This window comes from Nannobrachium achirus (genome assembly GCF_963921795.1).
Source record: "Nannobrachium achirus genome assembly, chromosome: 2".
Taxonomy (NCBI): domain Eukaryota; kingdom Metazoa; phylum Chordata; class Actinopteri; order Myctophiformes; family Myctophidae; genus Nannobrachium; species Nannobrachium achirus.
In genome coordinates, this window is record NC_137811.1 from 49447813 (window position 1) to 49556358 (window position 108546).

The window sequence follows — 108546 nt, forward strand, 5'->3', positions numbered from 1 at the left end:
AATAGTCTCTCGATTAGAGACTTCTGCAGTGAAAAGGACCAACCGTTTCTTTGACGATGGCTAGTAGCCAGATTGAGTGACAAGTAACAAACAAGATTTCTACCACTTTTTGGTCACATGTTCAGATACTGGATTCTGATTGGCTTAAAACAGTGGTAAATCAGTCAACAACCTTGAGTTGGCTCATGGACCCCACCCACTGTTGTGTTGCAGTTGTGTTACATTTATGGTAGAAGTGGTGGGTTGTTGGCTGATTTACCACTGTTTCAGGGTTGGGGCCTGGGCCAGGATCATTCTCATCTTATGCTCCCAGAGCATAGGGTTATGTTAGGATGGCCCACAGGGTTAAGATTCCCAACAATTGGCCCAGAGGGATTGCTCCCGCCTGGACTTTTTCAGATCTATGCTAGCCTGGCAAAACATCCTGGTAGCGAATTCACATTTCCATGTATATTCTGCAGACCAGAATACACATGGAAATATGAACTGTGTGACCGGGTTGGTTTACCAGGCTAAAACACATCTGCAATTAAACAAAAGTAATTTGGATCTCAACAAAAAAGTTGCAAGCTCATGCATTTTCTTCTTTAAACTTTTAGTGGTTCAATATGTCAGTCTTGACAGACCAGTGAATAAATCAGAAATACTAAATACTTAAAACACTTTTATTTCAAATCTTTACAGATGTATCACAACTACAAGTTATCCAGAGACTAAAAATGTGGGATAACAAACTCAATCAACTGTAACAAGTACATTACCAAGTTAGATAATGCAAAATGTGAATAAGCATAATGTAGAGGTACAAAAGTTACATGAAACGATGTGATAAGTGGCCAGAATCACGTGAAACTTATATAGTGCCAGATAAACTTCAGGCAAACTTAACAGACGAACCTTTATCTTTATGGATTATCATGAAAACCTAATGAACAAGTGCAAGAAGAACAGGTTGGAGAGCTTACATGGTTGTTTTGACCATAAAACAGTACCTTTCTGCAGGATGTACAATGATTAAATTGTAAAGGGGCCCCATCATCTAAAATCTGGGATATTTTGAAGGTGGGGGTTGGTACGCAAGTTAGGCAAATGTCTGGAACAAGCAGAAAGTGGAACTTTTAATTTACAAAATAACAGATGAAACAAAACCTATGCATGGATGCAAAGCTTACAAAAATGGATGTCTGGAGGGAAAAGAAACCTTAAGAAAAATAATCTTTTCGGTTGAGTTATAAATATTCTTGATAGACATTCTTCTTCATCTTTAAGAAACCAAATGAATACTGCATGATACAATTTGTCGTAGTTGTTGTACAGCAAAAATCCTCTTTTCTTTTTTTTTATACAGTTTCTGAAACCCTCCCTCCATCATTCCCACCCCTAACTCCAAAAGTAAAATTGGGTTGACAAGAAAACATAAAATAGACCAAAAAGTTCAGTAATAAAAAAGTATTTCTGTATCAAGCCAAATGTTTGTCTGTTCTTCGGGCATCTAAACAAGGTGGAATCTTGGTCCGGCTGTGGCCATGATGTCACTGTAGGGCTCAGTCTGGGCCACCTCGATACATTGCTGCTTCTTGAGGACCAGGAAACTGTAGAACTTGGCAGCTGCCTGCTTCTTGTTGTTGTTCCGGCACAAGTCCAGCAGGCTGACTGAGTCTGCTCCGGTTTTAGCCATGACACGCTGTTGAGACAAGCACAGGGAGCAAAATTATAATCGTGCTGCCTTGCTCAAAGAGAGCAGGTTGGGTGTCAGTTGTAGCAATATGCTCTCAGTAATGGCAACTGAAGGCAGGAATTTTGTATTACTAGAAAGAAATTGGGACTTAAATCATAAAAGTATGAAAATTAATATAAAATTAATCCCTAGTTGATGAGATCCCTTTCAAGCAGAATGTGCAAAATTAAAATTAAACACGTGCGTGTGTACCTGAAGACCATGGAGCATCTGTTGGGTTCTCTTGTTCCACCTCTTCTCCTCCTGGTCCTGGTCTCCTGTCGCCTCCTCATCCTGAGAACAACAAAGAACCCGCTCTTCAGCACAAGAAAAGATGGCAGATACAAATTTGAGAGAATGACTATAATGTTAACATCAGCCCGCCCAGGCATATTCTTTTTTTCTCCAAATTTTAAGTCATGTTTCCTCACATCCTCCTCGTCACTTTCGCCATCCTTCTTTCCGTCTTTGTCTTTCTCTGTCAGCAGGTCGAATTCGGGCATGAGTTGGGTGAGGTTGAGGGTAGTCTCCTCTGGAGGCATGTCCACCTGAGGAGGCATGTCTATCCTCTCTGAGAGAACAGAGCTGTCAACTGGCTGCTGTGGCTCCAAGCCGGGAGTCGTCTGAAACAGAGGCAGGGGGAATTTCAGTTAGGTTGCTCCTTTACCGACACTTTTGATTGACTGATTGAATACTTTATTAGTCTGAAAATGTAAACGGCACGTGGTACAGTAAGACCAGAGTCCTATACAGAGAGTTACGTCACTTACGTCGACTCCCATAGTAAGCGTGGAAAGCCTATTTACTCTATGGTAGGAAGCTAACTTAGCCTAGCTTACTGGAGCCTGTTCTCATTCTTAGACTAAATTACGTCTTTTTCACTATTTTAATAATGTTTTCTACCTTAGCGAGGCCCGTGAATGCGTTACAATGGTGAAAAAGACGTGATTTGGTCTACTTCCAGCGATTTTAAATGCCTCGGCTAGAATGGGGGCGGACGGGGCAGAGGCTCGCTAGGAATCAGAACGGCTCCATGCGAAGCCACTTCCGGTCTGCGGCGAGTTCAAAGCGTGACGTAACTCTCTTATATACACTCTGAGTAAGACATGAAGGCCTACCTTGCTTATTGTATTGATGTATTACCCTGCTTATTGTAAAGTGCTCTGGATTAAGAGCGTCAGCTAAATGCCTAAACTGTAAACTGTAAGGCTAAAAGGATCTGGGGACTTGTTTCCATTGTGGTCCTGTGTATTTAATTAATAAATATGGCATAGATAATTAACACAATATGTCATCAACAAATACAAACACTATGTACAAAGGAAGGAGATGGGACATTAAGTGATTCATAATACATTAGTGTATAAGCAGTGGACTGCCATTGTAGTTTTACTTTCAAATCCCCACCATCCACAAGAATGACATTAAATAAAAATTCTACCATTTCGCTACACCGAAATTCAATTCAATACATCAGCTGAAGATTAAGTCTGCTGGATGGTTTTCTGTATTTCACCAACTCAGAACGGAGAATAAGATCATACAAGCTACCTTCGTAGATTCCTAGCATAATATGAAAAGGAGTGTAGTGTACTCACAGGCAGGGCAGCCTCTTTATCGAGGGCCTTGCGTTTAGTGCCACGGGGGGTTGCGGGAGGGGGCATGGCGGTCTCGTCCAGGGTTGTCCTACTACCCTCCATTGCAGAGGCCTGAAGCATACTGGGCTCCTCCATGATAGTCTGGTCTGAGTGGACAAAGAAAAAGAAAGGACATTGATAAGAAATTCTGTGATAATATTTTGTTAATGACTGGAAGAAGAGTGAATGAAACACAATTGTGGCTGACTTGGGTGCCTTCTACACTAAGAGGATTCACAGAGTCGTTTTCAAAATGTTTACCATACAGACGGAATCGTCTCAAGAATGCGTGCATTGCGTCACACGCGGGTTAATGTAGAGGTTGTGCTGCAACGTCATAGTTTCAGGAATTATGCGTATTTGGCTGTACATACGGAGACGCGTTGTATTCACTCTGGGAGCTGGTTTCAAAGATGTGCGTATTCAGCCACCCAAGACGCCAGCTCCGAGATGCAGAAAGGTCTAAACGATTAAGAACTTATGCGGATTCACCTAAATTCGTCTTCGTATAGACAGTGTCTTAAGCAGTCACTTCTGGCCCAGGTCAACCTACAGTATTTAGACTCTGAGCACCTGTTGTCCACTGGGTTAACACACAAAGATACATGTCATCCCCATCAACATTCAGGGAGACAGTCTGTCATGAAAAGCTGGATATATGCCTTTTATCTTCCGTTATTCGTTTCCATTTACCATTTTACTACACCAAGGCATGGCAAGCAGTGTGTTGCTGTACTTAAACTGTACTCTTGACCCTAAACTGTACTCTTGACCCAAAACCTTTGTCCCCTGTCATCCGTCCTACAATTGAGCCCGTTTCAAGAATCAAAACTCTAAATATGAAATAACAGGTGGATTAACAAGGAGCCACATTGAGGAACAAGTATAGTCAAGAGTCCAAATTAAGAATGACAATGAATGACAAAATTAAAACAAACATCTTCAAACTGAGATATGCAAAGCATTCTCAGCGGGAGCCATCGTGTACACACCTCTCACTAATGTGATGCCTCAGTCCATTCTCTAGGGAACCTCTGTATTTAATCTATTCTAGCCTTTCCCTTGACACAGCTTTCCTGTGCTGTTTGGGTATAGTTTTCCTCTAATGGACCAACCGTTTTTCTCTTCCTTTCTTGCAAGCATGCACACCAAGGAGATAACTTTCTATTTTCCTTTCCTTTTTCTCGATGTCACTCTCACACACGCTCTTACCGATAACATCTCTGTGCTGACCCATGACGTCGTCGCGGGGCACGTCGGGGTTCTCCAGCTCTTTGAGGAACTCATCCAGACTGTCAGCTTCACCTCCCTTCCTCCTCTTCCTCATCTCGTCTGGCACCAGAGGTGTCAGGCAGCGGGTGAACATCTGACAGATGTAAGAAATTAGAATTGTTAGAAATTAATAATCAAACCTCAAAACATGTGCAAATTCAGCAATGAATTCCCCTTGGGGGAAGAGCGGCCTGCTGAATTATGCATCAATATTGCTTTTTGACAGCTGGGCGTGGGCATGACAAGAAAGACTGAACAAGCTATTGTGTAGTTTTCAATGTTTCAACTTCTTTTAAAAAGAAATGTCATTTTAAACACCCCAGACTAAACCGAATTGCAGTTAAAAAAAATATGAATTGTAATTCCCCCTTCTCCAGCGCTAAACCAGTTCAAGCCCTGCATGCATCAACAGATCTCCGATGTCATTTCCTCTATCACTCATTCGCAATGGATTTTCAGGTGACAACTGACTGACTGCCAGCTTGCAAGCTCATGAAATCGCACAGAGTTATATGGTGCTCTAATGCATCTCTCCCTCTAACACACAAACACACACACACACACACACACACACACACACACACACACACACACACACACACACACACACACACACACACACACACACACACACACACACACACACACACACACACACACACACACTTCTCACTTTGAGCAGCCTAGGGTTCCAGAGTGGCTGTGCAGGGAGAGAGAAAAGTTTCTCGACTCCTCCTGTCTCCTTCCACATCATCAGCTTCTTTGTTGGGGGAGCCAAGTCTAGGGTGGTGACGATGTCAGAGTAGTCAGACAGCTGGGCTCTGATGGTCTTACTGTCCAGCTCCTTCACACTGTCCACAATCAGCTTCCTCTTGCGCTTCGCCTTGGTCTCTTTCACTGGAGGAGTTATTTATACACATGAGCATTGATACATTCACTTGTGCCATTTGTTATTTTCCCTCTGCGATAGAGGGAAGGTTTGACTAATAAAACACTTTTACTTTTACAGAAATCAGGGCAACCCAAAAATACTGGCAATTACTAATGGGAAAAGAACTTAATAGCAGTATTCTGTCCATAAAATCCACCGACAACCACCTCTTCAAAACATCAGACACAGCTCTTACCAGTGATATCTATAGGTTCCAGGGCGAAGGCCTCCTCCTCATTATGAACCAGGGTGGTCTGTTCTGTTTGGTCAGCCGACTCAGCCATAGCAGGCAGGGGCTCAGCTGGACCCGAGCCTGGGCTATCTGGACCAGCTGTAAACACGTGCAACAAGAGAGGTTACATTAGTGGGAATTTTACAGGGCCTCCCCAAGCTCTTGGTAGTCAAGAATTTATACGATAGCCTTAGCTAGATGTGTCAGCCATATTGACAGAAAATTGTAATGCTTTAATGTTCTGGTATGCACCAACACCTGAGTTTCAAAGTTGTTTGTAGTGAATATAACCATGACTGAGAATGCAAAAACATAATGCAAGTATTTGAAGTATTTTGCACCAGTGTTTCCATTGTTTATTTTCGACAGGATTGATTAATTATATACCCGGCAGTAGATGTGTTAACATTTCAAATTGACATGGTTACATTTAAATATGGCATGACAAAGCCAGAAATCATCATATTTGATTCTACATAATCACAGGACGCATGTAAAAAAGAAAAAGAGGCTGGATATCGATTGCCCTTTACAGTAGCCAACGAGACAGGGTCACAGGTTATGTGAGACAGCCTGTCAACTGGTGTCAACGTGTTCATTATTGAGCAACTTCATGATCTATCAGATCAAATGAAAAGGATGTTTACAAGCAATCTGCAAGAGACCCTCAACAGATTTGCCATTTCTCCTCCACCACCTGCGTCAGCTCTCCTGTCGGCAGAGCAGCCAGCTGCGTGACAAAGTCAGCGGCTCCCACAACACTGGCGATAGACTTATGTATGTTTTTCAGATGTCCTTTCTGTCCATTAAAAATATTTGCCATGTCCAGTGTCACACAGCAGTTTGTTTCTCTCCATTAAAAAATAAAAACATTGTGAGCGACTAGCCCACACCCAGCAAGGGCTGTCTGTCCGCTCTTTAGAGCACTTTGCCTAGACAGAACAGCAGTAAAATGACAAGTGAGATTTTTATAATCTTAATAAATAACCATTAGTCAGGCCAGGAACACAATTTAGTGTAGTACAGTACATGTACAGTATGTAGCAACATATTTGTTTTTGTAATTTTTGGAATAATATTTGATGTTTTTCAGAAAACTTAGGTCAGGCCTAAATGGGTTAATGATCTGCTTCACAAAAACAATGTTGTATAACTAAGATAATTGTTGAAAAATATGTATTTTATATAAACAGATGGTTTTCCAAGTTTTGTTACTGTTGTACGTCAACATCCTGTTGTGTTCGCAATGCTGAGAAAGACAGACCAAGTTGAAACGCATTCGTTGCACGTGCCCCAGTTGAGGCTAATGAATCAACGAACGGTCAGGACATTGCTAGCCGTTTTCTCGTTTCATGATCATATATAAACAATGATATAATATAATTATAATAAGCTTAAGGGTTGTGCTATACTGGTGTGTGCTGATATTATACACAGAATATCCAAATGAATGTCCAAATGAAAAATGCTTTACGTACGGGACTGGAGGTTGTCAAAGTCGTCTTCATCATCATCTCCATGGTCAGGAGGCATCATGACACTCTCTGTGATGGCTGGAGGGTCATCAAAGATACCACCTCCGTCCTCATTACTCAGCAGCTTGTCCACTGAGAGAGAGTAGTGGGAGGAAATATTCATACAAGCACCTTTCAACTTCACCATTTAAGTCATCCCATAATTAAGCGAATATTCGGCACAACGCATTGTGCCATTTGGGGATCCCAGTCAACAAAATTATAAGCCTATACGGTTTATTATAAGTGGTTGGATGAAAGGCTAAGTTTTATCCATCATTCCACCCCCAACCCAGATCTATCAGCATTATACTAGACATGCTACTCCCACACTTCATTTCAATCAAGCTTATAAATTCTGTGTTTGGTAATGATGTCAATATCAGACCTGAGGAGAGTCAGTGAATCAAAGCATATCTACCACGTACATTAGTGAGGAACCTGACGAAATGTTTAGCATTCTACTTATACCGCACAACCACTCACCTAGCATTCCACCGTCACTGTTGCCCATGGTATTGTCTCCAAAATCGTCATACTCCATGTGATTGGACTTGTCAGGAAGATGGGCAGGGCCGGGCTCAGCCTCCAGCAACAGGTTAGAGGCTGTGGCACCGTGCATGAGGTCATCCTCAAACGCAGTGGCATCACGCATCATTTCACGGTCATCCATGCCAAAGTCAGCTGGAAGATACAACAGGTTGCAATTATAAAAGATGGACGTTTCTTCAACTGAGATATTGAAACTGGAAAGCATTCTCAGAGGGAGCCACTGTGTTCACACCTCTTACTAATGGTGATGCCTCAGTCCCTTCTCTAGGGAACCTTAGTATTTAATCTCATCTCTCTCCCATGACACATCTTTTCTGTGCCGTTTGGGTTTCCCTCTATGGACCTATTTGTTTTTTGCTTTCTTTCCTTTTTCTCAATGTCACAGCAGTGCTGCAACAGACCGCCTCATGATGATACACTGTTGCGGGTATGTGGGTCTGTATGGGAAATGGTGGCTTCTGGCCAATACTTCAACAGCAATTAGTTGTGATATCAAAATATTATAGTTGTAAACTGCTCTTTTTGAGGACGGTGATTGTGCCGTAGGTTCTTCGTTTGACATTCCTCGTGTAAAAGCTACACACGTGCAAATACTATGACTCTGCAAATGAAGGTACTGTTCATCCTGTCTCATGCCGGTGGTCAGCATTGCCTTTATAGGTGTCCTACCAAAGTCATTGTCCTGCATGAGACTGAGGTTGCCTACATCCTCCCGCATGGTGATCTCCTCCACTCTGCTCTGGTTCAGAGTGAACTGCTGGGCCACATCTATGTCACTGCAGGGAACACAGACATGGAGTTTTAGTATTTTAGATAAGAGTTATCCTATGTGAACTAGCAGTGGAATTGTACCAGCTCGTTAGCTTTGGAAATCATGCAACTTCAGCCAGAGAACCCTGTTTATCTCTAATGGTGCTTCAGCACAACTTGTCACAAAATCATGCAGAGAATCATGCTTCATTTAAGAGAACCAGAAATGGGAGACTAAACCGAAACAGATAAACGTATTTAATTGATTTGTAAGTCAATTCAACATGCTTTAATACACTGAGCATTAAGAGTTCAAATGAAACATTGTAAAACGGACATTTTAATACAATAAAATGAAGCAAAACTGTAGGAGACTAAACTACAGAGCATCTAGTAACTTACTCCAGGTCAGGAAGAGGTTGGTCAAAGTCGTGGAACTCCTCAGGTAAGGTGATGGCATTGTAAGCTGCTTCCCTGTTCTCCTCGGGAAGATCCACCACACCTGGAAACGAAGCATTGTTTTGATACTACACTCTTATTCTAAACCAGGCAACATCTTATGACGCCATGTACATTTCTGGTAAAGAAAGAACGGCAAAAGTTCACATTCCTTACACAAAGGCATAAAACTATGCATATAAAAACAATATGGTAATAAAATACATTTTGCAAACCAATATTACCATCTTTTATTACCATCTAGTGAGGACAATATGCAACGATTATTTGCATGATTATTCATTAGCATGCTATGGCTGAATGCATACAGACTCAGCTTGGTTCTACTCTGTGAAATGGTTAATTCCGCTACCTGGTCTGAAGGCCATTTTTATCTTGATGAAGGCCTCGTTACAGTCAGCCAGGAGGTACTTGGCCTTCCTGTGGTAAATCCTCACCACTCCCAGCAGCAAGTGGCCCGAGGTTCGCAGTGCCATCTTCACCTGAAGAATGTAGAAAACAGACAAATTAAATTACTACTTACATGGGGTGCCCGCTGGCCTACCGGTCCAGGCGCATACCACATAGGCTCAGTGTAGCATGTTGCTGGTTCGAGTCCAGATCCCAACTACCTTTGCTGCGTCTCACTCCCCATCTCTCCCCCCATTTCCTGTCAGTCTACTGTCCCACCAATGAAAAGGTATTAAAGCACCAAAAAATATCTTTAAAAAAGATATATAATAATAATTACTGCTTACAGTATTGCTGGGTGACTTGGACAAAATCAAATATTCTTTTTACCAAATACATCAATATCGATATTGTGATATTAAAGTATTGGCAAAGACATATCATATTATGATATCCAAAATCCCAAAATCTAGCCTCAGACTCATATGACAATATCGATATTATGTTGATTTATCGCCGAGCCCTAGCTTACAGGCCAGGTCATGTACAAGATATACATTGAGGTGTGATAGTAAAGATGCGAGAGTTACGTCGGTGACATAAGGAAAAGTCATGATGAGCCAGGCAATGCCCCAAACTGTTTCCACACAGCACACGCCTCAGGTCTGCAGAGGAGCTCCAGCTTGGAGGAGCCACAGTAGTTACCTTGGGACAGATGATGCTCTCCACACTGCTCTCCAGGTTACACTCGAATACATGGGCCTTGGTCAGCTTCTTGTCCCAGTGGGCCGCCAGCCAGATTTTGGCTAGCGGCCCACGTTTGCTCAGGACAAAGTGGGCGTAGAACATTGCCCCGGCTCCTCTGTCTCACTCACAATAGGGGAAGCCCACCTAGAAGATAGAACGTATAAGGTTATCAGTAAAACGAGGCGACCCTTCAGAAACCAATTATGATTAATATGGAAAGACTATGGCCCATGAGCACCGTTCAAAGGCAAAGACCACAGTGTATTAGCTTTAAAGAATTCTTGTCAAATGGGGTTAAACATCCCTCCTACCTGAAGAAGAATTAGATTTTGAAGCAAAAGTAACATACAATATTTGGTCAAAGACTAAGGAGTTCAATGTGAAGAGTTTGGTTTGTTTTTTTAGGTAGAGATCAACTGAAGTCTAACTGAAAATGTCATCGTTTTGGGGATATTGTGTGTTAGAGGACAAAGTAGAATAAATGCAGTATGAGCAGCTTGCTAGATGTGTAATCTCATGTTTATATATGTATATAATGGTGATTTTAAGTGATTAAGTGAAGAAAAAAAAAGAGTATGTTTCTATTAAATATGCAATGCATTGTGTGCCGACATGCATTGTTCCGCAACGCATGTCTGTAACGTACACATACGAACACGCAACTGAATGGACGTTTTTCAAAACAAGCGCCACTTCAAGCTCTGGAAGTAAACATTCGAAACCTGAATCACACAAAACTCACAGTAAGCTGCCGTACAACACAGACACAAGTTGTCGTTTTTCAAATACAACACATGCCGCTTTTACTGCTGCATTAAACATAGAAAAAGCGTCCAGCAGTAAGGTTAGTTAGTGGGTTAAAGCCAGAGAATAGTCGGCGCCATCATCATCAGATGGGACGGAGCCGTTGCTACAAGTGTGAACTCAACTCCTAAATAATAAAAAATGCGGAAGACGAATGATATTTATTAGCACATAATATCCTGGACACGTTTTAAAGAGTTTTCCCAAGCGATTTCAAAGAGCACGTGTGGGCCACGCTAAGTTTTAAAAAACAAACATATCATTAAATAGAAAACAATAAATAAAACAACGCCGAACAGGAACAAGGCGCGCGTCAGAACCTGTGCTACTACTTTTACTGTACCGTTAGCACGGCGGCTAACGGCCGCTAGCAGTCCGAAGGCCTCGAAGAGTAAAAAGAAACCAAATAATAACAAATCCCAAACTTGCATGCTCCGTTTTTGCCTCGTGAAGAAGCAAAAAAAATGCGCGCAAAATAACATCGCTGCAAAAATAATAAAACTCACCGATTTGACCCCCCTTTTACAGTGAAAATGGGAATGGTTTACGTTATTTCTCCCAGAGAATTCTCCCCTGTTGTACTCATTAAAACAGCCAAGATGGCGCCAGTCGTCTTCCTCCCGCTCACTGGAGTCCTTTTAAACCAGCAGGATGTTTACAGTCAAAAACCCAACGGGGAGGAGGAGCCTAATGCTGGCGTTGCGCTCCGCCCGGTAGAGGGCGGTGTCGCGCCTCCGAAAATAGCCGATCCACAAGCTCATGCCGCGTTGTCTACGCGACGCGGCGTGAGCTTGTAGATCTGCTATTTTTCGGACCGGTGTAGGATTACGGGGCGGAGATAGGGGGCGACATCGCACAGATCTTCGTCATTAATAAATCATTGCGTCTTATGTAAGGCAAGCCTGGCTATCTGTGTCTGTGTGTGACTGTGTGTGCGTGCGTGCGTGCGTGTGATTTTCAAAGCGTGCGTGCTCAGCAGACAGCAGGCCTTCCCAAAATGATAGCAACATCAACAATAACAATGATAAAACAATAATAATGTAATAATAATGTATGTATTGTATTTGTCTGTCATTGAATTTATTTGTCTGTCATGTAGTAGGCTATTAATAATTTAAACAATCATTCTTGTGGTCTTTTACTTGACCTCATATCAGTGAACTGTAGTGTCCTGTACCTTTTCCTATGCAAACTTCTAATAAAGTATTCAATCAATATTAATAAAAAAAACAATACATTATTCCGTATAATATAATAATAATGGTTTATGTTTATATCCGTCCGGTGTTTATTTTAGTTTATTTTGTTTACAATTTTCTTTAATCTTACTCTAACCGGTACCAATACTGTCTTTCATGCACACTGCTGTTGGCACTATTACACTATTACTACTATACTACTATTACATTAATTTGTCAGTCTCTCTTGTCTCACTCTTGTCTTCGTGTCTCCCTATTCAAACCATACCCGTGTCATCCAGGCTACCAAACTGAATGGGCTAATAAAAATATCCTCTAAGACTTAGAGGATATTTTAAAGTCATTCAGTGTGAGGACTATGGATGCAAATATTATAGTACAGTATATTAATTCAGATGCTTGCTGAACATGGGAAAATAATTATGGAACATGAATCTGAAGAGGAGGGAAATCTGCAGGAAGTCGTACACGTATGCACCAAGAACCGACCTCCAACAGCAAATTAGAAACAGAGATGAGGAGGAACATGATAAACACTGAATCATCTGGAAGCAAATTGCAAATTGGCACGCACTAAATATATTTGTCTCACAGGCAACAACATCTGTTGCAGTAGAACTGTAGCCAGTGAAATAATGGTCTATCAGGGGATTCACTCTGTGGAGCCAGTGAAAATTGTATATCCACAGTGTGTGTGTGTGTGTGTGTGTGTGTGTGTGTGTGTGTGTGTGTGTGTGTGTGTGTGTGTGTGTGTGTGTGTGTGTGTGTGTTTGTGTGTGTGTGTGTGTGTGTGTGTGTGTGTGTGTGTGTGTGTGTGTGTGTGTGTGTGTGTGTGTGTGTGTGTGTGTGTGTGTGTGTGTGTGTGTGTGTGTGTGTGTGCCTGCCATTTGGGGACATATGCTGGACATTAAATGAGTTGATTGGACATGGGCATGGCATGTCAAATCGGGGACAGGATTGGTGTGACTATTAGATTTTACATTCATCTGTTAGGGTTAGGCCAGTTTCTGGTTAGATTGGTTAAGGTTAGAGTAACAAAAAAAAGTTTATTACAGGTTGCAGGACACACATTTCAACAGTATACAACCTTAAATGTCTATCGTCGTAACATGTATTCACATATAGGCTACACATGCAAGCATGCAAATATGTGTTATTTGCATAGTATACTACTGTATGCAGCATGATGTATTGATAGATTTTCCCTTCTGCAGCAAACAGTGCTTCTGATGTATGCGCATGGCACATTTTGATACAGTTCTGCACAGTTGGTTTAGCATCATTTCTGCAGTTTCAGGCAGGGGTGTCACACCAAATTCAGGGCCCATGGGTACAAGGATTTACTCTCATTTTGTGCTTTAACTATTGAAAAATAGCAGATATACAAGCTCACATTTTTCAAGTGAAGGACCCCCTAAATGATATGTATTTGGCCACGGACCGTTGGACCCCCATCTCAAAATATTTAGTTCCAGGGACCCCCCCAGAAGCAAAATTTGAGTTACAAATGTTCACACATAAAAAAAATTAAGATTTGCACACATTTTCTCCACTTTTCAAAACTAGCAGATCTACAAGCTTGGAGCGCGGTGCCGCGCTGTGAGCTTGTATATCTACTATTTTTCAATAGCTAAAGTATAAAATAATTAAGGCCCCTCCACCTTGGGCCCTAGTACTCATCCCCCCCCCCCCCCCTTATGATGCCTCTGCACATGGCATATTTTGATACAGTTCTGCACAGTTAGTTTAGCGTCAGTTCTGCAGTTTCAGGCATCCATCTGTTTGAAAGATAATTTGGTCCAGACTGCTGCTATATAACAGGAAGACGTTTACTGTATGCCCTCAGAGAATTCTCCCCAATACAAACTGATTCCATGCAGAATGTTACATTTTCGGTTTAGATAGGCTATTTGTTAAAGTACATAAGCTAGAGCCAGATTTATACTTAGTTCCACATCATGTCTCGTACCGGAAATTTGCAGATCTACAAGCTCAAAACACGTTGTGCTGTGACACGCTGTGAGCTTGTAGAGCTACACTTTTCGATGTGAGGCACACACAACTAAATATAAATGAGGTTTCTGTCTCCGAAAATTAGCATATGATCATCTCTGTGCCAAATTGTAGACCTATGTATATTCATATTTCGCAACAGATGGGTGAAATTAATCAATTGCACTGAGTATTCTAGTCTTTAGGGTTTAGCAAAAGCCACACTCAGAAACATATGCACACACAGACAGACACACACAGAAGAGGAGATTTCTATCTATGCAAATAAAGTGAGATGAATTAGCTTCCCCCTAATCCTGTGAAATTAATTTGTTCTCTGGCTAATATCACTAGGCTATAATGTTTTTAATCTTAATGTATTCAATTATGACACCACAGGGTTTATCTCTCACTCTCTTGTAAAATACAAGCTTTCCTGAGTTTCTCTCCAAAAACATCAATGGTGTCCTTATTAAAGGCACAATCAGCAAAATCTATTGCAATTGCTATTTCACAAAGGCACAAGCCCACTGAGTATGTGCCTCAGTGGATGAGTCATCAGTATTAGCTAAATTAGTATGCATAAAACCCCACAAATGTTAAGTGGCTACTGTCTTTAATCACTGACATGTTATGATAATTCATTTATGAATTCATTCTGATCTTGCCATCCCATCATTCAGTTCACACAAACAAGACTTACTTGAAAATTCTTGCAAACATAACAAACACAGCAGGGTGGAGATCAAAAGCCATGTACTGCACACATCTAGGTTGTATAATACAAATCAGAACATGAATCATTTTAAGAAATCAGTAGGAGTCTGAATGCCAAGTCCTGGAAAACCCCATTTCTCTTTACCGGTCTTCCGTCTGGCTGGGTCTTTCATCATGGCTCGGTTAGCATGCTATGATATGATCATGTGTGATGCGAAGGTGATAAGGAGAGGAGGACATTGAACAAATGTGGCCCACAGCCAGAGTGCTTAATCCAACACAACAGCACAGAAGAGTATTGGCACCCTGCTTGTAGAGCCCTGCAGAAGACGCTCACATTCATCCTCAAAGAAGAAATCATGCAAATAAGATTATGAAAACACCTCTTTTATTTTCTTATTTATTTTAACACAAATTACTGACTTTTCTTTTCTTACTTGAATCTGGACTTCAAGGGAACATTTATTTTTCAAATGATTAACTCAAATCACTGTGGGTAAACCCATGCATCATGCTTTGTGCACATTTGCAGTTTGTTCCAAGTTGTTGTTTTTAGTCTTGACTCACTACAGTATATGCAGTTACCTTATCTGCTTATCTTAGTTAAATGTTGTCCGCAGCGTTAATCTGTCCATTTGATACTCAAGAGTGTAAACTATTAATGAAATGGACATGTTGTACACTAGGGCATTCACAAATAGTGATTTTTAGTATTCGAATTATTCGACCTCAAAGTATTCGAATAGACAAATATTCAACAGGAAATATGTATATATATATATATATATATATATATATATATATATATATATATATTATTTTCGAGCAAAAACGAGCAAATTTTGGTCTAGTAGTGACAGTTGCATTAGCTGGCTCTTCCTCCATCATGACATCAAGTTTGCTGGCTGGCCGCTGTTTTTCCCACTGGTAATTATTTCCGGGAGGCATGACATCATGACACGCATGACATCAGTTTAAATTTGCATGGCCCGGGCACCTAGGCTACCATGAAGCCTGACAGCGCGTTGCGGGTTCGAATCCCAATCCTGTGTGTAACTCCCCATCTCTCTCTCCCCGTGTCCTGTCAAATAACGTACTATCAATAAAGGCAGTAAGTATGTAAGTAATAAAGGCATAAAAGGCCCCAAAAAAGCATTTGCATGATGCATTCCCAGATTGTAACCTAATAACAATCAAATTAATATAATATTAAATGTGTTCACTATTTTGAATGCTTCCCAATACATAGCCTACTTGCCAAAAACAAGATTGGCACATAACTTTTGATTTTCAATAAAATAAAATGCTTCATGTTCAAAGGACATAAACCATCGTTTACTTCAAGAGAGCGACAGCATATTTGTTCCCCTTTGAGTTTGACCTTTGCATGGGGGGGGGGGGGTAGCAGTTTCTACAGTAGTACTGTACTCATGCTGAGTTGACAGCTCTCAGCTTCCATGGGATCATCCTTGATGGATGCTGTTATTTATGAAGCGTGTCTAAAGCGATCACTCTGAGTCTGACACAGATTTATGTCAACACAGCAGCTATTTGACAGGGACACAGTTGACACACATAGTGGATGCTAAAGGTATCTATTTAGTTTGGCTCTCCCACTGTAGTGTGTAGTACTCCACCCTTATGCCGAAGCTATACTTAGTTGCACACTGGTGTCGTGCTCAGTAAATAGCAGATCGACAAGCTCAAAGCGTGTTGTGAGCCTGTATGTATATAAGCTCACAATGTGTCACAGGCTCACAGCAACACCATCGTATAGCTAGTATAAAGCAGGCTAAGAGAAATTAAGGTGATGCTTTGTTGAAATCTATGGAAATTAGTATACTGCTATACCTTTTGCTACATATATTTGAAATTATTTGCAGTGCAATCATATGTAATCATATGTAAGGACAGTTATTACAAGAATGTTGCTTACATGGATTCTGATTCAAAACGTACTAATTTGTTGCACAAAAAATACAGGGTGCCATGTTCCCCCCCAACATAATCAACAGGTATTATGATTATACATCTTTTTTCCATAAAGTGTACAGAAAGTGTTAAAATTATGTTTTTATACAAAATGTTCTAACCCATAAGAACAAAAACACAAAAAGACTTCATTTATAACAAATCTTTTATTTCTCTTTTTATAAAATCTTGTTTTTTAAATGGGGATTTTTCCTCTTACTTTCCATAAAAATTAGGTCTGCACTTACACAGGAAAGTGAAGGAAACAGGCAGAAATGAAGTAAACGGTATGATAAATACCAAGTTTGTAATTGTATTATTTGTATTTCTATGCTGTAAAGATAAGTGAAGTTTTGGAACCTCTGAGGCGACCTTTGGGCTGGTCCTGACAAAGTACAGTAATACAAGCCAGTGTACAGTATGTATGTATGTACGTATGTACTGTAAATATGTAACTATATGTATGTCTCAGCCAAACAAGATCCCCCAAAAGCTTTCCTATAACAAGAGAGGTTTGGAATGTCAGTAACAGATCTGTGGTGTTTTAAGTCTTAGCATTCCAGTGTATAACAAAGTGTACTAGAGGACACTGATAAAGACAACAAAAACAATCTTCTATCAAATTAATACAGGGATTTGTTTCATGCTCAAGGCTGATGGAAAAATAAACTAACTCAGACGTGTCTTTCTTTTAAAGGCACATTAAAACTGTATATCACCCAAAAAACAACAACAGAGGGGGGAAGGAGATAAAAAAAAAAAAACATTAAAAAGTCTTCTTATATATTGCACCAGACACAGTATACTTTCTGACGTGATTCCGTTATTGTGACCAAACTCAGTTTGTATAGATAGCCCTATGCTTAGTAATACTGGGATTGTTTATCTGTTGCCAACACATACTGTACTACAGTGAAACTACCACGCCGCTTCCTTCTCCATTCCTTTGTCATGCATATGATCACGTACAGTACATTCACACACATACATCGTCTGTCTCATACACACACACCGACATTTTCTTACTAAAATAAACAGAATAAATATGGGAATGCATAGCATTCATCATATTGGGATGAAAAACAAAGCAAATAGAAAGCAAACCATAAATGAACTATTGGCACAACTTGAGGGAAAGGGAACGGGATCGATGCTCAGAGAGGAGAAAACAAAATCAACCTTTCTTTTATCCTATGTAAATACACACATCAGAACTACTGTACCAAAGGAAGTGACAGGGAAGCCGTGGTAAGCTTTTATACAAATCTTGCTGGTTTTATAGGGATATTCCATTGGCAGTTAGTTGAAACTTGATGTTGGATAATTTATGGGTGCACACTGCAGTTCAATCTATCATTCTAACATTTTCTGAAAACCTGATATGATATGACATATTAAGACCAGAGGGAAAAAAAGAGCTTGAATGTTGAGGAAAACCAATTAATTCAAAGTTAAAACTCTGAAGTCTGAAACACAAGATTCTGTAATGGAATACCGAAATCTGTTGCACTATATGATCTCAGGCATGCTAAAACCATGTTACAATCATTATGAAAAATGTTGCCTTTTGAACATGACTTGTACATCTGTGCCAAATAATTACTGAATGAGATATAGTACAGTACATTGTAAAACCCTACATGTCTGCTTAAAATCAAAGAGTCTACTTTCCCATAATAATTAAATATATCATATTTTCCACACTGCTGGACATTTTAGTTCATTCCTGTTCAGTTAGGCTCTCAGTTTAGATATTCGAGATTCTGATAAGTAAGGTTCTACTATACTACATACAGATTAAATTAAAATTTTAAAAACGTAAGGTGCACTCAGTAGAGTGCAAATCTCTGCCAGGAGCCATGCCCTAATAATTGTGATGTAGGCAGTTAAATTTCTACCTACAGCCATGAAAGAGTAATGTGGCATGTGATTACAAGTTGTAAAAAGACAACCATCTTTCTTTCCTCTGTCTCATACAAATCCATTGTCTAGCTTTCTACATCTTTCTTTTTGTCTGGGGCAAAGTGGGCATGTGATAACAATGTTTTGGGTTATGCACAAGTATGACACGGTACGGGGCAATGGGGGATGGGTTATAACAAAGGATTCTGATGACATTATCAAGGTGCAACCAGATCAGACAGGTTATATGGAGACACATATTGGGACACTGAACACACTGAGAAGAACGTTGGCATGTTGTTATCACTGGGACAAAGTTATGGTATACCCTAAAACATTGCAATATGATTGCACAATCCTCCCAGCCAAAGTGTCAGTAAGATTCTGCACATAATTCTGACTAGAAAAGGCATTCAAATGTCTCTGTGATGCACAACGTCTGATAATTCATTGTGTCAATTCAATATCAAAGGAAAGGTTCAAATTAAATGTCAAATTTGTACTTCCCAATACTCGCTTCGCAAGTCTTTCGTAAGAGGTAGTGAGATCCATAATGTCATTGACATTACGGCTACCCAAGAAAAGTAATGGCATGTAGGATGAGATGCCAGGATAGTCAGGAAAATAACAGTGTAATTCTGTGTGCCCATCCCCATGACATGTAGAAAGAGATATTGGTCTTTCAGGCCATACACATTCATAACAAATTTAATGTTAAATTAAATATATTATGGATGTCCAATGACCATGTCCTGATCAGATCACACAAAACATTTTCAAAACCAGCATGCTTGTTTGGCTCTATGTCTGCGGTTTCAAGGCAGCACTGTATTAGGCTAGAGTCAAAGCATACATGCTGAAACTACTTGACTTTAGATTGGAGTATGTTTTTGTTCATTAGCATGGCCCAACATGCAAGTCTGAAATTGGCTAGTTCCGGTCCATTATCCCATAGCTTTAAGAAATATTAGAGAATTGAAGTTCCTGGCCTGCTGTTAGTGTGCACAAGAAATATGACACTGATTGGCCTAATAGTATGCAAGATTAGCTGCAGACCTAAACACAGACAGACAGGCACAGGGCTGAACACATGATCTCCTGGAGGAGACTGGAGATAAAGTGAAGGATAGTTGGACATAGGGATGTTATACAGTACGTGCTTATTAGAAATCCTTCTCAGTGTGGTCATGCTAAGAGGATAAAACATGTTACACTGGTTATGACAACAATGTCTCCCTGCATTTTCTTCTAGTATATTATTTTCCATGTATGGGAAATTTAGACGCCTTCATGCCCACAGCTAGTGGCTAGTACCTCTCAACTTGGGCTACGAGAAGATGCAGCACCTTACGACATGGTGGCAGCCAATGGACAGGTGCTGCCATCTTGTGAGATTCACCACTATTACTAACATTACTATTACTTGCAAAGTTCTTGTTATGGTTAATGTCTAGAGTTAGAATAGGGTCTATAGTATGAGAAGAAGAAAACCTGATAACCGTGACCCACATCCTTAACATCCTCCCCAACTTTCTGAACCATAGTTGTTATGGAACAACAATGGTTGGCTCCTCAACAAGCAAGCTCCATCTCCCTCAGTCAAGGCAAATCATGATGGTATCCTACTTCATGTGACCTCACGTTCAAATACAGCTCAAACTGGTCACCTATATCTTAACAAAACCCCAAAATAAATAAATACATTTACTGACACGATGATGCACATTAGTTGCTAGAAAGAAGCTTCTGAATGAGTTTTGACTAAACTTGTGGAAGGGACTCATCATAGCAGTGGATCAGAGCGAAGCTTGTTACAGTGGATTCTGGTGGGAAAGGAATACACTTTTTTAATCAGAATGGCAGTTAATTGATGTTTGTTTGTTTGAGACTAAATAAAGATCAGGAGGGGGGTGCTCTCATTGATCTGAAGAATTGCCAAATAAATCACTCATTATAAAGAAAAAATGTCAAATCATGATCAAACAAAAAGAAGTCTGTGGGAAGCAGCAAGATGAGTCACATTCAAGACTCACAGATCCAAACATTATCTAAACTTGAGGCACTGTGAATTTCCTTTCAGATCATCATTGATCGTAGCTCAGTTCTGTGGCTGACGGGCTGACATCCCTCTCATCACCTTCCCCGCCATTGGTTTATATTAAGACAATACAGAGAGAATAGTGCTGGGCATTCATTCACTGTATAAAAAATAGCTAAACACATCCAAAATAGTGTTATCCTCATCATTATGATTATCATTAATATTCTGGCAGCAAATTCTCTCATGAATCTGTGCATAGTGTACAGTACAGAAAAGAACCGTCATTTCTGGTCTGCCGCAGCCTCCACACCTCCAACAACGACTACTTCAGTGATAACAGAGCCCCCCAGTTTATAGTCTTCTGGTCTCTGTCTGTGACTGGCACGCATTGTGCATTACAGTATACAAACTATGTCTTTGCAGCAGCCTAACACACGGTGGTTTGCTGAGGTCACGTTTGACCCTGACCAGCGCATGTCAGTGGAGGGAGGCAAAGGGAGATTGGAGAGTAGTAAAGGTGATGTCCTCTAAATGTCTTCTCACCTTGCACCTCGTTAGTCCCATGTATTTATTAATCGGAGAAGGTGGGGTCTGTGTATCTGTCTGCACGCCCCCTCGCTCTATGTCTGCTGTGTCCAGAGAGCGGGGGGCTCAGCGGGCTATAGCCTCTCGATGTCCCTGTACTTCTTCCGTAGTATGGACACTTGGTCCTTGAAGAGGACCGGGTCGAGCCGCATCTGGGAGTGGACCAGGGGCATGCTGCCAAACCAGCTGGCAAACTTGTTCATGCAGGTCTGACGCTGAGCGAAATGGTCTGGGTCAGCCCATCGAGACGCTCGGGACGTCTAGGGACAGGAGACATGAAAACGAAAGCAGAATGAGTTGAGGGGGGCGGAGAGAAAGTTACAGAATGAGAGGGGGGGTGGGGGGAGCAGTGTGAATTGGGAGAGGAAATTGAATGAGGAAGGAGTGATGAAAGAAGAGAGGAAAGGAGAGGAGAGATGAGCTGAGATGGAGAGAGGACAGGGGAGATGGATAGAGGACAGGGGGAATAAACAGTGCAAGGAAGCGAGAGACAAACATGATGAATAATGCACTACAAAATTATTCTGACCTTTGAGAATCCATTGTGATAATTCATGTGTTATTTATTGAAAGGCACGCAGCAGGAAAACAACTTTCAATTTTAATTCACCAATCACTGATGATTTCTGATTGCTCTGTGACATGCACTACAAGTGAGGGGTTGCTCTCATGTCTTGAAGTCACAAGCCATTACAACAAGCAAGTGTCACATGACCTTACCCTGAGGCATGCTTGTGGGAAATTAACAACACAATGTAGACGGTGACATTAATATGTGTAAGATATTTCTTTCAATACATATTAGTCAGTCATCAGAAACTGAAGTGGGCATGTTCTCTGGCATTCATAAAACATTTTTTTGTGTCTTCTCTTTTTACATTTGAGCTTGATATAACATCCCACGGTTCTTCTACTGGAATCTTGTCAGCAACACAAAGATTTCACACACATTCTTGAGGAGTATGGCTAACCGTTAAAGCCAATACGACACCCTTAGAGAACATGCACAAAGTGAACCAGTTCAATGTCAACCATCTCACCTGCCCCATCATGGTCTCCTTGTATTGTTTCTTCTGTGTGACCTTAATGGGTGGTAGCTTGGTTACGGCTGACACCAGGAAGTTCATCAGGATGTCTTCACAGTTGGACATCTGATCAACCATGCTCTTCAGACTGGCAGGAAGGTAGGTGGTGTACAAGTAGTGGTAATATCTATGGGTGGGAGAAGCAGAAGTGGAATGAATATATGAAGCCCGATAGGATAAAGACATGGGAGACTAGTGTTAAGACATTGGTTTTAAAGGAGAATATCTCCGTTTTTATGCGAGCACTTCTGGAAACTCAGATTACACAGAAGAGAACACGATAGAATAGAATACATTAGAACAGGGTTGACAGAACAGGACAGACCAGAATGAAACGGAAGAGAATATAATAGAACAGGATAGAATAGAACAGAATGAAAAAGAACAGGATCAAACATAATAGAATAGAGCACTGATTCTCAAATCGTTTCATTCTTAAGACCACCAATTTGATCCCTAATCTACCATTTCGGTTTACTCTGAGAGTGTACAAATGGAACCAAATGGGCCCACACTAAAAGAGTTACAGACCCATAAGTGTCCATTTGGTGTTCCGCGGACCCGACGTTGAGAAACAGTGGAATAGACCATTGCGTATCAGAAGATGACAGAACAACAAAACAGAATGGAGGAGAATTGATGATTGAGAAGAGTACCTGTGGTAGATAGCGGCTCCAGTTAGTACCATGGAGTAGTCGTTGGTCCATTTGGAGGTGTAGCCCCATCGCTGCTTGGTGCTGTCCCAGAAGTGGCTGCGGGCTGGATAACCAACAATCCTGTCTGGGAAACTCTGCCACACTGTGAAGGCAAAGTCCACCTGGCCCCGGGAATAGGAAGAGAGACATGCAGAGAGACAGAGATAGATGGAGACAGTCAATTGTTGACCATTACAAATTATTATATTAGCTTTGGGAAATTATGACAGACAAGTGTAAAAAATACACTTAGTGAATCATTTGTAGCTTTCTGACCTCCGTGGTGGAGAGCACTGTGTCTTCATCCAGACTGAGCACAGCATCAGTGGGGATAGTGTCATATGGCAGGAACCGACTGCTCATTACCTGCAGAAATATGGAGCACAGTAGCGCACACACACACACACACACACACACACACACACACACACACACACACACACACACACACACACACACACACACACACACACACACACACACACACACACACACACACACACACACACACACACACACACACACACACACACACACACACACAGACACACACACACGAAACAGGCTTTCAGGGCAATTTCCAATTTTAGCAAGCGGCACACTTATCTAAATTTCCCTTCTATTCAACTAACATTGGGTGGGTTTCCTTTCCCTACAGTCATTAATGTGTTTATTTCTACATGTTAATTAAGTGCTGCAACTCTCTGGGTCATTACGGAGCCCAGCGTTTGTTGACTTCAGCGATTACCATGCCTCATCAATTCACCCATCCCTGATGTTTGCATTCATTAAATGCAAGTTTATTTGTTTAATTGTTTTATAGTGACTTTGTGCTATGCACCCATTACCAATATTGTGCTCATTCAAGCGGTCTGATTCTGGGTGGGTTATGAGCTTGTGCCACACTTTAAATGAGATGTTCTCCCTACGCCTATAAGTAAGTTGTATCATTATCAGGCACAATCATGCGTATTAAAACGGGGAGGCTTGTGGAGTTTTATTCACATCCTAATGCTCCTCACAGCACCCAGTCAGAGTTAAAGTGACAATGACACTAACACTGTAAACAATGTCCACATCGTTTATCAGGAGTGGAGTTTAAAAGCGGTAGTGTCCTAGTTTGATGTCATTACTTCTCTATAAACCATCCCTAAGAATCCAGAACGTCAACATCAATCCACTCTTGGCAGCTTAACAAGGAAATTCAGAAGGTCAAATGGCTTCAAATATTAAAAGATCGTTATGCACTTGGTCCAATGGTGCTTATTGCTTTGTTGTTATTTAGAGGGATACGCTATGCGTGAAGGACAGATGCAGAACGGCTCTGATGTCAGGAGAAAGCAATGGGAAACAGGACAAAAAGCTGTTGTTTTTACCTTATTTTCCCCCTCTATGACAATGACAGGGACTGAAGTGGCAGGCCAGCGGTGCTTTGCAGGGAGAGGCTTGTCACAGTTCCACAGCACTATCACCTGCACACAGGGAATATTCAATATCTCTTATTTTGCCGGGCGATACCGCCATGCAACAAAGTAGGTGCCGTCAATAATTTCTGAATTTGATGTGTGTCATAGTAAAAGCTATGTATTTATATTCAGCCGTGCCCCTGACAAATTCAAGTAAATTAAAATAGCAAGCAAAACCATGGTTCGGGTTAAATATGGCGTGTGTGTCTTTTCTGAAAACATTTGAGCGTGACTACACCACAAACTCATGTGGAGATCCACCGTAACAATGACGTCACACACAGCAGGAACCGGCTTCCACACCCTCATCACCAAAGAGAGTATCAGCAGAGTTTGTGTGTGTTTTATCACCTGAGCACAGTACTGGGATTTGGCCACGGACACGAGCAGCTTGATAATTGGCTGGGACTGAGAGACCAGTGGCGTAACCACATGAATGACCGCTGTGAACTTGGGGTATGGCTTGATACCTGGAAGACAGTCAGGAATCAACAACAGAATTAATCAGATATGTTTTTGTGTCCCATGAAAAAGAAAGAAATAGGTCCTGTTTTAGTCACAAGATACACTTTGATACACATTATACTGGACTTGGTGTTATGCCAATTAGACACAACACTAATAGCATGCACTCTGTAGGGATACAATTAAGCCAGCATTATTCTAGTCAGAATTCTTCTCGCTTTCTGTCTTTGTTTCATAAACAGGACACAACAATACATTTTTTAATCCATAACATTAGCATCACCCACCTCAAACACAGAAAACATTTACTTAATCAGAAAATATTATTACGATATACAGTACGCATTTATGATTACGTCAAAGTCACGTCTGAGTCAAATATCTCAGTAGTACCAGCTCTCCCGACACTTTACCAAATCCGCAGCTGCAATCTCGTTTGCTTCACTGCAGAAACAGAAGACCAATTCTAATCACGCCTCCAGCACCCCTCTGGCTGTTTGTGTATTTCTGTGTGTGTGTGTGTGTGTGTGTGTGTGTGTGTGTGTGTGTGTGTGTGTGTGTGTGTGTGTGTGTATGTGTGTGTAGTTGTGCTCATTTCAAGCTGTGCCTACTTTGTGTACACCTGCTCTGTTTTAATTGGGGATTGTTAAGGAATGGGTGCCAGTCCTAATGTCAACAACAAGCCACATAGCTAGCCAATTACCCAGGCACATGTACGACATGGCAACATGGCAGAAGTAATTGGTGTGCCTCTCTGTGGCAAATTATGAATAAATAAACATTAATTTAAATAATTAATTCCAATGTCAAACTGCTTCACATGTTCGATTGACTAGCATTCACAAGTGGACATAAGCCAGCTGTGCTAATGTTGGTGAATGAAAACCTCACTGTCAAGCTGTCTAATATTACCATGTGTCGTTAATGAGGTATGCAGGAGTATTAATTTCAGTGGTTAATTTGCATGTGTGTGTGTGTGTGTGTGTGTGTGTGTGTGTGTGTGTGTGTGTGTGTGTGTGTGTGTGTGTGTGTGTGTGTGTGTGCGTGCGCGTGTGTGCGTGTGCGTGTGTGTGTTTGTGTGTCATAGTGAGAAACAAGTTATGGGAAGTTTAAGAACCAATGCTCTACTGTATGTACACAGTATCTTCATGCATGAGACACTGACCCAGCTTGGCATAGTAGAAGGGGAAATATCCTAGATATGTGGAGTATTGAGGCAGGGTGAAGAGGCCTCCGGGTAGACTGTTCCACATGAGGTTACTTCTGGAGGTGTGCTGCAGTACCCGGTCCTGGATAATCTGTACCAACAGAGCGAGAGAGAGATTTTCCGTCATGTATACAAATGAAGAGTTGTATGACGAATAGCAACAATAGCAGATGCGTCGTGTTGTGAGCTTGTAGATCGTCTATTTTCACTATTAAAAAAGAAAAAAGAAAAACAGAAAAGCTATTTGAAATCTCAAAATAAATTAGGATAAAAGCTATTAAGAAGCTGGAACAGGACAGCTCACTGCTCCACAATTACAGCAAAGAGAAATACGAATTTGCTGTCCAAGAAAAACCTTTGAACTGAGATCCTCTTTGTCCGTTGACTTCGAATTGGACAAAGAGGGAGTTTGTGTGTCTGACAAGAAAGACACCTGCTTTCTAGCTTGCCTTGCTGCTGTGATGCGTGTATGGTGTCTTGTATCCAGACTCAGGAGGCAACAATAGCCAAGTCCATGCACTATGCAGGGCAAATACTTTAACCTTTATGAAAATGCACTGTGACTCTTGACTAAACACTGTTTATACCATAATTCAAAGCAATTTGCATTCACTCTGAAGGCAGAAATTGGAGCAGAAATAACTAACTGTAAGCAAGCAAGCGTGAAAAATGGAACCCGGCAAAGAAAAATATAAGACGTATGTAGAGGCCTTCTGCAACTGGTTTTGTTTAGCATGGACAGACATTGAGGACCTACTGTAGGCATGAACCTTTGCACGCACTCTCCCAGTTAAACTCTTTGCTGGCAGGTGGGGAAAAAAGGTTCACAGTGTACTAAGACTTCAGGATATTAAAATTATTTTTAAGTTTGGTAGAACCTTGAGTTCGATAGCTAGCTACCTGGGCAAGATAGAAAACTGATTCTGCCATGAAAATATATATATTTTAAATATCGTTGTTTTCGGGTGGAAACCTTGTATGTCCAAAACCGTTCCTTTTTTATTTTTAAAAACTAAAAAAAATAGCCGATGTTGTGTGCTTGTAGATCTGCTATTTTCCACTACATTTGTGCAACACTCTTGTATGATTAAGTAGGGCTTTAATTTTGAAAAAACACACATTTTAAACTTAGAGATACTGTACAAGGTTTCTGCCCAACATTGATGATATATTTATGCAGATCTTGGACTTCATGTGGCCAGCCTGTTCTGTCAAACATCTTTAACGACAGTGTCTATGACATATCAGTGACGTATGAAAAAATGGGGCAAGGTTCCAGCCTGATCAAGCACCTTTGACTTCCATTATGTAACTACCAAAATATAAAACATTAAGTAACAAATAAATATCATGAAATCAATCTGTAGAGTTACTTCTGTGGCCTACTGACAGAGTGCACAAGACATGTGGTGCTGATTGGTCCAGTGGTTTGCAAGATTATCTCCCGATTATCTCCAGACACAAAGACAAACAGACATTTATAGACGGCGGGGCTCCTGCAGAGACAGGGCAATAAAAACTAGACCTAGAACATAATTGAAAGTGAAATGGCTGTATTTATGTTACATTACCCATGACGGGAGCTCTCTGGTGAAACAAAAATCACCAATATCGGTGTAACATGCAAGCACTATCACCACAGGCTACAAAAATAATTGTACAGTAGGTGTATATATACTGGAACTTATAAATATATTGTCAGCATCTGCTATGTTTGTGTTTATCTGCTAAAAGTGTGATTCACTCTCACCAAACAATGAATGAATGGAATTACCGTACTGCTTCAAGTTCCTACCACAGAGTAAAAAAGCAACTGATAAAGATGATGTATAATATTTGGACTTCTAGCATGCCCAAGCAATTAATTGTACAAGCCAAAGTTCAAAATTACTCTAAAAGAGGCAGAAGTGACTTGAGTTTTCCTATACTTTGAAGTCCAGATTATGTGGAGGAACTTCCAGCTGGTAGCCAAATAAGGAGCAAAGCTGAATACAAAACACTGATCTCTAACATGTCATCTTTCTTATTGAACAAGGTCAAGATATTATGAGAGTAAACAGATTGAACATCAGCTCCTTGGAGGTGAAACATTACCCTGGTGACAGTGAAATCCCAGCCCTGCCTTCCGGCAGCCTGACTTCCTCTCCCCTGGGATCAGCCTGTGTAACATTATCTAGGGACAACATTGTGCTGTGCACTGTAGTCAGTAAACACTAAATGTAATCATGATTAATTATGTCTCAACTTAAAATAGCACTACTTTTACTACTGGCTGCTTACATTACTTAACACGTTGTCCATTCTAATGGCTGTCTCGTCTTCTCTTCTGAACTGTACTGTACATGAGTGAAATTACATTCAAATGTTAAACGTCGGTGCCCATTCATCTTCATCAGGATGTTGCCCAATTTATGCTCCGTCGTACGCCAAAAATAGCTGATCTACAAGCTCACAATGTATGGCATCCGTGAAACGTATAGATGTGAGCTTATAGATCGTCTATTTCCAGCACATGACACTGCATTACAGAGTACTTCAAAGAATTACCGACCTAACCTTATACATCCTCTCTCTTTCTCCCCGTCTCCTTCTTTCCTTCCATACCTCCCTATCTTCTTTCTAGCTTCCCATCTCTCATCTGTGCCTGTGTGTAACTCTAGCCCAAGTGGTGTATGCGAGGCCAGCAATCACCAAGCAGAGTACCGTTAAATGGACTCTGACAGGGGCAAACCACTGACATGATTGATATCCAAGGCACTGGGGGGATTAATGACCAACTCAGAAAACATTACAACACAGTTCAACACTTTATTTCCCCCCTCTCAGTTTTCAAATTTGCCCACATTGTGGTTATCACAACCAACAACAGGTGTAGACTAGAGTATGCACTTGCTTTCATAGTGTGTGTGTGTGTGTGTGTGTGTGTGTGTGTGTGTGTGTGTGTGTGTGTGCGTGCGTGCGTGCGTGCGTGCGTGCGTGCGTGCGTGCGTGCGTTGCATACCTCCAGCGTAGTGAGCACTATACTCTCCACAGAGTTGAAGTAGGCCTCCCAGAGGAACTGGGTCTGCTGTCTCAGAGACAGGATCTTGTCTTGGTGGATGGAGCGCACCGTGGAGGGGATCTGGGACAGATGACATTATCAGGAAGGTTGACAGGGAAAACAACAGACACGTGGAATTAAGTCAAATTCCTCTTCAAGCCACGCAGGGTGCTGGTGTTTTATTGACAGTGTCAATCTATCTGTCAACTGGCTAAGGTTAAGACCTGCATCATTAGTGTTTGGCTCTCTTGCCTTCAGCTTTGGGAGACCGTTGTTCATTCATGGCGCTACTATTTCCATTCATTTGTCTGTCTGTGAATACAACTGTTGGTTGTGTTTCTGTGATCCAAATATAAACTACTGTGAGTTTTTTTTTTACCTGCAGTAGCAGTCTTTCATCTCCCATCACTGCTGCGGTATTCCAGTCAATGATCTCTGAGAAAGGCAGCTCCCAACCATTACTCAGCATCACTGGTACACATGCTGCCTGTATGAGGAAGACACAGACCAGCACACATCAGACAAGCACAAGGATGAACACAAACACAGTGATAACCCAAACACATACACAACAAAAAACTGTTGGTTAACAAAGAGATGAAATGTCTCAGAACATCTTCTGTCTGAAATGACAGCCAGTGACATTTAACAATTCTATTCATAGACAACAAGAAGAAATCATTAGACACATTTAATAAGTGGTTTTGGAACGCTGGATGAGAGCGCTGTCTGCTTCCTAGTGATTCTCCAGTGAAATGGGTCTTCAAGCACTTCATTTTGACACAGATTGGGAAGCCATCACTCATTTGACATTTAATTTGTGTTCCTCCATAAAGGTTGAAAAATGAAAAAACAGACAAAGAAAAGTATGACAGCACATGGAGTATGCTGTGCGGTCCCTTCTCCATGGATGATTTCCAGAGCTCGGAAATCAGGCCATTCAAGGGGTCTGTCCAGCCCACGTATTCAGCCTCTCCCAAATGTACCACACACATAAAACTAAACAACCAATCACAAGTGCTTTCTGCTGGAGGGTTAGACCTCCTACTGGAGTGAGCCCACGGAAGCTAATATGCATCTAGATTCCAAGCATTCATCATTGATATCAACTTCATGCAGAACTTCTCCTGTGCTATCAGGGGCCCCATGAACTTACAAGTTACTCGGATTTACCTTTCAGATGTTTGTGGCATCACTGTCACTGTCACTTTATTCAAGGTGTTCAGGAGATATCTTTATCTTAGCATAATGGACGGAGAGAAAGCTTGCAGGAGGTGTGTGTTGGTTCTAAGTGTGGTTAGTGTAGTAGGCCAATTGTAGTCTGTACAGACAGTAGGCATGGGTCAGAATAATCGATTATTAATAGCAGTAGAATAGTCTATTTAAATGTTGGTCAGTCTTGCACGTATCTAACAGACTGGTTAATGTCAATAGGCCCATTTCAGTCTGTTTAATCACTGCCAATGCCAACACTATCCCCGAACTTACCTACAGCACCTCAGTGCCATAAAGACATGCTCCCACCTGCACACTCACACTCCATCAATGGTGCAATTCTGTTCTAATACCATAGTGACATCAGGTAATGCACCAACCTTCTGAAACTCAGCCCTGCCTTCACAACCTCACAGAGCAATCAACACTACAAGAAGGTCATAGTGCTGCTCTGTCAATTCCTCAAATTCCCACACATGTACTGACTCACACACTGCACTGTAAGAAGACACACACTTGTGTACTGTATGCTCTCTCTCTCACACACACACACACACACACAACTGCCAACATACCATATCATAAAAAACTGCATACATCCATAAAAGTACATGTACTGATGTAATACCTTGCTTATTGTAAGTAAATCTGGATTAAGAGCATCTGCTAAATGCTTAAATTGTAAATGCATGCAATAAGGCCTAGGGTTGTTACTAGATGCTAAGTGACAGTTCCTTATGCTGTTTAAATGAGTCACAGAGTGGGCGTCAAGCTAGATGACAGGGTCGTAATAAACACAAAACACCCATATCCTGGGGTGTTTGGCCAAGGCAACTCCCCAGTGTATAAACAGTTGATCTCTCTACACCACATATCAGATGGCACGCAATGGCATGCAAATGTGTCTTCAGGCCAGAGACTGACATTTGAAAACATTTTATGAAGCACACACTGGAACATTTTGTTCAGTTTAACTGATTTATTGTTACTATATTTTGTATTTGAATTTTTTAACAAATAACCGTCTGATTAATGGCAGGCTGGGTAGAAAACCCAAGAATTTCTTTAGCCAAATCATTTGCCTAAAACATTTTAAGGGGATGTACTGTAAGAGCAAACACTTCACAAAGCCAATCTAAACGTACATTCATCAGGCTTCTCATTCATTCAATATCTATGGTGTTGATCTAGGATTACTGGTCAAATCCCATGATCAAATATTTAACCAGCTATTATATAGTGTGAATCCTCTCAGTTCTTGCATTATGCAATTTCATCCCAATATCGAGCACTGCCATAAATTTGATTCATTGCCTTAGCTGCTTTTTGATTTCCTGTTTGCATACGCAGATGGCCATTTGGGTACAATGAAATTCTAAGAATAAATATGAGAGGCATTTCCCGACTCTTTCATGCGGTAGCCTCAGAGGGCTTGGGCAATGGGCAGTATCCATGTATTATGGTACACAGGGTATTTAGAATTTCCCAAGGTATGATTTTCAATACAGTCAAAAATAGATAAGGAATCATGAAACTATTGCCACCTATTTATCTTCAGATGACTTCTTCCAACTACAAAAGCAGTTATTAGCCACATGATTTTATTCAACTGCTAGTCTACCAACACCAGCCACCCCACACATCATCTCTGTTCAGGCCACTGATGTGTCGGTATCCACAGCAGCAACAAGTGTCATTGGGTCCTCTCCTCCAGCAAGTTACGCCAGTAGGAGCGAGATCATTTAGCGACCTACAACCGGGTTGCGACGTGGTCGGTAGTTTTCAGCGACCGGGTCGCTAAATCGAGCGACCGGGTCGCTAAATCACCGACCGCGCCGCTAAATCGACCGACCCGGTCGCTAAATCTACCGACCTGCCTGCAGTTTTAGGTCGGTAGATTTAGCGACCCGGTCGGAAGATTTTGCGCCCCAGTCGGTCGATTTAGCGACCCGGTCGCTCGCTTTAGCGACGCGGTCGGTGATTTAGCGACGCGGTCGGTGATTTAGCGACGCGGTCGGTGATTTAGCGACCCGGTATGGAGGTTGCGTGGCAGGTTAGCCTAACTGAGGTAACGGTCGGGAGGTTGCGTGGCAGGTTAGCCTAACTGAGGTAAGGTTACTGAGGTTAGGTTTAGGGTTAGGGTTAGGAGGTCGGTGGAAGCGACCACCGGTCGGTGGATTTACCTACCCGGTCGCTGGATTAGCGTCCCAGTCGGTGGAATTAGCGTCCCGGTCGATGGAATTAGCGTCCCAGTCGGTCGATTTAGCGACCCGGTCGCTCGCTTTAGTGCTGCGGTCGGTGATTTAGCGACCCGGTCGCTCCATTTAGCGACCCGGTCGCTCGCTTTAGTGCCGCGGTCGGTGATTTAGCGACCCGGTCGCTCCATTTAGCGACCCGGTCGCTCGATTTTGCGACCCGGTCGCTGAAAACTACCGACCACGTCGCGACCCGGTTGTAGGTCGCTAAATGATCTCGTCCTCTCTCAGTTACGCTGAATGTAAAGAAGAATGGCCCTTATTTTCCATTCATTCTTCTACGGCCCCCCCAAGTACAGTATTTAAACCTACTAAACCAGTAAAACATGTCTAAGTAGAGTAAGTAGGCTAATTGCATATTAGAAAACCTGTTTGTCAAAATAATAAACTTTGACATTTACAGTGTGTGGATTCCATTTCCTTTTAAATGCATATTGCTAGACCAGTGGTTCTCAACCTGTGGGTCGGGACCCCCAGAGGGGTCCCCAAATTATTTGGGGGGGTCCCCAGATGATTAACTTAAAGGACCTACACCATGAATTTTCACTTTTTCTATTTTAAAACCATTTTTTGGGGTCCCACTGGCACCTTCTATCCTCACAAAGTCCTATTTCTGTACATTGTGTCTTTCTCTGGTTTTGGGAAGACAGAGATGAAAAGCTTTCCACGGGTTCTCAGAACAGTGCTGTTCTGAGAGTTGACGCATGTGACGTCACACGCGTTTCCCGTTTTTTTTTCAGAGTAAAAAAAAAATTTTTTTCAAAAAACTTTTTTTTTCAAAAAGGTTTTTTTTTCCAAAAATGTTTTTTTTTCCAAAAATTTTTTTCAATTTTTTTTTCAAAAACTGTCAGTCAAAAAAAAAATCTTTTCAAAAATCTTTTTTTTCAAAACTTTTTTTCAATTTTTTTTTTCAAAACTTTTTTCAAAAACTTTTTTTTTCAAAAAACTTTTTTTCAAAAACTTTTTTTTCAAAACACTTTTTTTCAAAACTTTTTTTTTCAAAAACGTTTTTTTTTTTTCAAAAAACTTTTTTTTCAAAAAACTTTTTTTTTTTTCAAAAAACTTTTTTTTTTTCTGGAAAAACCCCACTAGATGCGCCCCTGAGCAAACAGAGGCCGTTTTGGTATTGCAGCTGGAGAGCCTCATTATAGTAGAGCTAGAACAAACAAAAAGAATGGTCAGAGTGTTTGTTGAGGGTTAAAACCTGTCTAAGACTCAATTTTGAGCATATATTTATACAAAAAATATAGTTTTAAAAGCATGGTGTAGGCCCTTTAATGTGCTGCACTGTATTCTCACTCCACAGTAAACAAACCAATATAACGTTTAAATGTATAGAGGAGTATCTGCACATTTCTAAAGTGACAATGTAAGGACTTTTTAACACCTTTTAACACCAAATTAAACATTGGCCAAATTGTCAAATATTAGAGGCAGAAATTGTGAAAATAGCAGATTGTGAAAATAGCAGATATAGATTTAGATCGGCTATTTTCACAATAGTACTGTGTCATACAAAATGGAATGCCTCAACTCTTAGTGCTCGTCAGGGTGGGGGGTCCCCAGTTAAAATATGATTACTTGGTGGGTCGCGGCCTGAAAAGGTTGAGAACCACTGGGCTAGACGATGTATTACTTGCTGTTTATGCTACAATGACTTCTGTCCCCAGCAGCTTGTGAAATGTCAGGAAGGAATCAGGAAGGTATGAAAAAGATGGATACAGTAACTTACTGCCCAAGACCACGTCTTTGCAGTTTCTTCCTCTGAATTAAACGTGTGTGTGGGTGTGGGTGTGGGTGGGTGTGTGTGTGTGTGTGTGTGTGTGTGTGTGTGTGTGTGTGTGTCATGTGTTATGATCATGACAGTGAGAACTTGAACATGTGAATGGATTTCATCAAGCATCCCAGCACTGGGCCACCGGGCAGTGGGGCTAAATAATGTATTGTATTTCTTATTTTCCTTCTGATTCGTCTTTGTGAGATGTGCAGTACACTCAGCATAGTCAAGCTAATATGTGCAATTCTCAATATCTATGGTGTTGATCTGGGATTACTGCAGCCAAAGGCTGAAATGTCAAGTTAAGACACATTATTATCATGACACAACACACATCACATAATCCAATATCTGCATAGAATGAATGATACAATTTGACATGAAGAGAGCAGGATGACTAAAGACAAGCAGAAAGGCACATGAAGAACCACATCAGACAAAATGAGTTTTGGACAAAGATATGAATACAGAACAGGATTTCGTAGGGCTAAAAAGGGTCTAGTAAATCAATTGCATGGCAATACTGAAACAACAGATGACCTCTCTTAAAGGACCATACACTAATACTAGGGATGGGCATAACTGACCAAAATTAGCATTCGAATATTTGATAGATAGGCACTGAAGAATAATCCTTCATAAAGTCGGTTGGTTCAGTGGCTGGCAATAAATCTAAATGTACTCCCATGGCTATGGAATTTCTTGTCATGAGTGCCGTCCATGCGTCTGTGGTTAGAGCCTTGGCACAGTTGATTAAGCTTTTGCTGAGATCTTGCACAGTCTCCTCATAGAACCTTTCAATTTGAGTGGCAACGGTTTATGAGATGGGGCGATGTATCCATCTTTGTGATTAGAAACGTGGTTCCATATGCAAGCTTGTCAACACAACGAGGTGACCCCAAAGTGAACTAGTAATGGACCGTTGGATGCTTTATGTTCAAATGCCAATTAGGTGTCACATCTTACAGGTTTTTTGTAATGGTGTGTATCGCCCTCTCATGTGAAAGTGTGTCTGTGACACATTCCAGCGCTAACTGTTCGATCTCACCGTATGTTAAAATTGCGATGCACTTTATCAAGTATTATATGTTGTATATTATTTAGAGAGAGGAAGAGAGAGAGATTCAATTTAGCTGGCGATGTGAACAATAAAGGGAGAATGTGAACAAATCTTACCAAAAAGGTCTGAAGGATAATTTTGTCCATATCATATAGCCCTAAAGGGTTATGATTGCATGTATGGGTTTAACTTAATTCATACCCACCAGAGAAGGAGAATTGCATAAGTGGAGAAGAGAAAATGATTAATGGAAAAGAAGAGATGAAGGGTGAAAGTGGCAAACTACGGATGTCAGAGGGGGGCATTGAAAACACAAAGTCATGGACAGCTATTTAATACTGGCTGTGCAACACCACTGCAAGCTACTGAGAACCCTCACTACATCATCATCACCATCCCTCAGCACTGATCATTCGTTGAAGATTTGGTCGCAATTTAGGAAACATTATGGCTTAGCTCCCATGTCTATTAATGCCCCAATTTCAGCCAACCATTTGTTCCCGGCTTCTTTAATGGACCAATCTTTCAATCAGTGGACTAATAAGGGAATTTTGAATGTCAAAAAGCTATTTAAAGATGGTGTTTTCATGTCGTTTGAGCAAGTTAGCAGAGAGTTTGGTCTGTCAAGACAGAACTTCTTTCACTATTTACAGATTAGACATTTTGTAAGAAGTCAATTCATACAGTTCCCAACAATGCCATTAACACCCATGGAGCCAAACTTGTACAGTAACGAGATACGGCCACTGGCGGTCGCTGTGCCAAAAATCAGTTGTCTCGTTGAGGAACGAGACAAAGGGTTAAAGGGCCAGTTCACCTCTGGGACAACCAGATCTTATTTTATTGTTGTTTGGGACACGATCAACACAATCCTGAGTTATTTTTTGTGTTCAATCTGTGTTTTGAGATATTTTAGTATTTCAGCATGAATGATGATGCATTTTGCATCATATGAGTCATCATGCTGCATCATATGATGCAAAATGCATCATCATTCATGCTGAAATACTAAAATATCTCAAAACACAGATTGAACACACAAAAATAACTCAGGATTGTGTTGATCGTGTCCCAAACAACAATAAAATAAGATCTGGTTGTCCCAGAGGTGAACTGGCCCTTTAACTGTGCAGCATGCAGCTGTGCACATGTTGTGTTCCCTGTGAAAGATCCTGGTCCATACGTCATAACGTGGCTCGCACAGAAACAAAATGGAGCATCTAGGCTGCATACACTTCCATTCTATGCTGAAACATAAAAAGGGCTTTATCTCTGAATAAGGTGCAAAGAACGCCAGGGAAGCAGAGATCTGATTGTTTTCACGGCGACACTTTACCGCGATGGTCGGCCCCGGTTTGGATTTTAGTTTCGCGAGCGTTTGTAAACAAATGGATTATCTTCCTCAATCGTCAGTGGACACTCACATGCACACGCACAAAGCTTCCGAGGCTCTTCAAAATAAAGCGTAAGTGAACGGCGGCACTAGCAACAGCTAGAAATGTTAGAAACCTTGGCTTCCATTGTGTTAAAGACCTCTCTTGATTCAATCCTAGATCTCAAACCTCGGGTGAAGGGCAATGTTTCAATACTTTATACAATGATCTCTGATATGGAGGGTACCTCGTTATCAATAAAAGAACAATGGGAAAACGACCTAGACACAGTAATTACAGAAGACCAAGATTTTCTTAAACAAATCCATTCTTCATCTATATATGCGAGGCACGGCCTCATTCAGTTTAAGAGTCATCAATTACATATGTCAAAGCCAAAGGTTAGGCTGTCCAGGATATTTCCCGTAGTTGATTCTACTTGTTGACAGATGTAAGCAAGCCCCTGCCAGTCTTTTCCATAATCTTCTGGTCTTGCCCAAGCCTGTCAACATTTTGGTCTTCCATATTTGAGGTATTCTCATATACTGTATCTCCAGTCAGACGATCGAGCCTTGCCCTATGCTTGGTCTTTTCGGTGTGCCCTCTGAGAATCTTGGCTTGCGTGGGATACACTTGGACAGCATAGCTTACTCCGCCTTGCTGGCACAGCGTTTAATACTCTTGAACTGGAAAAATAGTTGTCCACCTTCCTTTAGTCGGTGGATCTGCGAGGTCATGTTCTTAAACTAGAAAATATAGATATACACTGAGGGGTTCTACTGATAAGTATATCAGAGTGTGGCAGCCCTTTCTTTCATATGTTGATCTGACAATGCCTCTTAATGTTAACATTTTAGATATTGGTATTGCATAGTAAAGGTACTCATATGTTGCTGGATGTCTTATGCAGTGCTAAACCTGACTTGTATTTTTGTGTTATGTTTTTGTTGTCGATTCTGCTTTTACTTTTATATTATGTAATCTTGTCTTTAATTTTTTGACTTGTATTGCCTGTTTAAGATTTGCCTTAATTTCCTGAAATGGAAAAAAGCTGATCTCTAATAATAGCGTGATGGCCATTATTTAGGCCTGTGTGCCTGTGTGCCTGTGTGCCTGTGTGCGTGTGTGTGTGTGTGTGCGTGCGTGTGTGTGCGTGTGTGTGTGTGTGCATGTATACCACTGACCTGCAGGGCCTCCAGGAAGCGGAAGGAACCCAGCCGCCGTCCTCGGGGCACCAGGCAGAACGTGGAGTTGTACAGCATCTCTCTGTAGTCATACCTACAGGAACATGGCAAAAGACACATCATCCAATGATTATGCAGAATATACTGTACTACTCTAGAATAAAGTGTGGGTCTTCAATGTGCTTTCAATTCTTCCAATTACTTTAACCCTTGACATGTATAGCTGAAGAATTGTGTTTAAAGGTCAGTCCATACCACTTGAACACAAAACCGTTTTTCCTTTTTTTTTATTATTATTTATTTATTATTATTATTTTGCTCAATGTTTTATTAATAATTTCAAAAATAGACAGTAAAGACAAAGTAAAGCAGCTCTTAAGATTGGTGTCAAAAGGAAAAAACAACAAAATAAGTAGTAAAGTAAAATACAAAGTACATATTATTACATAATACACCATCTGCAAAAAAGGGGTTTTAAGGCCAGTCCACACTCCACACCAATGAAACTCCTTGCCATTTGGGATAATGGTTGCAAGGATTACATGTTGCAGGGAGGGAGTTGCATTGCGAATCATTGGTGTGGACAGGCCTTTAACGTGAAATACCTCCTTAAAGTGGTTTATGCACAATTGATGGATTTGCGAGTTAGACACACGGTAGCAAGTTGGCAGAGCTGGCATTAAAAGACTAAAAAGGTGGAATTAATGGAAAAGGGACAACCCACCACAAGTACACTGGATTTTATTGCATTTTATATTGCCATTTAATTGTCAAACAGTGCTCCCTATTCAGTCTACATGTTATTCTAAATAAAGGGGAAGAGGGAGGTAATATTAGTTTTGGTTGTCAGATATGGCTCATTAGTTAAACTTGCACATTGTCAGCGGGATATTGCCAACACACCCACGTCAGAAACACCACATCTGAGGCCTTAATGTCATCATGTTTATGGGACAACAGACTTAAAGGAGCTATAGTCAACTTTTTCATTGTAGGTGTACATCCTAGTCTACAGACTAGGATGTAAACAAAGTACGGGCCCTGTAAATGTAAACAAAGGGCCAAAATGATTATTTTATCATTATTTTACGCTTTTTGTGGTCATTTTTTAATTGAAACACATATATGAAGCTTATTTTTTTATAAAATATTTTCGAAACATTATTTTTATTTTAGCATCGGTTTTTCAAGAAAAAGTTGACTATAGCTCCTTTAAGAGAGAAATGTTATGGTTCACACTCGGGATGTGCATGACTGACCAAAATCAAATTCGATTATTCTACTGCTATTGAGAACGAATATTCAATGAATATATAAAAATAATGTATTTTTTAATAATCGATTTTTACCCTCAATTCAAAAACTATTACCGGTATTCAAATAATCGACTAGTCTGACCCATCCCTAGTTCACACCTTAACTACTTCCATCTGTACATCCATCTGAGGTTTTACCTCGCAAAGAATATCTCCACACCACCACCTTACAATCACATTTTCAGTCAAAAAAGAACGGGGAAATATAGAAACATTAGGATAGGGATATATTGATATTCCATCCACAATAGCTGAATGGTCAGGGAGCCCACCTGGGGAACCAGAGCCCCTGGTCGTTCCAGGTTCAATTCCAAGCCAGACCAGCAATGTCGATGTGTGTCCCTGAGCAAGACTCTCTTAACCCCTAATTGCTCATACGCTCCATGTGGGCAGCGAATCAGCTGTGTTAGGCTGAAAATACTGAATTTCCCTCGCGGAGGAGTAGGTAACTATTATTATTAATTATTAACAAACATACTGCAAAGACTGCACACGGCTCTTCAGTTTGTTACATTATTCACAGCATCCTCTTGCATTAGCTGCTTGAGCTGCATCATACGCCTCGGAAAGTTCAATCTCGCAAACACAAGCAGCCGATGAATCCATCTACGTATAATAACACGTCAGCAAAAATCCATCCCCGACAATCAATGAAAGCATGGAGGGTCTGTGCTTACTAATGCTAATGTAAAAATGCCTTGTCTTATGGTTAGACAGTCACAATCCATTATTGAGTAGGCTATATCTGAGGTGTACATGGCCTGTCATTATAGTTTTAACAGAAATATATATGAAATCCAATTTTTGAACATGCAACAAATGCCAGACAAAAGGATTTACACGATGACCTCGGTTCATACCTGGAAAGCACAGGCAGCTCCCTGTCCCCTGGTGAGCCCCCCACCTGTCTCTAAACCCTCTGCCCCCTCACCTGCACGTCTCAACATCTCTCCTTTCTTCCTCACGCCCTCCCTCCCTTCATCTCTCCACCACCATGCTTCAATCTAAGCCTCAGTCAGCACTCGCATGGATTAAGGAGCTGCTTGGAATTCCTTCAGCACTGATACTGTGTGTGTGTGTGTGTGTGTGTGTGTGTGTGTGTGTGTGTGTGTGTGTGTGTGTGTGTGTGTGTGTGTGTGTGTGTGTGCGTGTGCGTGTGTGTGTGTGAGAGATATATAGAGGGAGAGAAATAGATTATTGTGATAGTGTGTAAGACAGAGTTTATAGCATCTAGGAACTGCAAGTTCATTTGTGAGTGCATGATTTATTGCAATTGTGTCTACAAATCTGTTTGTGGAAAGGTGTGTGTGTGTGTGTGTGTGTGTGTAGGTGCATCCAGGCAAGAATGCTAATTTGACAGTAAAGGTGAGCGTAACTGTGTTTGTGTACATTATGTGAGCCTTATGTTCAAGGCTGCACTACATCAGCTCAAGGCCGTACTACCTCAGCAACCACCTCTGAACAACTCTATATACAGTCCTCAAACTGAATTGTGCCATGTATAAATCTTTTTAATGATACACAATATTTCCATTTTATTCTCCTAAAGAAATGACCCATAGTTGGCATGACAGTGAAATTAGTGAGTCATAACCAGGGGCCGCAAAAGAGAATGGCGGCTGATCTTAACTTGAGTATCTACAGACATGCTGGAGTACATTCAAAATCACATGCCTCAAAGGTCAAACTTAAGTAGGCCTATCCACCATAATTACTCAACATTAAAGAACAAACAAGGAAGACAAGCAAGCATGAATATGCTGAAGCCCACGGTGCAGTGGTGTGGGCATTCAGCCGCTTTCGGCAGGCACGGTAAGCTGTTGCAGTTCGATTTGCACGTGGCAACCCATCTGTGCATCACGTGTCCCTTATAAAAATGTGGCATACCATGTCCACGGCTTGCTGGCCGTGGGAAAAACAAAATGGTAGAAAATTGCACACTGACTACAGGGAACCGTTGGCCTAATGGCTACCACTTAGGCTCTTATGCAGCCCGACAGCAAATCACGGGTTCGATTCCCGATCCCAGCAACCTTTGCTGCGTGTCACTCCCCATCTCTCTGCCTGTTTCCTGCCACTCTCTACACTGCACTCTTGTTTCCGTTGGTCCATAGCTGTACAGCAGCAGTGCCAAAAGCAAGCAGTAAATAGCTATTTCTGACTTCTTTATTAGAACATGTGTATTCATGTTGATAATCTCTATTTAAAAATGTTTTGCAGATAACTTGTATAGGAAATAAATGAGCTTAGCAGCACTCATACCAGCCAGGTAAAATACATTTCATGTAGCAGCACACGCTAAAAGCATTAGTAGAACAGAATAATGAAGCGAGACCTAAACCAAATCCTTTGATTCAGAAAGTAAAGCAATGTTAAGCAGCATCTGCAATCTGTTAATGTTGCATACGTAACCATAGAGCTGATGAAATATGTTGCTGTTCGGTTTGGCTGTATTTCCTTTAATGAGTGCTTAGGTTCCTGCCAGATGTCACAGCTTCATCTCCATAGGCTACATCTGCGGACAAGTGGTTTCATCTGTACATTCAACAAAGCACCACAGGTTGCAAAGATATATGGATATCGCATTAAGTTCTAAGGACTTTTTGTCACAAATTGTACTATAAATTAAGTATAACTCACACAATATCCTCAAAGATGATGGATACTTTCGTGATTTTACTGCACGTAAAGATGTAATGGTGAAATATGAGCTGAAAAAACTCATGTACTTTAAACAGGTGCTATCTGGAGAGTCTAGGGCATCTCCGTAATTGATGGGCTCACTTTGTCTTGCCACTACAGTAGTTTAAGGGGGATTAATGGGAAAGAAAAGTCACATAAAAGCTTAAAATTGGCTTGATGGCACTCATAGTATTGCATGAATTTCAAATCAGCTTGCTGCCATTTTATTAAAACATATTACAGGTTTTGCTCGTACCTCATCAATGCATTAGAGTCTAGACTATAATGAGCTGATTCATCTGAATGGCTCCATCTCGGAAGCACTAGGCTATGATTAGGCATCACAAGCGAATAATCCAGCTGGAGGCATGTCATAACTGTGACAATTTTCGCAGCCCCGTAAAAACAGTATAGGTCCATATGTGGACTGTCTGGGTGTGAATGTCCCATCCATCACAGGTCCTGTCAGTGGGAAGTCAGAGAGGACCAGATGTTCCTCTGCCTGCATACCTCCGCAGGTTGCTACTCTTCCAGTTGGCTGTGTGTGTGGGGAGAGCGGACACTGTATGTCAGTGACTCGTTTTTGCTGCCAATGTCAACCAATTCCTGCCTTGGTCAGCAGGTTGACAGTGTACAGTTTCCAAATCAGAACAATTAGACAGGCACTACAGAACATAGCCTAAATCCTCCGACAGAATGATCTAATAAAGCAAAGTTGGGGGCATTAAATGGAAACGCTATGTAAGCAACTACTCCAGATGTCTAGCTATGGGTTGGCAGTCATATATTCATACGTGGAGATCGCTCAGCACACAACAGCTGTCATCCCGGAGCTTGGTTATTGATTGGACGTTTTCCACTCGAGTTCATAGGCAGAGAGCTGTAATGAGTCATTCCCTATTATAAACCTGACTGTGGGAGGGAAACACTGTTTCAAATGTCTATAGATTCAGCCGCCTATTTTATTAAGTTCCTGGAAAACACAAGCTGTACTTATCAGACTAGCAATTATCAACAAGCCATACATTATAGATAATAATAATAATCATAAGGAATAAAAGCTCTGCCATGTAAAAAGGCCTAAGTGGATAGGTAACAGGTTGAGGTAACATGTAAATGTAGCACTCCTACCAATCCTGCTCAGTGAGTCAAGACAAACCGTTGTGTATCTATAGGCATGTTTTCATTGCAATTCCGGAATTTTTCCTGCAAAATAAATAATTATAATTAGCATAACTTGCCGGGAGTTTCGTTTTTTGGGTGTTTTCACATGCCCTCATCGGCATCAAAAATGCTGGTATCGCTCGTTTTCACTAAAACCATTGTAACGGCATGAAAGACCAGTTGCCAGACTTTGCGAGAAAAATAAGCAACCAGGTGTACGAAAATGAGCCCCAAAAAGTGATATTATCTAGGCCACACGAGCTTTAAAACTATATGCATCGCCGCATCAGCTACTTGAACATTGCCGATCTACAACCTCACAACAAATAAAACGCAACCAGCAACTATCAACCTACAAAGTAACTTTTACGAAAATCAAGCCCAGAGTCGCTTATAATTAGCAGACATGGCAACCGCCACACTGCCTGACGACAGCTTGCTGCTCGTCACTTCTTTTTTTTGTCAGTCTCTTTCTCTCTCTCACCCTGAACCTACAAATGGATTTTACAAGAATTATTCTTCATGCAACAACACAAGGTTCAGAAAGGATCGCTGATGCAATGTGTTGTAGCTGTGTTTTTTTCACGCGGCACGTAAAAAGACTAAAGAGTTGGTAAAGACTCCAGCTTTCATCACAACATTACGAGCGCATCGCGTCCGTCTCCCGTTCTCCAGACCGGACTTGTATCGAAACCCACACAGCTTAATTAAAAATAGGCTATAGAATACAATACAAATAAGTTTGAACCATGAATTGATCTAGCAAGCGTGCATTTCTCAGCACCGCGGCCGTATAGGCTGGAAATTGTAGAAAGAAATAGACTTCTGTCTTCTGTGTTTGGCAGGCTTACATAACATTCGAATGCAATATGGATTATGAAGCTTTCAATCCCAATTACAATTCTTTAACTGTTAATATTGGCTCCTTGCATGCACCTGCTTATCCGAAAAAAGTAAAAATCACGGTATGCCGTTTTCACTGTGGGGAAATTTCTATTCTCCCAGTACTTTCATCAAAAATTACTAGGTATTTTGCCGTCAAATTTCGGACCCCAAAACTAACGGAAGACAAAATAAGTGGCCGTTTTCACATGGCGTGAATTTCAAAATTGCCGTCATTTTGGAAAAAACTTCCAGAAGTTTGACTCAGTGAAAACGGGGCTTATGTGAAAGAGTAATATGCAAGCATATGAAAGAAAGGTGGAAAAGTTCTATTGTAGTCCAGTGAACTTTGAGCAGATTCACTTGAAAGCCAGTCAATAAACTGATTTCAAACCCAAAGTCTAGTTGTGTACTGTACCATAGGGAAAACTCCCCCGCCCTCAATGATGAGGTACAGAGGGAAAGAGAATGCTTGTGGTGGACAAAAGCTACTCCACTGGGGCTTTAATCTTGACCAGCCCTTCAATCAGAAACCATATTTTTGACATCTCTTGACTTCCTGACCATCATTACATTTACCTATGATATGCGCATGTAGGCCTAAATGATTGTATTCATAAAAATACACATACATCTACCGGTGTATATATCACACACACACACACACACACACACACACACACACACACACACACACACACACACACACACACACACACACACACACACACACACACACACACACACACACACACACACACACACACACACACACACACACCCCCATCAGTGTCTAGTCCCTGTCATTGCCGACTCCCACAGTTTGGTCTAGGGAGGGAGTAGGCAACAACATGCTCCTCTGATAGACATGAATTAGCTAGCCGCTTCTTTTAACCTGACAGTGAGGAGTTTCATTGGGAGGCCATAACGTGTATGAGGGAGGAATACTTTCCCTCCTAACCATAGCAGAACCTGTAGGAATCGCTATTATAGTGCAGCGGCAGAGACCGCCCTGCCCCGCCGCCATCCCACCCACGGCAAGGACACAGCCAAATGGATCATCCAGCCAAGCCGGATGCACTTTACTTAGTTTGACAATTTGCCAAGAATTGGAAAAAGAATTTAGCCTTGAAATATGGTGGGAAGCAAAATTGGGGAGAGTATGATGGTAATGACCTGTTATCAGGCAAAGTAGTATTCTGGTAAATAGTCTATGCGCCTTTATCCAAAGGGTGACACACACACACACACACACACACACACACACACACACACACACACACACACACACACACACACACACACACACACACACACACACACACACACACACACACACACACACACACACACACACACACACACACACACACAGTAGGCAACCATACTAGGCACCAACTTGCTCATCAGTTAGGGGTTTAAGGACGGAGTAGTTCAGCCCCAAAATGACATTAACATTAATAACATTTTTCTTAAGATAATAATTTGATTACAATAAATTTACCCCATTGCATGCATTTGGGTCCCCATCTGGGATCCAGAATGTGACAAATACATGCAAACAAGACCTGCTTTAATTACTTCAGTCTATATTATTAGCTTATGACAAGCATAAAATAAAAATAAAAACAGGATTCCAATTAAGAAATAGCAAAAATAGCAGATCTACAACTTTTGTGTGACATAGATTTTGACAAAGTTGGGCATTAATTACAAAAAAAAGTTAGAATACAGAGATAAGAGGTTTCTGCCCGACATTATATGCAATGTGGCCCTCTGGAGTGAGTGTGGAAATATAGTGGCCCTCATTCTCATCATCAAAGTTTCCCACCCCTGGATTAATTAGTCTCTTCAGTTATATGAGCACTGGAAGAAGTATGAACTAGAAGAGTATCTGAATACTGTACTGCAGTGTTACTCAAACTCCAGCCCGCAATTTTGACTGGCCCACCAGCTTAATGTCCTCGAAGTCACACATCCAACAAGCTTTAAACTGAACAGATTGGACCTTGCGTTCCCGAGATAATGGCCAAAACATATTGAAAGCGGCCATTGAAATCGCCGATTTTTGTTTTTACCAGTGGCTATGTCTGACTAATTAGAATACCCAAAACGTCATTGTAGGAAATCAAATGAAAGAGAGATGTACTGTAGCTCTACTTAACAACTGCATCATTAGCCATTTGGTAGCTAAACAGTCTGGGTAATCTATTTTAAGTAGATTGTTTGATTTTCCTTAGACATAACTATCTATTTTCTATGTTTATTTTCTGTAGAATGCCATTTGTGTTGAATGTGGGCCAAGTCATAAATAACATTGTGAAGCAATTGAAAGAGAGATATGCTCAGCCATCTTTAAGGTTATCCCTTTTGATAGCAGGCAGACATTTATCAACCCAGACAAATAGCAGACAAATGTACATTAGTTTGTTTTAGTGTTGGTGTGGAATATGCTAATTGCACAGAAGTATTAAAAAGAGGGCAAAATGTAGCAAATTACTTTGATTACAAATTGTGTCATTGACAGAATATAAATGGAATTCCAAGCCATAAAATAATGCACATTGCACTTGTCTTATGTGAAAATAAAGCAAATACAAGATTATACAAGAAGTTATCAAATAATGCCATTTTATCAACTGGCCCGCGGCCCCTTGACATTTTTGTAATGTGGCCCACTGGTTCAGAAGTTTGAGTATCCCTGCTGTACTGAACCCAGGGCATCTTCTCAGCACTACAACTCAGATCAATAATGAAACACAGAGAGTTGCTGGTCTGACACAAGAGACGTTCTCAGGCCTTTTATAGCAAAACACAACAACAAAAGGCAAAGACAATGGAAGAAGGACACAGAAAGCCAAAGAAACCGTGAACAAGCCACTTAGATTTTTTTTGCTTTGTCTCTGCCTTAACATTTCTGTTTTCTCTGGCAACAGCTCCGTTTTGATTTATCGCCTATGCAACACTATAAGTCCTGAAGAATAATGCTCCTTCTGACTCTGTTCAGATGCACTTCCTTGTGAATGAGGGAATAAGTGCGCGGGTGAATTAATAATTGAAGGGATGATTTGTTTTAGTCTCCTTGAAATCATGATGGTGGGAATGGGACAGCACGGAAAGAATTATCACTAATACTGTCATGAAAATGTGATCACATGAGTGTAAATGTAGGACAACTATACTAAATCGTTCAGTTTCTACTGCAGCCCAAACTAGAGACTAACGGGGGTTCTACTGTGAATGCAAACAGATGACAACCAAGCAGTGATGTGATGGACTTGTTTCTCCAAATTATCGATTTATATTATATTACATTCATGTTTTTGGCATGGGACACTGATGTACGATTAAGTATAAATAAGGTATACGTCATTAACCAAGTGATTTACATATTTTAAATATATGTGGCCATAATTCTAATGGAACTAGATGTACTAGGTGTGCTGTGCTCGTATATCAAATCAGATGAATAACTCTGTCATCACCAGGAAAGAAAAAGAAAGCACTACAAAGCACTTCATCTGTGAAGACAATCTGGACTGAGGTAAGGACAGTATCCAGCTCCACATCTGGGTACCAGTGGTTGTATGTATGAAATAGGAAACCCAGCAACTAAAGCATCTCTGATTCTCTGTACATAAGTGTACACATTGTTTAAAAATGCCAAATTAAAATGTATGCTACACCCACTTAACATGCTACAGTATGCAGAAGCACAAGGTCGAAACTTGAGCTGTGACCTTGTCCGGTGACCAATTTCCAAACATAAATAATATAACTCATCTGCCAAGATGAGTCCAAATCAGATTAGAATTGTCTTATTGTCAGCATTATTGCTGTGACAGGCAAAAACAAACAAACAGACAGACAGACAGACAGACAGACAGACAGACAGACAGACAGACAGACAGACAGACAGACAGACAGACAGACAGACAGACAGACAGACACCAGCAATTATAATACACTGACTCTACTGGGCCGCACAGAGGTGTACTGTATATATTTCTTCTACTTCCCAAATACACAGCCGGAAATGATCACATCTAACTTTGTAGCCAAACCATTCTCTCTTTCTTTACGCTATCTGAGAGCTTCAGAATATATGGGTAGTATTTGGGAGTGGAAATCAAATCAAGGAAGCTGTGGTACCATGTCCAACTGACTCCTCTCCTGTACTATACCGACTTCATCTGTAACCATCTCATTCTCTGTTTCCTCTTTGCTGTCAGGGTTGAGCAGAGTTGAGTTGATGTACTGTTGGTGGTTGCCAGGACCATGAGTTCAAGCCAAAGGAATGTCAGCCTCAAAGGCACTGAGTGAAAGTGAGTGTCATCAGAAGCGAGAGAGAAGAGAGCGAGAAATAGCAGTTGACAACCGTGCACAGTGCACACACACACACAGACACACACCAAAAAGACTGATCATCCCAACAAGCCACACATACTAGATAAGGCAAGCACACACAAACACAGCTTCACCTCAGCTCTCATCAGTAGTACCAGACATAGAAAGGCGTTCTAAAACCCCGCTGCTTCCTCATCAGCCCCATCAGCCCCCCTCCCCCCCAGAGAAGGCCGCGCACCAGGAGGGAAACACCTATTTTCATAACACACACAGGCAGACAAGCCCTGCAGAGTTACAACATCATACACAACACTACAGGCTACAGCATCCATTGAAAACCAGCATTTGTCTGGGGCATGCACCCACCATGTTTACACTTGGTATGTGAGCAGTGAGCACTCATTACATATTTGTTTTGAACATGATAAGACTTTCAAATCTCAGGCATGTTCTTCTCACTGCTGGTAAAGTGGAGTTAATGAGTGCATGGGAATTACACACACATTATTACAAGGCAGGCTAGCCTCTGATGTAGGGGGAGTCCACTAGGCTGGTGTAAGATAGAACTCTAAGGAATGTGGAAACATTAGACGGTAGCCGCGGTTTTATTGAGCTTGTAGAAATTTGGTACACTGAGTATGTTTGTGAAATTTCCCCTGCAGGGAGTTGGTTGACCTTGGCTCTTGTGTGTGTGCTGTGTGCGCGCGTGGGTGTGTGCTGTGGGTGTGTGCTTACTCACATGATATGCATGACTGAAAGAGGCGGGATTAAAATTACACCAAGTTATGTGAGCCAGCAAAGCAAGGCCGTCAATCAATTACTGAGAATTTCTAGCAGACACCGACGGCAAAAAAAAGGAATGGTTACAGTGACAGAAATGAATGACATCAACTAGCCTACACTTAAAAGGCTTAAAACAGGGCAGCGATGCGATCACAGGGCAGGAAAAAATCCCTGATTAATGGCTGGCCCTCATCACCTTAAAATGTCACCAAACTTTTAAAGGGGAAATCTCTATATCGACATCCCATTAGTCCGACTAAAGCTGGCCATACACTAGCCGATAATCGGGCCCGACTGAATCGGGTAGAATTAAACACTACAGGATCATTTTTTCAGATTATTTTACCAGATAATCTAAACGGACTCAGACTAGCCGTTTTGAACAGTCGGGCGCTCCGCACGCTACAGGATTCTATCCCGATTGAGTCGGGCTCGCACACAGCAATAATAAATAATATAATGAATACAAGATGCCACGGGGGATGTTCTGAGAGCTGTGCTTTGCAACACGCACGCACACGCACATACAAACACATGACGTCGTTATCCACTGACTCAACACACAACACCGCCTCACGCAACGAAAAAAAAAAGCTTCAATATGGAAGTTGTGTCCTATTTTGACGATATGAGTTCACTTGACACGTTTCATGTACATCCAACTCTGACATCCCCTCTCTCTCCTGCGCTAAAGCACCGCTCCGTCCTTCTCATGGCTGATGGTGCCTGATTTATGATTAGTCGTATGACTGTGTAGCGCACCCAGAACAAGATCTCCAAGACCAAACTGTGTCTGTCCCGTGCCACGTTGTAAGCTTGTAGATCAGGATGGGCGTGTACTTCTTTGACTCCTAGAGATGGGATTTATGGTCCTTTGAAGTGAACCGGATCTCTGGGATCCGTTCCTTTCAAAGAGCCGTTCAAAAGACTGGCTCATTAGTTACTTTGTAGATTTTGATTATAATTACAAATAACTTCAACCCTATATACATTTATTTCTGCCATATATAGGTAGGCCTACATACCTGCCATTTGTTGCATTGTGAGCTTGTAGATCGGCTATTTTCAAAAGATTTTTCTACATTTTATTCATTGGAAAATCTGTGAAACAGGACATTCTGCCTACTTTCTACTATTGGTACTCTGTAGGCTACATTAATTAAATGTTGAATGATACCAATACGTTTGTACTTTTACTCAAGTATATTAGCATTCCAAAAACCTCTACTTGTGGCAGAGTATTTCCACATTGATTGCAGTAGGCTATTTTCCCACCACTGTTCATTAGAAAGGAACGGCTCCCTACTGCGAACCGGATCCCATCGTTCATTTCAAAGAGCCGTTCAAAATACTCGATTCGTTCGCGAACGTCCCACCTACTTGCAAGGGATGTGTGCTGGTCGCGGTCTTTCTTCTGTTTGTTTGACTAGCCCTTACCCGTTCAAAGATATGAGCTCCAAAATGATGTGCAGTGTGTGGGTTATGGGATGTGCACTGTGCATACAGTATATGAGGGATGGAAAGTAACTTTAACTGGTGCTTGCATGATAATATGTAGGAGCATCAATGTAAGAAATACCCGTTTCGTTTAATGGCCCCCCCCCAGCCCGCCCGCCCACCCGCCCGCCTGCGCACACACCCGCCTGCCTGCCTGCCTGCCTGCCTGCCTGCCTGCCTGCCTGCCTGCCTGCCTGCCTGCCTGCCTGCACACACACACACACACACACACACACACACACACACACACACACACACACACACACACACACACACACACACACACACACACACACACACACACACACAGAGCTGGTTAAACATTTTGCCTCAAGCTAGATGCAGAATAGATGTGCCTCATGCTAGATGCAGAATAGATAGTAGTTACAGCATAAAAATGCTAATATACAGCATACGATTTGTGAAAGTGACAAACGGGCTTCACAGTTATGTCAGGTGTGTTCATATGCTTAAGGTGATGCGATTTCAGATCAATTGCTCCAGCCACCGAGGAGAAACGCTGTTTCAGACAGACAGACAGACAGACAGACACTCACTCACTCACTCACTCACTCAGACAGACATTCGCAAAATTATAGTATAGATATGCGCTGCCGTTGAGTTTTAATTTAAATCCCAATCATTCATGATACAACCTGATGGACGGACGGACGCTATGAAAAGTGTGTCTGTGTGCGGGCGCGCGCGCGTGCGTGCGTGCGTGCGTGCGTGCGTGTGTGTGAGAGAGGCAGAGGCCGGGAGAGGTGGAGAGAAAAAAAAAAGAGATGGATCTGTCACTCAGTCAGATGTATGCTCAGAGACTTGCGTCTATCAGCGGCTGCTGTACCTATTTTCTCTCAGTCCCCTGCTGCCCTTCCAGTCTTCCAGACAAGTACTGATCCAGGAAAATATCAAACATGTTTGAAAAGAGTCGGGCTACCCCCGATCGTCCTCCGAGCCACTCGGCTGGGCACCGAGTGGATCTGTGAGACCTCACGCTAGACGACGTTCATGCCCGATTGTCGGGCCCGTTTCAGTCGGTGGCAGCCCCAGTCGGTGGCAGTCGGGGGGGTAATTAAATAGCCCGATTATCGGCTAGTGTGTGGCCAGCTTAAGGGTTAGGGTTAGGTTTTAGGGTTAGTTTTAGGCATAGTTTTACAGAGGTTAGGGTAAGGGTTAGGGTTAAGTTTAGGCATAGTAGCATTCAGGTTAACATTCACCAGGTTAGCATTCACCAGTGTCGCAGGTTAGCATTTCACCAGGTTAGCATTCACCAGCGTCGGACTAATGCGAAGTCGGACTATCAACCGTCGGACTAACGCTACGCACCCACTTTTAAATACTTAATAGTAGTACAGGCGCAGCCGGTATCAAGTTATTATGATATACACAGGGTATTTAGTAATTCTGAAATACTGTCAAAAATACCTTATCTTTAGAAGACGTCTTCCAACTACAAATTTACAAATGTATTAGCCACATGATAACGCCCAGTCTGCTGCCACCCACCACCCATCTGTCTGCCTGTACGGGCAGCAGAGATTCACTGGGACAAAAACAGTGTGTATGTATGAAGAATGAACAGAAATACAGTTGCTCTGATTTGTATATAAACTGCTCATTTGCCTCGACTCACAAGCAGTGTTATAGGGAAACTTTCAGAATCACTGTTGACACCCCATCCAAACAGATTAACTGTTGCCATCCAATCAGAATTGCGCTTAGCAAGCCAGATCTGCAAAACAGAATGACCTCCACCTGCAGGCTTTACATACATTTACAGATGCTGGTGGGTCTGCCAGAATAAAACAGAGACTGTAGCCTATTTGTGAAGTCCATTACAGTGAAAAGGTATAGTCACTGGCCGACTACAGAGGGGAAAATCTTATTTCAGCAGTCATTCCAGGTTGTCCTTTAAATCTGTGGCCAAAGTCCTTCCTAATGGAAACAGAAATTGCCCCGTTAAGCCGCTTGCTGGCAAAACATTTCCTGTGGTGGAACATCCAGCACCAGTCACAAAGGAATTACTTTGAAATAACTCCCGATTTCAGAGGTCACCTGAAAAAGAGGCTAAATAGGGACACTTTAGAGAATGTTGGAACTGAATTTCCCAGAAGTACAGTAAGCCACAGTGACTTGTGGCTAAAGCTCATAAGGCCTCTACACACAAAACAAGAAGTTGTCCTGACTACTACTAAATGTAAGAGTTTCAGAGAAGCATTGTGAAACAAGAACAAACGGGTAGAGCATTTTCACGCTACTCCTCGGAAACCTGAATGTTCATGCCATGGTTCAGGCATCTCTCTCTCTCCCACACACACTTAATTTCTGCCTAGTCTCGACATTAAACACGTTCATCACTCTCTCTCTCATCTCTCACATAAACACACACAACCAGAGAGCTATACCCCATCCATGTCCCCCGCCCAATGTTGTCTTAAGCTAATGTCGATCGTTGATGATTCATGTGTATTGGAGAAAGTGGAGATGGTTGTCTCAACGAGAGCATTTATTTGCAGGGAGTCAGGGTCTTAAAAAGGGTTACAAGGGGGCTACTACGATTGCTTTGATAAAACAAAATAAAAGCACTCATTAACTGCACTAACTTCTCCACTTCTCTTCCATTCAATCTCATCAGGACAATCAAAAAACGGTTTTCATCTCTGGAAACCTGGCTCATTTCATAAAAGCAACACATTTGCCTGGAGTTAGATTCAAGTACGTTCATTGTATGCGTGAACATACCTTCACAAGAATTGAGGCTTCTTTTTTTAAATGTATTTATCAAACATACCGTATATGTGATAATGCATTCATCAAATTGAAGCAAACCTGCATCAGTTTGGGCTGATTGAGAAGTCAACTTCAAGTGCTCACCCATATCCCAAATCAGAGCAACATATCATCTCTCAGATCAGGGTTTGAGCTGAGGCATCCTTTGAAGTGCTCTCTGTACACCATAAACCAGCTCGAGGGAGTCAGAGATAATGAAACGAGTGTTGTTAACGGAACAGCCATTAGCACTGGAATGTAATGGCTGACTTGTAAGTCTGGGAACATTAAAATGTCAGATCAGCTGGGGCAGGTCAACCTGTTTGACTCCAGGAACAAAGGAGGGGCTCATCTTCTCGATCCACAGCAGAGCATAAGTGGCTCGGTCTCTGCTTTATCTCGTATTTCAGAGAAGAAAAGTGGGCCTAGGCGATATTGCCAATGCCACAAAATCACTTTACACAGCCTGGGGCATTGGTTTTGCTGTCCCTTCAGAAAAGCTGTATAAGCCAGGATTTCTTTCGACGATGTAGTTGAAACCAAAATTGGCTGCAGACCTACATCTGTTGAGACTGAGTATAACAAGAGTAGCAATCCAGTTTTATGAGCCTGTGTCCCAGGACAAAAATCACATTTGGGCTCTGGGCTGAAAACCGTTAAGCCTCCAATGGTCTACTCTAGGTTACTGAACAAAATCTAGGCTAGCGTAACACATTGCCAGGGTCTACAAATGATAGACAGGAATAAAGTGCATTTGAAAATGTGAGTCAGTCAGTGAGTGTATCCCATTAGGAACCCTGAGGGAAGTGGAGTAGATTAATCAGAGAGGTCCCTGCTCTGGAAGGAATGCTGTGAAACTGCCAGTAGCCAACTTCCTGTTAGAGATAGAGCCTGACTGCTGCTGTTGCAGTGGCTGCTCCACTGGAGAGATAAGTCCCTGTCAGGAATGTCTCTGTTCCCGGGCCAGGTGGGGAAGGATGAAGGGCGAGGCGGAGGGAGGATATAGGAGAAGCAGAGGGGGATGACATGGGAGATAGAGATGGAGAGGAGAGGTATGGAAGAAGAGTGTTGAAGAATTGGAAATGGGAGAATGGCTGAGACAAGTGAAAGGGACTCTAGGACAGATAGAGGGAAGGACAGAAGGAGAAGGAAATGGAGATGGGGTAAGAGATATGACTGGAACCTCTGCCAGATGATAAGACAGAAAATAGCTTATCAGTGCTTATATGCATGTATGTAGAAGTGTAAATGAAGTGCGAAGCCCAGAGTTTGCGAGTGAGAAGGAGAGCTGCCAGGATGAGTGCGACGCCACAAACACATGAATAGTCATTTTCCAGACATCATCTTGTTTTCAATTCGCTGGTAGCCTCCTCCCTTTAATGTCAAAGTAACCGTGACAATAGCCTTGACAGGGGAAGAAGGCATTGTTTAGCCTCTTCTGTTAAGAATTTGCGATCCTATCAGCCAGATTTGCTCACAGTCACAGCACCATCAGATAAGCCCGGCAGGCTGCATCTGATCTGATCCAATCTCTCTCATGACAGGAGAGGGATTTAGATGATGCCTACTAATGCTCCAAGCTGTTGGAATTAACAAGCGTTGCATTTGTGTGTGTAGGAATGGTGACAGCATGTGATGGCCAACTTTATTTCAGGCCAGGGGATGTTGCAATAGTGCATTTTTGCATGTTTGGGACAAGGATTGTGTGTATATTTTCACTGATGTTTAGTTGTTTTTTTTTCTTCTTGTTTTACTATGGCTAAATGGCTACCAGTAGTCTAAAATTATGGTTATCCTACAAAACTTGAGAGCCCAACCGATAACAGATTATTGGTCTGATGCCAATCTCTATTTTGGAGAGTCCGCGACCACCAATTAATTATGTTTTGACTTATAGGCATAATATCTTGAAGCCAATTTGAAAAACCTAGATTTGATTAAAGTTTCTATTTAACTAATAAGCTGAAGCCAACCTGAACATTTTCAAATATTTCTGGAATACATAATGACATGCCCAAAAGAAGGACGGCAGTTTTAGTGTTGTTAAAAACTCCTGACATCAACATTACATGAACCTGAGTGAACATTTTTAAATGTAGAAAACACGCCTAATGGGATGTATCCATGAACAGATTCATAGAAAAATGATATGTCCTTGTGCACTGGAAGACTCTGCGAAATATCCCCATTTAATGAAGTGAGCCGACAGAGATAGAATGCATTGGTGACAGGAAAACAAATGTTGCTGTGGTGTCAGTGCAAGTGGCTGAAAATGTGAAGTAATGAGAAGGGTTGCTTTATTCCGCCACAGACACAGAGAAACTAAATTAGGGTTTCGCTGGGCCCAGCTGCCAAAAAAACGAAGTGTAAACACAGCCTTTTAGCCCTCAAGTGGGAAAAGATGATTACCTCACAATTACCAGACCGCAGTGGAGAGGGAAGCTCAATTCTTTCAGTGGGAACTGAGGGAGAAAGATTACAGGGTGGCAATGATTATGGCGATGATGGGGAGGGGAAAATTGGAGTTTAGCCTCGGTGATACACAACATTACAGCAAGATTGAGGCACAGTTGGCTCAGATGTTTTGGCAATGCCACTCAAACTGAAGTTGGCAGAGGGAATCCCGTATACACAGAGAATGCTGCCGAGTCGTATAGTCGACAGGTGGACAAAAAACAGATTTTCCTCATAGCAGTAAGTCAGATATCAACCTGAGAAGCACTCGATAGGTTTGCATGACAGTCGTTGTCAAAAGAATTAAAAGAAAAACTTGTTATTCGGGCCGTAGCAGCATTTTTAAGCAAGATGACAGTTAAATCCACAGTAGACTGAGGCTCTGTGCATGACTGTAGTTCCCTTTCCCAGAAGGTGGCATTCCTGTTTCCTGTTGCGGGTCAGTTTCTCATAGCTTCACTTAATTGGCTCAGGAACAGATTTGACCTGGAAACACATGTGATGGTGTGTTTCCAATTCAAACCTATTTCAGAGCCAATCCAAAGAAACATTGGGAAAATTGAGTGGAACAGGAAACAGGTATGTATGCCACATTATGAGAACTAGGACTAGTTATGCAGAGACACGAAACAATACCGATCCCGCAGCTCACAACACTTGTTAAACTACACGTCATATTGATTACAGAAATATCAGATGGATGTTAAAATATACCTGCAGTCTTCCAAATACTGACAAAAATATTATGCAGGAACAATGAGCCAAACCTGCACTACTCTGAATGAGAAGGAAGGTTTAAAGACAACTAACCAATAACCATTTTAGCACTGGTAGATAATTACTTAATTAGCCATTTAATGATCTGGTGGCAAATGCGGTAATAGTCCTGACAGCTGAGCATAATCCTTTGGGGTTAACAGAAGGAAAGGAAGGCCGGATGTTAGACAGTGTATGTGTCTGATTACCCATGTGCAGTAATGTCTCATCGTAATATCCCCAAATGGAACCGCCAAATAGACAACCAGACCCGCAGCGGATGACATCATGAAACGATTAAACGATGATGTCAAACGTGTCACTCCAGGTTAGCGGCGTCATTAGGAGACCATTTGCTAGTACACCCCCTATGGTTCTAAGTGAAATCACTTTTGGCTGTACATTGTTTAGAGGCCCCTCAATATGTAGTTGTGTTCAGGTCACAGGTGTTTTTTTATCATTCTTCATAAAATAGACTCCTCAGAGCGGAATATGAAAAACAGGTATAGTACACGTTTATCCCTAGACTCAAGAGATAATGTGTAGCGATTTGTGTGAGATTTTGACTAAATCTGGAGGAATGTTTTGAAGAAAATGTTAAATGGGAGACAATCTAGAACTTATCGTGGCCTATAGGGAATTCCACGATCCAATTCAGGGGAAAATGTTTGTATTACCTGGCTACAGTTAAAGAGTTCTAGGCCTCCCGGCCTGGCAGAGATAATTAATGCTATTTAGAATCTATGTGTTTTATTTGTGTTAGTTTGTTGTTAACAGACCAATTGACTGCAACAAACCTGTCACCAACTCACCATTTAAGAATTCTGTGGCAGGGTAGCCTGGTGACTCAGCCAGTTAGTATACTGTGACGGTGACCATTACACTCCTTGTGAGTCGCATGGACCCAAGTTTGAATCCAACTCTTTTCAGGTTTCTTGTGTCTCTCGCCCAAGTTTCCTGTATCTCAACATACTCATAGCATAAAATTAAAAAAAAGGGGAAAAGAAATCTGCAGCCAGTAACGACTGCCACAGAGGGAAGGTAATTAGTTTGAACAGCGGGAAGGATCAAAAGGAACGCTTCCTGCTTTGCCCTCTGGTTATGACCTCACAAGGGGAAGTCAGACATTTCACCAGGGTGGGAGAAGGCAGCAAGTGCAACTAGCACATATTTGCCTGGCCAAATATCAGACTGATTGCATTAGATTTCCTGCTGGGCTAACAGTTGGCATACTGGCCTATCGCACCACATAAAATTACTGTAACCTCTTTACACAAAATGTGTCCTCTTCTGCTTAGAATCATTGTATACCCTTCCTTTAAATATCAAATCAAGAGTTGGTACTCATTAACTGGCAGTGAGGAGAACAAAGGATCCATTTCAGGCTTGTCACAGAACACTTAACTGGTCTTTAAATTTTTTTTCAACAGTTTACACCTCATCATCTTCTTTTTATTGTCTTTGCAACTTAAGAAACATATTTGACAAATTGACATGACATGTTTTAAATAATAGTCCAACTTATGCTTTGCTGTATAATGGTGTTGTGTGGTGAAAATAGCCAATCTACAGGCTCAAGTCACATCATGTCACAACATAATATGCCCAAAATAGGGACACCTGGTTGAAAGTGGTTATTTTGTTAAAATAGGTGTTAAATAGCTCTATACTGATCGTAGTCATTGCTAGAGTGTTTGTTCAGTTTGTTCTCCCTGTCTCTCTCTCCAGTTCTATACCAATTTTATCCAACAAGTAAAACGCCCTAATTGTGGGCTCGCCTGGAAGGCGAGCACACGTATGTTATCTTCATTATTTATATACTATACTATACTATACTAGTCAGTATCTCCTCAAAACTTTGGCGCGATTCATCTCCTACACGCTTACACCTTTCAACACCATTCAAATTCTTATGTGTTCAGCTTACTGAGGACACGTGTGCTTGTATTTTTCGTTTTGAAATGTTTTGTAGAATAATAATAAAAAAATAAAAATGTTTAACTTTAAGCACCCAATGCATTTCCAATGGGTTTAGTGAGTGGGGACAGAGTGAGACAGAGGAAAGGGACCCATGTTTATATTAAGGCGCTGTGGCTGCAATATTCACACTTCAGATATGCTATTTATATCATTGCGTTCACACAGGTCTGCTCTCTGATTTGATCCAAATATCTAAGCTGTGTGATGTATATATTCTGAGTTAAAACTACAAATATCTCTAAATGTCCCTCTCCACTCTACTGATTGAAACAGCTGTGATTAAAGGCCTGTCTGTCATTGGCTGTTCTGTGGTGCTGCAAAGTAACCAAGTACATTTACTCAAGTATATACAAGTACTTGTACCTACAGTACAATTTTGAGGTACTTTTACTCTACTTTCCATTTTTGTTACATATACTCTACTATAAATACAGCATTTAACAGCTTCAGTTACTTGTTACTTTGTAGATTTTATTATTAATAAAAAAACATAGATGGACCACTTAATACTGCTATGAAGTTGATCTACAATGTGCACGCGCACGCACACGCACACGCACACGCACACACACACACACACACACACACACACACACACACACACACACACACACACAACTGTTACTGTGTTACTGTGGAGACGTTTGCTTGTATTTGTCTTTGAGACATGTTTTGTAGTGTTTTAGAAATTTTAGTTAAAAAGAATAAGGTTTTAGGATCCCGGGCAATGGGATTTACAGTATATATCCTAGAACCCGCAGGGACACTCAGCCGTATTAGTGGTTGTTGTTGGTTGTCAGGGAGATATCACAACCAATGCATTTTCAAATCAGATCCACAAACACAATAAAAGTCATGCTCCACTCCTCAGTCTGGAGTGGCCACATAGAAGAACGCCTTGGTTATAGACATAGTGGAGGACAGATGTGATCTGGGATTGTTAACCTACAGTATATGCACTCAATATACACCTCTAGAACACATAGAATATGTACAGTACAGTAAGGTTCAGTAGAGTACAGTAAAAGTACAGTAAGGTTCAGTAGAGTACAGTAGAGTACAGTAAAGTACAGTAAGGTACAGAAAGGTACAGTACAGTAAGGTATAGTAGAGTACAGTAAAGTACAAAACAATAGAGTAAGGTACAGTAGAGTACAGTAAAGTACAGTAAGGTACAGTAGAGTACAGTAAAGTACAGTAGAGTACAGTAAAGTACAGTATAGCAAGGTACAGTAGAGTACAGTACAGTACGGTACAGTAGAGTACAGTATAGTATAGTACAGTAAGGTACAGTACAGTAAGGTACAGTAGAGTACAGTAAAGTACAGTAAGGTACAGTACAGTAGAGTACAGTAAAGTACAGTAGAGTACAGTAAAGTACAGTATAGTAAGGTACAGTAGAGTACAGTACAGTAAGATACAGTACGGTACAGTAGAGTACAGTATAGTATAGTACAGTAAGGTACAGTACAGTACAGTAAGGTACAGTAGAGTACAGTAAAGTACAGTACAGTACAGTACAGTACAGTAAGGTGCAGTACAGTATAGTAAGGTACAGTACAATACTGTAAGGTACTGTACCTTACAGTACCTTAAAGTATCCTATTTGTTGGGTTGGAAGCGAGCCCACACTGTTTCGAAGGAACAGTATTTCTAGTTGGCGATTAGCGACCGTCAGGTCGACAGAGAGTGGAGAGAGGGCATAGAGAATAAACAAGTGAAATTGGAAGTGATGACACAAAGAAATTTACAAACAAAATTGGAACAGGAATACTGTACAGAGTTGCCATCTTAGAACACAGAGGGTTCCCTGTTCGATCCCGGGCTCCCCCAGAGTTAGTGTCGAAGAGTCCTTGAGCAAGACTCTGAACCCCTAATTGCTCCCGGTGAGCAGGTTGGTGCCTTGCATGGTTTCCTCCGCCATCGGTGTATGAATGTGTGTGTGAATGGGTGAATGTAATGCACATCTCTGTAAAGTGCCTTGGATAAAGGCGCTATATAAATGCACCATTTACCATTTAACACTATAAATCTGAAGCAGATAAATGGGTCTCTCCTGATTGGCTGAAATTGGCAAAAGAGCTGGAGAGACAGAACAGAACAGTGTGTGTGTGTGTGTGTGTGTGTGTGTGTGTGTGTGTGTGTGTGTGTGTGTGTGTGTGTGTGTGTGTGTGTGTGTGTGTGATCTGATGATCATATGTCACTACTCACTACCCAGCTAATGCCACAGCGTGGTGGGTGACTGCTAATGTTACAGCACAATCAGGTTTGACCACTACAATACTGCAGTGCAAAATCCACCCAAAAACTCCAGGACACACTACATACGTACAGTCGTACACTGGAGAAGTATACCAGTAAGACTCCCTAATCGGGAGATAAGCGACCATAAGGTCAGCAGTGTACAAAAATGTGTTTGACAATATCGGCCTGATGGTGGCGCTAAATGGGACAGATCCATGTTGATGACATGAGTCTAGAGTAGACATACTGTGTACCGCTTTGCTTTAGGGCAAAATCTGAAGGAACAGTGTCCAAAAATGTGTTTGAAAAAAATCTGCCTGATGGTGGCGCTAAATGGGACAGATCCATTTGATGACAGGACTGTAGACATACTGTGTACCGCTTTGCGTGATTTTAGGGCAAAATCTAACCCGTGTCCAAAAATTTGTTAAAAGAAATCGGCCTGATGGTGGCGCTAAATGGGACAGATCCATGTTGATGGCATGGCTGTAGCTGGAGAAGTATATAAACACTCATGTTCACTGGAGAAGAAGATGCAGTCAAATACAAAATGATTTGGCCAAGCTCTTCCTGCATAACATGGATTGAATTGTTATGAAATACAGAACCATTGTACAGTCAGTTCCCATTATCAAATTCTGGATTAACAGACACTGCTCTCCAAGTCTGATTAATGTTGGACTTGGATCCGTTTGTTACAACAATGACAATTAAGCCCCATGATTCAAAAGGTCAGGCACTATGGGACTCTAAAGGTCTTTGCACACTGCAGCGTTTTTCTTTGCGAAATGCGTTTTTCAGGGCAAGGAGAGAGAGATAGAGAGAGCAAGGGACCAAGGGACCGAGTGGTGCGCGAAACGGGCGGCAGTGTGCAAACGTGCACTGACATAACGTGAGGTTGATTTTTTATTTGCGCGCTCCGAAATTCACTCCGATATTCGGCCCGAAAAACGCAGCAGTGTGCAACCAGCTTAAGACTTGTAGCTGTCTGCATGTCACGCATGCTCATGTGTGTGTGGTGAGTCTCTCACATGTGTGTGGTGAGTCTCTCACAAGCAGCTACGGCTAACACAGAGTCACTTTCATGCCGTTACATTCAACTCCCTTAAGACCATAACCGTCTTACACATCATGCTAATGCATTAGACATTCACAGACTGGCAGCAGAGGAAATCATGCAAGGCACCAACCTGCTCATCAGGAGCAGTTAGGGACACTTCTGCAAGGAGGAGCTGGGGAATGAACCAGGAACCTTCCGGCTCCCAAGCGGCAGTTCTACCTCCTGAGCTACTGCCGCAGTAAACCGTCCTCAAGGTCATGCTCTCTAATGTCTTAAAATATCATGTGGCTTGCATTACATTTATATGTCATGAGTTTATTAGGCAGGTTGTTTCTGCCGGGGTTGTATATAGCAGATATCACATTATGTGCATGTGTGACTTTAAATGATGGTGGAAAATGTCCTCATAGAACGGACCACAGTGCGTCTGGCATGAGGGCACTTCCATCCCTTGCCTTTTCTGCTCTCCGCATTCCAAGTGGAGTATATCACCTGCATGGCTGCCAAGGACTACAGATACATCATCCTGTCAGGACAAGCGCAGAGACACAGTGGAAGCTGGGCAACCAAATGGCAATATCCTTTGTACTGAAAAGAGTGCAGTGAAAAATAGAGAAGGAAGCAAGATCTAATCTAATCTACAACCACATGCTCACAGTCACACTATCAAATATAAACAATTCACAATTCTAATATAATTATTATTGCTAGAGGGGAAAGGGCACCGGTCAGGAAGGATGCAAGTTGGGAATGCATTCCCACCCCACCAGTTTGCAATTACAATACCCAAAGAAACTGAGGTTTGTTTTTACCTCCACAGACCCACGGTCAGACAGATACAAATATTCGTGAGGTATTCATATTCCCATTCTGCACTTCAGACTTCACAACCCCGGGTCATCGCCAACACACGTGCCAAGTTTGATGTCAATCGGTCATACGGCGCCCGAGTTATGCCCAGGCAGACACACAGACAGACAGACAGACAGACAGACAGACAGACAGACAGAGAGGGTATTTATGCACAACTGCACATACTAATATGTACCTAAAAGTCATCCTCTGCCTACCCATCCTAACTAATTAGGAGCAGTGGGTGCTATTTTTAACAGTGCCCAGGGAGCAGTAAAGTTGTTCAAAGGTGTCTTGCACAGGGACACAAAGTCTGGAATAGCCGAGGATCGAACTTCCAATTCTCAGGCAGCCTCTCCTCCTCCTGAGCCACGGCCACCCAACGACTTTTTTGTAATGACAAGACAAGACAAAAACTGTATTTTGCCTATTTCTCCCTGCAGCAGCAGTAAGCATGTTACAATCTATGTCCAAGCTATTTACACAAGAGGCCAAGTCAGCCAATAAAGCCAACAAGTCTTTCTCTTGTGGGGAGATGTCTCCTACAGAGGTAGACGCTGCTGGTAACTGATGAGCGACAGTATCTGAACATTGATGGTATTACCGTCTGCTTCCCTCTATAAATCCTGGCAGTGAAAAATGACATGGCAATCAATTGAGAGGTGGGGGGTGGCACTGGCAACCAGAGATCTTCTGGGAAACAATGATTTGCTTTTCTGCAGGTTTCAGGATGTTCTCACACACACACACACACACACACACACACACACACACACACACACACACACACACACACACACACACACACACACACACACACACACACACACACACACACACACACACACACACACACACACACACACACACACACACACACACACACACACACACACACACACACACACATCATTTAGTTAATATCTTCTATATTCTACCACCATCCTCACAGCTTGAGTGAGTCAGCCTAAACATGAGTCATGTCTTTTAATTCAACCTTTTTTGCATTTCTAGAGACAGTGAACAGGATATGCGGGAGAGTGAGGGGGGGGGGTGACTGGATTCAAACTGGGGCCAGCTGCGGCAAGAACTTTAGCCTAATTTACTAATGTAATTTCTTATTTACTAGATGATATACATGATAGGGTAACAGAAAAGGTGGAAGAGAGAGCTAGGAAAGGTATTGCCCACAAATGCTATAAGCCATACTCAAGTAGTAGACTATAATTATGAGTAAAAAAGGTGTGTAGTACATGTTAGAAGGTGTGTGCTTTCGACGGCCAAGTGGGTTACCCCAAACTGCGTCATTCTTCTTCACTTAGCAGTCCGAGTACAACTTGTTCCCGTCAGCTGACAAACCACTCAATAAAAAAACCACTACTCCCAAACAGTGGGGCTATTAAATGGACATGAATGTCTGAGACAGGGAGCTTTGGCACAAACTGAAAGGCCTCCGTTATCCAGAATGACGATGCAGGTCACTTGATATCCTAGCTGCTCTTCCACATTTTCTCCATAACTATTATTTGCCATGAGCCCTCTTAATGTGAGCAGTCTGTAATCCCCACGACATATGCACTGTGTGCAACATCCATTTACTTTATCCATTCTAAGCCCACCACAAGCATTACAACATCTGTGTTGCTATAGGCACACTGTATATAGAGTAAAATACTCTCAGACTCACCACTCAGAAGTCATCGTGCATGTGTGCGGTTTTGACAATAAAACCAATGAAAGAAAAGTGGCTGATAATTTGTGGACCTAAAGATGACAGATTGAGGGATTTGACATCATCATTACAAAATATGGACAACAGCTGAGATAGAAATGAAACTCATCCCCTACAACATTGTTCAGAAAATCTCAGCTCACATCTCACTGCTGTCGTGGCTTAATGTGCCAGCAGCATTTCCCCAAGTGGGATTTCATGTATTTACAGCCATACGGACAAGACTCAGGAAATGAACAGCATACAGGTCTAATCTTAATGATGGAGCTAACTAAAGTCAATGAAATGCATATGGTAGGAAACATGCCTAACATGGTGCTATTGATGTACTGTATGCCTGATCCTGGGACATTGAGTAAATGGCACATTATTGAGTTCAAAGTGGTGCCAGGCGAAATAATGTGTATGATAAGTTCCGCTAAGCTTTTTAAGGCACTTTGAAGGCTCACGCAATGACACACACACACCCATCAAAATAAGGTTACTCCCTCAATCTGTAAATGTTTGATCCAAACGTTTTCATGGTTACTAAGCTACGGAGCCCCAAAAATGACATTTTGTAAAACATTTTTAGGGGTACCTTTATTTTTAAGTGTTGGTCAAACAAAGTTGGTGAATTTATATTTTTATTACTTTTATTCCTTTCCCATGAGTTCCTATCTTGTGGGAAATCATAACTGAAACTGAATAAATAAATAAACCAACACATGTCCCGTTTAGGGGCTCCGTTATAATAAAAAAACATCACTGTATAAGTGTATATGTTACAGTATGTTCAAGAAACCAGTAAAAGTTGTCAAGGAGCACTCGTTTTGACGTTCACCACACACTAATCACCACCAGATGGCGACGTCAGCCACTGCTCTGCCATTCACCAGAGTGTATATAAGAGAGTTACGTCACGCTTTGAACTCGCCGCAGACCGGAAGTGTTTACTCTTTATTTACTAGCCTAGCCTAGCCTAGCCTAGCCTAGCCATTAGCTCCATTGTAGTCACTTGGACAGGGCGTTTAACGTGCGCTTGCCCAGGCCTTACGGCCTGGGCATAAATATAACGATTGCATTCACCACGGCTTCGTAACTCGCGCGGCGCTCCGCCGGCCGCGCGGCCCTGGCCCGCTCTTCGCGGCCACTCGCGCCTGCGGCGCTCGGGGGCGAAGAGCAGGACCAAGGTCCGCTGGCCTTCGCGCCGCTTGGGGCTTCGTGGACCCAGGGGGGCCTCGTAACTCGTTTGGGCTTCGTGGATACAGGGGGGCTTCGGTAGCCGCTCGCAGTGTCGTGGACAATAGAGCGGCGCACCGCCTGGAGTACGTTGTTGTGGCGACCGCTTGCTCCGCCCCGTGCCGCACCACGAGTGCTCCGCGTCTCGAATGTGCTGTTTCTCTAATATACTATGACATATACATGTGACTCACTCAGGTAAAGCAGTAAGCACTGTCTTGGAAATATGAGGCAACAATCACACAACTTCACAGAACAGCTATGCTGAACAAAACTAATCAATAATCAATGTCAAGTTAGGGTTAGGGTTATTTATTACTAAAATAAGACCTTAAAACCTGGCGAAAACAGTAACGTGCATTAGCGCAAGATGACGATAAAGGAAATCATTAAATGGAAAACATTAATAACTTCTGAAAAGCCTACTAGGCCCTAAAACCTGGCAAAAACATTTGCATGCATTAGCGCAAGATTAGATGAGGATAAAGGAAATCATTAATGGAAAACATTAAATTAACTTCTGAAAAGGCTTCTAAGCCTACTACTAGCCTACTAGTAAAACTAGTGGAACTGCGATCTTGCCACACAGGAATAATTGTGGTTGTAAACAATAACACAGACTATATAAATCCTTAGTCTAGTAGTGGGAAGAAGAGGTTATCATCATGGCCCCAAATAACTTTTAAATATCTTGCAATTGGCGACGAGTCTCTTGCGAAAACGGCAAGAGTGCCGCGTCACTCCCCATCTCTCTCCCCATTTCCTGTCTGTTTACTGTTCAATCAATAAAGGCAGGCATAATAAAAAGAATGGCTCCAACTTGAAAGATTATTGCAACCGTCAGGTTGCAGTTACTATCAAAACCTACACTGGCTGTCTGTCTGTCTGTCAGTCAGTCAGTCACGTCACGTCACGTCACGTCACACTTTTCCCCCACTCATATCTCCGCCACCGTTGCCCCTATCCATGCCAAACTTTGCACACTCCCAACTTCCACCCCTCATGTCTCACATGGCCCTCTTCTAGCGCCACCATGAGGTGGATTCTTGCAAAACACATTTTTGGACACTGCTCCTACAGATTTTGCCCTAAAATCACACAAAGCGGTACACAGTATCTCTACAGTCATGTCATCAACATGCATCTGTCCCATTTCCCATATTCCCTCCTGATTGCCTACCATTGCCTTCTAAAGTTTGTGTATGCGACCTGACTGTCGCTTATCTCCCGATTTAGGGAGTCTTACTGGTTGCATATAGGCCTAAACTCGTCACTAGGCTTTCCTTGGTTTTGTTCCAAGCAATCTGATCCAGTCTGAAGCCTGTGTACTCTATCCGGTAATTTGCGCGCACACACACACACACACACACACACACTCACACTCCCCGTTTCCGTGTCCGCTCTAGGCTCAGACCGGATCAGCAACCTGCAAAGCAAATTGATCCCAGTCTAATCACATAACAGCTGCCACTGCCAGTAAAATAAAATAGTTGAAGACAAAGACAAACTAAACTAAACTTGTGCATATCTGTCAAAAGGATAAAACCCAAAATACTACTAGCATAGAGAGGGAGCTTTTTTACATTGCGGTCCTTGTGCAAATGTTCGTGTAAACTGAGGGCCATTTGTTGGGGGGGGGGGCAGAGACATACAGAAAAATAAAATCAAATAAATACATTCATACATCTTCAACGTACTAGACAACTAAAATAGGCACACAAAAAAAAATGTACTTATATGGAACCTGTTACAATTCAGCTAATCGATGGTTCGGTTCAGCTGTCTACTTATGCGAAGACAGACATACATACAGTTCAGTAAATACATACAGATATACAGACAAACTGTCTTCTAGAGCTATGAGCTATGGCCAATTATATAGCCTATCCCCCAGGATACACGTAGCAGGGCACGCGCCAACAGATCCGCTCCGCTCACGGAGCGACTGGCGCAACCATATGCTGCATCTATAATCAATTGAACCGGCTACACAAAGCACGAGAACAACATGAAGGTTGCACAGTTAAGCTCTGTAGAGTTCTGTGTGACAAACCAAAAATTACGCGTGTCTTATATTGTTGTGCATGTGTGCAGCCCTTATACTGTACATTGAGCTGTGCTATGAAAGTAAATACATTTTTCGAGAGTTTTGAAACGCGAAGGCCCAAAGTCTTCTTCTCCTCAGAGTACAATCTCTTGCCAGAGGGAGGCAAGGGGGAGGTACACACACCAGAGCAGGAATAAGGGGATTACATGTAAATATACCAGTAAGACTCCCTAATCGGGAGATAAGCGACCGTAGGTCACTTATCTCCACAAATAGGGCAAAAATGTGTTTTTCCAAAATCTTCCTGATCCATGTTGATGACATGAGTGTAGACATACTGTGTAGTGATTTTCGTGATTTTAGGGCAAAATCTGTAGGAGCAGTGTCCAAAAATGTTTTTAAAAATCGGCCTGGAGGTGGCGCTATATGGGAGAGATTCATGTTGATGGGATGAGTGTAGACATACTGTGTACCGATTTGCGTGATTTTAGGGCAAAAATTTTAGGAGCAGTGTCCAAAAATGTGTTTTGCAAGAATGGGCCTCATGGTGGCGCTAGAAGAGGGCCATGTGAGAAATGAGGGGTGGGGTCTCCGCGCCGCCAAGGCGGACGAATAGGTACCAGCCCCGGCTGTCCCGGTCGCTCCTAGCCGGAGTTACGGCATTTTATGTGAGCTGCAGTGTAGGGGGTCCTCCACTGGGGGCGCCACCACTTTTGCATCCGTTCTGGAGCACCAGGAGTCGGTGTTCCCCGGGAATTCCCCGTGAGCAGCCCCGTTGGGGTGGTCATTTGGTCAGTTTAGCACATTTGGTCATTTTTTACATCTGGGGGTCCCTGGAGCTCCGGGGGTCCTTGGAGGTTGTAGTTTGGCAGGTAAGGAGTGTGTGTGCAAAATTTGGCATGGATCGGGGCAACGGTTGCGGAGATATGAGCAGGGCAAGAGTGTGACGTGTGACTGACTGACTGACTGACTCACTCACGGACACGTGTGACTGACGGACTGACTCACTCACGGACAGCCTGTGGAGGTTTTGGTAGTAAATGCGACCTACGGTCGCAAAAATGGGTAAACTATTGATATGAACATTTGTATTGTAAAACAAACAATAAATAATATGCAATCAATGATGACGATCTACACACAGATGCAATGGACATGAGTCCATATCGTTGGCCTCAGTTGTGAATACAAAATGACATCATGTATTGATGATGCCATGGTCCATTCCACTAAGCTATATTTCAATGAGCTAAGTGATTTATTTGCCTAATGTGTATATACTGCATACTTTTTCTGTGTGTACACTCACCGTCCACATGTAGGTTGTAGGACAAGTTCACAACATGTGGATGACATGTTTAAGTGGTTAATCACACAAACCAAGACGATTATTTAAAAGAAAATCAATTCTAATATCCTAAGAGTGATCGTAAGCAACATTAATAAACATTACAGTATTATTCTTTAGCTAAATGACACCAGGCATCCTTACAAGAAATGCAGCTTTTCTTGTAAGGACTGTATGAAAGCTCAGTGGTCTACCAAAATCCCCGATGGCCACCATTTTCTCAATCTCTATGTATCACATATTCAGCAGCCCGCTGCCATGGGCTTTAGCCAATACGGAGGATTATAACCCTGTATATCTATAAATACACCTAGCAGACCAACGTCAGTGCCCAGGCGGCCACTACACTCACATCTCCGTACTGGATGGCTGGTGCATGTGTCTCTTCTCTTTCTCCCACTTCTTAGCATTTTCTTTTTTCAGTCACGTTCTTGTCTAGGTTCTCTCTCTGCTTTTCTTTCTATTCTTCTTTGTCTCTAGGCTTACATCATTCTTTAGATCTCACTCTCCCTTTCTCACTTTACTTGCCAAGGCCTCTTAATTGGAAGCAAGCTGTGAGAGCTTTCAATCCGAGGTAGAATCCTCCTGCGTCCTTTCTGCTCTTGGTTTCTTTACCGACTCGAACGCAGTAGCTAACTTGATAGATATGAACAACAATGTATGGTGAAAGATGTACCAGGTGACAGTAAACAGTGGTTATGACAGAAGACATAAGCTAAAAAGCAGACAGCTAAGAGAGCACGTTAATCGTTGACATACGAAAAGTTCTATTTTCTGTTCCATCAAGCTTAGATCTTAAGACTTTTTCAAATGATGTGCTAGAAGTAAGCAGCCAAGAGCCACATCACTGCAGCATAGTTGCCAACACTTTCTTGCCAAAACCCCAAGCGTTGATGTTTTGCATTATAGGAAGACAGTAATTTATCCTGATCCATCTTTCCCACTCATTCCACACATTCCTAACTGTTCCCTGCTGCTGGTAATGTAGATGTGTAATTCCACCTCATCAGGTTTAGCTTATTTCAGTATTTAAGGAATGCACAAAACTCTGTGGAATAAAAAAGCATCTAATCAACTAATGGTAGTACTGGTTTCACTGGGTAACACACAAAAAAATTATGTAAATAGAATAATGAGGGGAAATAGGCTAGATAATGACAAGTCAGTTCTAGATAATGACAAGTCAGTCTGACTGATTTATACATGCAGTTCATAATAACCTGGGCTGTTTCTGTCTTAACTATTAGGCCGCTACCTACCTGCCAAGAAAAGATCATCCCATTGAAAAAGGGTAAATAAAAATATTTAAAAGTTGAGAAATACAGATACCACACGATACAATAAAAGAACAAGCTAGAATTCCTCAGCCAAAGTACAATACAATTTATTGTGTGTCACATTTTCCTAACAGCGCCCACACATGATGCTAGCTTTAACAACCCACATACAGGCCTCAGCCTGGAGAATAAAATCTGAACTATTACACACTGGAATTACATGATCATTAGATGGTAATTATGTTGAGCGGCTGTATTCAGTCAGTCACAACTTCCTTGTTGTCAGTGGGAGAGGATAAGGGGGATTTGTTGTACAATGGGTGAGAGCCATGCAGAGAAACTATTACTTCCACCCAGTTAGACCACAGACTGCACTGTCTCTGTCTGACCTACAGGCTAGTTAACAAGAGCATGCAACACAGTCACAATCATACAGATCAGCATGGATAGGAAGGCTGACCTCAAAACAGAGGACCAGTGCTCAGTGCTGTATGTATAGCAGCAGTCATTGGTGCTGGAACATGGCAGGCCAGAGGTCCTTTAGACACGCAACTTTCAAGGATTGCACCAAATATTATATAAATCTGTTTACCAAGGATTGCACCAAATATTATATAAATCTGTTTTTCCAATCACCATTACAGTTACAGTCATGTGCAATGCCAAGACATCGTCCACACAAATAATTTTGATTTCTATATCACAACTTTGTCTTATTGTCTCTACCAAAGGCTGGAGACTACTATGTGGTCGCTCGGCAGCTAATCTCTGGCCCTGTTGGACCAATCAGCATGAAACACTTTGCATGTACACTCCCAGTAGGCCATTTTTAAAATCGGCCTCATGGTGCCACTATAACAGGCCGCTTCACATGCATCAGGAAAAAGAAAATCCCTGCCCTGGATTTCTTTGATCATGACACAAATTTCCACACAGGCCACGCCCATTTCCACCTAACATGATATCTTTGCAGTCATGTGATCAACATGCATCAGTCAGATAATTTTTCATATGCCAAATCGTTGTTGGCTATGAATGAATTCTAAAATGTAAAAAGAAAAAAAAACCTTCATTACACTTAATTTTTCAATTGCAAAGCACCACCTTGATTAGTACTTTATCATTAGAAATTATGGAAGAAGAACCACATTGGATAAGAGAAGTTATGTAGTTCATTAAGTTAGAGAGAATTAGATATTCCCTTCGGGGATCCATTGAAAAATATTACATAGCCTGGCAACCTTTCATGTCATTCATAGAGAGCATGAAGGCAGAAACTGTAACTGCAACATAGTGCAATTATATATATATTATATTATATATTATACTAGACCTTACCCGTTCAAAGATATGTGCTCCAAAATATGTGTGGGTTGTGGGGAAAGTTACTGTAACTGGTGCGTGCGTGAGAATATGTGGGAGCATCATAATGTAAGGAGCAGCCCATGGAGGAGTGTATATTTATGATGGATACAAATAATTTAACAGCAAAATTAGGTGAATAGAAGTATGGGGATGTATGCACATATTTTTCCATACCCGTTGGAAGATGACCCGGTGCATGCATGACCCTTGCATGCAGAGAGAGAGAGAGAGAGAGAGAGAGAGAGAGAGAGAGAGAGAGGGAGGTGTGTCTCTTCACTGCAACATTCCTAACTGTGAAAGAGGTGTGTGTGGGGCTATGGGATCCCATGGCCTGGAGGAACGGACCGTAACCCTGACAACAGGCTGAGCTGAACAGAAGTGGTGAAGAAACGCTAATGAATAGCTTGAATTTGGGAAAAATGAAAATCGGGCTCCGTCACCGTGTGTATAATGCTAATGGTCAATGCCATGTGAAAGTTTGGATCAGTCGCTGAAGCGAGTGAATAGATAATGCATTGTGTGACTGACCTCTGACACGAGAGAGAGAGAGAGAGAGAGAGAGAGAGAGAGAGAGAGAGAGAGAGGGAGGTGTGTCTCTTCACTGCAACATTCCTAACTGTGAAAGAGGTGTGTGTGGGGTTATGGGATCCCATGGCCTGGAGGAACGGACCGTAACCCTGACAACAGGCTGAGCTGAACAGAAGTGGTGAAGAAACGCTAATGAATAGCTTGAATTTGGGAAAAATGAAAATCGGGCTCCGTCACCGTGTGTATAATGCTAATGGTCAATGCCATGTGAAAGTTTGGATCAGTCGCTGAAGCGAGTGAATAGATAATGCATTGTGTGACTGACCTCTGACTGACTGACCTACCGACTCCTTAATTATATGATAGATATATTTTAGTTTTCTTTTTCTTTTTTTACTTCAGTTTTGTTTTCTTTTCCTTGTCTTTGTCATGTGTTTTTCTTTTCTTGTTACAGGTCTGTGGGGTGGGTGGGTGGGGATTTGTATTTGTATGTTCATGTTTGTTTGCATTAAGAAAAAAGGAAAATAATAATAAAAAAGACCTTGATCAAAAAGAAATTATGGAAGAAATAACTCCAAGCCCAAAGGATCTTACTTATTCCAATCCCCCCAAAATCTGTTGTGCCCTGGCTAGGGGAGAACTGGCCCAACATTGACTTACGTTTGGCTTGAAATGAGGAGCTACCATGCAAAACTGCTGCTGCCTCAGCAACAAAAGGGAATCCCTGGTGTAGGCAAAAATGTCATCATGCCATGGAGCCAACTGCCAGCGGGCACTCCACCAGGCAATCACCCCACCACCACCCACACTTAGACTTACTTACTTTACTCGCACTTACACACATGTAAAAACACTCAAAAGTCGCAAGATGTTACAATAAAAAAGCATATTAATTACTTATGGTCGTCGGTCGCGATACATTCTTTATAGAAGTAAGGCCAAATGTAATGGAAATCCCTAAAAAAAGCAATTCCAGCGTTGTCAGTGTTTGAAGACTATTAGTACTTGAGGGAAGTTACAGGGGCGCTACTGGTATCGCTCACCACCGGTGCTCATGGGAATAGGGGGGAATAATATTCAGGACTCTGGAGAGAGGAAAAATTGTGTCAAAAACGCATAAGAAATTACCTTTATAACATTTGGACAAGATGTGCCTCTAGCCTAAAAGTAATAGGCCTTTTACTTATACAGTAAATCCACCGTGAGTGCCTGAACCTGGATTATTATTTAAAGAGGTGGTGCCATAGTTTTGTACTTTTTCTGTTTTGTATGCGTCTATGGAGTTAAAATTACTCTAATAGACCCCCCACATGTGGTTATAATATGCAAATATGTGTGTATTTCTGGTGTCTTCCTGAATGCTGCAAGCCTCCGAGTCAAAAGGAAATACGCCACTTTAATGACATCATAAAATCATCGCCTCCCCTTTTTCCTATTCAGCAACAGCTTTGGGTGAGGCTAATTTCAGCTGGGTCACCACCCACCTGAAAACCAGGTATGTACTTAATGAACAGGTGGGTGTGGCCACATAAAAACATACATTTTAACACTTTCTGTACACTTATTTGAAATAGGGATGTTAATCGACGCATTATTGGCGAATCGACGCACCCTGTCTTTAATGGCTTTTTGACATAATTTCCCCCCTCTCCTAACTACATTATCAGAGCTTTACAGTGTATTTTACGCAGTTCTTCCTCCTAGTATCATCTGGTTTGCTGCACACTCACAGCACACCTCCAGACACACTATTCATCTGGAAAGTGGAACCATGACCCAACAACAAATATTGATTTCCTTGGCAACTGACTCCCTCGAAAACTGGCCGACCCACACCTCGAATCTCTTCAGGTTTCATTCCCATGGCAACTGCTGCACAGCTGGGTATCAGTCCTTGAATACACAACATTCTTCAGACCTAAGTGGGTTTACCTTCTAAAAAGTATTCCATTTCTTTCAGTGGAATTGATATATGAATCTTGTCAAGCAAACTGTAACCATTTGGATATTATCCACAAACTTTTGAAAACATCTGAGCTGAGGCATAAATGCTCAATGTAAAGGGCAATTCATTACTTTAAATCAGCCCTATTCATAGGTTGCATTTGTAGTCCTAAACCGGACATATTGAGGACCAACACAGGTGTTCAATGTGTCTGATTGGCAACTGGCACCTGTGTTGGTCCTCAAAATGGCTGGTGTAGGACTACAAATGCAACCCATGAATATAACTGCTTTGCTTGTAGCTCAAAACTCATGCATGAAGTAGATATGCCTAGCTTATTTGTAACTATGTGAATAGCCTACTCCACAAAAGGATTTGTGGATGTTAGCCAATTTATGACACTAGAAGCGTCTAGTCGGCGACCTGGCCAACTCGGAACAATGTAAATAGGGAATGAATGCCCCGCCCTTTAATGCAAACCCCATTATACCTGTTTTTTACCTGGTCATAGGACCCGTTTTGACCATCTGTCTGCCTGTGTCCATTTATGCCCATATATGGAGATATTTGTATCTGTCTGTCTGTCTGTCGGCGTCCATTTTATGTCCATATATGGAGATCACTGCAGTTATAGTTCTGGGTCCATTTTATGCCCATGCATATATGGAGATATCTGTCTATCTGCGTCCATTTTATGCCCATATATGGAGTATCTGTCTGTGCCTCCAACTGTGTTGCAGACACAGTGCCGGTTCCCCCTTTAATGCAAACCTCATTATACCTGTTGTCATAGGACCCGTTTTGAACATCTGTTTGCCTGTGTCCATTTATGCCCATATATGGAGATATCTGTATCTGTCTGTCTGTCTGTCTGTCTGTCGGCGTCCATTTTATGTCCATATATGGAGATCACTGCAGTTATAGTTCTGGGTCCATTTTATGCCCATATATGGAGATATCTGTCTATCTGCGTCCATTTTATGCCCATATATGGAGTATCTGTCTGTGCCTCCAACTGTGTTGCAGACACAGTGCCGGTTCCCCCTTTAATGCAAACCTCATTATACCTGTTGTCATAGGACCCGTTTTGAACATCTGTTTGCCTGTGTCCATTTATGCCCATATATGGAGATATCTGTATCTGTCTGTCTGTCTGTCTGTCGGCGTCCATTTTATGTCCATATATGGAGATCACTGCAGTTATAGTTCTGGGTCCATTTTATGCCCATATATGGAGATATCTGTCTATCTGCGTCCATTTTATGCCCATATATGGAGTATCTGTCTGTGCCTCCAATCTGTCTGTCTGTCTGTCTGTCTGTCTGTCTGTCGGCGTCCATTTTATGTCCATATATGGAGATCACTGCAGTTATAGTTCTGGGTCCATTTTATGCCCATATATGGAGATATCTGTCTATCTGCGTCCATTTTATGCCCATATATGGAGTATCTGTCTGTGCCTCCAACTGTGTTGCAGACACAGTGCCGGTTCCCCCTTTAATGCAAACCTCATTATACCTGTTGTCATAGGACCCGTTTTGAACATCTGTTTGCCTGTGTCCATTTATGCCCATATATGGAGATATCTGTATCTGTCTGTCTGTCTGTCTGTCGGCGTCCATTTTATGTCCATATATGGAGATCACTGCAGTTATAGTTCTGGGTCCATTTTATGCCCATATATGGAGATATCTGTCTATCTGCGTCCATTTTATGCCCATATATGGAGTATCTGTCTGTGCCTCCAACTGTGTTGCAGACACAGTGCCGGTTCCCCCTTTAATGCAAACCTCATTATACCTGTTGTCATAGGACCCGTTTTGAACATCTGTTTGCCTGTGTCCATTTATGCCCATATATGGAGATATCTGTATCTGTCTGTCTGCGTCCATTTTATGCCCATATATGGAGATCTTTGACCATCTGTTTGCCTCTGTCCATTTATGTCCATATATGGAGATATCTGGCTATCTGCGTCCATTTTATGCCCATATATGGATATATGGAGATCACTGCAGTTATAGTTCTGGGTCCATTTTATGCCCATATATGGAGATATCTGTCTATGGAGAACGCGCGTGCCCGTGGGACGAACGGTTCTCGAGATACGCGGATTACCTACATACATACACACTCATTTTATGCCCATATATGGAGTATCTGTCTGTGCCTCCAACTGTGTTGCAGACACAGTGCCGGTTCCCCCTTTAATGCAAACCTCATTATACCTGTTGTCATAGGACCCGTTTTGAACATCTGTTTGCCTGTGTCCATTTATGCCCATATATGGAGATATCTGTATCTGTCTGTCTGCGTCCATTTTATGCCCATATATGGAGATCTTTGACCATCTGTTTGCCTCTGTCCATTTATGTCCATATATGGAGATATCTGGCTATCTGCGTCCATTTTATGCCCATATATGGATATATGGAGATCACTGCAGTTATAGTTCTGGGTCCATTTTATGCCCATATATGGAGATATCTGTCTATGGAGAACGCGCGTGCCCGTGGGACGAACGGTTCTCGAGATACGCGGATTACCTACATACATACACACTCACAGATATTTTTTGTTGACTCATGTGGCGTACGTGATGTCAGAGCCTTTTATGAAGTGATGTCACAATGAGTCAGAGCTTTCGCCGATTTCCTCAGAAACAGCCTGATGTCAACAATCAACCCCGCATAAGGAGATTCCGAACGTTTCGCGCCGGTTCGGGAAAACCGTGCGTCGGGTCGGGTCGAGACCCGGCACTGCACTCCGTGCCGCGGCGGGGAACGCGCGTGCCGAATCTGAAGCCGGTGGGACGAACGGTTCTCGAGATACGCGGATTACAAACACACACACACGCACGCAGAGACTTCTCGCATTTATAGATAGATTAACCTGTCTTTGCACAAATGCTTTGATTATACGCAATATTGGCAGATCAAATGCACATTTCTGTCCCATTTTAATGCGGCACCTTGTTGTCTCATCTTACATTAGAGAGAAAGTAAAGGCTTGATTCTCAAGCCAGCAACCCTAGTGGTGGGGGGAAGTATTTGGTGTCGGCGGTATGCCGGTTTGTTGGTTTGTTTGCCCTGTATAGACTGTGGTACACTGAGATATAAGCAATGCAGCTGCAGCTAATAAAATACTCACTCATAATGGTCAACAGTATTGTCAGCCTCACGTTTTACCCCAAAGTGGCCTAGAGTTTGGACCCATTCAGTTTTTTCCGTTAAAGTAAGCCCTATACTAGGTAAGGGTTAACATCTCGCTCAGTGGTCATTATCAAGTGATAGGAGACTAACAGGTTGATATGCCACCGACGTGGAGCGGAGGTGGCATATCAACCTGAAGATATGGGCTTAATATTCAGGGTTTCCTGCAGGAAAAAGTCTTGACCAGGGGATAAATAATTAATTAATTCGAGTAATTAATTCACTTAATTTGTAATATTAATTCTTATTTTTGCCCTATAAAAAACATATGAATGTGCCCATGATGACGGAAAACAACTAAATGAATTCCCTTATTTTAGACTAATTCTTATTTTTGCCCTCAACATAAAAGGAGAGGTTGACTCTTGTCTCTTGGCCAGGTGCTACAGATTTAGGCCAGGGGCCCCCCTGGCCAATAAAGTGCTGCAGGAAACCCTGATATTGATGACATCAGGGAACTCCATATATGGGCATAAAAGGGATTCTGTTAGCGTGACATCACAGTGAAGCCAGAGCGTGATGTCAGAGTGGCAAACCCATTCTGTTAAGAGTAGTTACCTTGACATGTCAGGGCGGAAAACCAATAGGCCGTAAAAAGTGTACACGTCCAGATGGACGGAGTCGGCATGTGCCGTTTCACATACTAAAGTGCGACCTTCAGTCACAATTATCTGAAAGATACTTAAGTACTTAGATACCAAATCAATTTGAGATACTGGTCAATTATTCATTTATCAACATTTCACAGCAATGCCGACCAATCTTAGAATAAAACAATGCAGGTAGGTACACAAAAAATTAAATAGGTGTCTGTCTAAGATCAATGTGTAGTGGCCTATTTCAAGTAAAAGTATTATTCCGGTGAATCTTGGAGTAAATTATCCTCTATAGATTTAGAACAAAGCAGTCTTATCAAATTCTTAGCATTTTAAAACCACCAGACCCAGTCCAAATGAAAATTAGTACGTCTGATTGAGAAATAAACTTGAGAAGCCTCCCCATATAAATGGTTTGGAATGAGCAAGAAATGTTTAATTACACCTAGTTAAAGAAATCTTGGTGTGATTATTTACTGTCAAATTAAATGAAATAATATAGCAATAGATTAATACTAAATTAAGCCCAAGACTACATTTCATCACAGTGCTTTCCAGGCACTCTGCATTAATTGTTAGCAGAGAGGGCCCATTATTCAGCTGGCAGGGCAAAAGCAGCTGAAAGCAAATCAATCAGATGGTTCTATATGCCTTGGCCGGGACAGAGGAGGTTTCGGGCTTGGCCTTTACAGCCAAATGAAGGGGAGGATATGGATGCCTATGGTCTCTGATGTGGGCTACACCAGTGGTTCCCAAACCTTTTAGCTTATAAGACCCAAAAGAGAAATTAGATTAGAGGCCTGGACCCAAACTAGTGAAAATAGCACATCTACAAGATACTTCCTCATTATATTTAATTATTTATGGCATTTCTTAAATGTGTTTGTTTATTTGTTTTAAAATGTATTTAAAATATATATATTTCTAGAGAAAAAGAGAGGGGAAAGTCTTTTGAAATATATATATTTTTCAATGTAGAAAAAGAAAAGGGGAAGTCGTGACCCATAGAAAATGGTCTGTTACTCAAAAATGGGTCTAAACTGTTAGTATACACAGTCGTTTGCTGCATTCACAGCTATACTGCCAACTTCATACTCTCCCACTCAATGTCACACAACCGTGCACCATCCATCTCAACAGTATACTAACACTACCTACTCTACACGCCTACCCGGACTGGCCACCAGGAGACCACAAGCACCCAGCCCCTCATCAGCATCGGGCATCTGCAATCTCATATGGTGACAATAGTGTGTGCCAGCGGCTACGTCATTGTAGTCCTTAGCGGCCATTCCTTGGGTCAAAACACAGGTGTTTCAATTGTTTGATTGCATAGAACTAATGCTATAGTCTAATCAGAACCTGTGTAAGGCTGTGTTTACCCAAGAAATGGACGCTCTTAGAACTACATTTGGCACACCCTATAGGATGATCTGATTATGGCCATCGTACACCTCTATCTGGCATAATTAAATTGATTTTTAATTTAATATAATTATAAAAGGACTTCTGCATCACAGTGGACTGGGGATCAAACCAAAAGGCTCCGACTGACAGTGAGGTGGCTTAGTGGGGAGCTACTGACAGAAGACACACCGCCTCATAGCAAAACTAAGCCGACAGGGGCCAGTCAGATACCCACAGAGAAAAGCTGGCCTCTTCCCGCCGTGCAACTTAATGACAGCAGGATTAATTTTTCCTTTGGGTTGTGGTTGTTATTCCACCCATCTTACTGTGTGCTATCACTCCAAGACAGTGAGTACAGAGCTGGCATAAAGGGAGGGGAGATATAGAGAGTCTGGAGACAGAGGGGGAAAGAAGAGAGCAAGGGAAAAAGAGCTGATAGTATTACAGTGATGAGAATGTTATTCAGACCAGCCAACGAATGAGCCTCATAAGCCGATATGTACCTACACAAACAGACATAAATGATTTAGGGACAGAGAAAACATCTGCCCTTTTCTAATGCTGCAGCCTGCAACACACTACGACCCCGTAAGAAACCATTACTGAATTCCCTATCAATCTCATACACTGGTGATTGAATGGTCTAATACACCAACTGACAACTGACGACATTGGTTACCGTTAAAGCAACAACACAGTAAAGGGTTGACACAAGGGTCATTCACTACAGGCCCCCCTAACAGCAGCGAGGTCACACAGGACATGGATTGGGGCCAGGGGATTCCAGGCTGATGGGTCTGACTCTGTCTGGGAAATGACTGAGCAAACAGGGGCCAGAGTGGCTTCCCCTAACTGGCACCAGCGCTTTGTCCAGATTAATCCACCCTAAAGAGCCACAGTCAAACACCAAGCGCCATACTGTCACCAGTAACAACACAGCACAGTCTGGGACCACATGAAATGCATCCCACTGGTTCGAACCAAGAAGACAGATGCCACTTTGTTCATTCGGCTCAGAGTCTGTCAACTATGGCCTGACTTTAGGGCTAGGTGATGCTACAGGTGTACATTGGTGCCTTACTGACTTCAGTGGTGAATTCTGGCAAATGGGACACACATAGCAGGTAACATGTTTGGGCTTTAGCCAACATAGTTATAGTGAAAATAAACTGTTTATAATAAGTCATTTAATATAATGACAGAAATGATTGCGTTTACTGCCCCAAATTCTTACCCATGTATCTTTAGAGGGATTTGAACTCCGACCAGATAAGGTCTGGATTATTAAATATTACATAAGTAGGACAGAAGTGGGATTTCTTAATGGTGCTGCTAAAGAGAAGGGAATTAAACCTATCCACAACCAAATGGTTAGCAGAGACAAACAGGGAAATCAATTGAATTACACAAACAGTGGGTCCATGTGTCCTCCCAGTAAATCTACTTATGTTTCCCACGTGACAAACAATTGGCCAAAAAGTCATACGAGGACAATTCAAAATATGATTAGAGTAGACACTACTTTTTAATAAATAGTCTGGCTAATACACTAGACTTTTACATATTGCTATAATTGTAATTGGGGTTTTTATCAAACAGCCTAAACTGTCTGAGAACTATTAGTCTCAAACAATTAGAAAGGATTTTGATAAAGCATGCTTTTAACTCCACGTAGGATGGCAAAAGTGAAGTTCAGCTCAAGATTTGTTTTTTAAAGACAGGGTGACATAGTCAGGTAAAGAGTTCCAGTAGAAATTAATAGCATGATTTTTACAAAAATTGAATTTGAAAACAAACCTAAATGCCTGGTAAAGCAGCAGCTATCAAAGTAACACAAAATCAGTACCGTTTCTGGAGTCACAAGTTCCCACAACACTGACCAATGACTTATTTACCAGAATTCTGAATTCTAATAAACCTGGATAATAGGTTTAAATGCATAATTACTTACTTGTCATATTCTGTGTTGTCCTTATCACAGCGTGCATCCTTATGCTTCTGCCAGTCTTTACCGTGCTTACAGGTGGTGAGGAGTACCACATCTTCAGCATTATGAACATGATATAAGGCATTCCGAGTATCCGAACCTATTCCAGTTAGGTACCTCTTTCCCTTGAAAACAAGCATGTACTTCCTATAGGGGGGAATGGAGTTGTGTTTCAGGTACCCTCTCTCCCCACCTGTCCGAGGGTGCTCTTTGGAGAAAAGGGGGATGGAGACATCAAAGTTGGGCCTAAAGTTCTCTGTGCTAATACTGGCCTTGGCCAGCATTGCTAGGCCAATGTCAAAGCCCAGATCTTCTGTGTAATCTGGCCATGTTCCAGAGTACAGGTTAAATATGATGTGGTTTTTACCCCCATTCCACAGGGGGAGGTTCTGGATTTTTACTTTCAGGTTGTGTACATACTGGGGCGAAAGCTGGTCACGATCCAAAGTGTCCAGACTCAGGACGAACAGACACGCCTGTCCTGGGTCAGAAGTGTAGAACATGGACCCCTCAATGGAGGACAAGATGTTCTGATAACTCTCCGATATCTTCTCCCCCTTCTGCTGGGGATAGACGTAAACTTTGAAACCGGTTCTTTTGCACGAGGAGAAATCAAAGCACGAGTCCATCCTGCAGCGCCTGCCAGTGTAAACGCCGGAGACGGCGTCCCTCTTCTGCCGAGGTGATATGTGAACATTGTAGTCGTCGGTCTCCACCTGGTCCAGGGGATCGAACGGCCGCAGCGGGCCCAAGGAGCGAGGCCACTGCGAGCCGGGGTAATACCCGTTGAAGCTGCGGTCATCGCGCCGGCTCGGACCCCGTCTGGAGAGTGGCACTTGTAAGCCCCCGAAGCAAAACAAGAGAACGAGACACACGCCGGCAGAGAACAGGATTAAGTACCGTTTTTTGGCCTGCATGTGTCCTACGGTCTGAGCTGAGATGTCCAGAGATGAATCCAATAAGTTCCCAAGTTTTGATTTCACCACCTCCAACGGGAACGCTCCGCCATCTTCCCCCGTACAGCAAGGCGTCTGCGCTCACCGTGTATCCCACCTTCTGCTTCGGTTGCCTTTCACAAGTCCCGGGCTTGATCCAGTGCATGTGGGCGATTTAAAATGACCATCCAGCCCCGTTCTCGTCAATACACTGGCTGTGGTTTCAATCGGCTAAAACTTACAGCATCAGAAGTGGCAGTCTACTTTTTCTTTGTTTACCTTTTGCTTTAACCCCGGTGGTTTCACCTTCGGGCTTTCGCGTCAATGCCTTTAAAAGCAGAGATGTTAACTCGACGAAACAGCATGCACTCGTCAGAATCATTACAAACCTAAAAAATATATAAAGCAGGGAGATATATGGGGGCCGAGTTGTGGAATTGATCGAACCAGGGAGCAGCGTTATGACACAGTTATCTACCTGACCGTACAACACTCCACCACCTGAGCACAGTTCTCTCTCTGCAGCCGTCCACACACAACAGCAGCGTTCATTGCAGGAGCAGCCTTCTTACACCGTGGTCCAGTCAATGTGTGCGGCTGTGGTAGCCAGCAGGGAAGCTAGCCGCGGGGCCAGTATAACGAAAACAACCCCCGTTAGCTCGTTAGCTAAGTTGTCGCATCAAAGTGGCTGCATGCATTGGGTCCGCGAAATGCATGTCGAATAGTCGGCAACCAGCAGCAAACCAGCAAAAATCTTCTTCGTCCAAAATATCCTCACAGAGTATCTTCTTTTCCTCCTCGTGGGTTTATTTGCCGGATATTCTGAACCGCGAGTCAGGGAGAGGAGATCATTTCCCTTTGAGTTGAGGTGTGTAAAAGTGTTTTTAAACTGCTCGTTGTCTCCCAGGTAGAGGCATTTTGTCAGAGATTGCAAAGCAAGCAGCACATCCAGGTCCCACCACCACGGCCACCGTCGCCGACCGAACGCTTGCTAGTTGCTGATGATGATGTGACGTTATTCCACCACGCACGGTCTGATCCCATTGGTTGCGTGTCACGTCCGAAGGGGCGGGGCTTCTGCTGCACCCATTCACAACCACGGAGGAGTGAGAGAGACAGACAGTGGTGTAAAAAGTAGGCCTACTCAATTTAATTTTTACTTAAAAAAGTATCAATACTGCCATGTATAAATATTCTGTTACAAGTAAAAGTCAGGAATTCAAAATTGACTTGAGTAAAAGTACAAAAGTATTGGTATCAAAATGTACTAAAAGTAGAAAGTAGGCCTACTCTATATGCAGAATGTTCCATTTCACAAGTTTTCAATTGTATGAAAATCTTTGAAAATATCAGATCTACAAGCTCACAATGTGTTGCATCGTGACGCAATGTGAGCTTGTAGATCGACAATTTTCAAAATGTGTATACTAGGGAAGGGAAGGGCCAGAGTGGGCCTGTAATTCAGTCCCAGAGTCATATACACCCTCCAGGCCACCCTTCCCAAACACTAGGCTACATGAACACACATGAACTGTGGGTTGAAATGGTTAATGTTTGTTTTGTAATAATAATCAAAATCTACAAATTAACTAGAAACTAAAGTATTCAAAAAATTGTAGTGGAGTAAAAGTACAATATTTGCCTCTGAGATGTAGTGGAGTAGAAGTCAAAGTATTGGAAATTGGAAAGACTCAAGTAAAGTAAAAAGCAACAAGTACAGTACTTGAGTAAATGTACTTAGTTACTTTACACCATAGAGAGAGAGAGAGAGAACGATGCGTGCTGAAAAGAACAGATCTACCAGTAAGACTCCCTAATTGGGAGATAAGTGACCGCCAGGTCGGCAGCCTCATGGTGGCGCTAGAATAGGGGCATGTGAGAAATGGGGTTGTGGTTTGCCAGCCAAGGAGTGTGTGTGCAAAGTTTGGCATGGATAGGGGCAACAGTGCCGGAGATATGGTGTCTGCAAAAAGCAACCTCATGGTGGCGCTAGAAGAGGGTCATGTGACAAATCAGGGGCGGAGGTTGTGATTTGCCATACAATTTGTGTGATTTTAGGCCGAAATCTGTAGGAGCAGTGTTCAAAAATGTGTTTTGCAAATATCGGCCTGATGGTGGCGCTAGAAGAGGGGAATGTGAGAAATGAGGGGGGGAGGTTGTGGTTTTGCAGCCAAGGAGTGTGTATGCAAAGTTGGGCATGGATCGGGGCAACGGTGCCGGAGATATGAATAGGGAAAAAGTGTGACTGACTGACAGTCGGTGGAGGTTTTGATAGTAACTGCGACCTGACGGTCGCAACAAGCTGATAACGCGTTGCGGTTTAGCTTGTAGATCTGTTCTCTCTTTGGATAAGCGACACTGTTGTACTGCCTGTGCACAGACTCAACAGAGCCCTGGGTGGCCACTGGGGTCAACGAACAGGCTGCCCAGCCCCAGACACTTAAAACATAGAAGTAGGCCTACTTAAAACATAGAAGTAGGCCTAAGCTTGTAACGCCAACTCCAGCCTACGGCACATAGATAGTGTGGACTTAGTAGTGCTTTTGCAGAAACTGGGAAAGAGCCAGGAGGAATGTGAAGCCATGCACGTTCCTCAAGTGCTGTGGACCTGTGCTACCACAGCCCCCATGGCCGCTGATCAAAGACAGACAGATGGAGCTATGATGGTCACTTCATTCCCTACCTCCTCTCCTTTACTCTCGAGTCCCACCAACCAGGCAACCACCCTTTCCCTCAATTAAATTAAATTCTTCTTTATTTATTTTCTTTTTTATTGGATTGTCCACGTGTCCATGGACACTACACTACAGCAGAACAGGAAAACAACCATGAATGAAAATAAAAAAACTAGCACATTACAAACATGCATACAAATACACATAAGGGGAGATATATGTCACTCTACCTATTAGTTACTATGCATACGCAAGCATACGTACAGCCCAATTACTTGGTTACGTCTTCCAACAGGTTTTGATTGATTGAATACTTTATTAGCAGTTGCCAGTTCACATAGGAAAAGCACAGGACATAGTTCAGATACAGGCAGGTAAATATAAGGTCCATTTAATGGTACAGAATCAACATACAGCTCATTAACTGAATTAAAAAAATAATCAAATGAAATCAGTTCTTATGGAGACATGAGTAAGCCATTTAAACCAGTTGTCCATGAAGATTTCAATTTGGACCAAAGCTAAATAATTCTCTCCATAATAAATATATTATAGATTAAATCAATCCACTCATAGTTGGTAGATAACATTCACAAGCCTTTTTTTTGTTTTTTGTTTTTTTGTTAAAGGGATATTTCACTTTCAAAAAAACTTGTGGTCATTTTATGGTCTAATTAGGCTTTTATGAACACCCTGGACAGTTTTTAATTTTCTTCAATCAGTATTTAGATATTTGATGTAAATGTTATCAGGCCCTCCCTGTCCAGGGCTCCTCCCCATACACACCCATTGTAACTTCAAACTCCATTTTAACCATGATAGATTCATTAAAAACACCCACTATTTTTTTCTGGTGACTCATACTAACCCCCTAATACGTGATCTTTGTATTTTCGATAACTTCTTTCATTTATTTTTTTAATAATTCTTTGGGAAAATAGAAACAATAAAATACAATAGCCTAGATAATTATTAAAAATAAATGAAAAAGTGTAGCATCCAAAAAATTGTCTTTTTGGATGCTACTATATACCCTTAGTAAATATTGTACATTGAAGTTCTTCTTAATCAGCTACATGGTTTTAAAATCAAATTGAATTTCAACTCCAAAAAGAAAACCAGGAAACTGTGGACATTATTCCTCCAAAATGGAACCACAGAAGGGCAACCCAAGAAAGCATAGGTTCTACTTGTGTTTTTTTATATACCTATATGCATTTGATGTATTGATGTTGATGCATTGATGTATTGCCATGTCCTTGCTTAAATTGTAAAATGTGAAAATGGTTCATCAATGTCTCCCCACAGGATCTCCAACAGCCTGATTAAAAGCAATTCAATTGGACTTTACTGGCATTTATATTGCCAAATAAAATCTGTGGAAATGTATGTGAAACATCATTGCAACATTGCAATCAATATAGTAGGTAAAAACAAACAAACAAAAACTTCCTCTTTCTCTTTTTCTATCTCTCTCTCCCTTTCTTTCATTCTTCGCCCCTCGGCCCCTCCCCCTTTCATTCTTTTCAACTCTTTGCTTTTCAGCTAAAACTCTCCAGCTGATTGATATGGGAGTGCCACTCAGTGACAAATCTGAATATATAGAGTTCAGTGCTTACCACAACAAAAGATCAGATGTGCTCTGTTTAGACGTCAGTGAATTTGAATGCCACCTCTTTTAAGTGGGCTATCCATGTGGAATATCCGCGTGGGTTGCCCATGTGGAGCATTGGCAGTCTGGTTACTTTACAGTCTGCAAATTATTGCGGAACTTCAAAGAGACTTTCTTGGAAGGCAAGCCTCAAAATCCTTGTGATGAATACAGGATATGCACACATAATCACAAAACCCAGACATTTGGACCCAAGGAAAAAAGGGGGAAACTTCATCTAGTAAACATCTAGCCTACAGGGGTCCAATTCCCCACTGTTGCATTGTGTTTGCTTAGCTGATCACTGCCCAGATTTAGAGCAGCAGGGTGACTGGGCCACAGCAGTACTCCTGCTGTTTAATATATGCAACCATGCCAATATCTAATTTTGATGCACCCAGGTCAGCATAATATTTGCAGTCAGCCAACCAAGCAAGTAAACAGTCAATTGAGATTAATTATAACCTTCAGAGAAGGCCTGGGGTTATCAGTATAATGTTTTGTTAATACGCACAATGCCACAATATCTATATATTACAGTATTTTCTGGACTATAAGGCGCACCTGACTATAAGGCGCACTGTCAATGAATGGTCTATTTTCAAACTGTTTTCATATATAAGGCGCACCTGACTATAAGGCACACATAATAGACGCTACCATTGTGTTATGCATCCAACAGATGGAGCTGTGCTAAAGGGAATGTCAATGTCAATGAATGATCCATATATAAGGCGCACTGGACTATAAGGCGCACTGTAGTTTTTTGAGAAAATTAAAGGCTTTTAAGAGCGCCTTATAGTCCGGAAAATACGGTAACTGAAATGTAAAAAAAAATAATCATACATCATACAATCATTGTTTGCTATGAATGTGTGATGTGTGCACATGTGTAGATACACACACAGCCGCAGGTAATACGTTCTAATGTTTTATTAATAGGCTTGTTTTTGACTTTTTTGACGACGTCACACTCTGACTTCACTGTGATGTCAGGGGAACCACACTAACAGAATCCCTTTTATGCCCATACATGGAGATCCCTGATGTCATCAATATTAAGCCTGCATATTTAACAGGACTTCATATGGGAATGCCCATATATGGAGGCCACATCGGCCACATACCACACTAACAGAATCCATATATGGCCGAGACAGATGGCCCATATCTGTGTGGCTGGTTCTAAAAGGGATTGTACGTATGATGTCAGATGTCATAGACGTCATAGGACTTTCACATAACGAACAAGCATTGTGTTCCAAAAATGTGTTTTGCTAAAGTCTACCTGCTGGTGGCGCTATAACAGGACAATGTTAAAAAGGTAGCATTTGTTCCTTGACCTAGTGGGAATATGTGTGGCAAATGTCACGGTAATCGCAAGCTGCGTTGATGATTTGAGGCATTTTGTTCAAAAACGGAGCAATCCTGCAAACTTTGGAAGCTAATATTAGCCAATCAGGATGGAATGTGAAATATCAGACGGATCGGACTTGATCACATGACTATAGAGATACTGTGTACCGATTTGCATGATTTTTTGGATAAAATCTCAAGGATTAATATCCAAAAATGTGTTTTACATAAGTCGGCCCAAAGGTGGCGCTATAAAAGGCTGATGTGAAAAATGCGGGGCAAAGGTTTATCCTTAGCCTCTAGGGAGTGTGCTTACAAAGTTTGAAACTGATCGGTGGAGTTATAGGTAAAACCACAAATCGGGCTGTTATAGCGCCACCATGAGGCTGATTAAAAAAAAATAAGTGGCATTTCTTCCTCGGCCTAGTGGGAACGTGTGTGCGCGATTTCATGATAATTGCACTTTGCGTTTGTGATTTGAGGCATTTTGTTCAAAACGGCTCAATCCCACAAACTTTGGAAGCCAATCTTAGCCAATCAGGATGGAATATGCAAAATCGGACAGATCCGTGTCGATCACATGACTGTCGAGATATTGCCTACCGATTTGTAGGATTTTTGGACAAAATCTGTAAGAGTAGTGCACAGAAATGTGTTTAGCAAACATCGGCCACTAGTTGGCGCTAGAAAAGGCCCATTTGAAAAATGTAGGGCAGAGGTTCTAGATTGGCATCCAGGGAATGTGTGTGCTCACTTTGGCAGCGACCGGGCCAACGGCGACTGAGATTTGGCGCTCACAAACTGCGAGGACGCACGGACGCACGCACGGACGGACGGACGGACGCACGCACGCACGGACGGACGGACACACGGACGGAGGGGAAAACATACTCTCCCTCAGCCTTCGGCTGGTGGAGACAACTAGAAGCAGTGCTCTTCCGAGCACAGGTCTCCACCAGGCCGTGCGTACTGGTGGTGTTACTGTATAATAGGCCAATGTAAAAAGGGTGGCATATGTTCCTCACCTTAGATCTTTCATGGCAATCGGACGCTGCATGCATGATTTGAAGCATTGTGTTCCAAAAATGTGTTTTGCTAAAGTCTACCTAATGGTGGCGCTATAACAGGCCAATGTGAAAAAGGTAGCATTTGTTCCTTGACCTAGTGGGAATATGTGTGGCAAATTTCACGGAAATCGCAAGCTGCGTTGATGATTTGAGGCATTTTGTTCAAAAGCGGAGCAATCCTGCAAAATTTGGAAGCTAATATTAGCCAATCAGGATGGAATATGAAATATCAGACTGATCGGACTTGATCACATGACTATAGAGATACTGTGTACCGATTTGCGTGATTTTTGCATAAAATCTCAAGGAGTAATATCCAAAAATGTGTTTTACATATGTCGGCCCAAAGGTGGCGCTATAAAAGGCTGATGTGAAAAATGCAGGGCAAAGGTTTATCCTTAGCCTCTAGGGAGTGCGCTTACAAAGTTTGAAACTGATTGGTGGAGTTATAGGTAAAACCACAAATCGGCCTGTTATAGCGCCACCATGAGGCTGATTTAAAAAAAATTAAGTGGCATTTCTTCCTCGGCCTAGTGGGAACGTGTGTGCGCGATTTCATGATAATTGCACTTTGCGTTTGTGATTTGAGGCATTTTGTTCAAAACGGCTCAATCCTACAAACTTTGGAAGCCAATCTTAGCCAATCAGGATGCAATATGCAAAATCGGACAGATCTGTGTCGATCACATGACTGTCGAGATACTGCCTACCGATTTGTAGGATTTTTGGACAAAATCTGTAAGAGTAGTGCACAGAAATGTGTTTTGCGAACATCGGCCACTAGGTGGCGCTAGAAAAGGCCCATTTGAAAAATTTAGGGCAGAGGTTCTAGATTGGCATCCAGGGAATGTGTGTGCTCACTTTGGCAGCAACCGGGCCAACGGCGACTGAGATTAGGTGCTCACAAACTGCGAGGACGCACGCACGGACGGACGCACGCACGGACGGACACACGGACGGAGGGGAAAACATACTCTCCCTCAGCCTTCGGCTGGTGGAGACAATAACTGAGTAGGCCTATGCATGTTTGGGCTCTCACAGCATATCTCCATATACAGTACATGGATCTCCATATTTGGGTACCAGGGGTCTCCATACAGTATATGGGTAACTGGTCCGAGATACATAGCCAGTTTCAGATTATTATGTTATTTTTAAATGTTGTCTTGATTTATTTTGACAGTAGCCCTGACCTATAACCACAAAAATCCTCAGCAAAGGTTTTCCATTTACTTATAGATCAGAGTAGCATAAATGGCATGAACCCAAATGGTCAAATGTTTTCATTTTGCACATTCACAAGTAAAGTGCAAAGAAAACAATTTACTGTTTCAAAGAAACTATGGGTCAGTGGGTCACCAGGAACGCTTAAACGCACAGATTTGGCCGTGAATCTGTGCCTAAACCATCTGTCTAAACAACATGATATCCAAATAACAATAATCTTAGCATCTGTGGTCACTGGTCAAGCTAAACACATGTAAATAACAAAACGTGAACACGTAGTTGGAGTAATGAGACGTCAGACTTTCATAATGACCCACCGGGCAGCAACCCGAAGCCAGTGAGAGGAAATCAAGCATGAACATTTTGGGAGGTTGAAGACCAAGACTGTGATTTTGTATTCGTCCTCAAACAAAAACAAAACAAAACAAGAGTGGAGGCACATGCCTTGGAAAAAATGTGAAACAAAATATATTTTGTGAATTTAGTCGCACCCGGGTGTCTGAGTTGTTAATGAAATGTTTAGTCAGGCCTCCAAGGTAATATGTCAATATAGGCTCCCACAATGATTCTTCTTGAAGCGAAAAACTGATTATTGCCCTTCTGACAGCACTGAAGATGAAGATAAAATAGTAGACCTACAAGAGAATGTTTTAAGAGATACTTTCGCGTTGGGCAAAGGCAATTCTTGAAGCAGCATGGCCATTGTCATCATTTTCTGTGTCATTGCCTTAAACCATCATCACCATCATCATCATGAGCGTTTACTTTTTCTACTTTCTGTCTTCTTCTCTACAAAAGATTTGCAGTTTTTCAGCCCTTTATGCAGCATGCTTCTTTCTGTGTGTGTGTGTGTGGGGGGGGGGGGGGGTGCACGTCTGTGCGTACCAGTGTGTGTGTGTGTGTGTGTGTGTGTGTGTGTGTGTGTGTGTGTGTGTGTGTGTGTGTGTGTGTGTGTGTGAGTGTGTGTGTGTGTGTGTGTGCGCGTGCGTGCGTGCGTGTTGTACTTGTGACATCTCAATCACAGGAACGAGATCCGATTCTATTATCCATGCAATAACTTTCAGGTCTCTGTAGGCCTAGAAACCATTTATATGCTAATAGGCATGACAGCAGTAATGACTTAAAATAAAAAGACATCTGCTGCTTGATCAGATCTGATATTAGAGTACTGAAAGCCACTTGTTACCCCTAATTGTGGATCTTGGAACCTTAAATTGTAATTTAGACAACCTTTTTTTGCTGGCCTATAGACCTATATATGCATCTCGATCTGCTGTTCTGAAAATTACACCTGTTATTTGGTTTATTGATTTGCACATCAGGAAGCATGTTGTGTCGGTGAGGTAAGAAACCCTAGCGTGGCTTATACGAGAACCTCACCATTTACATTACATACAGTACAATTAGAATTTATAAGTAATTAATAAAGCAGAACACAGAGTCATCAAATTCATGTAAAATCAACACAACCTAACCTCAAACTAAATACATAAAACAGCATACAAACATATACATATGACCTCTATTTAGGGCTTGTAATCAGAATATTTCCCTGCAATACCGGCGTTAGAAAGAGAAAGACAGAAACGGGGCGGGTTTGTTCTTATCAATGGACAAGAATAGATAGGATGAACAGTTTTTAATCACCTCACACAGTTCAAAGCAGAGTGAAAGTTCCAACCAGGAAAAGGTTTAATCAAAAGCCAAGCTAAATAGAGTTAGCCACTCACAATAAAGGCCACATAAGGCCTAAGGGGAAACATGCACATACAGCATGTGCACAATGCACATGCATACACACTAAACTACACTCAAGCACACTCACATTCTTGTACGCTCACACATTCAGATACTCAGCACATACAGTATAGGCTATGAGCTATCTTGTATGCAGGGGCGTCAATTGGGTATGGCCACTATGGCAGGGGTATGCAGCTGCCATACCCTGGGTCCAGGGGGGAAAGTAAAAGTTACTTTTAAATAAATCCATGAATGTCTCTTTGTCTATCTGTGCTGCTTATTATGTTGTTAAATAATTACAGTAAAATAACTACAAATGGGGGGGGGGGGAATAGAATGTACTTCTTAAAATAAATGTATCATGCATGTTGCTAAGGTATTATATGGCAACATGACTGGTGTCACACCAGTCATGTTGCCTTACCTTAGCTTTTTCTGAACTGACGCCATTGCCTGTATGCACACATATACTGTTTTTTTTTACCACTGAATTCTGATGAGAACGCTATTGATGTTGAACGTGTGGTCAACCTTCAGACTGTATAATTATGTTTACATGACTATAATTATAACTAGTTTGATGCCTCAAGGCGACATGCGAAGGGCGAGGTCGCATCAATTCTTTGCCATCTGGCCAGTGATGTATATCGGACCAGTTACCCATATATGGACCCCCTGGTACCCATATATGGAGATCCATGTACTGTATATGGAGATATGCTGTGAGAGCCCAAACATGCTTACTCAGTTATTCGTTATGTGAAAGTCCTATGATGTCTATGACATCTGACATTTATGCCCATACATGAAGATCCCTGTAGAACCAGCCACACAGATATGGGCTGTCTTGGCCATCTGTCTTGGCCATATATGGATTCTGTTAGTGTGGTATGTGGCCGATGTGGCCTCCATATATGGGCATTCCCATATTAAGTCCTGTTATATACAGGAATAATATTGATGACATCAGGGAACTCCATATATGGGCATAAAAGGGATTCTGTTAGTGTGCCATGACAGTGAAGCCAGAGCGTGATGTCAGAGCAGCAAACCCATTCTGTTTGGTGGCTGAGTGGTTCCCCGGACATCACAGTGATGTCAGAGCATGATGTCAGAGCGACAAACTCATAGACCTTTGTGATGTCACAGTGATGTGTCAGGGGAACCATAGTGTTAGGCGTGACCTACAGACACGGACAAGATGTGCCGGTTTTCATTGTTAACTGCGACCTACAATCGCAATTACAATTTAGACATTTTGGAGTCGCTCTTATCGAGAGCGACTTACAAATAAAGAGTAAGACTGTTTAGCTTTGATATTATGTATTAGGCCTAGAGAGATGGGCAGTATTTGAAATACATGTATTTGAAATACGTATTTGAAATATTTTTTTGTATTTTTTTTAAATACTTTTTTGTATTTCAACATACCTATTTCAAAATGCAAAAAAGTATTTCAAATACCTATTTCAAAATGCAAAAAAGTATTTCAAATACCTATTTCAAAATGCAAAAAAGGATTTCAAATACCTATTTCAAATACATGTATTTCAATTACTGCCCATCTCTCAAAAGGTAATCATTTGTCATCCAGTGCATGTGTTTCGTAGATAAGCAATGATTGCTTGACCCAGCAGTCACTGGCCTGTTGAGTACTCAGGCAATGAGATGTGCGAGCCAAGAGGGTTAGGTTTCTGTGGTTAGGGTTTTTGTGGTTCCTGTGTAAATAAGCCGTAGGCCCGTAAAGCTTACTAGGATCTCCTTTTAGTTGACCTTGTGCCAGTGATTTGTGCCGTCATGATACTGTACTTTTTTCTGTTGCAAACTGCTAATAAACTCTTCAATCAATCAATCAATCAATATGGGCATGAGGGTCAACACATCAATTGAATTAATTTGAAGAAAAAATTTAAAACGTTTGCATAATGGATAACACAGAGAAATGTGCGTCAGTTCATTAACAAAACAAAGCGGGGGCTCGTAACTCAGTTCATTACCAGACAACATTGTTGCATGATGACAGGCTGCTTTCACTTTATGTGCAAGTCATTAAGAGTGAAAATAATAATAATAATAAAACTATCAAGGTTCCTGAGAAGGTTTATAAAGAGCATAATGTGTATTGATTAGTGAAATCTCTTATATAACACCTCCCATTAATAACAGTATTTAGGCCTATATGGCTGACCCTGTGCTGTTGAGTGACTGACCATGGTGGGAGGGGTAAACAGATCATAAATCCCCTGCCCACTGGGACAACATGTGCAGTTTGCAGAGTAGAGGGTCAAAGAGCAGGCCTGGTGTGAATCCCAATTGCTTGTGTCCATCTGTCCTGCTATTTCCTTTTTGGAGCGGTGATAGCCGCATGCAGTCTTGACTAGTGGGTCCCTATATATGCACCACGAACAGATGCAATACAGCTGGGTGACCAGCCTAGACAAACACACACACACACACACACACACGCACGCACGCACGCACGCGCTCGCGCAGGGGAAAAGAGCATCTATGCTACCAAAATGTGGAATGCCTTACCAAAAGGCTTTAAGGGTCTTGACTCCCTAAACAAACTCAAAACTAACCTCAAAATACAAACAAGCTTGAACAACAACTTTGTAGTAGCATCCTCTGTCCCCTGACCCACCCTTCCTTTTTCCGATAAGCCTATGTATTGTATTGTATTGCATATCTTACAGAGGAATTGAGTAGAAAGGGCCACAATGGAAACAAGTTTGTGTTATCCTTTTAGCACAACTTTTGACTGTTAACTAAGGTGTCAGTAGAGTATTCAATCAATCAATGAAAAGATGAGATCTCCTTAAGTCCATGCTGTGAAGACAGCAGACAGGGGAAGGAGATTAAACCATTTGTTCCACTACACAGAAAGGTGACAAGACAAGGTCAAACACACTGGTTCAGAATGCACCCTATATGACTGCTATTAACCTCTGACCCCTATAACTGCTATTAACCTCTGACCCATGGAGCTACAGATATTGGCAATGTAATTAATATCCATCCAGGATTTCAATATGACACAATGTTTTATTGTTTTAATATAATATAGCCTAATACATTACATATTATTATTAGGGGAATTTTCATGGATCCACTGTTTGATTATCATAAGGCACAGTGAAAATGTTTCTCATTCAAAACAGGTGTAGGTAGGCAATAGGCATAGGCCTACCTATTGATGCCTTTCCCTTAAACAATAAACATGTTATGTGGTCTATTTTGAACAATGTGGTCTTATATAGGCTACTTGCCCTGATGATGACCAGCTTCATGGTCGAAAAATGTCGGCAGTTGCCTTTAATATGATGTAATAAAGGCTTATTCCTCCCTTTTAAACCTGTGCCTGGATCACATTTTTTATTTTTTTATGCCTTGATCCCGTCGATCCAAGAGCACCATTACTCCATTTTACTATTTTAATCTTCAGTGACGTGAGCACCTGGTTTTCTCTCTCTCTCTCTCTCTCTCTCTGATGGTCTTATATGTACAGTATTGGACAAGCATCCACAGTTGCATAATTAATTATAACCTAAAACTCTGTCTCCGTGGTATAGAATTAGCACACCTTCAGCAAAAGAGTTCTTGTTCTCAGGTTCTCAGGTAGGCAGCCTAGGCCTATATGTTTATTGCGGACAATTGATTGAATAGGCCTAGGCCTACTTGTCTGTATTAGAAGTTTGCATATAAAAAAGGTACAGGACTAAGGATAAAGACCACAAGAAAGCTTTTGGGTTTGTTTAAATTGGGGTCCATATTTTCTCAATTCATACAGTGGCGAAGCATAGGCCTAGTTTAATTGAAAATAGAAGTGTAGTGATTAGAAATGGGCTCTAATTCTAAAATGTAAACCCCGGGCCCCGGCCCGAATGGGGCCACTTCTCCCCAAAAACCCAGGACCAGTTCTCTCAAAGCCCCCGCCCCACCCTCAGCTGAAATTCAGGTTATGTGCTGAAGCGCCTTGACGTTACATGTGTGGATCTCTGTCGCCATCTACAGGAACAAGCAGTAATGTGTTTTTGCAGACAGTCCAGCCAAGTGCATAGGCTATTGCAACTGTTTCCAAAATCCTATTCATAACACTATTATAATAATGTAGTCTTATTGCATAAAAAAAAAAAAAAAAAAAAACATCAGTTCTATGGTCTGACCACGGCCTGGCCACAGTGGCCAGGCCGCTGTTCTGTTACCGCCCCTCCTCGGCGCGCTGCTTGAAGTAAATCGAACCCACCCACTCATGAGGGGAGTCATGTGGTATGTCATGTGGACGTAAACAGGAATTGAAATGAAGAACATCCAAATGGGATTTTTATAAGTCTTGATGCTTATTTGGGACAAAACCGTCAGGATATATAGGTAGGTTCATTGTACTTTTATGGGAAGCTCGCAGGATCTAATCGTAATATGTTCCATTAACGTCGCACGAACGGTTTTTTGCGCTGCGGACGGTATCTAAATGATAGGCTCGATCTTCAGAAAACCAACACAAATCCCAAATGAAAGCCTTTTCATGTCGAGGACCCCCAAATTGACACTTATTAGCCCGCGGACCCCCATTTGAAAAGACATGCCAGGGACCCCCGGGCCCGGCCATAAGAGAAGATCTTTACGCTCTAGCAGTGATCTCCAGACCAGACCCCAACCATTTATGATTTCAAGGACCTCCAGCCCAGTTTGACAAGCATTAGGCGACGGACCCCCATTTAATGGCATTTCTATCTCTGAGACCCTCATTTATATTGTAATTTGTAAAATCAATGTTGGTTTAATTAGAGTGTACACTCAGAGTTACATACCCATAAGGTCCATTTGGTTCCTCGTTTCTAAGGGGACCCCCTGGAACTCCCTCAAGGACCCCTGGGCCCTGGGGGTCCCCGGGTGGACCCCACTTTGAGAACCAATGTTTTTTTTTTTTTTGTTCTTTCATAGGAGTGTGTCCAGGGCAGCGACCATTTCCAGGGAGGTGAGCAGTGAGCTGGTTGCTGTGCATTATTACCGTCTGCCATAATGTTGGACTTCCTTGCGGAGAACAACCTGTGTGGTCAAGCCATCCTCAGGATCGTCTCCAGAGGGAATGCCATCATCGCAGAGCTGCTGCGTCTCTCTGAGTTCATCCCCACTGTCTTCAGGCTCAAGGACAAGAGCGACCAACAGAAATACGGGGACATCATATGTGACTTCAGCTACTTCAAGGTGCAGACCCTTGAAGTAAAACTATTTAGTTGTACTCCAGAGACCTAGGGGGTTATCATTTGCCATTTATATGTGTATGTTCAATCTGGCATCACATGCCAGATAGGCTATACGATATTTTGGTAAATTGATTACAGGGGTAATTTCATACAGTATTCACTGTGGCCTGTGTGGAGAGATGTGTGTGTGAGTAATGATACTGATATTATGTAATGTTTGAGGTACATGGGCATGGCTTGCTGCCAGATAGCTTAGAAAATGTCCAGCTCCATTTTCTGCATTGTTTCAAGCACTGGTTCTTCTCCAGGGGCCAGAGTACTATGAAGGGAAGATGGAAGCCAAACCAGAGCTTCAGGACCTGGATGAAGAATTCAGGGAGAACAACATTGAGATCCTCTCACGGTTCTACTTTGCCTTTGAAAGTGTCCACAAATACATAGTGGACCTCAACAGGTAGGTAACTGGACATAACCACCACCAGTCCCTTCAATTTATGTCCACTCAAGAGGTGGTCTTTAGAATTAAAAAGGTTATTCAACCTGCTACAGACAAACTGAGAATGAATAGCCAGCCTCCAGCAAATGAACTACCATTTTTGTTTACACGCACGCACGCACGCACACACACGCACGCGCGCACGCACGCACGCACACACCAATTCAATTAAAAAATATATATATATATATATATATATTTTTTTTTTACCCTAACCCTAACCCTTTACCCTTTTCTCCCCAATTTAATCATTATGCCAATTAATGGCACACATTTCTGGGTTGTCACTGCTGTTGTATCCCACTGATTCACCTGCCAGTGAGGAGGCCCCACCAGGAGGACGTAGAGCCTTCGTCCTACTCCTCCCGCCCAACACTCCCTGCTGACAGGGGCCGCCCCACCCGTAGGGCAGGGGTCTTCAACAGGTGGTCCGGGACCCCTAGGGGGTCCTCAGAGTTACTACAGGGGGTCCTCCAAATCTTTGTGTCATAGAAACTTGTTTGTTTCCCCCCCTTTTTTATATTAACCACTTGAAACCTAGTGTCCATATTCGGAGAACTTAAGCCAAAAAAAGCTGATCTACAAGCTCACAACGCCTTGCGTGTTGTGAGCTTGTAGATCACCTGTTTTTGGCAAAGAGCTTTGGAGGGGAAAAAGAGCAGACTAAGTACAGTGAAAGGTCAAGTTTATTAAGTATTGATGTGGTTCAAGTGGTTAAATATCTGAAAACCCACATTAACATGAATCCAAAATACACTGATGATTGTGCTGTAAACAATGAAACTATTTGGAATCTATGAACAGATTGTGGGGGTCCCTGCTTCATCTCTTTCTCAACTAAGGGGTCCTTGGCCGGAAAACGTTAAAGACCCCTGCCGTAGGGCAATGACCAATATTACCTTCCCCTGAACACGGGCCAGTTGTGTTCGTGTACTGTAGACACTCGACAAAGCCGGATGCACCATGGTGGATTCAAACCCACAACCTCTGGTGATGAGCAGTGACTTCACCACTGCGCCCCCTGAGCAGCCCTACTACCTGCAGCTATACAAGCGGCACCCATCGTACTATGGAGCATACATTTGGCTTTAAAGTTAGATCACAACTGTACATTACAACTGGATATTATGTTATTTCTTTTTTTTTAAGGTATTTGGATGACCTACATGAGGGCGTTTACATTCAACAGACCCTGGAAACTGTGCTTCTTAATGAGGATGGAAAACAATTACTGGTAAGTTCATACACAGATGCAGACGTACAGAGGCCTGTCACAATTACTTAATCGTCTAATCGCGATTATTTTAATTTAGATAATCACAATTATTTAGCATAATCTTCTTCATTATCGTTTCCATGTTGAAAAATGTTCAAACATTTTCAAAAATAGCAGCAATAGCAGATCTATATCTGTAAGCTTGTAGATCGTCTATTTCCATCTTTTTGTTGTTATTTGTCTAATCTGCGCTGTGCGACTTTTGTTTAAAAAGCCTAAAAGCCAAACAGAAATGTAATTGTTATTTATGTATGCCGATGTCCAATGCCAAAAACACAATTATATGATCGTGACAGCCCTAGACATACACAAATCTACCGTACTTTACAGGCCAACATATTTCTTTTCAATGAAAACATGAAAAGCTAAATTTGGACAGAGCAATATTCAAACACCATGTTTTGTCTTCACTCAGTGTGAAGCTCTCTACTTGTATGGAGTCATGTTGCTGGTCATTGACCAAAAAATTGAAGGAGAGGTCAGAGAGAGAATGCTGGTGTCCTATTATCGATACAGGTATGTTTATTATAAACCACATATGCATGCATGCTTACAACTTTCTAACTTACTGGTACAGTAACTCACAATCACACACACGCATGAACGTGCGCGCACACACACACACACACACACACACACACACACACACACACACACACACACACACACACACACACAGGACCTATGTTGATGGACTTCTTTCCAATACAATGATCCTTTTCTTGTCTAGTGCTGCACGTTCGTCAGGTGACTCCAACCTGGATGACATCTGCAAGCTGCTGCGTAGTACTGGCTTCTCAAGTCAGCCTGGAGCAAAACGCCCCGCCAATTACCCAGAAAGCTACTTCCAAAGAGTCCCCATCAGCCCTACTTTCATCAGCATGGTCATTGGGAGGCTGCGTTCGGATGACATCTATAACCAAGTAAAAATGTGATATAGACCGGAAACTAGGCAGCCAAAGGCTCCTGAACGAACGAATGAAATGAAAGATTAGTTTATTCTCTTGTATTTACCCTGTTATGCGTGTTTGTCTATTTAGGTATCTGCCTACCCTCTGCCAGAGCATCGTAGCACAGCGCTGGCTAACCAGGCAGCCATGCTGTATGTTTGTCTCTACTTCACCCCCTCCATACTTCAAACCCAGCAGGCCAAGATGAGAGAGATAGTGGACAAGTACTTCCCTGATAACTGGGTAAGACACTTGATATTGACAAAAGCATTTGAGTTCCAACAACCAGTAAAAGAGGTGCTACCTTAAAAAGAGTGATGCAATCCATGTAGAAACGGGTGCAAAACTCCCTCCATTACAAAAAAATATATCTTACACTAAATGGATGACATTTAGGTCAAAGAGACCTTCAATTTGAAGACTTGAAGACGTTTGACTTAAATGTCACCCAGAAAAGGTTACACAAACAATACATAAATACTTGGATGAATAATCGTATTTTTGAGCGGTGGTAAACCGCTCCATAGAGTGGCTGTGTGTGTGTCTGTAGCCTTTTTCCTCAGTGTTTTGCCATAGCAAAACCTGTGTGTAGCATAGCCTGTACATCCTAGACTCTAACCCTAACCCTAGTCTGAAGACGTTATGCAAGCACGACCACCGCTCATTTTTTTATTATTTTATTTTATTTATTATTAATGTTATTATATATCTTTTTTACCAGTTTTAGCAGTACATGAATTTAATGTGTAAGTGCATGTGTGTTCTTTTTTGTAGGTGATTAGTATCTATATGGGGATCACAGTTAACCTGGTTGAGGCCTGGGAACCCTATAAAGCAGCCAAGACTGCCCTCAACTACACCCTGGACTCTGCAAACGTCAAAGAGCAGGTTCGATGAAACAACATACTGAATTGATGTCTTTGTGCGGCTTAATACTGAATAGGTACAGTAGGGAGTTTACTCTCACTGATAATTACGGTTTTAGGGGCTTTTCCATCACACCTGTGTTTTCAATTATACTGTGGTCTATTAGGCAGAAATGCCCCTGTTGTCCAGTTTCCCCAGCAGAACCCAGCAGCTCTCATTGCATAGAGTGGAGCCTTTACACTATTTGTTGTGGTCAAAAGTGTTTTTATTTCATGAATGTGGTACTAGTTGTCTTTACAAACACATCCATGTCATTGTTGTCCCACACAAGCCATCATACTCTTCTAAACAGATGTTATGCTTTTATGTGTTTTGCCAAGCCCGGAAAAGATGCCCTGTGATTGGCCAGTGCAGTCACTTTGATTGGCACTTTTTTATTTTATTTATGAGATTGTGGTAGCTCTTGTGGGACAACCAAGGCATGGATGTGTTTGTACTTTGTAATGACAACTAGTAACACATTCATTAGAAGAAAATCTATTTTGAACACAACAAATAGTGTAAAAGCGATAGGCTTATAGGCTCCACTCCATGCTATGACAGCTGCTGCGTTCCGCTGGGGAAACGGGACAACAGGGGCATTTCTGCCTAATAGACCCCATGGACAGTCTTTTGGGATCAATATAAGTAGGAAAATGAGTTGTCCTTTAACAATCTGAGTTTCGTTCAGATCACATAACTTTTGGCTGCACTCTACTTCGGTGGTGCAGGGATCATTCAGGCTGCAGACCAGCGCTCCCTATGCTTCCATGCTCAAATAAGGATTTGACGAGCGCTTGTGAACGCCACGTCAAATGACAAACATAGGTGTTAAAAGAGTTAAAGTGTAAATGTTAAAATGGTGATTGATTGTGACATGATTGGTTGGCTCTGTTCATGAACAGGAGAGATGGCTACTAAAAATGTAAATATTCTCCACATTGAAAGATCACTTTAATACTATACCCCATCTGCTTGTAGGCAACTCGTTATGCAGCTAGCATGGAGACCCTGAAGCCCCAGGTACAGCAGCTTCTGAAGGAAGGTTTCCTCAGAGAGGAAATCATTTTGGACAACATCCCCAAACTGCTCAACTGTCTGAGGGATTGCAACGTCGCCATCCGCTGGTTGATGCTGCACACTGCAGAGTCAGGTAAGACTTGCTCTAGCTAGAGTGAATAAGGATCTCACATGACGCTCCAACAGTTTCACACAGAGGTTCCTGAGCCAAAATTCAAAGTGGGTGGTGGCCGCAGGCCAAAATGGCCACCAGACATTAATTTGTGTATTTATTTTCTCTTCTTAGGTTTTCAAGCTGCACGTTAATATGCCATAATCTCACAATTGTGGTTCACATATAAGTAATTCAATTTGAATTGCTAATTTGACTTTGGTGGAGCTTGGTTTGTCCCACTGGCTCCATTTTAGGCAGCTCTGTAAATATATCCTACATCAGTTTTCACATTGTAAATGAATGATCAATAATGTGATTGCAAGTGATAACAGCTTTGTGGGAAACAAGGGCAGGCATACAGTAGAGTAGAATGAATTGTCTTGTGATGTTTCTCTTGACTCTTGACCATTCAAGGAACGATCTGAATTTCAGACATGGCTGGGTCCAATAAGTTTGAGCTATATCAGTTTTGACCCCTTCACCTCCATTTCTAAAACCATTGGAAGGGAAAATCATGCAATAGATTGCCTTTGCTCAAAGTAATTTTGGGAGAATTTAGTGAAGAAAGTTTAGCCCTTGAAAATCAAACCAGTAGGTAGCTATGTGCTCAAAAGGACATAATTATGGAAAAAAAGAAAGTTATTCAAGTGAGTCACCGCCGCCTGTCTGTCTTTCAGCCTATGACCCAAACAATAAACGGCTGCGACAGATCAAAGACCAAGTGATCAACGACTCCAAGTACAACCCTAGGATCCTCTTCCAAGTCCTGCTAGACACTGCACAGTTTGAGTTCACACTCAAAGAGGTGAGAGTCTATCCTCAAAACATGGAGATAAAGTGCTGTTTAGTTTCCCCAAACATGTTGGGTTATTGGGTACTTGGTAGAGTAGTGCAGTGTGTGTTGTCAGAGTACCTGGAGGCAAGTGTATTACGTCAGTCATGTGTGACTGATAGTTTGGGGATATCCATAAATAGGTAAAAAGTTGACACAGACAGACACTTGGACAGAAATTCCTGGAATTTAAAGATAGATAGATAGACGACGGAGATAATGCCAAATGTTTTCCAAAATGGTCCATACTAATGGTGACGAATCAATCAACTGCAGTTGGTACAAGGTTTTTCTTTGTCAATTGCCATAAGACTTACGAAAGAGCATGTCATTATAAAAGTTCTAATTACACATCTCCTTGGACTAATCATTGCTCTGCCAACACTCCATCTGGGCTGTCCCTCCTCCAGCTGTTCAAGCAGATGCTGACAGAGAAACAGATCAAGTGGGAGAGCTACAAAAAGGAGGGATCAGAGAGAATGACTGAGTTGGCTGAGGTCTTCTCTGGGGTCAAGCCTCTCACCAGAGTGGAAAAGAATGGTGAGATCCACTCTCTATACTCTTTTTTTGTTTCCTAAAAGAAAAAAAAGGACAAAAGTGTGTGTGTGTGTGTGTGTGTGTGTGTGTGTGTGTGTGTGTGTGTGTGTGTGTGTGTGTGTGTGTGTGTGTGTGTGTGTGTGTGTGTGTGTGTGTGTGTGTGTGTGTGTGTGTGTGTGTGTGTGTGTGTGTGTGTGTGTATTTCAGAAACACAACTTTTTATAAATTATAACCAATTCCAACATCTTTCTAAAGTTTGCTGTTCGATGTCCTGCTCTCCGCAGAGAATTTACAGGCCTGGTTCAGAGAAATCTCCAAGCAGATAGAGTCCCTGAACTATGAGGACTCCACAGCTGCTGGCAGGAAAACTGTACAGCTCATACAGGCCCTGGTTGAGGTAAGTCATATACTGGTCTTTCTTCCAAGCTGTCCCATGTACACCTGTCCCCTGCACAGATCTTGATACACAGGTTTGTGCACATCAAAGTAACATAATAAGTGGTGCAGTGTTGTTTTTACACTTTAACCAGGAATTATTTTATACTTTACCTATTGAAAAATAGCAGATATACAAGCTCACCGTGCGGCACCGAGTGCCGCGCTGTAAGCTTGTAGATCTGCTATTTTTGGAAAAGCGTGAAAATATTTGCAAATCTTTGAATATATATTTTTCAAACTTTTGCAACTCAAATCTCTGCTTCTGTGGGTCCCTGGAACTACATATTTTGAGATGGGGGTCCGTGGCCAAATACATGTAATTTTGGGGGTCATGAAAAAGTTTGAGAACCACTGATTTATAAGAAGGATTTAGAAGACATTTATATAATCAGGTCAACATATTCAAAGACTTAGACACATTTTATTGATTTAAAAAAAAATGCAGATCTACAAGCTTGCAGCGCACGCTGTGAGCTTGTATATCTGATATTTTTTTAATAACTAAAGCATAAAATAATGGTTAAAGTGGTTCAAGTTTAATGCCACACAGATGCGTTCCAGGTCTTAAATGGGTCATTGGATTTTAGCTTTTAATTTGTGCTAATGAAGTCATATAATGCTGTTTTAAACTGTTAAGTTCCATTCCATCTCTTGGTCTCCAGGTCCAGGAGTTCCACCAGCTGGAGTCCAATCTTCAGGTGTGTCAGTTCCTGGCTGACACCAGGAAGTTCCTTCACCAGATGATCCGTACCATCAACATCAAGGAGGAAGTCCTCATTACCATGCAGATAGTAGGAGACTTGTCTTATGCATGGCAGATCATTGACAGGTATTGAACTTAAGCCTTTAATTGTGAAAATAGACAATCTCCAAGTTCTTGCATGATCGCGACGTGTTGTGTTCTGGTAGATCTATTTTCACTGTTTTTGAACATTTTGAAATTTTGAAAGGTTTTGAAAGATTCCGCTCATAACGCTATGCCCAAAATAGGGACGCCAGGTTGAAAGTGGTTAAAGAGCTGATAAATGAATGAATCAATATGTCATTAAATGACTATATGCTACTCTTAATTCAAATTGAACCACAGCACAGACAGTTAATTTCAGGCTTGTAACCTGTCCAATGCACGGACGAACAAAGACAGAGCTCTTTATCTTGTTAAGATTGGGGAATACCAATGTGCTGGTGTTGGGGTGTTGTTGAACATTGAACAAGCATTCTTTCAGATATATTCCGGTGGCAACTTTGCACGCTTTTCATCACAGCTGTTTTTGTTTTGTTTTTTCTTTGCAGTTTTACATCAATAATGCAAGAGAGCATTAGAGTCAACCCCTCCATGGTCACCAAACTGAGAGCCACATTTCTGAAGGTTAGAACCGTTCTTTACCACACACACACATCATTCATAAAGTTAATACATTCGGTCCAGTGAAGGCATCTATCCTGTACAATGCACTAGAGTCTAGACCCCTGGGAGATGAAGTGCTGCACCTCTCAGTACTTGCCTACAGTAAAGCTCTCAGTCTTAAATAAATGCTAAAGCCAAAAGCTACTCATACACTGAGTTGTACCTTATGATTCAAAGCTGAGTTCTCTACTGACTGAACTACCCGGATACTGCATAAACATGGCCATGTCTAGAAGAAGCTTTACTTTGTTGTGTTGAACTCTCAGGAAATACAATATGTTCTATTTTTTTTATTTTATTGTGACCAGCTGGCATCTGCATTGGACCTTCCATTGCTGCGTATCAACCAGGCCAACAGCCCTGACTTGCTGAGTGTTTCCCAGTTCTATTCTGGAGAGCTGGTGGCTTATGTCAGAAAGGTACAGTAAGGCTGTGCTATCACCCAGTACACAGTATATGTATATTACAGCACTGATCTCTCTTTCTAATGTCACGAATGATATTAATATATAATATATTCTTAAATAAAATACGGTATGGACATAATCCTAATTGCAAAAGCTTGAACAAGTGCTTTCTTCAAACATCTGTCTTAACATGTTGTGGATACATACCCGAAGACATGGTTCCCTTCACTGTCATCTGCCCATGGGATTCACTGTCACTTATGGTGGAGTGGTAAATCCTACTGGGCTAGACAAGTTTAATCAGCTAGAACGCTATAAGCCAGCTGCTTCTGAATCTTGTGTTGCAGCTCCAATCCTTCAGGCAGACATTCCTGTTCTTGCTCACTCAGTATATGTACTTTTTCCTCTCTCTGTCTCCAGGTACTGCAGATCATCCCAGAGAGCATGTTCACCTCCCTGGCCAAGATCATTAAACTACAGATCCATGACATCATGGAGGTTCCCACACGGTTGGACAAGGACAAGCTGAAGGACTACTCTCAGCTGGGAGCTCGTTATGAGGTAAAGCAGCATGTTGTTAAAGTTGTGCTTTACTGACATTATGCCATGTCAGTGGTCTTCAATGTTTTCAGGCCAAGGACCCCTTAGCTGAGAGAGAGAGATTTTTTCCAGACATTTAACCACTTAAATCGTCAATACTTAGTCAATTTGACCTTTGGTGTAGAGGTTTTTTAAACCTCTACACCAAACCTATTTGCCAAAAATAGCCGATCTACAAGCTCTCAACGCCTCGCAGCACGAGGCACTGAGAGCTTGTAGATCTGCTATTTTTGGCTTAAGTTCTCCTCAGAATAGAGACGTGAGGGATCAAGTTGTTCATTTAAAATAATGATCCTATCACACAAAGATTTTGTGGCCCCCCTGTAGTAACTCTGAGGATCCCCTAGGGGTCCCGGACCCCCTGTTGAAGACCCTTGTGCTATGTCATTACACAGGCATCTTTGGGAGTATCTAAACCTTATTTGTTTTTAATGTATATTGTAAGAGTGAAGTCAACTTGGTAAACGTAACCACTCATTACAATAGAGTAGTACTAGATGAAATGTTGATTTGATTTGAAATTAAAAGATACTTAGATACATTTACAGGGCTGCTATTCTCACTTTGTGCTTGTTTGACTATCTGGTAGATTAGATCATCATGTTACTGTACAGTATATGTGTGGGCCTAAATATCCTGTTTGCGCTTCACATTATTACAGGTGGCCAAACTCACACACGCTATCTCCATTTTCACTGAGGGGATCCTGATGATGAAAACTACACTGGTTGGGATCATCAAGGTAGATGCTGTGATCATTAGAATGTATGCATTTAGCAGATGCTCTTATGCAGAGCGACCTGACGAAGTGCAAGGTTGGAGTAAACTTTGCAAGTTTGCTGTGAACTTTATGCCTGATTTATACTTGGATGCGCTGTCATGTCACATGCTGAAAATAGCAGATCTACAAGATCACAACATGTCACGTTGTATTGTGTTGTGAGGTTGTAGATCGACTATTGTTGATCGACTGTTGTCTTTAGTGAACCAACAACAGAGTAAGTGATTGCGGAATTACAGACACAGTGGTTGAGTGCTAAGAAAACAAGTATGTGCTACAAAATATCTATGATTTACTTTACTTTTTATTTGTACTTCTTTTACCATACAAGCATTTTGTAACATTGTTAAGAAAGGTGCTATACAAGTTCATTAGGATAGTAAGTACACCAGCATCTACTAAACCTAAAGAACACAACTAACTAAAATGCAGATGGAAGGATAATACAGTATTACATTTTACAGGATAAAATGTAATATGACCTTTTCACATTAGAAATGGGACAGGATACATACTGAGTACTATTATTGGCAATTGAAATGTTCCAAATCAGTGATTTTCCGTGGCCCATGGACCTAGTCTCTAATATGCAGTCATGGTTTGTGTGTAATCATTCTGATAGTGGTTCAAAAGCTCACTATGAGTGTGTTATACTTTATTGTGCCATTAGGTGGACCCTAAACAGCTCTAGAGGATGGCATCAGAAAGGAGCTGGTGAGGAGAGTGGCTTATGCTCTGCACAAAGGACTCATCTTTAACCCTAAAGCTAAGGTCAGACATCTGTCTTCTGTTGTTTAAAGGTATAATGAATAAGATGTGTCAATTGCGGTTTTGTAAACACAGCATTCAATAATGACCCCTCCTCCCTGGGTCATTGACCCCACTAGAACACATACCTACAGTACTGCGTGAAGGTTGACGCCAAGACACGTCCAGAAAAAATAAATAAATTAGGAATACAGGTAGACGGAAGGGTCCCTGCAGATACAGATGATCTAAATTCAAGAATTATTTGTTCAATTAGAAATAGGACAGGTTTCATCCTGATTAGTACTAGTAATAGAAAATAGTTTTTGACTAACACCAGCGCATGTTGAATACTGTGAATCAGTGTTCTCTGGCCCTGTTCATTATAGAAGATAAAATCGAATAAAATGGGGATGAATATATAAATGAAAATCAAACCTTTTCTTTC

At 41.8% G+C, this 108546-nt stretch overlaps 3 protein-coding genes across 3 annotated transcripts in view; 1 reads left to right on the forward strand and 2 right to left on the reverse strand.

The window, feature by feature from the left end:
- Positions 1-1373: 1373 nt before the first annotated feature.
- Positions 1374-11627, reverse strand: LOC308294383 (double-strand-break repair protein rad21 homolog A-like). The gene is made up of 14 exons (XM_080737115.1): positions 11512-11627; positions 10160-10345; positions 9417-9546; positions 9008-9107; positions 8525-8631; positions 7790-7987; positions 7268-7396; positions 5754-5888; positions 5300-5523; positions 4567-4720; positions 3316-3461; positions 2149-2340; positions 1931-2011; positions 1374-1684 (listed from the first exon to the last, which is right to left on the reverse strand). Exons 2-14 carry the CDS (start codon positions 10301-10303, stop codon positions 1493-1495), a joined length of 1932 nt encoding a protein of 643 aa, XP_080593241.1. The 5' UTR covers positions 10304-10345; positions 11512-11627; the 3' UTR covers positions 1374-1492.
- Positions 11628-17055: 5428 nt separating this feature from the next.
- On the reverse strand, positions 17056-83815 carry LOC308280590 (exostosin-1a-like). The gene is made up of 11 exons (XM_080720920.1): positions 81653-83815; positions 38235-38328; positions 29750-29857; positions 29332-29451; positions 26289-26421; positions 25010-25128; positions 24569-24664; positions 23469-23558; positions 23154-23314; positions 22453-22624; positions 17056-21672 (listed from the first exon to the last, which is right to left on the reverse strand). The coding sequence occupies exons 1-11, from the start codon at positions 82603-82605 to the stop codon at positions 21487-21489; spliced, it is 2232 nt and encodes a 743-aa protein (XP_080577046.1). The 5' UTR covers positions 82606-83815; the 3' UTR covers positions 17056-21486.
- A 12797-nt stretch (positions 83816-96612) lies between these two features.
- The window catches only part of washc5 (WASH complex subunit 5), an 18934-nt gene continuing 7000 nt past the window's right edge, over positions 96613-108546 (forward strand). Inside the window, 19 exon segments of the mRNA XM_080742394.1 lie at positions 96613-96710; positions 97284-97547; positions 97855-98000; positions 99192-99276; positions 99734-99834; positions 100049-100241; positions 100359-100511; positions 101043-101156; positions 102156-102327; positions 103026-103153; positions 103591-103720; positions 104002-104114; positions 104818-104984; positions 105449-105524; positions 105872-105982; positions 106391-106531; positions 107232-107312; positions 108022-108034; positions 108037-108122. Of these exon segments, the coding sequence (XP_080598520.1) occupies positions 97362-97547; positions 97855-98000; positions 99192-99276; positions 99734-99834; positions 100049-100241; positions 100359-100511; positions 101043-101156; positions 102156-102327; positions 103026-103153; positions 103591-103720; positions 104002-104114; positions 104818-104984; positions 105449-105524; positions 105872-105982; positions 106391-106531; positions 107232-107312; positions 108022-108034; positions 108037-108122 (2196 nt within the window). The 5' untranslated portion in view covers positions 96613-96710; positions 97284-97361.

Bases quoted from the DNA above. Each gene is read 5' to 3' on its own strand.
- LOC308280590 (XM_080720920.1), bottom strand. From the start codon at position 82,605: ATGCAGGCCAAAAAACGGTACTTAATCCTGTTCTCTGCCGGCGTGTGT. The intron at 29,858-38,234 runs GTCAGTGGTATA...TTCCTCATACAG, and splicing joins GCTTCCTGGAGGCCCTGCAG to GCAGCATGTGTACCAGTGAT. The intron at 23,315-23,468 runs GTCAGAAAGCTA...TCCCGGGGCCAG, and splicing joins CAGTGCTCTCCACCACGGAG to GTGGACTTTGCCTTCACAGT.
- LOC308294383 (XM_080737115.1), bottom strand. From the start codon at position 10,303: ATGTTCTACGCCCACTTTGTCCTGAGCAAACGTGGGCCGCTAGCCAAA. The intron at 9,547-10,159 runs GTAACTACTGTG...TACATTCTTCAG, and splicing joins AGAGCATCATCTGTCCCAAG to GTGAAGATGGCACTGCGAAC. The intron at 8,632-9,007 runs GTAAGTTACTAG...TGTTCCCTGCAG, and splicing joins CAACCTCTTCCTGACCTGGA to TGACATAGATGTGGCCCAGC.